This window comes from Mesoplodon bidens (genome assembly GCF_964165515.1).
Source record: "Mesoplodon bidens genome assembly, chromosome: 10".
In the NCBI taxonomy this organism is placed as follows: domain Eukaryota; kingdom Metazoa; phylum Chordata; class Mammalia; order Artiodactyla; family Ziphiidae; genus Mesoplodon; species Mesoplodon bidens.
In genome coordinates, this window is record NC_138172.1 from 73262353 (window position 1) to 73402518 (window position 140166).

A 140166-nucleotide genomic window follows, 5' to 3' on the forward strand; every position below is an offset into this window, starting at 1 on the left:
TAGTGCAGGGCCCAACATGCAGCCTTTAGACACATTTCTGCACAGACATGATCCACGTGCAATGACCACAATTAGGTTGCTCAATTAATGGTGGCTATAGTTCTTCTCAAGGCCCAGCCCAAAGCCCTCTTCCTCCAGGAAGCCCTCCCTGACCACCCCAGGCTTAAGTGGCACTCTCTCTTCTGCTTTCCACTGCCCATCCTTCACTGCTTGTCGCATCCTGATGTGCACCCTGTGTTGCCGATACACACCTTGCCCCGACATCTATTGGGAGCTTACCATGTGCCAGGCACAAGTGCTTTACATCTGTTAACTCATTTAACACTCCCAACATCCCTATCCCATTTTACAGAGGAGGAAAACAAGACACAGAGAGGTTAAGTAACTTGCCCAAGGTCACACAGCAAGTAAAGTGATGGACCCAGGCCAAGAACCCAGACAGTCAAACTCCAAAGTCCATGCTTTTACCTTCTACTATAATCAGGTTGATAAACGTTTGCCCAGGGCGGGGCGGTGGGGGGTGGTAGGATATACACATGACAAGTACCATGGGCTTTGTGGAGTTTCCAGTTTCACGGCTATGTACACTTGGGGGTCTATACCAGGATTGTGCATATGTGGTCATTGCACGTGGATCATGTCTGTGCAGAAATGTGTCTAAAGGCTGCATGTTGTATGCACAGAGAGCTTAGACACCACACTTTCAGAGTGTGTGCACATCTGTACAACGTCTGTGTGTGCACCCGGTGTGTATTTCTGCACGGGGGGTGGGTGGGGTTGTAAGAGGGCACATCACACACTTTTGTGTAGCTGTTATTCTTCCTTAACAATAGTTAACTACTTGGGAGGGAAGTGGAGCAGGACTTACTTCCCCTTCTTTAGAAATTGAGATGCCAGAGCCTGGAGCAGCTGCATGACTAGCACCCTGTGTGCGCATGGAGTATGAACAGCATGTGATCCAAGCACGTACGCACGTGTGTGTAACCGTGTGTGTGTGTGCTAAGTACACCCACGCATCTGTGTGTCGACAGTGCCTGGGTGAATGTCCACACAGTACATTGGTAGCCGTATTTGGGTGCACAGAGGTTGTATGTGACCCGGGTGTGATAAATATACGTGCATATGCAGGCGTGCATGTGTCTGTACTCGGAGAGGTGTATAAGCAGGCACACGTGAGAGGAAGCGTGGTGGGTGCCAAGACTGCAAAGTAAGACAGACCTGACCTCCGCTCCTGCCTCTGCCGCTGTCCAGCTGTGTGATCTTGGACAAGTTGCTTCATCTCCCGAAGCTCAGTGTCTGCCTCATAAAGTGGGACTCAACCTCCCAGCTCAGGAGAGTTGGGAGGATGAGAGAGAACAGACCTGAAGCACAGTAGGCACTGAACATATGTGCGCTATTTGAGGACGTGTTTGTGTGCACACGTACGTGTGTGCCACGAAGGTGTGTACGTGGATCTTTGTGTGTTCCCAGGGTATGGAGTGTCGGGGGGTGGGGAGCATAATGGGTGAGCACGGTGTGCTGGGCACACGACGGGTGTGTGCTCAGGCTGCGAGGGGCACAGTGGTGTCATTGCAACGCGTGTGACTGTGTGTGCGCTGTTGCACACAGTGTGTGCATGGGGGGCCGGGCCCCAGGCCCCTGCTTTTGGGAGGGGCTGGAGTAGGGGGGCCTGGCGGGGCGTAGGGGGGTATCTCTGGCTGTCAGGCCCACGGTGGGTGGGGGCGCCCCCGGCGGCGGTGATGGAGCGCCCCGCTCTCCCGCCAGGGCTGCCAAAATACAGGCAGACAGGGTGTAATTACCGGCACTTACCGCGGCCATTACCCCCCTCGCCGCCGCGCGTGACACACGACCCGTCAGCTCGGCGTTCGCACCATTAAGGGGCCTCATTAGCATCCCGGCTCAGAAGCAAAATTACCCTCACTGCTCATTTCAAGATGTCATCAATTTTAATTTAGGGCCCCAAAGATAGTACAATGGGAAGCCCTCCCGGCCCGCCGCACAGGGGAAGGGAGGAGAGGATGGGGGAGGGGAGGGGGGCAGCCAGGCCAAGGTGCGGGGGGAGGGAGGAGAAGGACAGCGGTGGGGCGGGTGGCAGAGGCCCAGCGGGGAGGGGAGGAAAGCGCTGGTCTCCCCCTGCCCCCAAAGAGGTCCCCAGGCTAGGGCCTCCGCTGGCGCCCCCTGGGGAGGAAACCGGAATTGCAGGGACAACCAGGGACAGGGCCCTGACCCACCCGCCCCTCGAGGGCCAACTGAAAGTAAGTCTGGAGCCACACCTTGAGCAAGATGCTGTGCCTGGCATTTCCCTTCAGTTATTCCTTTAATTCCCACAACAACCTTGGGAGGTAGAGATGGCAGTCCCCAGTTACAGAAGGGAAACCGAGGCAGAGAAAGTCTCCCCCACTCCCCTTAACACGGCAAGCCACGGCAGAGCCCACGTTTCAACACAGGTCCGTTTGGTTCTGCTGCTCCCTGCCTTCCTGGACCCAAAACCTGTGCCTCGTGGAATAGTCTTCTGGTCAGTGCCTGGGCCCCCCAGCTTCATCTGCTGCCAGGCTCCCCAGCCCTCTGGTCCACAGGCAGCCTTCGCACACTGTGCCTGGAATGCCCCCTCCGTCTCCTTGCCAGCCTGGTCCCTCATGATTCAGTTTAATACCGCCTCTGCCTTCCTGTAACCCCCTCGCTTAATCATCATGGCTGTTCATGTGCCTGTCTCCTCGCCCCCACCTGCCTGGGGACTGGCTCCTAGGGAGTAGGGACTGTCCCTTATCCACCAGGGCATCCCCAGCACCCAGCACAGAGCTGGCTCTAAGGAGTGCTCAAGGTTTGCTGAGGGAATGAATAACCACTATCTCGCAGCCAGTCTTCCTGCCCTCAGGTGGAGGCGGGCTGCTGTCTGGGTGGAAAGGGACCACAGACGTGTCCCCAGCCCACCCTCCATCGCTCAGATGAGAACCTAGGGCTCAAGATGTGGTCGGTGGGCCCTCGAGAAGGGCTATTTCAGTCTGTCTGAGATGGGACCAGAGTGGGCGTGCCACAAATGTTTGAGTGACTGAATGATTGAACACATGGATGAATGCACAAGTGGGTGAGAGGCGCGCACCCCAGGGTGCTTTCAGGGCTCTCCAGTGTCAGAAGTCTTAGCTATTTCCTCTCCAGGCCTCACAGCAACTTGACTTATCAGCACTCCTGGGACATTTTTATTTTACAAGCAGAGCCTGGGCACATGCTATGCCCTTAAAGAGCCTCTTTCTTCTGAAAGGGGAACTACACAGGCCAATGGAGATTTTCCAGGAGGCGGGGGGAGCCTTCTTGTTATTCCAGCCAGCTCCACCACCCCAGTCTGTCTTAACTCATAGTGGGGTTCAGGTCAAGGCCCTGAACCCAGTGGGCCTTGGTTTCTCCAAGCGTAAAGGAGGAGGCCATAACCCACACCACCACTTCTCAAGCTTTGGCGTGTGGCTCAGACCAGGCAGCAGGAGGAGGGCCAGGCTGAGGGCAAAGGGCACTGCCAATCACCGCACCTACCCCGGCCCAGACCGGGTACCGCCTGCCTCCCCTGCTACCCACAGCCCCTCCAGCTCCCTGGCCACCTCCAGAGTGAGAGGAGGGGGAAGGACCCCCATCCTGAGCCCTGAGACAGGGTCCTCGCTTGCGGCAGGCACCACTCCCCGGCCTCACAGAAGACAGATCGCTCCCTTAATCACTCTGGAAAAGAACCCCAAGCCGATATAATATTATAATTAATTAATTCACTAAAAAGGTATTAAATTTCTCTCCCCCCTGAATATTATCTGAATTCATTGACCTTTAGAAAAATCACCCTCTAATTGTAACCAGGTCCAAAAGCATTTGCAGCCCGTCCCTTTTACATTAATAATATCTTCCCAGACTCGGCTCTGCCTGCTTAAATATTGTATAAATTTCACTGGCCCCCTCAAAAAAGAGAGAGCAAAGAAAAAAGATGAGGCTGGAGGAGCCCGAGAGGGGGATGGGGGCTGGACCCTGGGAGGTAAAGGTCTCAGGAGGTGAGGGACAGGAGGTGAATTGAAGGAGCTCTTTCTAGCTGCTCCAGCTGACATGCCAGGTGACGTGGAGGGGCCCGGGCTCTGAGATGGGGAGGGAGGTATGGGTTGGGAGCAGGAGGGTTAAACTTAGGGTTCGTTGTTAGGAGGCTATGTGGGGGGTGATATCCATAGTGTATATGAGACGCTCATCCAAGCCAGTATCTCCAAACAGTGAAGAATCTCTGATTTAAAGGAACAGTGGGTGAAAAATCTACAAAAAATAAATGCTGGAGAGGGTGTGGAGAAAAGGGAACCCTCTTGCACTGTTGGTGGGAATGTAAATTGAAGAATAGTATGGAGGTTCCTTTAAAAACTAAAAGTAGAACTACCATACGAACCAGCAATCCCACTACTGGGCATATACCCTGAGAAACCATAATTCAAAAAGAGTCATGTACCACAATGTTCATTGCAGCTCTATTTACAATAGCCAGGACATGGAAGCAACCTAAGTGTCCATCGACAGATGAATGGATAAAAGAAGATGTGGCACATATGTACGATGGAATATTACTCAGCCATAAAAAGAAACGAAATTGAGTGATTCGTAGTGAGGTGGATGGACCTAGAGTCTGTCACACAGAGTGAAGTAAGTCAGAAAGAGAAGAACAAATATCATATGCTAACACATATATATATGGAATCTAAAGAAGAAAAAAAAAGGTTATGAAGAACCTAGGGGCAGGACAGGAATAAAGACACAGACGTAGAGAACGGACTTGAGGACACGGGGAGGGGGAAGGGTAAGCTGGGACGAAGTGAGAGAGTGGCATGGACATATACACACTACCAAACGTAAAATAGATAGCTAGTGGGAAGCAGCCGCATAGCACAGGGAGATCAGCTCGGTGCTTTGTGACCACCTAGAGGGGTGGGATAGGGAGGGTGGGAGGGAGATGCAAGAGGGAGGAGATATGGGGATATCTGTATACGTACGTACAGCTGATTCACTTTGTTATACAACAGAAACTAGCACACCACTGTAAAGCAATTATACTCCAATAAAGATGTTGGGGAAAAAAAAAAAAAAGGAACGGTGGGTGATGGAAACTTGAGAAATTCCAAGAAGCACATACTGAGGTCCTGCTTCTCCCCCCTCCATCCCCACCCCAGGCTTCACTCCGCTTCTGGCTTCCCAGACAGCCCTGTTCTACAGATGGTGGAGCAGGCCTTGGAGGAGATGCTGTTGGACGTCCAAGATTTCCCCATGCTGAGGAGGTGGGTGTAAGGAGCCAAGGGCCAGCATCACCCCTGGCCTGTCCTCAGCAGGGCCCGGAGTCCACTCCTGGCCTTCTATCTGAACAAGCAGGGAAATGCTCCACAGACGTCAGGGGTAGAAAGCCACCTTCCTGTGTGTACACCCCGGTGAGTGTGTCTATTTTACTTCATGGGCCTCGCATCCCAACTTCCTTCCAGTACAAGAGGTGAGTAGCCAGCAGCTGGTGGGGGGAGGACAGGCAGATACAGGGAGTGGAGCTGAGGATGGCAGGACCCTCACACCCAGTATACCTGCTTGGCTTTGGGGCTCCACAGGGGAGCCAAAGGAGCTGCAGCTGCTTGTCCTCCCCCAACCTGGCTTGGACCCCTTCCTAGACCCCACTACCTTTTCACTCTTTGGCTTGTTCTCAAGGCCGTGGGGTTTTCCGCAGTGAAACGAGGGGGTTTCACAGGTCCGTCTCTGCCTTCACACCAATCCCTCACCCACTCCACCCTTTTACAAACAGTTTCCCCGTCGTGGACCCGACGTCTGGAAAGGTGTTGTCTACCAAGTAAAGGGTGTGAATGAAGACTGCATCCTCTTCTTATTTAATCAGAGATGTTCAGAGCCACCGGTCAGAAGCTGTTGGCCGACGCCATTCCAGCCACAAGCTAAGGGTCATGCAGACCAGTCTCAGATACATGAACACTTTCTGGTGGCTTGCTGAAATTCTGGAGGTAGCCTCTGTGCCTGCTTGAACCAAACCTGCAGGGCCCGCAGGCAGACAGCTTGAAAAGCACAATTAAGCTGAGACATCGGCCCCACCCACCCCTGCCAGGGGAGCCGGCAGCTGCCCGCTCCTGGCTCTGTGGCACCCTCCTGTGGGCAGAACCCCCCCCACCAACTTACTCCCCAGTGCTGCCCCATGGGCTGGCTGTCCAGACCCTTCTTCCCAAGCTGCAGGTGGTGGCCAGGCTGAAGGAACCTCGGGGCAGGAAGCCTGCAGGCAGGTGGAGTGGGGATACCATGGTCTTGAGGGGCTGCTTGAGGAGGCAGGAGGGCAGCTCTCCACTCCACTGAGTCAGTCCCCAGGGTGAAGGGGGAGAACAGATGGGGGTAGGAGAGAGTCCTCAATGGCCTGAAGGATGGCCTGGGGATTTCCACACCCCCATGTCTCCCCCATCAGGTATCTCCCAGCCAGAGTCCAGGACCTGCCCCAGGAGGGGCTGAAAGGGAGGTTCCCAGGCTGTGGGCAGGTCCCGGCAGTAGGGTGGCGCCTGGAACTGGAAGGAGGAGCCAGCACCTGGGCTGGCTCCAACTCACAAGGTCATCCACAGCTCCATCTGACCTTGAGATTAATCCCCAGCCCAGCCGCCATCAGCACCCACACACCCGGCGCCCTTTCCTTCTCTCCTGCACACATTCATTGTTCCAACGTTGATTCAATCGCCCATTCTGCAAGGAGGAAATTGCCCACTTAGCCATTTTCATCCTGGAATTTTTCTTTTTCCTTTTTTATAATTAGGCCCCTTTGGCCTCATAGGGCCCCATAAGGGGGAAGCCACTTTGGCCTTTGCCTGAAGAGACTGTGGGAATTCGAGGGAGAACCAGGGAAAGCCCCCAGAGACCCTCTCCTCCCTCCCCCCAAGAAACCCAGGGCTCAAAAATCTCCCCCTTCACCCCTCTCTGCCCCAAGCCCGTTTCCCCATCCTGGGTGAGGTCATAAAGTCCCAGGATCTTGGAGCAGAGGCCCCAGGAACTACTGTGCAATGAAGGAGCTTTAGCCCAGAGAGAGAAAAGGGTTAGTGGGGGCCTGACGGCCTGATGGTGCCGGAGCAGAACCCACGCCCTGGGCACCACCCAGCGTCCTGTGCTCCCACCTCCTCCCAAACTGGTTTACATGGTCCCTCTTTCCCCAAACCCATAGAAGGATGCAGCCCCTCACTTCCTAGGGAGACTGTCCTGCTAGAGACACAAAGTCAGAGGGCAGAGGGCCTTGGCCGCACAGATCAGGCAGCCCACCTATGGAGGGGAAAGAACTGGGGGTGGAGACAGGAGAAACATGCCCCCCATCCCAGGCCAGGAGTAGCCTGGACCCACAGTGCCCAAGAGCTGCAGTTAGGAGCAGTAGACTTGGTTTACAAGCAACGGGGTCTCCCACATCACCCGGGTCAGCGGTCTCAGGCCACAGCTGGAGGTGTGAGACCAGCGGGGCTGTGGCGCCACCTTGTGGCCTCGAGGAGGGACAAGGCCCGCAGCAGCTCCCGACCCCACTAAGTAAGGCTAGATCTCCAGCTTCCCAGGGGGCAGGGCTGGGGAGTTGGGGGAAACCAGGTGATGGACTCAGTCCCTCCTGTCTGTATCCCCCTTCCTTGATCCCCATGGGGGCATTTGAACTCTGAATCCAGAAAGGAGCCCACTGGGTTGAATCCTCCCATCTCTGTTGTCCCCAGACCCCCCTCCAAAGAGACAGGACAAACAGGTACAAAGCACAGTGTTTACTAAAGGCACGAAGTGGGGAGACTGGAGGGGAGCTGCTCTTCCAGCAGTGACCCCACTCTAACTTAACCCGGAGCCTCCTCTTCTGGCCACCCCCGCCCTCACACCACTTGGTGGAGAGCTGTTAGCACCAAAGGGGGGTGGGGGGAGTGCCAGGCCGGAGGACGGACGGGCTTGTTGCCATCGGAGTCCAGAAAGGCAGGCCTGGGCACCCCCTGGAGCAGCCACTGCCTCCAAGAAGGAACTTCTGGACCCCTGGTTCCAACGGGTCCTCCTTCATCGGTGGGGGGACCAGGCTCAGAAGGCAAGACCTCGTCTTACCTCCAGCACACCCTGTAACCCCCCTCACCCTCATGATTGCACCTCCGGGAGCCGGGCTGAAGGCCTATTTCTGCCCAGCCCCATCAAGAGGGCTGCCCCTGGGTGGGGGGCTTCCGGCCCCACGGGCTGCCAAGGGCACTAAGCCCAAACGGGGGGCCGCCAGGGCGCAGTGAGGCAGGGCAGGGGCTACTTCACACACAAGTACAGGCTGGAGGGTGGGAGGGAGGTGGCCCTGGCTCTCCCACCCCCCAGGCCCACCCCCGTGGCCCAGGTCACAGCACGTCGCCCTCCTCCATGCTGAAGCTGCTCCTGCGGCTGCTGGCTTTGGAGGCCTCGGGGGACATGGTGGAGAAGAGGGGGTCGGAGGCCAGTGGTAGCAGTGAGTCGTCCAGGAGCATGAGGTCCAGATCCTTCTTGGACAGGTTGGGGAACGGGGAGCCATGCTCTGGCCCCAGAGGTTCGGGGTAGCCCGGGGGCCCTTCGTTGCCCCCGCCCCCAAAGCTCAGGCTGTGGCTGAAGTCCAGGTGGTGGAATGGGGACGGTGGCTGGGCTGGCTGGGCTGGCGGGGGCAGCTGGGCCTGGGGGGGCAGAGCCGGCAGTGGCTCAGGGTCGGGGACCTCGGCCCCCAGCAGCAGGGCCTCTGTCGGACCCTCCTCGCTGGGTAGCTCCTGCTTCACCACCTGCTGGGCCAGCTCAGCCATGTTCATGCCCGAGGGCGAGGTGGTGGGGAGGCCGTGCACTCGAGCCTGCATCTCCAGCTCCTGCAGGTGCGGCAGACAGAGTCTGGAGGCGCACACCCGTGGGCACCTGTTGCCCGCCCCCCACATCTGCTGCAGCCCTTGCCCCTCCCTTTGTGGCACCCAAGACCACAAAATGTCTCAGCTGGGAGGAAGCACAGGGCAGCTCTAGAGTCTAGACCAGTGTTTTTTCAAACTATAAGTCGCAACTCATGAGTGGGTTGGGAAACCACTACAGTGAGCCTTGACCAGCTCTCTATTTTTTTCATTGAAATAGACTTGCCTAGATTAGACTAGACGAGAAACTATCAGAATGCACTGCATCTATTAAGGATGAGGGTTCTTTCATGAAACTTTGATTTTTCACTTTGAGTACGGCTATGTGTGCTGGATTGTAATGTGAATTGTATTATCTACCATAAGAAATAGAAGAATTTTAAGCTGTAGTCCAGCTGCCCTTTGTATAGGTGACCAGCCTCAGGTCCAAAGAGGACAAGAGGCCTTCAACACAGAGCCAGGACTAGGCAGCTCTAGGTGGTAGGATGGACTCTCCCAAGCCTTTGTTCTTTCTCTTGTCCCCTGTGGTGATTCTTAGCATTACCCACCATAAAGTCCCAGCTCTCTGCCTCCCACAGGGGTAGGTTTGCCCTTTCCTGCCCCCTTGACATTAGGTATAGGCATGTGCTTGCATTGATAGAGGAAATGTGAGCAGAAGGGACAAGTGTCACCCTAAGGGTGACACACGGCTTTAAGAGCCAGCTCTAGATGTGCCTGTCCATCAGCTTGGGTCCCAGAATGAGGGTCTCATGGAACAGGCCCTCCAGCTGACATCTGTTGCTTAAAGCTGCTGGGGATTGTTTGTTACCAAACTATAACATACTGACTGATACGTCCTCCCTCCGCATGGGTATCATTCCCATGTCTCCAGCTTCAGAAGTATAAGCACTGCCCCTGGGGTCAGGACTCAGGCCAAGGGTCAGGAGTCAGAGCTACCCGAGAAGTCCAGGTTCAGGGACCAGACCTGGATGCGGAGCCAGAGCTGCTTGTTGGTCATCTCCAGGCGCCGAGAGTGGTTCTCCAGCTCCCGGGACTTCTGCAGGTCCTTCTGCATCCTCCGGATGTAATCAACAGAGGCCTTGAGGATGGTGCCCTTGTTCCAGCGCACATCCCTGCAGGCCAGGCAGAATCAGAGGTGCATGCTCAGAGGAGGGGGCAAGTATTTTCCAGGAGCTTAGTGGGTGGAAGTAACACCCTGTTCGGAGCTTATGTCGCCTCTCCCAACTTTGCCCCAAATCCCAGATCCAGGCAACCCCTACTTATGAAGGAGGCTGATCTCCAGCTGCACAGAACGGGCCTTCCCAGGTAACTGTGGTGCTACCACCCACGTCACTAATCCCAGGAACCAAGCAATTTGGAGCAGCCTCCTTCCCCAGGCCTCCCATTCCTGCCACCAAAACCCACACCCACACTCATCCTTGACTCTCACTACTCCTGTCCCTGGACCACCTCTGCACCAGTCCTGTGGCCTTTCCAAACTTTCCCAGCATGACTCCAGCATGACTCCTCCTTCAGGAAGCACCCCTGACCCCACCCTCACTTCTGGGACATCTGCTCCTCTCTCTCTTCCTTATTTGGGGGAGGGAGGAATCTTCTTTTCCCAAATAGATGATAAGCTCTTTAAGGCAGCAACCAAGGGATTCTCTTCCCATCCCTTCCCTGTGGCAACCAGCAGATAATACCTGTGAGTTGCTGCCCTCCCTTCCCTTCCTCCAGGAAACCCACTCACAAGTCGTTGGCCTTGGGGATCAGCATTCCCAGCTCCTTGATGCGGTCATTGATGTTGAACCTCCGTCTCCTTTCAACTAAAAGTAACAAATTCCAGGCGGGGCCATTAGGGGGATGAGGACCCCACCTGGGACGAAGGGTCCAGCCCAAGCAGGGGTGCCTTAGTCCTTCTGGGAAGTAATGGGTGACCAACCAAATGGGGTTTCTATGGGGGTGAGGGGGTCGGGGGCGGTCGGATACAGCTAAGCGGGTGAGGCGAAGCTGCCTGGGGAAGACTCTCTCTCTCCACTGCCCAGAACTCCTTCCCAGACTCCACGCCCTAAAGAAAACAATCTGATAAACTCATTCCCTCTGAATATCTCTTCCCTGGAGCGCCTCTCCCACCCCTTCCTAGAAAAGGCTGACGGGAAGAGGGCTGTGCTGCACCCAGTCACACCAATGCCAGGATTTTAAAGCCTTGGGTAGGGAATCCTTCCCAGAAGCTGTGCAGGTCAGAGCGGCTTTTGAGCCAGCCCAGGTGAAGGGGGGAAGAGGGGCTGGGGAGACTCACTGAGGTTGTGATTGTCTTTCTTCTGTCGCTCCTTGGCCAGGGCCCGGCTCTCAGCATCTGGAGGACAGGAGAGGAGAGAGGAGCTGGGAGGGGAAGGGAAGCGGCAGGACTCGGGAGCTGGGGCGCAGGGAAGCAGCGGGCTGGTACCTGTAAGCTCTCGCTTCTGGGTCAGGTCGGCTGGGCAGGAGCTGCTGGTGACGCCCACCAGGGAGGTGGTGACCTGGGGGTCTCCACTGTACACATTTAGGTGACTGCTGGACAGGGGCAGCTGCAGGGTGAGGTGGGGAAGGGTACCCGATGAGCAGCCCCCTGTCTTCGGGGGGCTCTCCCCAGGGCCCATCGTCCCAGGATTCCCCGGGACACTGGGGGAGGCTGTGCTGGGGTCACCCAGGGCAGAGTCCAGAGCTGAATAAGAGGCAGCCCCTGCCCTCAAGGAGCAACCAGCCTGCGCTGGGAAGCAGCTGGAGAGAGAGGAGATAGTGGGTGAGAGGATTTCCCCCAGGGCCTTTGGAAGTCAAGGGGAGGGGCACCTAATCTATTCTGGAGTTTCTGGAAGGTTTCCAGAGGGTGTGGTGAGGAAGGGCACTATGGGCTGGGGGATGGCTGTGCAGGAAAGCAGCCAGGACACAGCATGAGGTCACAAGTATGTCAAGCTGAAGGAGCGCAGTGGTGGCGGGGGGAGTGGGGGGAGATCCTGCCGGATGCTGGAGGGCAGGTTCCACTTGCAGAGACCCTGGGACTTGGTGATGAGCAGCCATTGAGCGTTTAAACGGGCCCCACAGGGACAGGTTTGAGCTCTGGAAAGATCTTCCCAGTTCCTGCCACACATTCACGCAGAGCAAATCACAGGCCCAGAGCCCTGCAGGGTACCCTGGCCCCCACGAAAGGGGCCAGATGCTGTGCCCTCCTCTCCGGCCTCCCAGCCCCCGATGCCCCGGCTGGCAGCTGGCTTCCGACCCACTGGCCCCGGCCAACTCCTGATGAGCCCCTGCGCGCTGTCACCAGGCAGCAGGGATTGAGGACTGAGTGAGTCCTTGACTTCCCTCAGCAGCATGGGCTGGGGCCCAAGGGGCAGGAGTGAGCAGCTAAGGTTCAGGGATCTCCAAAAAAAAAGGGAAGGGGACACCTGCAATTCCACCTGCTCAGTGTAAGTACCTGTCCCCCTTGTGCAGAGCTAGCCCCCAATTTCTTGCCTTATCTAATTCTCCCACCAGCCCGTGGGTAGAAGGCATCATCCCCAGGGGCTCAGAACAGTTAAGGGACTTCCCAGAGTCACAGCCAAAGCCAGAATCTAGGCCTCTTGATTCCAAGCCTGACCCCTTCCCACCTGCCCTGTCACCTCTGCCCAGGAAGCCCAGAGAGCATTAACGCTGCCAGGAGGCTGCCAGAGGGAGGGAACCCAACCAGCCTGAAATCACTTGCCCCTCAGAGTGAGGGACACAGGCCTGTGCTTTCTGGGTCCTGGGCTTGGTAGAAGAGGGGGCCCCAGATCTCAGAGAAACTCATCAGCTCCAGGCCTTCCTGGGGCCACACCGCTCCCCTCAGTACCAGTGCCTCCTGCCCCCCGCCCCGCGACCCAGGAAGCCTTCCCCAGCCACCTCTCCCCCCAAGCCCCACCATGCACGCAGGCTAAGTTGCACTCTGGATTCACAGCTCTGCCGGACCCTGGGCCCTCATCCCATGATTTGATGGAGGTGACTCTCATCTCTGTAGGAGATATTCTAGTTCTCTCCAGGCTCACAGCTGCTGTAGGGCCGCTGCCCCTCCCTCTGACACACCCACCCCGCGCTGGCCAGCAATACCGTGTTGGGAATCTGATTTTCGGGATTGATGAAGCCCAGGACATCGTCCAGACACATAATGTTGTCGATGACATCAAACTGAAAGGGAAAAGATAGTCCATATTGGGGGGTGCCTGCTCGGAGAAAGGCAGGGGAAAAGGGGCACTGGGACAGCCACTGACCCGAAGGGACCTTGGCGCCTACCTCACCCCATCTGCTCACCTGGGGGGAAGGAAACAGACCCAGAGAGAGGATGAGCTGTCCAGGTCCCCCAGGCCCCAAGGCCCAGGCCAGGGCTCTTCCCAAGGAGCCAGGTTGCCCAGGCAGATGGCTTTATATACCTTCTGTCAGGACATGGCTTTGCAGGTGTGCTGGGCATTCCTGTATGAGTCTCCTGTTTCTCCCTAGCAGAGGTTTCTAAAGTAGGGATGTTTCTCCTGGGAGACTGGGGCTCCCCGAGGGCGAGGCCACGTCTCCCCTCAGACCGGGGCTCCCTGAGGGCAGTATCTTGCCTCTGCCATTAGACTAGGAGTCCCAGGAGCACAGCACATGGCCCCAGCTCTGCTGGTGGCAGGCACCGGCCAGCTCCTCACTCACCTCCCGCTCAGGGTTGGAGCCGATGTGCAGCATGGCCATGGGGCTGTTGGGAGCACTGTTGCCAGCTGAGGACGACAGCACGTGTCCGGCCCGCACGCCCGGGGAGGCAGCTGGCAGGGGCTTTGGGGAGCCCTGAGCAGGGCTGATGTGGGCAGCAAACTTGTTCCCGTAGGTCTCAGACAGGTACTCCCGCACCTTCTGGTCCCGGGACTGCTGCAGGTGGTAGGAGGTGGGGTTCTCCAGGTAGGACTGCACCTGGAGGGGGGAGGAGGTAAAGGGCTCAGGGCGGGGGCTCCGAGGACCAGGGCGAAGGGACAGGGTGGAGCAGGCCTTACCTTCAGCACCTCCCCGGGCACAGGTGGCGGAGACTGGAAGTGGACAGGGGTGTTGATGGCGGGGGTGGGTGGCGCCCCCAACTGCTGCTGCTGCTGCTGCTGCTGCTGCATGTAATGCATGACGGCCTGCTGCTGCATGCGCTCCCGCTGCTCCTCCTGCTGCGCCTGCTCCCGCATGAGCTGCATGCGGAGCCCGATGCGTGATGCCATGGTGGCTGCTGGCTCCCTGCGGATGGGAGGGGGCAGTGCTGTGAGGTACAGTCCCCTTCAACGTGCATGGGGTCTTGAGACTTCCCTGGTGGTCCGGTGGCTAGGACTCTGTGCTTCCACTGCAGGGGGCCCGGGTTCCATCCCTGGTCAGGGAACTAAGATCCCGCAAGCCACACCGTGCAGCCCAAAATAAACAAACAAACAAACAAAAAACAAAACAAAGTTCACGGGGCCTTGGGGAACGGGCCAGGACAAGGGCAACCACATTTTACAGGAGAGGGGCAGGGATTTGCCCAAGGTCACCAAGCAAGTGGGTGACAGAGACTTAAACCCAAGTCTGCTGGTTCTTGGGCCAGAGATGGAGATCCAGGTCAGCCTCCCAGACTTGGAGTCAACCTTGACTCCTTTCTCCCTCTCATGCCACCTGGTGAGCCTCCAGATCTGACCGCAAATACATCCTCCTCTGCCACTGCCTCGCTGCCACCAGTGTGAGCCCAGCCTCTGCTGTGCCTCACCTGGCTTCCTGAAGGCGCCTCATGGCATCAGACTCCCTCCCGCTTGCCCCCTGACGTTCTACTTGCAACTCAGTAATTAGAGGGGTCCTGTTAAAACCAAAGTTAGATCGTCTCCCTCTTTCGGCTCAGAACTCTCCATGGCTCCTGTTTCACTCAGTGTGTAAAAGCCAAAGTCCTCACCATAAAAAGCCCTCTATGATCTGTCCCCACCTCATGGTCCCTGTGACCCCATTATCTCCTCCTCTCCTCCTTGTTCCATCTGCTCCAGCCACACCCAATCCCTCAGACATACCAGGCACATTTCCTACCTCAGGGCCTTTGCACCTGCGCTTCCCTCCGCCTGAGGTGCCCATCCCCCAGACACCACCATGGCTCATTCCTTCATCTCCTCAAGTGGGTCACCTCCTTGCAGAGACCTTCCATGACTACCTTATTTAAAACTGCAACCCCCCCACCAGTCCCCCCCCAACTTTATGCTCCTTCCCTGTTTTGTTTCTCCCTGTCACTTATCACCATCTTAAATATTACACATTTTTGCTTAGTTATTTCAATTCATTCTCTATCTCTCTCTCAATAGGAATGCAAACTCCCCTGAGGGCAGGCATTTTGTCTGACTTGCTCACTGCTGTGCCTCAGGCCTCTATGAACATGCGCAGGGAATGGTTACTATTTATGAACCAGCACTGGCCATACAGCAGCGAGCCAGCTGCAGTCCCTGTGCTCCTGGCATCTACAGTCCAGTGAATGAGAAAGGCAAGTCCTCAGGCCACTGTAACCCTGCGCAGGGAAGGCTACTGCAGGGCACCTGTTCCTCCCAGGACCCAGGGAGAGCTTTCCACCACCCAGCACATCAGCCCTGATGTTTTGTGTTTTTTTTTTTTTTTTTTTGCGGTACGCGGGCCTCTCACTGTTGTGGCCTCTCCCGTCGCGGAGCACAGGCTCCGTACGCGCAGGCTCAGCGGCCATGGCTCACGGGCCCAGCAGCTCCGCGGCATGTGGGATCTTCCCGGACTGGGGCACGAATCCGTGTCCCTTGCATCGGCAGGCGGACTCTCAACCACTGCGCCACCAGGGAAGCCCAGCCCTGATCTTTGAAGGGTCTCAGGAGGACAGGGGACTAAGGCCTATTTGGGAAGGGGGCAGGACAGAACAGAATGAGTCTGGCAGCTGGTCGCACTCTGTCCCTAGCTCACTGAGTGACCCTGGGCACAGCCCTCCCCCTCTCTGAGCCTCCATCTCCCCATCCACAAGATGAAAACGTTGGACTGGGTGATTTCTAAGGTCCTTCCCCGCTGGGATGGGCTGAGACTCTCTGAGAGGTGCAGGGGCCCTGAGGGTACCCAGATGCCATAAGGTCCTGACAGGGGCTGGAGTGTCCCCTCTCAGCGATATTGCAAGAGGCAGTACAACTTCGTAGTTGAGCAAGTGCTACAAACAGGGCGTGAATCTCAGTTCTGCCACTTCTTTGCTGTGTGACCTTGGGCAAGTCACTCAACTTCTCTCAGCCTCAGTTACCTGACCTGTAAAGAGTTTCAGAAGATTGGTGAGAGCGTTAAATGAAAATAACGTGTCTTCAACAGTGTGCAGCACTTGGTAGGCTGAGTGGGTGAGTGATGGATCAGCACAAGATTGGAGGGTCAGCCACAGCGTAGACCAGAGGCCAGAGCTGTGCCCCAAGGTCCTAAGAATGAGACCAGACCTCTGGGGGTGGCAAAGGAAAGCAGCACAGGCTGACATGTCCTGCCTAATGCCAGACATCAGACTAAGTCAGCATTAGCCAATGGTACTGGCATATATTCAGTGAAAATCACTGGATCATGGAAATAATAATAATTTGCATCTATCTGAGCATTTACCGTGTGCTGGGCACTGTTCCAAGCACTTAACCTCAAACAGCCCCATCTGGTAGCTTTGGTTATTATTTTCCTTCTACAGATAAGGAGAAACAGAAGCACAGGGAGGTTAGTTCTCGGGCAGAGGGGACAGTGCTGGGACCCAATCCCACATCTGGCTCCCCGGCTCATGGTGGGTGAGGGTGAAGGGTCTTCAGACCATCATGTCTCCATGTAGAGCTGGGAAGGCGTTTGTCCCAGGTTGCACATCTGGTTGATCCAGGGCCGCCCAAGCCACCTGACCCCCAAGCCAGGGCTCCTTCTAATCACCCTGCATCCTGCCCTACAAAGTGGAGTAGCACTACCCATCTCGAGGGCTGAGTACTCAGTGGCCCTAACCTTACCTCCCTTCCTCCCTTCTCTGTCCCCGTAGACCAGGAATGTGTGAGAGAGAGGCTGCCTCAGCCCCAGGGGTCTCTCTGCCCAGCTCCCTACCGGACAGTTCCCAAGGAGAAAGGAGCAGACGCACACTTCCCCCCCGCCCGCCTCTGTCCTGTAGCAGGGACACATCTGCAGCCTCCACCTCTGTCCTGTGCTCCTACAGAGGGGTAGCCTGTCTTTGCCCGCCCCCCCACAACTGCAGCCCTGCAGACCTCACAGGCTCTGACCCCAGCCCAGCTCACTCCCCTCGCAGCTGCACCCCCTGCCCACTCACAAATGCAGTGAGCCCCTCCCCCTCAGGAACAATCTAACTTCAGTTGGCCCATGGGGGCGGGAGTGGGGTGAGGGTGCAGACACCGAGCCTGGCAGTGCCAGCCGGCACAGGGAGGACTGAGGGAGAACGAGCCCCTTGTTTCTCTCACAAAGGGCTGGGCGCCCATCCTGGGCTGGGCAAGAACATGGGCTCAGCCTGCTCAGCCTCTCACTGCCTGCGCCAGCCTCAGTTTGCGCATTTGTAAAGTGGACGCAGGAATCCCTGCCCTACCACCCAGCCGGGGTCTGTGAGAGCCTCCTGGGGGAGGATATTGAATTATGAACCTCAGCTGTCTGTGTATCAAAGAGTATCAGAAGCCTTAGCCTGTCCCTGGTCCTCTGACAGAAGGTGACTCTCCCACCCCCAATCCTGTTGTCAAAGTTTTCGCCCCCCTCGCAGAGCTGCTGCTACCCGCTGAGTCCCAGCCCCTGGCCCTGGCTCCCAGCCTGGGTTGCTCTAAGCGTGGCCAGGTGGGATGGGTGTGGGGTTAAGGGCGGGAGTTGAGGGGTGAGGGGATCCGAGGGCGGATCTAAAATGCCCCAGACCCTCCCCACTGTCTGACGTCAGACCCACCAGGCCTGGAAAGGGTCCACCGTGCGTGTACTCGGTAACACCGGGAACTCGAGTGCCCACTACGATGCAGACCCTGGGGCTAGGGTGTTTCCCTGAAGAACATTCGCCCCTGTCCCCTCCTCCTGAGGGGACCAGGGGGTCTGATGCTCCAGAGAATTCCTGCCCCTGCCCAGTAGCATGGAAAACATAGCAGGGGCTTAAGTTGCAGCCGAGGCAATGAGAGGTGCCCCCGTCTGCACCCTCAGAATCCACGGGCCTCCTCTGCTGAGCTTCCCCAGAACCTCCCACCTGCCTCTACCTTCCCTAAGCCGTGTCGGGGTTCTAGTTTAGTTGTGACCAAAATGGACTTCACAGTCCAACAGAGGTGGCTGAAGTGCCTGCTCTGCCCATAGTGGCCGGGTGACTTTGGGAAAGCCACTAACCTCTCTGTGCCTTGGTTTCCTCCCCAGTAAAATGGAGCCAATAATGGCACCTGCCTCTTGGGGTCATTGTGAGGATTCAAGGAGACACAGCGAGTGTTCAGAATGCACCTAACAGAACAGCCCTTAGGTGTCCATAACGGGTGGATCCCGGCTCCCCTCCGAAGCTGTGCCCTCCTCTAGTCAGGGGCCTGAGGTGGTTTCACACCAGCCTCCCTCGTCAGTCATTTACGCCTTAGTATGAACAGGCTGGTCAGAACCTTTTCCAAGGGAAGATGTGGACAGAGGGAGGGGAAAGATGGGGAGAAATCAGTGGACTCCATGAGGAGACGCAAGGAGAAAAAGGGTCCCAGAACAGAAAGGTCTCAGATATAGGAAAGAAGATCTCAGAGATACAGCACTGAGTGGACAAATCAAACTGCAGAGGGGCTTCCCTGGTGGCGTGGTGGTTGAGAGTCCACCTGCCGATGCACGGGACACGGGTTTGTACCCCAGTCCGGAAGGATCCCGCATGCCGCGGAGCAGCTGGGCCCGTGAGCCATGGCCGCTGAGCCTGCGCGTCCGGAGTCTGTGCTCCACAATGGGAGAGGCCACAACAGTGAGAGGCCCGTGTACCGCAAAAAAAAAAAAAAAAAAAAAAAAAAAAGCTCACTCTGGGGCTTCCCTGGTGGAGCAGTGGTTGAGAGTCCGCCTGTCGATGCAGGGGACACAGGTTCATGCCCCGGTCCGGGAAGATCCCACATGCCGCGGAGCGGCTGGGCCCGTGAGCCATGGCCGCTGAGCCTGCGCATCTGGAGCCTCTGCTCTGCAGCGGGAGAGGCCACAACGGTGAGAGGCCCACGTAACGCAAAACAAACAAACAAACAAAACACTGCAGAATAAAATGTACAGCTGGAGCCCACTTAGGCAGGAAATGAGTAAATGTGTAGAAAAGACTAGAAGAATCAAGATGCTCTTTGAATCCTTGCCATGGGTCAGGGCTGGGCTAGGTGCTTTTCAACTATTAACTCATCTGTTCTTCACAACAACCCCAGACAGTTGACTACTATTATTGCCCTCAATTTTCAGGGAGAAACTGAGGCACAGAGAGGTGAAGTCACTGGCCCTAAGTTACACAGCTGATAAGTAGCAGGAGGGCAATTTGAACCAGGCAGCCTGGTTCACAGCCCCCACATTTTATCCACTCATCTGGGCACCCCCAACACCCAAACTGTTCACTGTGTTACCTCTGGGAGGGGCAGTAGAGTGGGGAGGGGAAAAGAGGGGTTTTTATAGTTTCTTATTCCACTTTCGAAGCACTTAACTCCTAGAATGTGAAGATGCGTTACTTGTGTGATTCTTTTAAAACAAGGGAAAAGGAAGTAGGGCAGCTTCTAGGGGTTTGTGAGGGGCCCAACCTGCTTCCAATCATGTTCGAAGTTGGGTCCCCCCAGCTCCACCTGGAGTCTGGCCCGAGCCCTGCCCTGCTCAGCGCGATGGTTGTTAGGCCAGCTGAGGACCCCCACTGAGGACAGTGAGTGGCCTCTGGGGGCACAGGCCAGGGTCAGAAGCCACATGCCAGCTGGAGCTGGAGGGCCAGGACCCAGGGCCTAACTCAGTTTCCACTACAGCCCTGACACAAGCCTTCGGAGGGGACATGATCTTCATGGAGGGCCTCCCAAAAAGCCCTGAGCCAAGGCACCTCCCTTCAATTGCTTGTGGGGCCTGAACTGCCCTGGGGATTTTTCTGCCTTCCAGATGATCCTTTAAAAATACAAGCAGGAAGCAGAAAATACATAGATGCTCTGAGCCAGCAACTCCCTTCCTAAGTATCTGCCCAGCAGAAAAGCATCCATGTGGGCACCAGAGGACACAGACTAGAAAGTTCACAGCAGCGTTATAGATAGTGGCCAAAACTGGACACCACCCAAACGTCCATCAGCCGGAAGATGGATAAAGAAGTTGTGGTACCTCTATGCCCTGGAATGCTGCTCAGTGATGGAAGTGAACCAACTATTGCTACACACAACTCAGATGACTCTTGCAGACATAATAGCAAACAAAAGAAGGCAAACACGCACACAGCATGATCGATGTACATACAGTTCAAAAACGGGGGAAATGAATCTTGCGTGTTAGAAGTTAGGATCCTGGTTACTCTTGCGGGGGGGAGTGACAGGGAGGTGGCACAGGACAGCCTGGGGTGGGTGTGGGGACTAGGAATGTTCTGTAATTTGATGCCGGTGTTGGTGACACAGGAGTGTCCAGTTTATGAAAATGCATCCAGATGTTCACTCAATAGTTTGTACACTTTTCTGTAGGTGTGTCATACTTTCATTAAAATTTTACATAAGAATGAGGGCAGACCTTAAAGAATGTAAAAGAAAAGTTGAACAAATTACCCTCTCCCCTCCCCCACCCAAGTGTGGCTACAACTTTAAAATGCCTTTGGTACCAGGCAGCTTCAATGCAACTGCCCGAATGTAGCTTGGTCCATCTTCTTTGGAGGAGCAGTTTGGCAATATGTATCAAAGCCTGAAAAAATATCCACTAGCCTGAGGAAGAAATCTCAAATGCAGAAAAGGCTTTTATGCATAAAGATGCCCATCACACTATATAGCGAAAAATAAAAAATAATCTCAATGTCCACAATAGGACGGTTAAATTATGTTGTGTTCAGGAATTCCCTGACCATCCAGTGGTTAGGACTCTGCGCTTCCACTGCTGAGGGCCCAGGTTCAATTCCTGGTTGGGGAACTAAGATCCTGCAAGCCACGCAGTCAAAAAAAAAAAAAAAATTATGTTGTGTTCCTCCTCATCAAATGTTGTATTTACAATAAGTAACACAGGGATATGTCAAGTGACAAAAAGTAGGATGCAAAATTGTATATAAAATCTGATCATCATGTACAAATATGTGCAGAAAAACCTCGTGGGAGGAAATATACTAAAATATTACTGACTTCTTTGGATGAGGTAATCACGAGTGATTTTTTTTCTTTTTACCTTTGGAATGTTGTTCTTTTTCTATAATGAACATGTATATCTTTCTTTTTTTTAATTAATTAATTTATTTGTTTGGCTGCGTCGGGTCTTAGTTGCGGCGTGTGGGCTTCTCTCTAGCTGTGGCGTGCGGGCTGTAGAGCACGCAGGCTTAGTTTCCCCGAGACATGTGGGATCTTAGTTCCCCAACCAGGGATCAAACCCACGTCCCCTGCATTGGAAGGCAGATTCTTGACCACTGGACCACCAGGGAAGTCCTTGTATATCTTTCTAATGAGGAAAAATATTTTATACTAATGTTTATGGAGTACTTACTATGCGCCAGGTATGGTTCAAAGCACCTTATTTAATTATCACAATCACTTCATGACATGAGTACCAGTACTGTCCCCCTCACACACAGATGAGGAAACAGGCACAAAGAGGTTGTCACTTGCCAAAGGTCACAGAGCTACTAAGTGGCGAGGCTGGACGCTGGCAGTCTGGCTCCACCGCCCTAGTCCTGGGACTTAAGAGTTGGCCTTGGTCCTGCACTTGGGACAAGGTAGCCACATTTTATTTTAGGGGTTTCCACTGAAGATGTGCCTCTTCCCCCCCCCCCCACCAATCAAAGTGTTTCAGCAGCCGATCTCTTTCATTCCAGCTCAGGGTGCCCGAGGGTGCCCAGGACGAGGGAATGGTCTGGAATCCCCAAACACAAGCAGAAAAAATTCTGCCCTCCCTCAAAGGGCAGAGATAATTTCCTGTATTCCCAGAAAAAAACATATGTCTGGCGGCTGAAACAACAAAGTGTGGAAGCTCAGAGGCCGGGATGCTTGGTTAAGCCATTTATCACATTCTGCACCTCTGTGGTAGGAAGAAGTTTTCTTCTGACCCAGTCTGTAACAAACTACAGTTGTGTGGGAGCTGCCCAGTCGTGGCAGAGGGGAAATCAAACCAACCACTAAAGGAAGGCCTCCTGCACAGGTGCCGAGGCTCCCGGAAGCAGGGCAAAGGACCCCAAGACCTCCTGGGTAACCTTTCAGCCTTGGGAAGGGAAGAGAGGGGAAGATTCTAGGTCTGGGGTTTGTTTTATCTGCTCTGAGCCCCCTCTGGCCGAGGATGTGGCAAAGGAAGGCCTGATGAACTAGGAAACGGAACAAGAATGTCCACTCAACCCCCTCGCCTTAGGACAGGGCCGTTCCAAATTACCAAGGCAGTCACGGGTCCCTGCAGGGCCTGGCGGGCATCAGTTGGGCCAAACCCAAAGAGAGCTAAGCGTAGGGAGGTGTCATAAGATCCCCAGGAGCCAGCATGCCTTCCCACAAGATGCTATGGGAACTTGGCATCAGAATGCTTGGGGATGAATCTGAGACTCGGGCCTGATGCAGTGTCTGAGACTAGCCTCAGCCTTTCCATCACTCAAGTGGGACTTACCAGCGGGGGAACCTCTCCCAGAGAGCTGCTGTGATCTAAGTTGGGATGCTGGGTGATTTCGCCTCTGCAAGGGTGAAATCATGGGCAGAAGGGCGATACCATTCGGTCACTGGTCACTCTCGCTTCATCCATGCCCACCGGGGGCATCCCTGGGTGAGTCTCCTCTTTCTATTCTTAAATTTCTTTGGAGAAGAGGGTCCCATCCATTCCCCCATCCATTGACACACACACACGCACACACACCCCATAACAAGGCCCCAGGTGAGGGGAAAGCACTGCCTAGCGATCACCAGCTTCTGTCTCTCCTTACAGACTGGCCAGAAGCAGAAAGGCCTTGGCCAGCTTTTCCCAATACCAGGCACCCTCTTTGTTTCCTCTCGAAAAGCCTTGGGTTTTAAAAGATTTTCTTTTCCAAAGCTTGTATATTATACATAATTCACTGCGGTGCTATGGGAGAGGCAGGTGGGGAACAGTGAAACCCACCTCTCTAGGTTCTAAAGATCAGGAGCGGGCAGAGCACTTAGCACAGGGCTCAGCGCTGGAGACACTTAGCCGTGTGGGTCGTTATGACCTTAGCTGATCCATGGTTCCTTAGGGGCCATGAAAGGCAACAGTGGGCTCTCTGGATGCTTCCAACATTGAAAAAAGCAACTGGGATTCACACTTGCCCCGGTAAGTGTGCACTACAGGACGCTGCATAAGGTCGGGGGCGGGGGGAGTACAGGCAGGGGCTTGTTTTAAACAATCCTGAACACAGGCAGGAGGAGGGGAGGAGGGAGAGGAAGGAGAGGGGAGACGAAGGGCAGCCCCAGGAGCTCCCGGCCTGCTGAGTGGCCGCCAGGGCCCAGAGCTCAGGCCCATCAGCCCGAGGACCCAGCTCACATCCCACAGGAAAGGGTGGGAGCTGGCACCTCCTGGCTGGCCTGGGGCAAGGCAAGGCAATTGTGCGGCAAGCGGGGCAGCTTCAAAGGCAATCCCAGGGCTTCTCTGGTGGCGCAGTGGTTGAGAGTCTGCCTGCCGATGCAGGGGACACGGGTTCATGCCCCAGTCCGGGAAGATCCCACATGCCGCGGAGCGGCTGGGCCCGTGAGCCATGGCCACTGAGCCTGCGTGTCCGGAGCCTCTGCTCTGCAGGCGGAGAGGCCACAACGGTGAGAGGCCTGCCTACCGCAAAAAAAAAAAAAAAAAAAAAGACAATCCCAGACCAGAGAGGTGCCTGTCTTGTCCCATAGGGATCAGCTGGACCCTGGCATGAGGCCTGTCCCAGGAGGACTGCCACTGAGCTTTGAAGAATGGGGGGCCAGGGGGATGTGTGGCTGAGGGAAGCATGGAGGGAGAAACCAGAAAGGTCCTGGGAGATGTCCACCCTGGGATATGCATAGACTCAGCCCAGCCACACATGCAGACCCTCTGCTGTCTGTCTGTTTCTGTCTCTCACACACAGATACACACGTTGCAGAATCCCTCACCCTGCCTCTCAGTGGGCAGCCACCTCTCTTCTGGGTTAGAGTAGGGCAAGGGGGCTGAAACCCCCTTGTTCCCCTTCTCCCCTGCACCCCCAATCCTGGACACCCCATCCCCTTGAACAGCCTGCCTGTGGCCACACTACTTTGTTCTCCAGTTGTTTCCTGGTCACCTCCAGTCTCCCCAGCTACAAGGAAGCTCCCAGAGAAATCAGCTTTCTTCTTTAGAACCTCCACCCGATCCTAGCCGGCAGACTTCCCAGAACAAGGCTCAGGGCCCTGGGAGGCTGCTCATCCAACCACCCGTCACGTGCTCAATTACCACCGGTTCACTCATTCAGCAGACACTCCAAGTCCCCACGATGGACCAGGCTCGGCACTCAGCACATGACCTTTATCAGATCTCACCAGTCCCCCACAAACACTTCATGGGACAAACAGAACCTCTGCAGATGAGAAAACCAAGACTCAGAAAGGTTAAGGGCCCTGTGCAAGGCCACACTGCAAGTGCATAGTGAAGTGTTCCTGGCCAGCCCAGGTCTCCCTCAGGTGTGCGACCACCACCTGCTCCAGTCCCATGAGGTAACCAGGGCCCCACAGGGAAGATCGCTGTAGATAGATGGATTATTGTTCCCATGAACTCCCAGCCCTGCCTCACCCCCTCACCCCGTGTTGCCCTCAGTGAACCCTCCAGAGGGTCCCAGAGAGGCCTGCACACCCCTCAGCCCTCCTGGATGCCCCAGAACACAGGCCAGGCCCCGCCCACCTGCAGGCTCTCTTCTTGCTGAACAGCCAAGAAAATCCACGCCCAGGGCTCAGGAGACCATATATCTGGATCTCACTGAGGCGGTAACGTGGCCACACGAGGGCCTCAGGGGGAAATTATATCAAACTGGCTGGACAGAAATGCGATTACATGGACCAGAGATCTGGCACTGGACGGCAGCAGAGCTGTATGTGCAGAGGGAGGGGCAGGGCGGGGAGTACAGCCCACAGATGGCACCCCAGACAGGAAAGGGGCCTGAAGAGCAAGGGGAGGATTTCCAGACGGGTCTCCAAGGGCTTCAAGCCCCATGTGACCTCCCCCGCCCACCCCAGCCTACCTGATCCCATCCTCCTGCTGAGGGAAGATCAGCTAAGTTTTGGTGGATGCTAGGTCAGCCCATAAGGTCACCGATACCCCCACCAGGGAAGATGAGTCTCAAGACTCCGCCTGACTGGTCACTGTGTGCCATCATGGATTTGGGGCCTGGGAGTTTGGACCCCCTGGAATGAGTCTGCTCCAAAAGGGCAGAGTGGGATCGAAAAACCACATTTGGCTGTCCCACCACCCAGCTGTGCGACCTCAGACACATCCTGTCCCCTCTCCCAGTTGGACCCCTGGTTGATCACGGGAGGAGGCTGGAAGGGCCGTGGTGGCCCCCTTCCTGCTCTGTCCAGGAAGGTGCAGGGTTCGGGCAGCATGGATGGGTCTGGGGCCGGGTGCCTGGGGAGCCAGCCTACAGGCCTGTGACAGGGAGAGCCGGGTGCTGCTTTCCAACACTCAGGAACTCCCTCTCCAGAGCTGTGGCAGCATTGGAGACCCAGCCTTCGATCGTCCATCTCCTCAGAAGAGGAGGATGCAGCCCAGGGGCAGCGAGGAGCAGGCAGCCGGCACACGGAGAGGCTTCTGAAGGTTCCCAAACCTGAGCTCCAAACCCAGGTCTCCCTGCCCCAGGCCGGGCGCCTGGCTCCTAACCCCCGCCCTTGGGGGCTTCCTCTGCTTCCTCCCTGCTGCGAAGGCCTCTCCAATCTCCGCTTGTCCACTGCAATGAACTCCTACTGCTTGGCTTCCTTTTTAAGAATTTAATCTGCCTCTGAGGACTTCAAAAACAACCTCTTTAAAACTGAAGTATCCAGGCTTTGCCTAATAAAAGAAGGCTTTGGAAGACTGCAGGGGAAAAAGAAGGAAGAAAAACACCTATGAGCCCTGACAACTGCATTACGTTCGCAGAAGGTGGCCTATGGTCTCTGGGAACAAACCAGCAGGCATTTGTTACTACCAGCACTGAGCCATTCCTATGCACCAGGCACAGTTCTGAGTTGATACATGCTACTGATGTAATCCTCCAAGCACATACTACTGGGGAAGTAGTCATATATCCCCCATTTCACAGGGGGACAACTGAGGCAGAGAGGCTGACAACTTGCCCAAGGTTGCACGCTGGTAGGCAGTGGAGCTGGGGGGCCTGGTCTGCGAGTCTGCATACCCAACCTCCGCAGACACAGGTGAGTGCACAGGGGCACGGCAGCAGGCTGGGTGCCCAGGTGGGGAGTCAGTCCAGAAAGGGCCTGAGGAGGCAGGTAGGGAGTCGTAAGCCCATCAGCGGAGGGGCCCTGGGCTAGGTAGGTGAGGTTGGATGTTGTTCCCTGCAGCTGCGGTCCCACCTCTCACCCACCCCCCTTGGCTGCATCTCAGCCTTCTGAGTCCGCTCCCTGGAAGATGGCTGGGTTTAGTGGAATGCTCATATGCTCTGGACCTGACAGACCAGAGTTCAAGTCTGGTTTTGCCACTTTCCAGCTGTGTGATCTGGGACAGGTACTCAACCTCTCAGAGCCTCAGTTTCCCCATCTGTAAAACAGGATGGCAGTAATGCCACCTCCTTCAGAATAGGTGAGGGGATCAAAGGAGCCGAAGTACGTGAGGAGCCCGGCACCTAGGCGGTGGCCCCTGAGGGTTAGTTCCCTGGCCGGATGAGCAGAGTCCATCTGGCTGGAGTTTGGATGGAAGAGGGCCATTTAAGCCTTCACCACTCAAAGCAAGATCCACAGGCATCACATCCCCAAGAGCTGGTTAGAAATGCAGACTCTCAGGCCCCAGCGTAGACCTACTGAGTGAGAATCTGCACTTTAACATGGACTCCTAGGAGATCTGTGGGCACGTTAAAGTCACTTTACTTGCTGCTTCCTGGGGGCTTGATCACCTGCTGGTTCCAAGTGTGACAGGTGGGAGGGGAGAGCTGGGAGGTGGAGAGAGATCCTTTAAGGGACAGGCACAGGCCTTCTGAGCCCCACAGTGAACCTGAGCAAACAACCCAAACTCTCAGGCAGGCCCAGGAGCCAAGGTGGAGGCGGGAATGCAGGGCTCCAGGCCGTCTCTGGACTCCGGCTTACTCGGTGCTGGGGCTCTGGCTCGGGCAGGAGGGGAAACAGTGTGCAGGAGCTGACTGGAAGCTGATATGGTTCCCAGTGCGAGAGCAACCCAGACAGGCCGTGTGAGACACACCTACTCACACACGCTCACAGCATCTCCTACACACACATACACACACACACACCACCCCAGGACTCGGCTGCCCAGAGAACAGCTCCAGCAGAGAGCAGACAACCTTGAGGACAGGTTGTGCCTGCATGCTGTGCGTGAGGCGTGGGAGACGCTGGGGCCTCTGCAGCAGGCCTGGGAGACCACTCTTCCCCCAACACTGCTCTGCCCTCCCCGCCCTGCCTAAGCCCCAAACCCAGCTGAGCGACGAGAAACCCAAGTCCTGCTCACCTGAGCTTAAGAGGGACCCACATTCTAATTGGTCACCTGCAACGTGCCTGGTGACTGTCCCCCGCCCCAGTGCATGAAACCCACCACCCCAGGTTGCTGGGGGGTAAATAGCCGGGTGGAGCGCTGACCTCAGGGCCCCCCCTGAGAGGCGGCAACACACTGCGGATGGAGGCTGCACCCATCTCCCATGCACACAATCACGCGAGCAATAGCAAAGCCCACCCTCTCCCTGACCACACAGCTTCAGGAGCGGCAGAGACCCCCAGCCCCCCAGCCCACGGGTGGGTAACACTCTCACCTAAACACCCTCATCTTCAGCTCAGAAACACACACCCACTGACCTCTGTCACCTCCACGGGCTGGACGGCCAGGGGCCCCCAGGCTCACACGGTCTCCAAAGAAATCCTAAAATGTGGGGCCTCAAGCAGGCCTAGATGCCCAAGAAAGAACCATTGACTAGGGGGTCAGTGGGGGCTGCTGCAGGGTGCGTAATGTCACGGGTTCTGGAAAGGCCCTTGGCCCCAAAATATCTCCCCTCCGGGTCTGGAAATCCCTCCCAGACCTGTAAGAGTCACTGCCGGGAGAGGCTCCCACCTGAAGCCCCTGTCAGCTCACAGCCCTGGGAGAGGCGGCTGACAGCTGGCCTGAGAGCAGCGGAGGAGGGGCAGTGCTAAAAGCCACCGACCATCTTTTACCCGGTCTGCAAGCTCCCACCAGGAGGGGGCACCCTGCCCTCCCAACACCCCGGAAGGCCGGTTCCAGAGAAGCCAGCACATCTTGGCCGGGGAGGACGGGTCCAGCAAGCAGAGAGCTTTAAGCAACACACCCACCCCCCGACATATGTGCCAGGGGACATCAAGTCTCGGCCCAACAGTCCCCTCGAGGAATGCAAAGAGCTGGTGACGAGGAGGTGGGGGGAGCCCTGAGTGATGAGCGCTGGGGGACAGAAGGGGGAATTAACCAGGTTCCAAAATAGCACTGCTGGTTCTGCCTCACTTCACCCTGCGCAATGTCTGGCAGCTTCTGCTTTCGGTCTGACTCATGCCTGGTGGGGGCAGGACAGGGCGGCCGGAGCAGGCAGGGGCCACTGGACAACCACAGACTGTTCTCCCCTTGCTACCAGCACCCACCCGGTGGCTGGGCTTCTTGGAATGGTCAGTTGGGGCCCAAAATCCAGGGGTCCCTTGCCTGGGTCCTTGCCTAGCCCTCGCTCAGCCCAGGACTTCCCCAATGGCAGCTGCCCCAGACCCAGAACTCAGCTTCTCTGTTGCCCTGCCCAGGTACCCGGCTGACACCTGTACCCCATCTCCCTCTGGAAGCCAGAGGAGACCTCTCCCCCCAACAAAAGAAATGACCTTGTACAGCAATGTCCCCCCACCCCAGGCACCTGGAGTGAGGGAGCCGCCTCCACCTGCCCCATCCAGCACCCCCAACACACACAGGTATGAGATGAACCCTATGGTGGGCTCACTCTCAAAACGCACACAGCGGCCCACCCACCCCTTTTGCTGTTCTGAAACGCCACAAGAAGCACTTGCCCTTTGCCGGGCAGGGAGAGGAAGCCAGTGCCCTGGCTTTTGTGGGTGTTGGGTGGGTGGGGGGAACACCGGTCACTCTACTCTCCCCACTCACCGTCTCCCCCAACCTGTGCCCTTGTCTCCCCAGCTTCCCCCATGGGGGTAAGACTCGGGCGGCCGACCTGCAGCTGCAACTTCTCCTCCCCCGATCAAAGATGCTTAAGCTCCATCCTGAGACAAACCGAAAGTCTCATCGTAAGTGCCCCCTTTCTGACCCCGCGCGAATGTCTCTGATGTCCTCCCAGCCCTCGCACTGACACGCCTGCCCCGAATAAGTACAGCCATCTTTCTATCCAAGTGGGGCAGGTACACGATCACCGTTCGCTCTGCCAGCGCTGGCCCTGCCCACGGGGTGGGAAATAGATGCCACGGGTAAGTAGGGGGAGAATGTCAAAGGGAATGAGCTTGGCCAGCCCAGGTCAACACACTCCTGCCCCCGCCGCCCTGGCACACGCGCCCTGACCAAACCTGGTTTGGAAGCGAAAACATCAAGGGGAAAGTCTGTGGGTGGCGGCTGGAGAGATGAGTCAAAGGGACTGGGACTTGGCAGTCCTGCCTGTGGCCCAATACGGAGTTTGGAGCGTGTATTGTGTGTGCTCCCGCCAGGCCCGGCACCTGCCCCAGCCCTGTCGCCTGCCCTCCCCTGCCCCTACAGCAGGCGGCCTTACCTACACACCACCTCCCTTTCTTAACTCTGCCCGCTCCCGGGGCCCTACAAGGCAGGAGAGCGTAGTGGGAGCGGAGTCTGAGGGGTGGGGGCAGGAGTCAAGAAGGAGGAGGCCCCTCTTCAGGAAGCAGGCACCAGGCAGGGCTTTCACCAGGGACAAAGAAGGGTGCCCGTGAATAAACTCACCCCCCCCGCCCCCCTGCCGTTGCACCGTGAATTGCATCCTGTTCCCCATAGAGACTGGGAGGGAGGGCGCTGGAAGGCTCAGGTCCCGACTGAAGAAGGCAACCACGTGGCAGCCGTGGGGCTAGTGGCCCCAGGAGGGAAGAGGCAGGGGCAGCGAGAGAAAGGAAACGGAAGTCAGAAAAACCGCTACAATCACAGCCTCGACAGAGGTGACTCAACGGTGGCCCAAGCTCTGTGGCCACCCAGCCTGTCGGCCCCGCCCCCAGCCTGTCGGCCTCGCCCCCTAGGAGAGAACGTAGAGCTCAGAGATGGGCGGAAAGGGCTGCCTCGCGTCTGGCGGACCAATGGGAAGGACCTCCTTCACGCTGGATCCCTTTCCTCTGCTGTGAGCATCTAGCGGGATCCTGTCAGCTTCCTCCTCTTATGGTGGCACCCGGCACATAGTAGGTGCTCCTTAAGTATCTGCTGAATGCAATGAATGTGGTACCGGTGACTGGCCCCAGTGGGAAGGGTCTGCCTGGGGTAGAGTGGTGGGCGTGGGGTGGGGTGGCAGCTTCGTGGGCATGGAGAGAGGAGGGCTGTAGGAAGGGGGTTTGGCAAGAGGCACACTCCAAGGGACTGGCCAGGCCACCACGCCTGGGTTCGGTGAGCGCTGCAGAGGCTGTCAGCGCCCCCTGGACACTCCCAGTCCCTCCTGCCCACCTGAGCACCTCCAACTGCCAGCACCTGCACGCATCTGTGCCAGAGCCAATGGAGGCAGCACCCACCTTCCCCCGGCCAAAGACCAGGGGGAGCTAGAATAAACCCCTAATTCCCTCACCCCATCCCGCGGCTGGGAAGCTCTAAAGCACGTTCTCCAGAGATCCGAAGTGAGACAGCCTGGTGCTGACAGGGGAACACACATCTCACTGGCTTCCTTCCCCTCTGTGTCTCACTCAGCCTGCTCCACTAGCCATGCTTCCTGGGGTCACTTCCCAAGTAGACTGCCTGCACTCACAGCCCTGTCTCAGCCAATGGGGCCCGAGGAGGCAGTTTTAACCTGAAATTGTGCAGCTAACTCCACAGCTTAGAAAGAAAGGCCAATAAAGGGGGCAGAGTAAAATGGGGGCTGGGTGTCCTATGGAGAAGCTGGGAGACAGGTGCACAAGAGCCCAGTCACTGGGGGAGGCTGGTGGGGCTGAATGCAGTGGCCAAGCTCATACCTAGAACTTTCCTACCTGTGGAAGACAGGACTGCCCTCAGAAGCAGAGCTAGCCTGATGAAGAAAAGAAACAGGACGTGCTGGGTTGCAAGTTACATGATCAAGAAGCCTCCACTACAGGGGCAGCAATGGCAACACTAGGTTACCAGTAGCAAATGCCAATACAACTGGAAGCCCAGAATAGCCTCCCACCCCCAGGCTGCTCCTAGGATAGAACCATGGAACTCCAGCATTCCAGAACCTGAGTGTGCCTGTCCGTTCGTTCATTCAATAGCAAAGCTGTTATGTTCCACGCTCAGAACGAGGCCCTGGGAACACCCAGGGAGGCCATCTGATCCCACACTATGAACATGTGTTTTGAAGCAGGTAGAGCTGAATCCCAGATCGCTTACTGGCTGCGTAACCTTCAGCAATTTACTTAACTCCACAGCATCCTACTATCCTCATGTACAAAATGACGATAATGCCCATCTTGGAGAGTTTCTATAAGGATTAAACATAAAGCACCTAATTTGGTGCTCAGTAAATATTTGGTAGATGCATGGATAGATGCATGGATATAATGGATGCATGGATGAACATAATAAATGAAGTGATGGATAGACAGATGGATGAATGGATATGATGGATGGATAGATGGATGGATATGATGGACAGATGGATGGATGCATGGATGCATGGATGGACATAATGCATGAAGTGATGGATGGATGGATGGATGGATATAATGGATGCATGGATGAACATAATAAATGAAGTGATGGATAGACAGATGGATGAATGGATATGATGGATGGATAGATGGATGGATATGATGGACAGATGGATGGATGCATGGATGCATGGATGGACATAATGCATGAAGTGATGGATGGATGGATGGATGGATGGATATAATGGATAGATAGATGGATGGATGTTTGAAAGGAGACAGAAGAGACACAGTAGTTTTCTGCAGTCTGGTTCCCATGCAGTTCAATATCCTTTTAGGTTAAATTTAATAACAAGAAAATGAAGGCCCATCACTCTCTAATTTATCTGTTAGAGAAATCTGTGTCTCCACTTATCAGGTTGACAAATGCTAAGTAAATTCTTCCTAATGTGCCTTAGCCACATTATTGGCTGGGGGTGGGGGGATTATTCCCTGAAGGGGGTAGCAGGCTATGTCAGAACAGGGTGTCCTGGCTCGGTCACCATCACACGGGTTCCCACCATGTGGTCACACCATGCCTGTATCCCTCTCCCCTCAAGTCCAAGTCCAGCCAACCCCAATCCCAGGGAAGATGGGTCAGGGGCCAGGGAGAGGAAGGGGACAGGAGCAGGCAGGGGGAGCAGGCCAGTACAGCTGAGCAGAGAAGGCCAAGAACGGAACATGGATATGTGGGCTGGGGGTGCATAGGGATCGGAGAGAAGGGACTGAAGAGCAGAGAGAGGGTTTATTGTCTTTGGAGAAGTGGAGAAAGGGAACAGCCCCGAGAGAACAAGGGATCAGAAACAAAATGCACTAAGCAACAAAGAAAGGTCATCCCCCTGCTTCATCACCCCCAGTGGCTCCCCACTGTCCACCAGATAAAGTCCAAACTCCCTAGGTGGGCCTTTAAGGCATCCAGGATCCCCCTGCCCTCACCAAGTCCTGGGCTCAGGGGGCTTTCTCACTCTCTCCCCAACACAATCAAGGCCTCCAGATGTACCCCCTGCCCCATCCTCCATCCACAGATTGTCTAATGCCTGTGCATCTCAGGAAGCCCTGCTCTAGGGCCACCTCTTCCAGGCAGCCCACCCTGACTCTACCCTCCTCTGATCACCATTTGAAAACAATTACTTAATCTGCTCCAAGCCAGGCTCTGCGCCTGATGCCAAGATACAGAGATGAGTAAGATAGTCCCTGTCCTCACAGGTACTCACAACCTAGTTTGGAAAAAACAGCATTATCTGATATCATATATTGTACTCCTTCTACTAGAATGACTACTACCACTACAACTACTACCAACAAACCTGAACTGAGCACTTACCATTTGTCAGGAACTGTTCCTAAGGGATTTACCATGTCTTAATTCACTTGCCCTTCTCAACGACACTGGGAAGTAGGAAATATTAGTGTACCCGTTTTATAAATGAGAAACTGAGGCACAGAGAAGTTACTCTGCCTAGTTTTCTCAGCTGTAGTAGAAGCTCCCAGAGGGCCGTCCCCAGGTTTTCTTTCTCGGCATCTCCCAGGGAGAAGGCACTCAAACATGGCCCTTCTGGGTTTGACGTATCCTGTTGTGGCCTTGGATGAAGATGTGTTGGCTGTCTTGGGGGACAGCATAATCGGAGTAAGCTGAGCCCAAGCAGACTGGGAAAGCAGACAAGACTCCAGAGTGGGGTGAGAAGGGAGCTGGCCTCGGTGTCCCTTTCCAGCCTCTCTCTTCCCCACCTGTCCCCAAGGCCCAGCCCTGGCATTGCACAACCGCGTGGTCCCTGCAGACTGCCCTGTCCATTTGCTGAGAGGGCTGAGGTGTCACCAAGGGGGAGCCAGGCCTCGTGCCAGGGATGGGCAGGGGACAAGGAGGTTGGGCCAAGAAGAAGGGAGGAGCTTCAGCTCTGCCCAAACCCATGGGGTCGGAGGTCATGAGTGGATAAGCTGAGACCCATGGAAGTTGATTCTGGGCACCCTCCAGCCTGGCCTGAGGGGCCTGGGTGCTAGGCAGAGATGGGACCCCCTCGCAGCCTAGAGCTGGGCTGCCCCCTTGGCAGGCTCTCCGGGCTCAGAGGCCCCTTCAGGCTGGGAAACCTGAGGAGATGGGGCAGCTCAGGACAGGCTCTAAGAATAGAAGCAACAGGAGGCCTTGGTCTAGGTTGGGGAAGGGGAACTTCCCGGCCAGCCTATGGAGCATAGGAAAAGGAGATGAGGGTCCAGGTCTCAGCCCTGGCCACACCTCACCTCTACATTCTTATGCCCTGCCGAGAAGCACAGGGGATATTCAGTGCCGGTGGGGCAGGGAAACTGAGGCACAGAGCCGCCTTCCGACTCTGGAGACTTGCACTGCCTGTCCAGCCACCAGTATCATCCTTGAAAACCACCACGCTTCTCACAAGCGCACGGCTCCAGACCCTACTATTCCAGGGTCCCCTTCCACCCTGGGGACATGTACTTTCCAGAAAGTAGCCTGCCTAGCTCCTCAAAGTTGGGCTGGGGAAAGAAGGAGCACTGCCTTTCCCCGAGCCCTGACCTGGAGACTGGGTATATAGCACAGTAAGGGGTGCAGAAAAGACTCTGACCAAGGCTGCCTGAGCTCGAACCCCAGCTCCATCCCTTGCTAGCTTTGTGCCCTTAGGCAGGCTACTGCAACCTCTCAGGGTCTTGATGCCTCGTGTGAATGGGGGGCAGTGCTCCCTACCTTGTATACACAGTTGACAAAGAAACAAATGTATGCATTTGGCTCCTCAGGCATCTGCATGGTCCCGGCCCCTCAACTTGGGGCACCCTCACTCACAGCCTAATCGCCAGCCCTCCCTCCTCCTCCTCCCCAGGGGCCCAGTGGCTCTGGCCCTGGCAGGGGGTGCTGAGGAGCTGACGGAGCCACTGCTGTTGATGGAGCTGGTGCCAGGCCCATGGCGGGCACAGGGCCCAGGCGTACAATGGGGCTGTGTGTGCACCCAGCGTTAGCCCAGAGCAGAGCTGGGCAGGCTGGCATCTGGGGCCAGGCCAGGAATTCATTTCCCTGGAGAGGGCCTCCCCACCCCCTCCCAGGCTGCCCAGCCCCCCCTCACAGTGGTGGGGGGCTTGTGGGAGGCACCACCCACTCCCCCAGCGAGCCAGGCACTGGAATGGGGACGTGCCTGGTGGCGGGCACTGGGGAATAGGGACTCCTGAGTCCAGCTGCCAGGCTGGGCCGCTTACTTGTGAGGCATTTGGGACCCATTATGTAATATGGGGCTGCGGCAAAGGGAAGGTGAAGTCTGCAGAGGCCAGAAGACACCAGAGAGGTCTGCTGCGACCCCTCCCCGCACAGAGGGCCTAACTCCTCCCTCCCCAACTTGCTGAGCCTGGGCCGGTGCCCCAGGAGAGGAACCGGCTCAGTCCCCGGGGGAATGAGTCATAGGCAGTGGCTGCAGCCAGGATGGCCGGAGCCGGGGAGACGGTGGGCAGGTGGAGCCTCTCCTCACCCCTCCCCGCAGGTCTCCTCTGGCTGGAAAACCACTCGGCTGGTGTGGGGTGGTGACCACGGTGTCCCAGGCTGGCCCTCTGAAGGCCACTTCCTCTGGCGCCGGGGCTTAGCTGTGCCAGGCTTGGGGGCGCACTACCTTCTAGAGCTGCAGGCATGGACCACGCCCCGGCCCCAAATGCCACTGAGAGGAGGGTCAGACTGCAGGTCCGGCAGCCCCCTACCCCAGAGTGAGATACAGGGTCTGAGGTGAAGGAGGAGGGGGCCATGGGCCTCTGGTGAGTGGGGGAAAAGGAGGAAGCCAGGCCACTCTATACCTCAGGTCATGGCTAAAGTGGGGAACTGGGGAGGAGCCCCTTCGCATGAATCACTTTCCATTCTCTTCAGAGCCCAGGAAGCTCCCAGCAACAGGAGATAACTGCCCTTGCTCCCTGGCCGGCTGGATTCACACACCCTTTCACACCCACTCACAAGGACACAAACGTGTCCCTATTGGCTGCCGCCCACACTCGCAGAGGGTCACACACACAAGTCATGGTGGCGGCCCCGGCCCAGCGGACATGGTTGGTTGCCCACCCTTCCTCTCACACCCACAGCCCCCCACCTCCCCACCCCAGCCATGGCACAGGCACATCGCACCCTGGAGGCCCCAGTCGGAGCCCCGCAGCATTCCCATCCTCATCTTGGAACCTGAGGGCCCTGCCTGGTGACTGGGGGCTGGCCTTTCCCCGGTGTGCATGTGACCTGCCCTGAGAACAGAGGTCGCGACACCGGACGAGGCCTCCCAAGCCAAGCCCATCATCCTCACTTCACTGATGAACAAACTGAGGCTCAGGCTGAGGAAGCGTCTTTGTTCAAGTTTATGAGCAAGGCCGAGCCTGCCCCCAGGGCTGGGGTAGCTTAAGGCTGGTCAAGCAAAGCAGAAGAAAGGGAAGGGGGAGTGGAGGGCAAGGAGGAAGGGGAAGAGGGGGGATCTGCCACCCTCTCAGAGGTGCCGCTGCCCTGGGAGGCTGTGCTGGTGCCACTTCATTCATTCCTTTCAAATATTTCTTGAGCATTCACTACAAACTACCTGCACTGTGGCAGGCGCCTCTCTGCCCAATCTCAGCCCTCGCTCCTTCCTGTGAGATTTTGCTTGTGGGGCTGAGTATGTCTTCAGGGCACCCACGTCCCACAGTCAGCGAGGCCAGGGCAGCGCTCAAACCTTTCCCCCAGGAGCAGCCTGGCAGCCCACTCCCTGCCCCCACGCCCCTCAGGGAGTGCCAGCACCCTCTGGGCAACAGTGCCCACGGCACAGGTCACCTCCCAGAGTCACTGCCACGTCGGAGGGCACAGACGTCCGACGACAGGAGCCTGGGAAGTCACCCACCAGAGATTCCCAGGCCGTTTGCAACAGCAGAACCCCATTTTCAGACAAAATTTACCTGGAAACTTGATAGTAAAACATGAGAATGAAGCAGCTTTGTGGGGAGGGGGAAGGGCCAGACCACCTGGCCTCCAACTGGGGGCCTCTCCCCCCACCACCCTGTTCTCCTAGTCCTTCCCCGAGGCACCCCCAGGGGTTCTGAGACAGGGTCTGAAAACCAGAGTTTTCTCTGGCCTCTTTGTGTTACAGAAGACCAGGGGAAGCTATGAGCGTGGATCACACAGCTCACTGAGAGCTAGGACCCCAGCCCCCTGCCGTCCAAACCTCCAGACCCAGGGCACCCCATCTGTCACATGGGAAAGGGACACAGCAAAAAACAAACGAAAGAAAGTCTCATGGATTCAGGTCCTACTGTGGGCCCAGCACTGGGTAAAATACTCCACGAACATCAAATGCTTTATTTTCCACCATAACGCTATGGCCTATGTAGTATCACCTCTGTCATGAAGGTAAAGAAATGGAGGTTCAGAAAAGTTAAGTGAGTGGGTGGGAATGTAAGTTGGTGCAGCCACTATGGAAAACAGTGTAGAAGTTCCTCAGAAAACTAAAAACAGAATTACCATATGATCCAGCCACCCGACTCTTGAGCATGTATCCAGACAAAACTGTAATTCAAAAAGATACATGCACCCCAATGTTCACAGCAGCACTATTCACAATAGCCAAGACATGGAGACAACGTAAATATCCTTTGACAGATGAATGGATAAAGAAGATGTGGTACATATATGTAATGGAATATTACTCAGCCATAAAAAAGAACAAAATAATGCCATTTGCAGCAACATGGATGCAACTAGAGATTATCATACTAAGTGAAGTAAATCAGAAAGAAAAGGACAAATACCATATAATATCACTTATCTGTGGAATCTAAAATATGGCACAGATGAACCTATCTGCAAAATAGAAACAGACTCACAGACATTGAGAACAGACTTGTGGTTGCCAAGGGGGAGGGGTGTGGGGGAGGGATGCGTTGGGAGTCTGGGATGAGCAGATGTAAACTATTATATATAGGATGGATAAACAACAAGGTCCTACTGTACAGCACAGGAAACTATATTCAATGTCCTGTGATAAACCATAATGGAAAAGAATATTAAAAAAAAGAAGAAGAAAAGAAAGAAAAGTGACTCACCCAACCTGTGAAGGGCAAAGCCCACATTCCAACCCACCTGTGTGCCCTTGACCCCTCGGGGCAGCCTGGCAGAAATCACCCCATCATGATGCCCGGGTACAACCACTCCCTTTGAGCCCCATGCCAAGCTTCACCTCACTCAGAGAACAGCCAAGACGCCTCCTCCCCAACTCAGGGCACACACAGAGCTTCTCACTAGTAACAATAACAATAGAAATAATGACAATACCACCAGCTCCCTACTATACGGCACTTACTAGGTAGGCACTGGGTACATTATTATTTTACTGAACCCTTACAACACTCTACTGCCACCCCAACTTCACAGATGAGGAAACTGAGGCGCAGAGAGGTTGATGACTTGCCCAAGGTCACACAGCTAGGGAGGAGCAAAGCCAGGACTTGAGCCCAGGCAGTCTGGCCCTGGAGCCTGCACACCTCACCACTGAGCACCCCCCTCCCCTATAATGTCTGCTGGCTCCTCCCACAGCAGTGGCTGTAACAAGTGCCCCAGCTTCAGGCTTGCCCTCCTGCTCTGAGGCCCTTCTCTTCGGGGGTCAGAGGCCGAGTGAATCCCTGAGGGATGGACGTGGGAAAGCCTACCCGATGAGCACCATCAGCTCATGCTCTCCGGCTGGATGGTAACCCCCAGCCCACCTCCCCACCCCCACCAACAGGCGCTGGAAGGATGAGGTCGTGGGTGAGCCAACAACATTCAAGCACAAATAGGACGCCTACTGCATGCCCAGTTTTAAGTAGTGGCAGGTGCAGGAAGCAGAAGACTCTGTCCTTGCTGTCCTGCCAGAGGCTCTGGTCCCCAGCAATGCCCAAAGGGTCGCCCTGCCACCCCCACCCCCTTCAGTACTGTCTGCACCAGATGTTGGCAATGCTTAGAAACAGGATTAAAAATAGTCTCTATAATGAGTCAGTGCTAAGAATAACTTGGGCAAACGGCCCTCGGGGAGAGGACACTGCCAGGGAGGCACCACCACCTCCCACCTCCCAAGCCAGCCTGGCCCACCCCCCAGCCTTTGCACCCGGAGCCCCCCGCAGCCTGCAGAGAGCCTGGGATATTTATACCCCAACTGCTGAGTGGACAGAGATGTGGGCACGCCCGCACACACTCCCTGCCTGAAGGGGCCGGGAGATCAGAGGGGTGGGCAGATTCTGGAGACCACCATGCTCAGGGAGGAGCCGTACTGAGGCACTGAGACACTTGAATTTCTTTCCCAATTCTGACACCAGCTCCCCACAGGACACTGGGAAACCATGCCCCCGGCTCCCCTCCCCTCACCTGTGAAACGGGTCCCTAGTGTCAGCCAGACCAGCCCACTTCCTAGGTGACCAGGGGAACTGAGACCAGAGAAGGCCAGCAATATACTAAAGGGCAGACGTCAAATGTGGGGAGCAAATCGGAACTTGGGAGTCAGAACCATGCCAGATCCCACGGCCAGGGGCTCCCACATTTCTTCCATGTTCTTCCCTCATCGCCCCCACCCAGAAATGATCAGAATTGCTAGGCTCATGGACATCTGGACATGAATTGAAGATTAACAGAGCACATTCACACGAGGTGTCAGAGCTGAACCCCTCAGTACCTGCAGGTGAGAGACAAGGTGATGAGTATCACTCTACAGTTGAAGAGACTGAGGCTCAGAAAACTGAATTAACTTGCTAGGAGCCCCTCAGCTGGGATGAAGCCTTATTGCCATCTACCAGCCCAGAAGCATCTCCCAGGAGCCCGTACGCTTCTCTTCCAGCAACACCCAGAAGGAACAGGACGCCCTCCAACGCCGCTGGGAGGCAGAGGGAAGGGGCCAGAAAAAGGTAAGGAGCCTTCAGGAAGGGAGCAGCACCACACACATTTCTCTGAGAAGAAGAGAGGAAGGAGAGCAAGAAGTCGGTGTCCTGGGCAGAGCACGGGCCATGGAGTCAGGAGCCCTGGACTCTAGTCACAGCTCTGTTAGTGATAACTGCATGATCTGGGAAAATCATTTCCTAGGCTTCACTCTAGGTCTCAGTTTCTCCATCTGGAAAATGGAGCTTTGAACACCAGGCCTTTGAAATATCCTGAAGTATACCATGACCACACACTGGAGGTGCATAAAGAATATTAGCATATCAAAGGCTCTGTCTGACAAGTCCTTTAGCAAAGAAATCCATTATACTTTTTTTTTCAACTCCCCCACACCTGCTTGATCACCAAACCCTTCTACAGAACACTTCTTGAGAAACTCTGGAGTAGATCTGGGGTCAGCACTTCAGATGCCTCCACGGGCCAGCAGGAAACATGAAAGCTTGAAGCAGGCCCAGACAAAATACATCGGGACCTGCAGTTAGCTCCAAGCACTGAAAAATTCCTGGTAGCTCTGGGGGCTGAAGAGTCTAGCATTTCTGTTCTGTGAAGGCCTCCCCCAGGACCCATCCGGGGTTTTGATCCCATCTGATCCTCAGCAATTCTGTTGAGAAGGGCAGGGAAGGGGTCAGTACCCTGTGTCACACAGCTGAGGAGACTGGGACCCAAGGAGACCAGAGAATGGGCCCCGGGCCACACAATGGTTCCCTGGTACAGACAGGAAAGATGGTGTCCTAAGTACCAAGCACTTGACCTCCATAATCTCATGGAGTTCTCACAACAACCCTTTGAGGAGGGCACTGCGGTTATACCCATTTCACAGAGCAAGAAACGAATGGGCAAAGAGGTTCAGGCTTTTGTCCAAGGTTGCACAGCTGGCAAGTGCTACTGCCTGGCTTTCAACCCTGGCAGCCTGAATCCAGAACTCATGCCCTCGGCCCAGCTCTGCCACTCACTAGCTAGCGAGAGAGATTTGACCATTCTGAGCCTCAGTTTCCTCACCTAAAAACAGGATGATAAAAAGACCTGCACGTTAGGTTACTGTGAAGACTCAATTTGCAAATATACAAAAGTGCCTGGCATACAGTAGGTACTCAATATACGTGACCTCTCATTAAATACCACATCTTCCTGTGAGAGCTCACGCCTGAGGCTCTGGGTTCTGGGTCTGGCAGGCTCAAAGCCACCCACAGCTTCCTGAAAATTGACCTCTGCCAATAAGTCCAAGGACACAGACCCTCCACCTGGCATCACAGGCCTACAAGCTGGGGCTCCTCGGGTACCCCATGTAGGTGGGGGCTCTGGAGGTTGGGTTTCCCAGACCCAGGCCAAACCTAGGTCTCATCCCCTGGGGCCCCTAATGGGCCACCTCCCCCTCAGAGCCGGGGATATCCCCAGCTCACCATGGGTCACAGGCCTCTCCCTACCCTTGCCCCAGGTCACGGGGTGGGGAGGTGGGGGGGCTCTCCAGTGAGGCAGCTGATATCCTCATGACCTGCCCCAGCCCTCCCAGCCTTAGAGACAACAGTTACAACCCACCCAGAGCTCGCCACACTTCCTGTAGCCAGCTCATCCCTGTTAGGTCACAAGGTGGGCATCACCACCCAGACGGCTGGCTGCTCAGGGATTTGTATGCCCACTTTACAGATGAAGAAACGGAGACCCCAACTTAGCCCAGGCAGAGATCTAAGTCATAGAAAGGCTTCTGGCTCCTGGACCAGGGCACAGGGCTGAGCCAGGTCCCAGGCCAGGCCCATCTGAGCCAGCCGGGGCAGCAAAAAGGAGGAGAAGACTCAGGAGACTCCCAGAGGCCAAGGGGAGGAGGGAGAGTATCTGAGCCCTGAGTCCCACCCATCACTGCAGATCCTGCAAGTCTTGGGGTGGGCGGAACATCAGTAAACCTGAGTCCTCCTCTACCCCACCCCACCCCAGCCAGGGAAAACGTGCACAGCCCTCACCCAGTGCCTTGAGACAACCCTCACCCTCACCTCTGGCCAGGCCTGGCCCTGCAGCCCTCCACTGACAGGGAGCCCCCACTGGGGGGCTCTCTATCTCCAGACCCCAAGTCAAGCACTCACCCCAGGCATTGCCTCCCCTCACTGTCCCCACCCCATGCATGTCATCACCCAGGAAGCCCTCCCTAACCACCCCCTGCCCTCTGTGTCTGCTGACCCCCACCGGGCCTGCTCACCCAGCCACCTTGCTGAGAATTGGGTCCCAACCCCCCAGTCTGGCTCCCACATGTGGAGCTGGGTCTTACCCTGAGTAGGTGCCCCATAAACATCACTGCACTGGAGGGAGATCATCTCTCAGGCGGTGGCCCCAAATATTTTGACCATGACTCACAGAAAACTATATTTTATCTGACCCAGGACACACACACACACACACACACACACACACACGGAGTATGCGTACACATGCACATGAAACTCCAAAAAAGTTGTACAAAACAACACTTACCAGTACTGTGCAATAATACACTTGGATGTTTCCTATCATTCTTTTCCATTTAATTTATTACTTCCTTTTCATTTCATTTTCATTGAGACCCACTAAGCTGATTTCATGGCCAGATTAGGGTCCAATCAGTTGCCCCGATCCACAGTTCAAAGAATGGCCCTCCAAGGATATCTGCATAGCCCCGCTCCCTGCCTGGCACACGACTCTCTGTGTAACAGGTGCCTAAGAGAGACATCCATTTGGCGGACACTAACTCCGGCCAGGCCTGTGCTAAGCATTCTGTTATGGTATCTCATTTCATCCTCACGATCATCTTAAGAGGAAGGGACTGGGAGGAGTTTTACATGTGAGGAAACTGAGGCCAGGGTCACAGAGTAAACAGCTCAGGCAGGGGTCAGAGCCAGGGCTGCCTGAATCTGGAGCCACGTTCATGACCATCCTGCCCCATCCTGCCTCCCAGGTGAGTGGCCTTCAACTCCTCTCGAAAGTCCACCCACGGGCAGGGAGCTCTGACCGAGGAAGTCCACTCCCTCCCACTACCAAAAAGCCGTTCCCTATATTAATGTCATTCTTTATATTTGTTGACTATGTTATTGGAAATGGTACAAAGAGAAGACAGGGCTCCTGGCTGGAGCTGACTGGCCGTGAGGCGGGCCCCCACCCCCCTCACAACACACCCTACTCCCTCCTCTCCACCCGCCCACCTCCAGCCGAACCCAGGGGAGGTCCAGCAGGGCTAAGGCAGACCATTCTGCTGTCCTCCTCACTGACATCACTGCCCTGGTAAGTCACGCGATGCCTCTGTGCCTCCGTGTTCCCATCTGTGAAATGGGGATGATGACAGCACCCACCTCATAGGGTGAGTGTGAGGGTCCAAGGGGCTGGTACACGTCAAGCATTTGGCCCAGCATCCGACGTGGAGTGAGGCCTGGACACAGGAGCTCTTATTAGTATCCCCAGTCCCTACTCAATCCTCGCCATCAGAAATAATCACCGTGAACCTGGTGTTTTGATGTTTGCACACAAACATGCTCACATGCAGGTACGACATTAACTGTGCCAGGTGCTGTTCTGAGCACTCTCCGTGAATTAAGCCTTTTAATCCTCAGAATGAACCCACACCGTGGGCACTGTAACTGTCATCTCCATTTTACAGAAGAGGAAACTGAGGCCCCAGGATCACACAGCTGCAAAAGCGGCAGGGCCAGGATTTGAATCCAGCTGGCCCAGCAGTGTCTGCTCCCAATCCTGACGTCAGTGTGTATTTCCTGCAGCCTGGCCGCCCAGCTAAGTGCATCAGGCCCATTACCTTCTCACCAGAGGCTCAGGCTACGGCTCCGCAGAGGTGGGACTGGCCGTCTGCTTCTCCTGATTTCACATGCTTTCCACCATCCCACCCTCTGCCCCAGCCCCTCCCTTCACCACCTGCTTCCCCAGCCCTGACCCCGCTCAAAAGATACCCACATGCCAGCGCAGCCTGCGGGAACTCATCCCCACTAACCCAGCTCCCCAAAAACATCCCCCCACCCCACCCCACCCCCGCCACACGCACATGCACACATGCCCGCGTAACTGGAGAGGGCAGTCCCCTGGAAGGAGGTCCCCAGGAACGCTCAGCTCTTCGGGGGTCAAGAGCCCAGGGCCATGCCCCTGGCCCCAGTGCCGGCCCCAGTTTCCTCATTTTCCCCAGTGCTGTTTCTCACCCAGCCCCCTGCACCTTGGCCTGAGAGGAAGTTGCACAATCCCCTGGGAGCTGCAAATGTGGCTGAGGATTACTCACAGTGCATAGGGAACCACACGCCCGGAAGGCCTCTCACACCCACAACTCTACCCAACGCAGATGGGCTCCCAGCTCCCATCTCGTGGACCCGGGGCTCCAGGTCACCTACAGGGTCCCTCCCTGCTCCAGACTGAGCCAATGACAGCCCCACTGCCCACAGAGCCGCACAGGGCCCCAGGCCAAGCTGCCCCTGCACCGAGATGGAGAGGCACAGAGGGGCAAGAACTTGCAGGAATCCTACTAGGTCCCGGGCGGGCCAGACCCTAACCCACACATCCTCCCTGTCCCTCCTGGAGGTGTGTGCCCCCTTAGCCAGAAGCCCCACGGTTCACTGCTTTCCTGACTGACCCCACACCTGTGACCTCAGCCTTTGGCCTTCCCAGGGCCTCCAGACACCCAATTCACACTCTCACTCTGGCCCACCTTGAAATGGACCCTGAGACCCAGCACAGTCCTGTGAAGCTCTGGGGAGATCTGAGCCACCATACGATTCTCACTTGTGGGAAAATGCTCTTGCTACACTTGCGATTTCAGAGGTTCCTCGGCCCCCGAAGCACTTCTCTAACAGCCTGAGACACTTGACATTTCGCTAGTGTTTCTTTCTGGTGGCTAAGGGACTCCCATCTCTGGTAGGTAGATACTGCTTTTCAAGAAAGGCAGGCAGTCACTGAGCTGTCGCTAGTCATCTACACCTCAGGGTGGATGAGGTTACTAGGCCCTTTCTCGAGAGTATGTCTCAGGAAGGGATAGTGTAGTGGCGGGGAGGCTAGGCACGCCAAGGTTCCTGAAGACTCATGGGGTGAGGTGAGCCTCAGAATGGGGAGGTCAAAGAGGCCCGGAGAGCTCTGACCCAGACTCTGACCCAATCCTGGGCCCTCCCTGAGATAGCAAAATCCAGAAGGACACAAAGCTTGGCCTGGGTGTACAGAGCCCCTAAGGATGACCTCTGGCTCCCACGCTTCACCACCGCACTTGAAATGGGGCCTCAGATAAGGAGTATGATAAGCACCTCTTATCACCCCATACAACCTTGGACTCCCACCCAGCTGAGGACAAAGTCAGAAATGGTTTTTTCTGGGCCCCAGGGCTCCCCAGAGAGCCCCTCATTTCTGCAGCCCTCATCAAAAGGCAGGGGCCCTCAGGGCAGTTACCCCACAGCCCTCTGAGACCTGGAATAGCAGGAGGCTCACAGCCATCACCTGATGCCTCCAGCTCAGTGGATGGACAGGGAGCACAGTCGAGGGGAAGGGCTGGCACTGGAAACCCCCCACCCCCTGGAAACAATGTCCATGGGCCCCTTTGCAGTGATGCTTCCCAAGATGCCTACACAGCCACCCTCTCCCCAGTCCTGACAACAGCCTATGAAGGGGAGGGGGCAGCAACACTTGCCACCCTCCTTTTTAGACGAGGAGACTGAGGCTCAAAGCATTTAGTCACTTCCCTAAGGCCACACAGCAAGGTCATGGCAAATCTCAGGTTCCTGGATCCTTCCCTAGAACAGAGTTTCTCAATCTCAACACGATTGACACTTGGGGCTAGATAACTCTTTGTTGCCGGGCTGTTCTGAGCATTTTAGGACCTTTAGCAGCATCTCTGGCCTCTACCCACTAGATGCCAGTAGCATTCCCTGAGTTGTGACAACCAAAAATGTCATCAGACATTGCCAAATGTCCCCTGGGAGACAAAGAGAACTACTGCCGTAGAAGGACCTGAAAGCCGGGCACCTGCCAATTCTAAATTGAAGGGTATCTGCTGGAGCCCTAGATGTGTCAGGCAGGAAGGGCCTGAAGGTGCTGGTAAGTACCCTGTCGGCTCAGTACCCTCTGGGCAGAGCTGCCTCATTTGCAGCCAGTGCCACTTGGGAATCTCGTCCCAAGACCACCTCCCCCCCGCCAACCTATAAACCAGCCCCCTCCCTGGCATTCAATATTTCAGTGGTCTTTCAATTATTTTGATCACTCACCCCTGTGAGTAAAAAATTTTGAGCACCCCCAATATTAGTTTCTTTTCTCAGGAATTGTTTATAAGTACCAGTGTATTAATATATCATGCATGTGAGCAAACATATACAAAAATAGATCTTTAAAAAAGTGAGAAGGGAAATATAAATTACACCCATGATGAGATACTGTCACATGCTCACCAGTGGGACAGAACTGAAACAGTCTACCAATACCAAGTGTTAGTGAGGATACAGAGCAATAGGAACTCTTAGGTGTCACCAGTGAGGAGTAAATCGGTGCAACCACTTAACACAGTATTTACTAAAGTTGAAATATGCATTGTATAGCCTGTGCTCCAGCAATTCCGTTCCAGGTTATATGGACTCTGGAGAAGTGTATGCACCAGTGTACCAAGAAACAAATTCCAGGATGTTCTTACAGCATTGTTCACAGTAGCCAGAAAAGGAAAGCAACCCAAAAGTCCATGAGTGGCGGGATGCATACAAATACGGTAACAAGTTCATACAGTGGATACTATACAGCAGTGAAAATGAACACACCACAGCTACACACAACAGTGGTGGACGGATCTCACAACGTGACAAAAGAACATGTTCAGTGTCATTCCAGCTCTAGAAACTCAAAACCAGGCAAAACTAAACTCTCTTGCTAAAGGATGCAGCTACAGGTGGTTATATGATAAAGGAAAACAAGGAACTGATTATCTTGAAAGTCAAAATAGTGGTTCGCTCTGGGGGAGGGGCTTATGACCAAGGTGGGGCACACAAGCTGATTTCAGAATGCAGGTTACATTCTGTTTCTTCACCCCGGGTGGTGGTAACCTGGGTGTTCACTTTTTTTTTTTTTTTTTTGCGGTACATGGGCCTCTCACTGTTGTGGCCTCTCCCGTTGCAGAGCACAGGCTCCGGACGCGCAGGCTCAGTGGCCATGGCTCATGGGCCCAGCGGCTCCGCGGCATGTGGGATCCTCCCGGACCAGGGCACGAACCCGTGTCCCCTGCATCGGCAGGCGGACTCCCAACAACTGCGCCACCAGGGAAGCCCGGGTGTTCACTTTTATAATTATTTATTACATTATCCATATAGGTTTATGCTCCTTTTGGCAATTATGCTACATTTCACCACAAAAGGAGGGACAAAACGATGAGATAGAAATACATATAAATAGAAGTTCTAATATTTTCTTCTCACACCTGGCTTTGAAAACCATTATGATTGGGCCAAACCTACTGGATGAGAAGCTATAGTTAGTCACAGGTCTGGAGGAGCCAGTGGCACCCAGGGCTGTCTGTAGAGGGGCTCCTCCAGCTGGCCCTTTCGTCTCCCACCCACCCCCGGGCATCCCAGCCACCACATGCCCCTGGTGGCCAAGGGCAGGGGGTTGCATGATGCTGGGCTCCCTCGCACCCACCTCACCCTGCCCTGGGCCATTCCTCTGGGTCCCCAACAGCAGAGCTCAGAGGTCCACACTGGGAAGGCCCTAGGGGAGCAGGGCAGGCCTCACACACCCTCTAAATACACCAAAAGAAGGAGGGAGGCAGAAAAATGAAATGAAGAAGATGAAGCAGGACAGGGAGACACACCCGCATCTAGGCCTGATGTTCCAGATGCCGTGGAACTAGATGAAGGGTCAGAGGGATGGGGATGTGGGGGGCAAAGGAAAGAGGGGGGAAGAGAGGGATGCTGGAGGGGGGGTGGGCAGAGGCACTGCTCCGGTTCCAAGCCCAAGCCTTGGGGCTCAGCAACAGGTGTGCCCAAAGAGGCCTGAGCTGTTGCACCCAATTTAGCACCGTGTGCCCCAGGGCCCAGGGCTTCAAATGACAGGCGGGTAGCTCAGGAGCCAGCAGCCTCCCTGTGGCCTCACCTCTCACTCAGCAGCCTCTAGGCCTCTGGGAAGAAAGGACCCTGTCCAGGAAGGAAGGCTCCTGGGCCTGAAGAGGTGACCCCCGGGTGGGAGGACCCAGGGATCGAGAAAGCCACTCTTTCTGGAAGCTCAAGGGGTGAGAAGGGCTGAGCCAAGGTCTCAGTGCTGGCACGAGCCCTTCTGTAAAAACTCTCTCTGGACCAAGGAAGAATGCCCTTTGGTGGGGAGGGATAAATTGGGAGATTGGGATGGACATATACACACTACTATATATAAAATAGATAACTAATAAGAACCCACTGTATAGCACAGGGAACACTACTCAATACTCTGTAATGACCTAGATGGGAATAGAATCTAAAAAAAGAGTGGATATGTGGATATGTATAACTGATTCACTTTGCTGTACACCTGAAACTAACACAACATAGTAAATCAACTATACTCCAATAAAAATTAATTTAAAAAAAAAGGAAGAATGCTCTTCAGACCAAAGGGCCAGGCGTCCACACATCTGTGGTCATTTAGTCCACGGCTCTGTACTATCTCACATCACTCTGCCTTTCACTGTCCTCTGCAGTTACTGAAATTCCCCACCAGGCTACCAGTTTTGGGGGAGGAGCCGTGTCTTTATTCCCACCCACCCTGCTTGGCCGGCACAGTGCCAGGCCCCCACTCAGTCCATGCCTGCTGACCCCAATGGATGCTGGAGCGGGTCCCCCGCACTCCCTGGATCCCGGTCCCCTCCTCTCGACAACACAGGGGCTGCGCCAGCCGGCCTCTGAGGCCCACAGCCCTGCAGCTCCAATCAGCCCATGGCAAAGCCAGATGGTGCCTCGCTGGCAGGGGCAGCTGAGAGCACACCTGGCCAAGGCAGGGAGGGGACAGAGGCGGCAGGGGGTGGACAGGATAGTGTGTCACCTCCTGGCCACACTGCACCCCTCAGGGATGTAGGAGCTGGGGCAGGTGCTGTCCCCAAACCAATTGTAAACAAGGCAGAGGACAGGCTGTGATTTCCCTAGGCAAACAGGAGAAAACAAACCGGAGCCCCACCCCACAGACCCACTGGTAGAACTGGGGTGGGGGAGTGTGGGGGGGTAGGGGGCAGGGCTGCTGCTGCAAACTCTCCGCGGGGACGGACAGGCTGTGAGCCCCATGCTAGAGCCAGGCTGGGCCTGGATCACTGTGGGCAGAGGCGGGGAGCTCCTCCTTGTACAAGTCCCTGGGAACCAGTCCCTGGGTCTTAAATGGTGACGTTCTTGCAGGGCAGAGACCACGGATAAAGCATTTGTGTGTCCTTGTTTCTGAGCACACGACCGGGGCCCCATTCACGCTCGCTCACTCACTTCATGAAGCTGTACTGAGCACCCATTACACACCAGCCTCTCTCCAGGCACTGATGATATTGCAAGACAGACCCCACCCCTGTGCTCAGAGTGTGACCTTGGAGCAGTCCATTCATCTGTAGATTGATGGGCCCTGACTCCAGCTCATCTCACCACCCCCCTGAAGGGCTGGAGGACCTGCCATCACTTCTTCTCACCTCCCAGAAGGCTTCCCCGCAACTCCCCCAGCTTCCAAGGAAGACTCCACCCACACAGGCCTCCCAGTGAAACCCCACTGTCACCCGACTATCTGCTGCCCTCAAGGCCCAGGACCCCCTGGAAGATGATGGACACATCCCTACTCCCAACAATGACCCCCACCCACCATTCCAACGTCTCCAGGCCAGGTGAAGAAAGGAGAAGGAAATGGCTATTTCTTTTTCTTTTTTTTTTTTTTGCGGTACGCGGGCCTCTCACTGTTGTGGCCTCTCCCATTGTGGGGCACAGGCTCCGGATGCGCAGGCTCAGCGGCCATGGCTCACGGGCCCAGCCGCTCCACAGCATGTGGGATCTTCCCGGACCGGGGCATGAACTCGTGTCCGCTGCATCGGCAGGCAGACTCTCAACCACTGTGCCACCAGGGAAGCCCGGAAATGGCTATTTCTTGCATGTGTATTATCATTTTTATTATTAACCAAAAAATGCAATTCAAACAGTGATCAAACACCCTCCACAGGGTGGGAAAGTAAAATAACATGATGGATCTTTCTACAGCCTCACTTTGGGCTGCTTTGGACACCTCCACCCTGGTGCCAGCAATGCCACTCTGGCTCCAAGCACTTTTATGGGAGCTTCAGACCCCACCGCCCCCGTGTCCTGATGACTCTCGGGGCTGGTGCTGTCCACCTCACCCTGCCTTAAGCAGTAACTACTTCCTGAGCACCTATCCTGAAGGGTGGGGCTAAGACTGGACACTGGTCAGTTTAATGGGAGGTGAGGGCAGAAAGTCAGGATGGGGGAGGGAGGGCTGACCATACCAGAGACTAGGGGTCACCAAATGGTCTCAGGGTGGTTCCTGCCCCTGGGGACCTGGATTCAAAAAGGAGATAGGCCTAAGAGACCCAAAGCAATTGGAGACCCAGGAAACAGATAGCTCTGGCCTGGGTAGCTGCAAAACAGTAGGTTATCAAAGTGGGGTCCCAGGACCAGAAGCATTAGCATCACCAGCGAACGTGTCAGAATTGCCAATTCTAGACCTATTGGAATTTGCAGACCTACTCAATTAGAAACCCTGAGAGTGGGGCTCAATAATCTGTTTTAACAATCCTGCAGTTGATTCTGATGCCCACTCAAATTTGAGAACCACTGTCCTAGAGACAGGGCTTTAGAATCATCAGACAAATTTTTTTTTTTTTTAATATTGATGCCTAAGCCCCTCCCTGAAGACTCAGATGCAACAGTTTTTTTAAAAAGAGCTCCCCAGGGCATCACAACCTCCAGCTGGAGCTGCAGATGGAGCAGTCCCCTGGTCTCCTGGAAGGGTGTGCCTTTATGGACAGAGGATTTGCCTATAGGGAGGGGAGTAGGGGAGGGGTTGCCAGGAGAAGGGACCAGCATGAACAAGGGCTGGGACGAGGGAATATGGACCATGAGTTTCTGGATAGTCTGTTGGAGTTCCTGGATTAATCCCATGGCAGCACATTTGACTCTGGGACCCCGCTGTGTGGATAGAAGACAAGAAGGCGGCCTGGGCCCAAGGAAGCTGGACAAGGGTGGGGATGACCAGACCTCATTTCTCTTCCTCCTCATGCCCACACTTAAGGGACAGGAAAGAAAACTGGTGATGACTCTGCCTCTTGCTTCTGCCCCTCTCGGCTGCCCTCTGCTCTCACCCACTGCCCCCATTGCCCCACAGCCAGAAAAGCACTTCCTTGTGGGCACGGTAAGTTCCACATCTTGCCTTATGGCTGAGATTTTATCTCTGCTTTTAATGGCATTGCAGACAAGGAGATCTGTATCTCTGGTCAGAGTGCAGGAGGGCCAGGCAGCAGGAGGGCAGGGGAAGGGCCTCTGGTCAGGAGTGAGTAGTAAGTGACCAGGCCAGATGCTATCCTAGGAGTCCCAAGGGGCAGGGCAGGGCAGGGGAGGTAGAGATGCTGCAGGCATGGCCAAATCTGCTACCTTGTTAATTGTGGAGACCGAGCAGGGTGTGGTACAACAGGGAGTGGTGGGGACTGTGGCCATGGAGTCTGCAAAGCCCCATAGAAGGCATTTTGCTCGAGGCTGCTAGACCCACGGGAGAGGCCTGTTTGCAACCCATAGGTCTTTATTTCTCCCCTAGAGCTCTCTATGCCTCTATTTCCTCACCTGGAAATGAGAAATAAAGACATTATAGGACTTAATTATGATAATTAACATTTTTTGAGCACGGCACTGTTCTAGGTCCTGTACATGCAGCGAGCACCAACATACTTAGGCCTCCCTACAGCACTATTAGGTAGGTGCTACTATACTCCTCGATTTCTAGGTGTGGAAACAGAGACACAGCGTGGTTTAGCAGCTTGCCCAGGGTCACACAGCTGGTAAGTGGCAGAGCTGGGATTCCAAGCCAGGCAGCCTGGCCCTGGAGCTCATGCTCTAGGGTACACTTAGCCCAGTGCTCAATACATGGTAGCTATGGCTCTGTCCCAAGAAAAACTGGCGGGTCGCTCCACGGGGCCAGGCTTTAGCGAAAGCTCTACTGAGTGGACTTGGGCAGCACCTCCCCCCTCCCCTGCACCCCATACCCAACGCTTTCTGAAGCCTCTCCTGCCTTGGTGCCTTTGAGGAAGATTGGTAGAAGGCTCGCACTGGAGGGGACTCCACAGATAATCTAGGTTCACAGATTCGGAAACCGGGGCTGCGAGAGGCAGGGACCAGCCATGGATACATAGAGGGAGAAAATTTGGGCCATCTTTGCAGTCTACCACACTAATAAAGAGAAATGGGCAGGATGGAGGAGAGGGCTGAATAAGGGTGGGAATGGGTGCTAACATGTGAGGCAGGTCCCAGGTCATGTCAAGGTATATTTTATACATTATCACTATAGGTATTTTGTGATACCACACGGCCTGTCAGTGTGAGGTCTCCTGGGTTCTTCTCACGACTCTCTGCTCTCCCCTTCTCACCCAATAGCCCCCCAGCCTTTTCTGCACATCTGATTAATCAAGTGCCTACTGAGGACTTCACTGTAAGGGAATATTTGAGGTATCCAAAGAGACCCAGGAAGCCTTGTCTGAACCCATCTCTTCCCCGGGCCGGGCAGGAGAGTTCTTGCCAGGGGTCCTTCGTCACCTGTGTCAGCAGCTCAGAAGAGCAGCCAGGAGACAGGTGTGTCCTGGGGCAGGGGCTTCAGCAAGTCCCACCCCTGCTCAGAGCAGGAGACCCCGGCAGAGGAAAAGAAGGTTCCTGCACCACGACACACCCTGCCTTTTAAGACAGAACTCCTGGGAAACCCTGAAGTGGTCTTCTGCAGGGATTGAGAACATGGGTTTTGGACTCAGTTGGGCCTGGGTTAGAATCCCTACCACTTCCAGGCTATGTGACTTCAGGCAACCTGCTTAACTTCTCTGAATCAGTATAATGAAAATAATAAGTACTACCTCATTCTGAAGAATAAATATACAATAAATGTTGACAACTATCATTATAACTAAATTTTATTACAATATTGTTCTATTATAGCATAAAGAGAATAGATGCATATTCTATTAATGTTATCGTTACACTCTCATATCGTTACACTCTCATTATCTCATAGATAACGTTATCGTTGCACTCTCATAGACATGTATATAGACAATTCATCTATATACATGTATGTAGATACCGATAACCTCATAACCACACACACAAACTCCCATCAATCACATACACCCCACACTGACATACAGAGCAGCACCCTGGACTCACCATGTACCAGGCACCTGATTCCTTACAGCAGCCTGAGAAGTTTGTACATTTTTATCTCCCTCGTTTCAGATGAGGTTACATATATTATATGCAAAAACACCCACTGTATCCTGGGATGTGGACACTTCTGGCAGCTCTGGGAACTCTGAACTCCCTCCCTCTGTATCAGAGGAGGCCAACCCAATTTCCACGGTCATCTCCAGGGCAGCCCCAAGCTGGGCCCCAAGTGCTGACTGCCCTCCATCCCTAGGACAAAGGCCCAACCTGGCTTTCATGCCAGCTGCGGTCGGGGAAACCCCTGCTGCCGGCAGAAACCAAGTTGACTTTGAAAAGGAAGAGACAGAAGCCAGGGGGTGGCTAGGCCACTCCCTTTGGGGGCAGGTGCTAAGTAACTCTATAAACTCTGGCTAATGATGCAATTACAGCCATAAACAGAGCCCCAGGGGGGATCCAGGCCAGAAGCCAGACCCTCAAAGGGCAGCCAGGCCTGAGAGGTGGGAAGCCCCTCCCACCTGCTTTCCAGCCGAGAGGCTGAAAGGGAGGCCTCACTGGCCGTGGAGGTGAGCACTGGATACTCCCATCATCCCAGAACCCTGGATGGGTTCCTGCCTGCCCTGGCCCACCCTCCTACCCACTTCTGACTGTGAGTTACCAGGCCATCAGCCCACAGAAGCCCAGGGGCTCTCCCTGGATTGAGTGCTCACCTGAGGAGATGTCCCCAATCCCTGCACCCCTTCCATGGGACACAGAACCAGGAGACCTGGGTTCCCATTTGGCTGCACCTCACAGAGCCGAGCTGAGGACAAAATAGCACTGCAGCTGTAACAGGCCTTGTAAACTGTAAGCAACACTGGCTGCTCTCCCGCACAAGCAGAGCATAGAGTCACCCTAAACAGCCCTTCATTTACACTCTCTGGTTCCCGACTCACATCTAGAAGCCAGGAGGCAGGCAGAATGAAGGGGTCCAAGTGAATTGCTATTTTTCCCATGGCTGGGAAAACTGAGGCATGGTACAAGCACACCTCAGACTACCAGGCAGGGCTCCCAAGGCAGCCAGCCCTTCCCCTCTTCAGCCTCTTCTGGCCTGGCTGTCTCTCTCCCAGACTGTGATCTCCCTGAAGGCAGGGCCTGGGGGCCATCTCTCAGGCTGGGAAGAGTGAAGGCCTCAGAGGGAACAAGCCAAGGAATCAAGAACTGCGATCTGATCTGAGGGCACCCACATCTGGCAGCCTTGGAGGACACCAGAGACCGGCCCCCTACCTTCCCCTCCACCCCCAGTTGCCCAAGAGTGCCAGGTCTTGGGCCGGTGGAATCTCAGCTAGGAGGGTCCTGAGCCCACATCCCAGAGGTGTCACTGGGGACCTGAACCGGCCTGTCCCCTTCCCTGCTCACCCAAGCACCTCTCTCTCAGGGTGGGGGGTGGGGTCTGGGCGGCAATTAACTGACACTTCCCCAGAGAACACGAAGCCAAAGCGCTAAAGTTTAGTCCAGAAACTGTTCGCGCAGAACCATCCCCAGAACAGACGGGCGGGAGGACGACAGCAGGAGTGGACGGGGCATCTGAGAAGGACCCCGCGGTGAGGGGCTGGCCTGGAATGAGGAGCGGGTGGGGGAGCCCTGGGCAATGCGGGCGCTAGCGCAGACGAGCCCCGCCCCAGGCGCCCTCTCCCCCTCCCTCCCTTCCTCCCTCCCCCTGGGCGCTGGGCTGGGGCGCGCCGGGCGGCTTCGGCGCGAACCTGCTCGCGCAACCCTGAGCAGCTCGGGGCAGCCGTGCGTGAAGCCAGAACCCCCGGCGGGAGGGGGCCGAGGGGCGGGGGAGCCGAGCTGGCATCAGCCCGCTCCCTTCGAGGAGGCAAGCGCACTCGCTGCGGCCGAATAGCTGATCGGGGTACCGGGAGGAGGGGAGAAGAAGGAGCGCTGACTCGGGGGCGGGACAGCCTGAGGTTGGGCGGTGCGGACTCAGGGAATCGGGGGGAAGGGGGCGTGTTTCCGGGATTCGGGACCGAGAAGAAGGGGGATACTCAGGGGGCGGGCAGATGGCTGGGAGCTCCAGGGAAGGTAGAAAGAGGGGCGTGCAGTGGGTGAGCTCTGGGGTTGGGGTTCCCTAAGGTCGTGGAATAATGCAAGGGGGAGAAAAAGACTGCGCTCAGGGATACCGGGGGACTCTGGCAGAGGCGGCTTCTTCAAGAGACCGAGGGGGAGGAAGGGAAGGGAAGGGAGGGAGGGATGGTACTTCCACCCGCCCCCCCCTCAGCTTCCAGCAGCCCGGCCCCCGGGGCGTGGCGCCGCTCCGGCCCTCCCATTCCCCCGGACCATCCAGGCAGGGCCTGGCCCGGCCGGACTCGGCCCCCGCACACCTCCCCTACCTCCGGCGCCCTCCCCGGTGCCACCCGCCCCAGCCGCGTCCGGTGGAGAAGAAGTGGGCGCCGGGCCCACACGCCCTCAAACTTATTGCAAGTTCACTCCCACGCCTCCCGCCCCTTCGACTCCCAGCTCCCGGGCCGGGAAGGCCCGTGCCCGCCACGGCCCCTCCCGCCTGGTTACATAAGGTCGCAGAGAAGCCGCCCCCCGGCCCGGGCCTGAAGGGAGGGGCTGAAGGGGCTCCCAAGCTCCGCGGGCAGCGCCGCCCCGGCCATGCGCCGGGCGTCCCGGGCTAGACGGACAGCGGGGCGGGTGGCAGCGCGGCGCACACGGTCTCGCTCCCCTTTCCAGCCGACACCCCCACCCACCCACCTGTCTCCCGGACCCACTGGATCGGACCAGGGGAGCCTGGGTCGGGGGTTCCGGGCCCTCCGCGCACCCCTTGCCCCCCAGCGCCGCTCACCTAACTATGAAGGTCAATCCGTCCGCCGCCCGCGCCCCGCGGCTCCGGCAACTTGTCCCAAGTTCAGGTGTCCGGCCCGAGAGCTGTGCCGGCCACCCCCTCCCGGGATCCTCAGGCTCCGCGCCACCAGGGAGGCCCGCCCCCGTCCGCCCTTCCCTCTGCCGTCGGCGCCGCCGCCGCTCCCTACGTCCAGCCGGCGGCCGCCGCCTCCGCTGTCACCGAGCCCCGCGCCCGGCGCCGGGGCTCCTGCTGTCACTCCGCACCCACTTCCCGCCGCGCCCGGCAGAGGGCAGCACCCTGCCCCGCGGCCCCGCCCCGCCCGACTCCGCCCCACGTCGGCCTGCCGCGGAGCCCGCTGGGAAGCGTAGTCCTCCCTGCCGCTCGGCTAGGCACGCCGGGATTTGTAGTCCAGCTCTGTGAGTTCAGGCCTGTACAGGGACTTGACGTTTAATTTGGAAACTTTGTTCCACTTCGTTTCTACCCCTTTTGCAAGTTTTCTCTTTTCAATAAGTGATGTCCGAACCACAGATCACCACAATACACCCTGTGGCCTATCTGACCCCAAGGAGAGGCTTGCAGCGGGCTGGCTTTCCTGGAGTCTAGGAAAGATGTAGGGTCCCAGATGGTGTGCTGTTGCCATAGAAACCCCTCTGTGTCAAACCTCAGTTTCCCTCCTGGCGGAGTGGGGTACCAGACCTGGATCTTGAGCATAAGGGACAAGGTTGGTCAGCATGGTAAAGGAAATATGACTATAAAGTAGAGCCCACCTCCCCTCTAATTGTGAGTTCTCCATTTATATATACCCCCTCCCCACCTAGACCTCATCAGCCTGAGCTTGCAGGTACCCACCACTGCCATGTTGCTGGACAGAAATTTCCTGACCTCTTTCGTGTCACTTTCCCCTGCTGGAAGTTACAGGGTGCTGAGCTATCATTCTTTGCCTTTTCCTCCTCTTCCTCCTCCTCCTCCTCCCCCTCCCCATACCGTGTCCCCAGCACCCGCCCCCCCCAACCAGGTTTCTGGGTCTTTTGCTGGGTGGGTCCTATGGAGGACAGGAATGAAGTCCAGAAGGACAAGACCTCTTGCTCAGTTGGTTAGAACAAATGGGCTTGATTTTCATGTGATTCAAATAGCTATCCCTCTTGTCCATGGTTGAGAGCCAGCCCTTCTTTAAAGACAAGCCCTGGGACATAGGGGTCTGGGTTAAAATACGATAGGCTTAACTCAGCCCAGATCTTCTGGAGCCCTCCTGGAACCTACTAGGTTCTGGTGGCATCAGGTGATCTCTCCCTAAAGGATCCATGACTGTTACAAATGTGTATCGGCATCCAGCCTTACTCTGAAAGCTCCTAGTGAAACTTGATCACAGATAAGGAGGAAGAGGCCTAGATTTAGGATACATTGGACCCCTAGTCACACTGCTAGTGCACATGTGTGGGGTAACTCTGGTGGTAGTTTGGTAAATTAGGTCAGCAGAGCATTTTGGATTGTCCATTACAAAGGAATGCCCTGCTTCCATGCCACTACCACAGTCTTCCCTCTCCAGAGAGAAGATGTGAACAGACTCCAAGCTTTGAGGGATGCAGGGCCCACCCCCAAGCCCTACCCTGTGCCCTATTTCTCTTAGGTTCTCAGTGACCCACTGCAAACCTCCTAGAAACTCAGGGAGAACATGGTGCAGCAGAGGCAAACGTGCCCCTGACTCTCATTGTCCCCATTGTCTGAGACCAGGGGCTGCCTTACAGGCCACAACTGCCCTCTAGAAACAACAGCTGGCCAATATGGAGAAGAAAGATTTATTGTTAGAGAAAGTCCAGAGTCCAGAGAAGGGAGGCTACATGCAGAGAGGAAATGCAGAGAGAACCCCCTGTAGCCTGGGAGGCCCAGAGGGAGAAGGGAGCCCGGGCGTCCAGGCGCTGAGTCTAGACGGCGGTGGCAAAGCCCACCCTGTTGTTGCCCAAGTCATAGACGGAGTAGTAGGACCTGAGGAAGACGTCCCCAAGGATCCACAGGGGCTGGCCGTTCTGGGAGGGCACGTAGGTGGACTCGACCCCCAACATGCAAAAGCTGTCGCCGTACTGCACGATACAGAAGGGCAACACTCATTCATCCGCTCACACAGTGACGGGGCTCTGCTCAGCCCAGAGCCCCAGGCCAGCAGCACAGATGCAGAAACAGGTGAGCCAAAGTTTCTGCCCTTGAGGGCTCACAGGCCAACTGAGCCTTCAGAGCCAGAGCCGGGCTGGTGGGGGATTCTGGCGTGGCTGAGGGCAGGCTGCAACAGGCCTCCCTCTGCAGGGTCTCCTTGACTCCCTCCTGTTCCTGATTTGGAGCAGGTCAGCCTGGCAGTAAAGTCTTGGAGCCAGACCAACTTGGGTTCAAAGCTTAGCTTCACCCTGACTAGCTATGTGGCCTTGGGCCAGTTACTTAACTCTCTGAACCTCCAAGCTTTTATTTGTAAAATAGAATCAGTATCTTGCTCATTGAATGTTGTGACGAGTAATCAGGGAAATGTAGACAAAGTGCTTCACTCAGTGGCTGACTCTCATAAGTGATCACCAAAGAGCCAGTGCCCCTCCCCCCTAATTAATAATAATCATTAATAATAGATGGCACTCTGCTCTTTCATAGCCTCGTTCCAGAGACGGGGGTTTAGAATCAATGGATGGGGAAAAGAAATCAATGCTGCAAGGCATCAGGAAATGGCGCGAGGTAAGGAGACCCAGCGTTTCTGGCTACCCACCCCTTCCTCCCACCCCTCACCCCCATCCCCATCCCCCACCCTCCCGATCGTGTCCCCACTCTCTCAGCCTGCAGGGGCCAGGACTTACATTGAGGGTGTAGGAAGCGGGTGACAGAGGGAACTGCACACCATTGATGATGAACGTGAGGGTGGGCAGGCTCTGGATGTTGTTACAGTCCACGACAAGCTGCAGAGAGGAACAGGGCCCGGGATGCCTCATCTCCCCCCTGAGAGTACCTGCCAACCCCATCACCTCAGCCCCTCAGGACCCGGGCCTGAGCCCCAAGCCTGCTTTGGGACTGGAGGCTGCAACACCAATCCTGCTCGTGTTACACATGAGGACTCACGTGCAGAGGGTAGGATCTGGGGGGACCTGAGCATCTCTCTCACCCCAAACATGACTCTTGCTTGAATTTCCCCCATGAGAGAGATTAAATCTACACCCCCTTCTCTGCAAGTGTCCTTTTAAAACACGCAGGTCTGTAGAAAGCATGGCCCATCAGTCCAGCAAAGTTAGTGGGAATGCATTAATTAGGCAAACCCTTTGGTGGGCTCAGGAGGGGGCACGGGGCAGAGAGCATGGCCCTGTGGAGGTGAAGGAGCTGTGGACTGAAGGGTTGTCCCTTGTCACTCATGGGCTTGGCAGCACAGTCTAGTTATTTCCCTCTTACTGCAAAGCCCGGCAGGTGTGTAACCTGTTTCCGCTAAGGGGCTGAAGCTCAGAGGAAATTCTGCCTAGTAGTGACCTCCCCACACCCTTTTAGCACAAGCATCTGGCTCCCCTGGATCAGCCTTCGGGCCCCCAGCCAGCTCCCAGCCCCAGTCATCCTGAGCCCTCCCCCTCCAGTGCCTGGGGGCAGCGAGAAGCACAGAGGCCAAGAATCAGGCTATTCCTGTGCTCCCAGGAAAAACCATAAATGCGCCCTGGCTGGCCTCCCCCGGGGAAGGGGCACACCTCCGCCACACGCACCTGTCCATTCTGGTCTTCCTCGGCCCCTGTGGCCTGCAGAAGGGAGCTCATGAACTGCTGGGGCACGGTGAGCAGAGACGTGCCAGTGTCCACGATGGCCTGGCAGCCCTTGGAGCACCAGCCTGTGGCCTGGTCACCAATGAGGAACCTGAACGGTGAGGAGATGGGCGGCCTCAGCGCCTCCCAGCTCAGGGCAGCTAGGGGATGAGCTGCAACCACAGAATCGAGGTGCACCTCAGGAAGATAAGGACTCTGCAGAGGTCAATCCAGCCATCCTCCTGCCTCATACCAAAGTCTGTCAAAGGCCACCTAAATGGCCTTGGAATCTCTTTCTAAAGAGTTCCAAGGATGGTTCTAGAAACACTGAAGGCCAGGGTTACTGATTCGTTGTAAGTACTTCGAGCAAATTAGTCCCTCCCCCTCACACACCCCAGTTTTCTAATGTCTAAGCCCCTAGGGTTGGACTACAGGATCCAAAATGTCTGGGATTCCCAGTCCTGCCCCTTCCTATGTTGTCCCCACCCCACCCTCCTTCTCCAGGCCAACCTGGGCCTTGAAACCCCAGCTGAGGGTCCTCTGTCCCCCCGCCACCCGGCAGTACCCGGATGTGTGTGTGTGACATGAAGTGCCTCAGAGCCTGCTCCGAGGAAGTGCCCACGCCCCCAGGGCCCACCACAGACTCACTCCTCAACGCCAATCTGCCAGTACAGCTCCCGGGTGACGGGGGACCAGTTGATCTGCCCCGTGTACAGGCTGCTGTCCACACCCCCGAAGATGAGTGATCCCCCGTCCTGAGAGCCCTGCTGGCTGCAGGACATAGAGCAAAAGTGAGTCAGGGAGTGGCTGTGGAAAAGGCAGGAAAACAGAGGTCCTGCCCTGGCTCCAGACTGGGGCTCCCTGAGGAACGGCTGTGTCTCCCCCAGACTGGGGATCCCTGAGGGAAGAGGTTGTGTCCACCCCCCGCCCCGACTGGAGCTCAGACTTCCCAGTGCCTCAGGCTCCCAGGTGCTGCTGCTCCACCAAGCGCTGCCTCTGGGGAAGCCTCTGGTCGTCTGGCCCCCCACCCTGCCACACACCACGTTCTCCATTCCCTTTCACTTTGTGCTGCTGGTGGAGTGTGTCCACGGGAGCCTGACCCAGGCCCAGCTTGTTATTTTTCTGCTGGGATCGGAGGGAGGTAGGGCCCAGGTGGAGGGGAGGGCAGGGCCTCCCCTGTTAGACAGAAGACGAACCTGAGTGTGGAACTGGGCAGAGCTCCTACAGGCTAAACTCAGAGGCCAGTAACCGACGTAACAGGATAATGTGGTTGAAAGATTCAAATGACTAAGCCCCAGAGAGTAGATATTGACTATGTCTAGAAGGTAGTTGTCTAATTCTGGAGAGGAAAGAAAGTCCACCCCAGGCCACACGCGACACCCCCACCCCCACCCCTCCTACCGCCTGGCACCGGGGCCCATCCACATAAATCACTGAGTTGGCTCGTGTGTGTGGTAAGCATAACAACTTGCTAGGAGTTCATGGTGGACCTAGACCAGAAGACTCCAGGACCTGCTAGAACAATAGATCAAAGGAGATGAAGCAATAGATTGCTACACAAAAGAGGTGTCCAGGTAGAAAACATTTGGTCAGAAGGAAATGAGCTAACTGGGGCTCTGGGCAGGAGGTAAACCCAAGAGGTATGGAGAAGCAGTAGCAATGCTCAAAGAAGGGTTCAGCTGGAGGAAGGAGAGATACTGTCGTGGCCGAGAAATACAAAGAAGAGGCCGAGTGGGCAGGGACAGATGCGGGGGTTGGGGAGGGGAGGAGGAAGAGTCAGCAGCCCAGGAGGAAAGGCCCTGCCACATATTCCGGCTGGGAGGCCTTCAAATCCCAAAGTGTTGAACCTCAGCCGTCCAGGGCCCCGGGGGGGCATGGGCTGGGAGCTGGGGACCGCCAGGTGGTTCCTTACCTGCCGAGGTAGAAGCTGAAGACTGGGCTGGTGAGGGCACCCTCCTGCAGCATGCCCTGCAGGGCGGTGGTGGCCCCGCCCATGGACAGGGAAGGGTAGGCCAGGCCCATGATGCCATCGAACTTCGCATAGAGGAAATTGGAACCCGGCTCGTTCTGACTCAGGCCGAACTCCTGGTTGGGGACCTTGATGCCCTGGACCTGGAGGGGAAACAGAGGATGGGAGATGACAAGTGTATCTCCACCCACCTCCCCCAGGCTCCCCCTCCTCAGACCCCTCAAGGGTCTGTTCTTCATCCCTCCTTTGCTTCTGCTGCTTCTCTTCTTGACAGGTTTGCAAAAGCCACTTTCTCGTCCAAGAAGCCATCCCCGACTACTGCAGCATTCCCCACCCCAACCTTCTTCTTCCCGAGGCTTTAAGTTCCTTAAGGACCAGGTCATCCCAACTATTGTGGTGCCCTCGGTGCCTGGCACATCATGGCCCACAGTGAGGGTTCAATGAGTGAATGGATGAGCTTTTTTTTTTTTTTTTTTTTGGCTGCGTCTTGTGGCATGCGGAATCTGTTCCCCAACCAGGAATCAAACCCGTGCCCCCTACAGTGGAAGCGTGGAGTCTTAACCACTGGGCCACCAGGGAAGTCCCTGGATGAGCCTTTATTGTACTGATTTTCTGGCCTGTACGGTAGAGCACTAGGTGTTTCCCATATTTTTCAGGGCCTCCCCATCAGACTGTGAGAATTTTGAGGTTAGAATCCAGCTCACAGCCCCGGACTACCTTCCCCACATCTGGGTGTGGGGACAGGGGCAACCGGCAGCATCACTCACTGTCAGAGTGTCATAGCCGAAGAAGCCGGTGAGGCTGCCACTGCCATACTGCAGGGAGAAGGTCTGCCCATTGGTGGAGTAGGTGGAGGACAGGCTGGGGTTGTAGCGGGTGTGGCTGGCTGCAAGGGAAGGAAAATTCGGGAAGTCAGGCTGGCTCACTCTTAGGCCTGCCGGGCTGCCCACGTGTCTCCCAGCCTGGGCTTACATCCTGGGGACTCAGCACTCCCCCCATGCCCCACCCTCCACCGGCCACTGAGTCAGGTGGTGGCCAGCTGACATTCCTGGCATTGGAAGACCCACAAGAACTGGCCAGCCTTGACTCCAAAGCCCCCTCTGACCTACAGAATCTTGAGATGCCCTAGGATGGTGACCTCCCTATGGGCAGGTTATATAGAATCTATTCATCTCCCTGACCCCCAGCAGATCTCCTGACACATGGCGAGTGCTGAGAAATTACTCATCGGATGAAGGAGTGAATGAACCTCCAGGGCATCTGTGCATTCCCTGACCCTCACCTCACCCTGAGGAGAAGCTGGCCACACCAGGATCCTGAGATAGCCTAGGATGGAGCCGATGAGGGACCTTCTGGACTAGAGGTGTCAAGACCCAAACCCCTAGGCTTTAGCAGGGACCAAGGCAGCCCTAGGAAGTGAACATCTCCTGTCTCCAAATACAACTGAGGGGACCACATCGATATCCTTCTCCCGTGTCCCTTGAGATACTCAGTAAGAACTTAGTAAATCATGGGGTGGAGTAGCATAGAAAGAGTGTTGTAGAGTGGAGTGGGATGGAATGGCATTGCCCAGAGCAAACAGAACGGAGTGGAGTGGGCTGGGCTGGGCTGGAGTAGGTGAAGGGATATGTATTGGTGAGCAGGGAAAGCAGAGGGGCCACCCAGCTCCACGGCCAGCTTCTTCCCTCTGGCTTGGGCATGTGCCACGTGACCCTGGACAAGTCCCTGGTCCCTTCCAGGACTACAGTTCTCCCCAGCAATCTTTATGAAGTGCAGCCTTTCCCCAGAGGGTGTCAGTGCCCTGCCCTGCCAGCCGCCCTCCCCTGCCCAACCTAGCACTCACTGCAGGCCTGGCTCTGGCAGTAGACAGAGGGCACCCACAGGTTGGAGGAGCCAGTATCAAAAAGGACCAGGAAGTTCTGTGGTGGGGTCCCGATGCTGATCTCACCAAAGTAGGCAGCCTGGGCGGGAGAGGGGGGACATGGGCAGGCTGTTAGCTCTGGCGGGATCCAGGGACCATCAGGCCCAGCCTCCTCCACGGATAGAGTGACAGAGTGACCAGCCCCACAGCCCGCACCAGAAGCAGGGGCCTGAGCCTGCCCTCCATGCTTGCCCAGAACCCACAGACCTTTGGTCCGAGCCTGCCCGGGGCAGCTGCAAAGGTCTCTGTGGACTCAGCTGCCAGGTCAGTAGGGGCCCCTGAGTGCTCTGCCCGCCAATGAAGTCTCCGGGCTGGCAGGTTTGAGAGATGGGGGCAGGCCCCGGGGGCCGGGGGGGAGGGTGCAGAGAGGAAGGGCGCAGCTCACAGCCCAGGCCTGATCTTTGGCAGCAGGGAGATGGGGAGCCCCAGGGAGGGTCAGGACTCACGTCCATGTAGTCCATGGGCTCGGAGGTCACGCTGAAGTCATTAAAGCGGTACTTCTGGGCGGGGTCGTACTTGTGGGTCCTCAGGAAGTCCTCCAGTATCCCCTTCTCTTTCATGGTCTCACGGATGGACTTGAATTTCTTCACGGGGACTCTGCAGAAGGGCTGGGGTCAGGACAGGACCTCCCTCTTTCCTACGGAGGCTCTAATATCCCAGTCTCTCTCTCTCTGCATCTCTGTTTGCCTCAGGCTCCCTGCCACTCTGTCCTCCGGTGTCTGCGGCTTGTACGTGTCTGTGTGTCTCCCTCTTTCTCCATGTCTGTCTCAATCTCTGGTTCTCTCTGGCTCTTTCTCCCTCTGCCTCTCATTTTCTTCCCCTCTCTTTCTCTTTCTTTCAAAACTCTTCTCAGGACTTGCTCTGAGATTCAGAAAACAACTGCCTTCATCCATGCATGCCCCCACCCCATCACATGGGTTCTCATCCCACCCTGGTCCTCCACTCTCAGATATCCCGTAAACACTTTCCCAGGCAGGGGAGAGGAACTTCAGACATTACCCTTTGTAGGATTTGTACATTTTTGTTCTGTTTTGTTTTGGTTTGGTTTTGGGGTTTTTTTGGCTGTGCCACGTGGCTTGCGGGATTTTAGTTCCCTGGCCAGGGATTGAACCCGCGCCCTCAGCAGTGAAAGCGCGGAGTCCTTAACCCCTGGACCGCCAGGGAATGCCCAATTTGTGCGTGTTTAAAAAAGGTTTCAGAGGGACTTCCCTGGCGTCCAGTGGTTAACACTGTGCACTTCCACTGCAGTGGGAGCGGGTTCAATCCCTGGTCAGGGAACTAAGATCCCACATGCTGCGCAATGTGGCCAATAAAATAAAATAAAATAAAAGTTTCATAGATGGCAAAGTTCACCCCAAAGAGAGTCCTCTGGTACAGTGGCTGTCAGGCACCTGGTGCCGGCTGGCCGTGACAGAGCACAGGCCCAGGGAAAGAACACTATAGCCTGCGGACTCAGAAGACAGGGTCCTAGTTTTGCCCCTGCAGCTACTTGTCTGGCCTAGATCAGTCATGCTTCTCTCAGGATGCAGGGACAGCGGGGAGGTTGGCCTGGGTGGTCCGGAGCCCACGTCAGCTCTGGAACTGCATGTACTGAATTATGGGTTTCTGCCCGTGTCCTCCCAGACCTGCTTGCTGCCATTGCCTGGGGGTCTCTGCGGGTCCACCCAGGCCTGGTTCCAGGTTCCAGAATTCCCGCTGCTTTCACTTCTTTCCCCATCTCTTCCCCGTTCCCCCAAGACCCTTCGTTGTCCAGAAATTCTCTGCTAAACCCATTCACCTTGAGCTATGAAGGCTGATGTTTGCTCCACCCCATCACAATTACAGAATTTGCACATTCAAAGAAGTTTCTGAGAGGAGCCATCTCTTTGCCAAAAAATCACTCTTTAGTGGTAGAATAGCAGGCAGTGTGGCAGGCCGGGAGTCCTCCTGATGTCCTGTGAGCTGTGCCGCCTCGTTCCCTATCCCCTGACACCTCAGCGTGTAGAGATTACATGACTGGTGTTTCTGCTTAGATGATTTTGGCATCTGCCAAATAAATTGGGGGCCTTAAGGAAAATACTAGCAAACGTCTCCCTATCTAGATATAATTGTACCAGCCGTTCAGCATCTGCTTGGGTGGTAGTCACCCCTGTTCTCCCTGTTTCCTATCCATCTTTTCTCATCAGTTGGGGAAAGGATGGTGCTTCTCCCTTTGACTGGAAGTTCCCTGAAAGCAGAGGCCATATCTCCTCCCACCGCTGAGTCCTGTCTTAACGCCGATTCAGGGAGCCTTCCCTGTCCAGAAGTCCCAGAGCAGAGGCAGATCATCCAGAGAGCTTCCTTGTCCCTTCCAACATGTGAGGATAGCAAAAAGATGGGGATATATGAACTAGGAAGCAGATTCTCGCCAAACACCAAATCTACAGTCACCTTGATCTTGGACTTCCTAGCCTCTAGAACTTTGAGAAATAAATTTCTGTTATTTATAAGCCATCCAGTCTATGGTAGTTCATTAAAAAAAAAAAAAAAAAAGGCTGCCCAGGCTCCTGCCCCAGCAGCCAGGCCCCAGACTCACTTGATCACGGCCGCCTCCAAGGTCTGGAGGCAGATCAAGGCCACCACCATCCACTTCATGATGCCGATTCCCAGCTGGCCACAGCAGAGAAGCAGCTCAGAGTTGTGGCGTCAGAGTGGAGTGAAGGCCCATGAACACTCCTTCCTCCTTTATACCCCAAGGACCCAGCCCAGACCCTGCCTCCCTGCCCTGCACCAGCATGACCTCAATCCCAGGCATACCCTGGGCTCCAGGTATCAGTTGTTTCTGTGTGTTTTCCCTTGTGAGGGTGGCTGCAAATGACTTTTCACCTTATTGACTTTTCAGTACAAGCGGTGGAGGCCAGGAGGTGCGAGCGATAAGAAATCAAAGTGGCCGTAAGATGGAGTGGCAAATATGACTTCTTGTGCAGGAACCAGAGGTGTGAAATAAGCCTTTTAGGGTGAGGGCCAGAGGAGGGCAGAGTGAAAGCCGTAGGCAGGTTTTTCATCTTCAGCACTTCCGACACTTTCAAACAAAAAACTCTTTGTTGTGGACACTGTCCTAGGCATTGTAGGATGTTCAGCAGCATCCCTGGCCTCTACCTGCTAGATGCCAGCAACAGTCCCCCAGTTGTGACAACCAACAGTGTCTGCAGGCATTGCCACATGTCCCTTTCGGGAGCAAAATTGTTGAGAATCGCTGGTCTATAGGTGATGCACTCAAAGATTCTGACTTAAGTCCTGGTTCCAGCACCCCCAACCCCTTGGGGGATGCAGTTAGGAGTGTCTGGGGGTTGATGGGGTCAGTAGCTAGGATGACGGTAATGATAATGGTAGCGGTGAGCGTGATGCTGACAGTGGTGATGTTGACGGTATTGTTAGCACAGATGCAGATGGTGGGGCTGGGTTGCCAGTGGCTGAAGTCAGAGCTATTGGGGGCAGCTTTGGAGGTTTTCCTGGTCAAATAGGACATTTGGAGAAATTCTCATCATAGTTCAGCAGGCACTCAGGATACACCCACAGAGTTAGCCGCACTGGCTTCTGGTTGTGCCACTGGCACTGATCTGCAGCAACAGGAGGCCTGGGCAGGGGCGTGGGAGGAGGGGACGTGCCGGCCCCTGCTTCTGTTCTTCGTTGTCTCTCTAATTCTGTTCCATTGAGACTCTGCCCATGTCTTTTTTTTTTTTTTTGCCTCACTGTGCGGCATGAAGGATCTTAGTCCCCCAACCAGGGATCAAACACACGCCCCCAGGCTTCCCTGGTGGCGCAGTGGTTGAGAGTCCGCCTGCCGATGCAGGGGACACGGGTTCGTGCCCCGGTCCGGGAGGATCCCACATGCCGCGGAGCGGCTGGGCCCGTGAGCCATGGCTGCTGAGCCTGCGCATCCGGAGCCTGTGCTCCACAACGGGAGAGGCCACAACGGTGAGAGGCCCTCGTACCGCAAGCAAACAAAACAAAACAACAACAAAAAAACCCCATGCCCCCTGCATTAGGAACACTGAGTCTTAACCACTGGACCACCAGGGAAGTCCCTGCCCATGTCTTTTTCTCTCCTAAAACACCTGTGTCCCCCATTACCCTCTTCCCCAGCTCTCGTCTGTCCTCGTTCCTGCTCCCGAGCCTGATCTGCCGTGTCCTCTGTCCCTCATCTCTGGGTCCTGCCTGCTTCCCAGCTAAAAGCTTCTCATTGCCTGAGGTGACCTGGAGCTGGCCCAGTGCCCGCCAACCTGGCACTGGAGAATTCTCCATTCTGGGGTGAGTGGAAAAAGTCCCCACGCCAGTACCCTCTCTGCCACCTCACCCCTCACTCAGGGCTCCAAACAGATTTGTCAGGCTCTTGAGCCCCAGGCAGAAGGCCAAGACCAGGCCTGCCAAACACCGATATAATCCAGCCCGTGGGGACTTTCCACTCTGGCCACCTCCACCCACTGCCCGGCCAGAGCCCTGGAGTCTCCCCTGGCCCTGGATGGAGGAGGGGAGAAAGGGCACTAGAGGTCCACCCGGGCCTGGCACAGAGAGGGAGGTACCTGCCTGGTCGTGTCTCAAGGCCAAATCATCTCCCATTCCTCCCTGCAGTCTCCAGGGACACTGGAGTGGAAGGCAAGGTAAGGAGGGAGTGCTTTCCCTGGGGTAGGGGAATCCGCAGGTTTGGAAGATCAGGCAAAAGAAAGTCATAGGATCCTTGGAATCTTGCCACATCCTGTGAATATAGCAGAATCCATGGGGTCCCCTAAGTCTTGTGAGGCCAACAAGACTCCACAACATGGCCCTCCAGGGACCCTTTCCTTATCTGGCGGGACCCAAGGAGTCTGATGGCTGTGGGCTAACTGTCCCCAAACCCCAGTCACACTACATCCCTTCTGAGTATCCCTGGCCTACTGCATCGAGCCAGGGTACCCTGCTTGGCAGCCAGGCCCTGGGGCTTTACTGCCCCACCTACCCAACCTGACCTGACAGCTCAGTCAGTCCCCTGGGTGTCCCCATACATCCTAAGTCCTTGTCTGCCCTGCCACCACCCAGCCCCCCCTTCCTGGAAAGCCCATTTCTCTTCCTTCTACATGTCCAAGTTCTGCCCATCCTTCAGGACCTCTCCTCCTACAGCCAGGGATGTACAGAGTCTGAGGACACTTTAGAAGTCATCCAGGGCTACCTCCCACCAAGGACAGGAGCCCCAGTAAGCCTGACCCACTGGCTGTCCACCAAGTTCATCTTCTACCCCTAAACACTGCACACCCAGCTGGTGCCCTCCCCTTAGTGTCGGATCACACACTGTCTAGGATTGGTCTCCAGCTGTCTCCTGGTGTACGTTTCCTCACTCCATAGACTAGAAACTCCTTGAAGGCAGAGATTGTCGCTTCCACCTCCCTGGGCTTGGCCCAGAGCTCAGGAAATCCTGAACGCTAGATGGAGCCCATGAGATTGTTCTCAATAGATCTTGGTTATATCTCCCACACCCCATTATCCCAGTGCTCTTATTTCCACCCCACACTCTAAAGGGATCGTGTCCAAATCCAGGGCCTGGCGTCCTCTCATAGTGATGGTTTCCCAGGAAAGAGGCATTATCTCATCACCCTCTGGTCTCCTCTACCTCTAAGCACCACCTGCCTCAAAACTCATCAAAGGCTCCCTGTGGCTAATTAAATAAAATCCAAACTCATCACCCTGGCCTTGAGGACACATTCAGGCTGGCCCCTTCCTGCATTTCCACACTCATCTTCCACTGCTAACCTACACATGCTCTGTGCTCCAGCCATAGCAATCTCCTTGCTTTCTCACAGGAGACCTGTTGTTTTCCAAACACCGTGCCTTTATCCATGCTGTGGTCTCCATCTGCAATACCCTTCCCAGCATCTCCACCTGCAAAATCTCCTCATCCTTCAAGACCCAGTACAAAGGCCATAAAGCCTTCCCTACTGTGCTCACCTACTCTCAAACTGGCTCCTATTGTGGAGGACTTTGCTTTTCCTCCCCTTATGGTATTTATTTCATACTGTCTTATATCCCAGTGACTTGCCCCAAATCCTATCACTTGTAACTAAAAGAAAAGGTCTTTTCCCTCACCTGGCTCCTTAAACAGCTCATTCATCTTTCAGAGTGACTACAAAAGTGACACTGGTTGCTGGGAGTGTCTCAAGAAGAGATGGCAGCTACTAGCATGCACACTGCCACTGCTAATCCTCCACCCATGGCAGACATCGCTAATCAAACAGATCACTCTCTTTCATGGTGCTGAGACATGGCCTCAGGATCCTTCCCAATCTAGTGTTCATACACCCATTCTCAATTTTGAGATGACAATCCCTGAGTCCTTTAATGGAGGATTTTAAAAAAAATTCTGGATACTAAATTTCATTTAAATTCTGTACATATACTACTTTTAAAAAAAAATGTCATGAAGAACATAGGGGTAAGACAGGAATAAAGACACAGACCTACTAGAGAATGGACTTGAGGATATGGGGAGGGGGAAGGGTAAGCTGTGACAAAGTGAAAGAGCGGCATGGACATATATACACTACCAAACGTAAGGTAGATAGCTAGTGGGAAGCAGCCGAATAGCACAGGGAGATCAGCTCGGTGCTTTGTGACCGCCTGGAAGGGTGGGATAGGGAGGGTGGGAGGGAGACGCAAAAGGGAGGGGATATGGAAACATATGTATATGTATAACTGATTAAATTTGTTATTAAAAAAAATAAAAATAAAATAAAACCTTAAAAAAAAAATCAAAATGACATGAAACTACAATTATTTGCACCATTCTAAATTACAAAATTCTATTCTAGCTCCTAATGTACACACTGAGATTTTAACGTAGCTGTAATCAGTGTGTAAATACTACTTCTGTTCTTGTTACTAAAGATTACTATATACACACTTCCAAGAATTGAGATAAGCCACATTCTTATCACTCTTGGTGGCTGTACAGTGCTCTATCATCTTGGTAGCAGCATTACTTAGCCCTGTTCATTTGGGTTGATTCTAATTTCTCATTTCTATCAATAGTAATTGGGCACAAAATAAACATCAACCAAAGGAAGAGATTAGTGAGCTCCTCGTTATCAGAATCATTCAAACAGGGGCTAAAGGAGCACATTCTGAGGAATCCTGGAAGTGGAGTCTCTTGCAGTGGGTGTGAAATTGGGCCAGGGATCTGAGTTTCACTGTGTATTCTAACCCCTGAATTAAGTTTGCAGAGCTAAGAGACCTCACCTCAGATCCCAGGACAGGTACTTTATAAACCTTAAGTCTTCGGCAGCTGTCTACATGAATTTTAGTTACAACTTCGGCTATTATCTTGGTCTTTTAGTTTTTTCCTTAAATTTTGTGTGTTTTATACTTACACCATTATATTGGTTTAACCAAACTTATTGGGGGCAAACTGGAATGGAAGATTTTTTTTCAAGTTCAAGGATTTATGCTTTTTTTTCTTTTTCTTTTTCTTTTTCTTTTTTTATAAGCAGAGGGCCCAGTGTAAGCTGGATTCTTCTGACTTGGACCTCCACCTCTGGCTTATCCTCCGACCCCCTAGTTTAAAGCTGCCATGTAAGGCCCCTGCAGTTGGGGTCCTCCACAGCGCTCTTTTTTTTTTTTTTTTCTGCAGTATGCGGGCCTCTCACTGTTGTGGCCTCTCCCGTTGCGGAGCACAGGCTCCAGACGCGCAGGCTCAGCGGCCATGGCTCACGGGCCCAGCCGCTCCACGGCATGTGGGATCTTCCCAGACCAGGGCACGAACCCGTGACCCCATGCATCAGCAGGCAGACTCTCAACCACTGTGCCACCAGGGAAGCCCCTGATATAATTTTTGAATTACAGAAAAGTTACATAGTACAGAGAGTGCCTGTACACCTTTCATCCAGAATTCCCAAATGTTAACATCTTACATCATAACCATAGTACAATGATCAAACCCAGGAAATTAACCCTGATCTGATACTATTAACCAATTTATAGACCTTATTTGAATTTCACCGGTTTTCCCACTAATGTCCTTTTTCTGATTCAGGATCCAATCTAGGTCCCCACATCACATTAATTTTCATGTCTTAGTCTTCTCCAATCTGTGACAGTTCCTTGGGGGTTTGTGTGTGTGTGTGTGTCTTTTATGACCTCGCTACTTCTAAAAAGTGCTGAGCAGTTATTTTGTAGAATGTCCCTCAGTTTAGGTCATTCTGATGTTTTCTCATGATGAGATTCATGGCATGCATTTTGGAGCAGAAACCACAGAGGTGATATATCCTTCTCAGTGCATGATATCAGGAGGTATCTGATATGGATGGGTCTCATTGCTGGTGATTTAACCTTAATTACTTGGTTAAGGTGAGGTCTACCACATTTCTCTACTGTACAGGAATTATCTTTCCCTTGATAATTAATAAGTATCTTCTGGGGAGACACTTTGAGACTACGCCAGTCTTCTGCTTTTCATCATTCTTCTGCCCACCAATTTTAACATCTATTAGTGGTCCTTGCTTGCAAGAGTCATTATGGTGGTGCTTGCCTAGTGGTGCTTTTCTATGTCCATCATCCCTTCTACATTAATTAATTAGAACTCTGCTGTAAGGAAGAGCTAGGTTCAAAGTTTTGAAATGGACTCTTCCTCCCCTACCAAAATATCCCGTCATTGACGTTGTGCCAAGCAGGGTACTTTACATTTGTTTAATCAGGCAACCTCACAGCAACCCCACTAGGTAGGTTATCTTATCCCCATTCAATAGTGGAGTCCATTTTATCTGTCTGTATCTCAAACAGCTGGAAATTGATCCCTGTGTGTATAAATGGATAGACAGGCTGATTGTCTTTTATCTGGTCTATTGATTGATGTACCCTTGCTCAAAGACAGCAGCTTGCTTGTCTGCCTTAGGTGGAAAGGGGCATGCATTGGATGGATGACGAGTCATATATTGCAACCCAGCTGCAGGAAGAGGAAGGATGGGGCAGAGCCTCAGGGGTCAACTGAAATCTGGGATCCAAACACTATCAGGACCTTTGCTTCTCATTCCTGCTTCACTTTTCTCTCTCTCTCTCTCTCTCTCTCTCTCACTGTAGGCTGCCTTTCTCCACATAACTGACCACCAGCATCCGAGTTTTACATTTCCAGAGGAAGAATGAAACCAAAATTCCCAAGAAAGCTCTCTGATTAGCCCATCTTGTGTCCAATGCCCACTCTTGGACCAACCAACTGTGGCCAGCAGGCAGAGCCCTGTAAGAATTTGACTGCTCCCTCAGGAAGCCTTCTGAAGAGTTTAGACAGGAGAAGTCCCCAAAATAAGTAAGGGGATGTTTCTGGGCAAACAATCAGAGATGTCCATGCAGATTTATTGCTGATGACCTATGGACCCTACTTCCAACTCTTCATTCACCTCTCTTTGTATATATTTAAGTATGTGATGCTGATGTGTGATATGGAATTGACTTTAGGAGACCAATCTCCACCACTTGTTGACCATTTGACCCCAATAATTCACTTATCCTTTCGACCCTGAGTTTCCCTGACTGTAAAACAGGGATAACCATCTGCCCCTCGGGGTTGCTAGAATAATACAATAAAACCATGGTTATAAAATTGCTAGCACAGAGCAAGCCCTCAATAACTATCAGCTGAGTCAGAATCTTTTTCTTTAAAGTGGGCAGGGGGCTGGGGAAAGGGGCTGAAGAGGAAAAGGGACCTCTGGTTAGCACCAATGATGTTCTGTTTCTTGACCTGTGTTCTGGTCACGTGGGTCTGTGAGAAGTCAGTACTGGATACTCATGATACGTGCACCTTTCGGTATGTATGTGTATTAAACATCAGTTAAAAGTCTTATGTTAAAAAAATTTTATTTTTAATTTAATTTACTTTGGTTTTGGCTGTGTTGGGTCTTTGTTGCTGCGCGCAGGCTTTCTCTAGTTGCGGCGAGCGGAGGCTACTCTTCGTTGCAGTGCGTGGGCTTCTCATTGCGGTGGCTTCTGTTGTTGCGGAGCACGGGATCTAGGGGCATGGGCTTCAGTAGCTGTGGCATGTGGGCTCAGTAGTTGTGGCTCTCAGGCTCCAGAGCGCAGGCTCAGTAGTTGTGGCACACAGGCTTAGTTGCTCTGCGGCATGTGGGATCTTCCCGGACCAGGGATCGAACCTGTGTCCCCTGCATTGGCAGGTGGATTCTTAACCACTGCGCCACCAGGGAAGTCCCTAAAGTCACATTTTAAAAAGAAGGAAGGTAGGGCTTCCCTGGTGGCGCAGTGGTTGAGAGTCCGCCTGCTGATGCAGGGGACACGGGTTCATGCCCCGGTCCGGGAAGATCCCACATGCCGCGGAGTGGCTAGGCCCGTGAGCCATGGCCGCTGAGCCTGTGCGTCCGGAGCCTGTGCTCCACAACGGGAGAGGCCACAACAGTGAGAGGCCCGCATACCACAAAAAAAAAAAAAAAAGAAGGAAGGTAATTCCCTGGTGTCCAGTGGTTAGGACTCTTGTGCTTTCACTGCCAAGGGTTCGGGTTCTATCCCTGGTTGGGGAACCAAGATCCCGCAAGCCTCACAGCGCAGCCAGAAAGAAAAAAAAAAAAAAAAGAGGATGAAGAGAAGGAAAAGGAGCAAGGAGACAGAACACCTGTCCTCAGAGACCACCCCCCAAAGATGAAGTGGGGAGGCAGCCCCAGCTCAGGGAGTTCTGGGCTGATGTGGGCAGTGCACCTTCACCCGGGCTAACATTGTCCACAAGAGTAGAAAAGCAGAGATGATTTCAGGTGCAACGAGAACGAACATGTCTTTTCCACATAGCTGCATATTTATTATCATATATTTTAACACAGATACATGTCGGACACATCACACCCATGATTTCACGGACTAGGGGAGTTTGTGACATCCTCCTAACCGAGGAATGTCAGGAAGCAGCAGAATTACAGCCTGAAATCCTTGTCACCGAGGAGTTAGTCTCCTAGGCTGGCCACTGCGGGGAGGAGCAGGGCCTCAGCTACCTGAGGACCCCAGGGCCCCCAGCCCTAGAGTCTAGGTGTTAGATTTCTCCTCTCCCTCCACCTCCCCAGCCCTGGGCCCCATGGGGAAGGACAGTCTCCTAAATGTGAAATCCAGCCAGGAACTCCCAGCCTGTCCGCCCACCAAGGCACTGCCCAGAGGTGGCCCTCTCCATTTGACAGGCAGGACAGCTGTGAGCACAGGGTCAGCCATCCTGCCAAAGTGGGGGCTCCATGTCTGTGGCTCTGTCCACGCTGCCGGCTCAACGTCCTCCCAAACTACTGTCCCACGTCTCCAGAAATGGCACCTTGCACAAGCCAGAGCGCTGGCAGGGAAACCTGACCAGGCCTCTGACCCACCCCCCCAAGTCAGCAGATTCTAACTGGGGGCCACACTCAGATAGTGCAAAGATCATGAGGGTGGTATTTGAATGACTAGATTTGGGACCCACTGACCTGTATTGAGTGGGCATGAAAGTCGAACTAATCTCACCCCCCTATTTAATTCCCCAGCCACCCACCTTGTTCCCCAAAGCCAGAGCCTACAGCTGCTTTATTTGGGGTCTCCCAGCTCTCAGCCCTGAGGAGCACAGTTTGGCTAGAATGAGTGAAAATAGGGGCTCCCCAACTTCCGTGAGACCCAGAAGGTGTGCCTCTGACCAGGAAGATAAGGCAGAGCCGGTCTATACAGCAGCAGCCAGGCCCACCTTGTCGTTGCCCATGTCAGAGATGGAGTAGCAGACCCTCAGGAAGACGTTTTCAGGGAGCCATGGGGGCTGGCTGCACTCTGAAAGCAGGAATGTGGGCTAAAACCCCATGAGGCCGTTGCTGCACTGACCCGGAGGAAACGAAGTGAAGCTGTCAGTAGGCAAGTCTCATGGGTTAAGGAAAGAACCTGAGCTCTGAAATCAGAGAAGCCTGGGTTCAAATCCCAGCCCACCTCTGCCTGGCTTTGTGACATTGGGCAAGTCACTTAACCTCTCTGAGCTTCAGTTTCTCATCAGTTGAGGGGGGGAGATAATATGACCCATTGCTGTGTTCTGCATGATGAATACAAGTTAGGCTGGTGAAGAGAGTGAGAAAAGAACATTTCTGGCAGGCAAAATAGCACCTGCAAAGGGCCTGAGGTAGGAAAGAGGAAGTGATGGGGCCAGTGAGGCTGGAGTATAGCAGTGAGAGGGGTCCCCTGAAGGGGGCAGAGACCCAGCCACCAGAGATGAGGCTTTCAGGCTTTTTTTTAAAACCACAACCCACAGTTAGAAATATAGTTTACATCATAACCTTATATACACATACATACAATGTATAATGAAAACAAAAGCTTCACCCCCCCATAAAAATTCCAGTCCATAGTACACCAATTTTCCTATTTTATTTGTTTCTAAAGTGCTGGTTCCAATCAACTGAACTGATTTCTAATGCGCTGTGAGCTGCGATTTGAAAAACACTGATCTCTATGGCATTGAGCACATGTGTACGCACACATACACACAGTCTTCCACTCTCAGCTGTCATCTGTCACATAAACAATTCATCACAAGTGTTCAGAGAGCAGGGTGGTGTCTCCTCCCTCCTTTGTGTCCCCTGAAGAGGCGATCCAGAGGATGCTCCATGCATATTTGTTAGTTAGGAGCAGGGTGGAAGGCTGGGAGAGAAGCAGGGCCTGGTCCACCGCGTTTGGAGGTTTGAATAATCTAAAGAGGACCCCGTGACCACCATTCTTGGACAAATGGAATGGGGACCACCCACACGTGGTAAGGGCCAAGTCTCGGGTTTAAGAAGGGGCTGATCATTACCTGCTGGGGTGATAGTGGTACCCACTTCCAGGATTATCAGGAGGATTTGAAGAGCAAATACACACAGAGCCTCAGCTCAGCATCTGAACCAGGAAGAGCCACCAGCATTTACAGGGTGCTCAGCGTGTGCCCGGCCCTCTTCTAACCACTCTAGTTCTACCAGAGTCTGTTTAATCTCACCAGGACGTTACTCATAAGGTAAACACTGTATTGTGTCCCTAGTTTACAGATGAGGAAATGGAGGCTCCGAGAAGCTCAGTGACTTGCCCAAGGTCACAAGGCTCAGAAGTGGCAGAACAAGGATCCCGATGCAGACAGACTGGACCTCAACCACTCCACATACGGCATCTCAGAAAGTTCTGGATAAATGGTGGTTCCTGGTATTACACTTGTGGAAGAAGTTGGTAAGATGATCCTTAAGGTCTTATGCAAATCTGACATCCCAAGAGCTCTACGGGCTCCCCGCCTCCACGCCCAGGTATGAAGGAGAAGCCGGAGAGAGACGGGGAGAGTCGTAGAGATGAGGTGCTGAGGGCCCAGCAGAGAAAGTGGATGCCACTGATGGTGAAGGGACTGGTGAGTGGGCTCTGGCCACTGCTGTAGTTGGTGACAAACTGGAGAAATGGTAAAGGATGAAGAGACAGGTGGTCAGAATCTGCTCCCCCAGGGCTCCAGGGACAGAGGTGGCTGGTCTCCCAGCCCGGAAGTCCATCCTGCACCCAAATCCTTCCTCCCTGGTCCCTCAACCTCCCAACCTTCCTCTCCCCCACAACTGCAGATATGTCCCCACCCCCAGATGAATGCCCCAGTGAAGGCACCAAGATGGAGTCCAAGCCGGTAGGGCAGAAATACGAGCAAGGGCTGTTGCTAGGGGAGCCTTTGAGGGAGAGGGGGCAGGGAGGGGGCAGGGCAGGGAGATCCCGCTGCACCTGGCGTGAAGCAGCTGGCAGGGAAATGACATGCACACCCGCAGGGAATTTGGAAGGAGCGCCTCAGGTGAGTGTCCTTTGACTTCCCAATGACAGTGGGTTGGGGTGCCTCCCTCTCCTCGGCTGTTCCCTGGGACCCCAATGAGCTGTGTCAGCTGACCACAGACCTGCTCAGGGACAATGATGAGGGAGTTGCCTGTGTCCATGACAACCAGGCAGCCCTGGGAGCACCAGTCAGTGGGCCAGTACCCTATGGATAACCTGTAGGAATCACTAGAGGTCAGAGGTCATGTCACCCCTCCCCCAGCCTCCATGCAGGCTCTCCCTTAAAGCAGTCCCTGGGTCTGCCCTGGGCTGGGAGAAGCCCTACATTTTCCCCAAAGGAAGCCCCCCAGGCCTCCTCCCTTAGTGGGGGGATAGGATTTGAATCTCCCCACCCATGGAACATGATCTGCCAGTAACTTGGGCAACCACAGGGCTCCAATAGACGCCACCTGTGTACAGCTGGCTCTTCTCGCCACCAAAGGGGACTTCTCCCATGGTGATGTCATCTTGTCAGCTGCAGACCAGAGACATAGTCAGACTGTGGAGGAGGCAGCTGTGGGCTGACTGGACCCCCATTTCTGGAGCCTACTCTCTGAGTAAGCCCTCTTGTACCTCCACAGCCCCTGGCTCAGGGTGAGGCTTCTGGCCAGGTCTCCATAAGCCCCTGTCCAGTACCATTTGCAGAGAGAAGGAGAAGCTCCCAGGTGGCAGGGGTCCTCTCGCCTGGTAAGATAGAAGCTGACCACGGGCTCTAGAATCAGGCTCCGTTTGAAAAGCCATCCATGCCTGTGGTAATCCCACTGCAGAGATGGAAGAGGAGGCCGGGCCCTTCATCCCATCAAAGTGGATGCTTTCAAAGGTGGTGTCCGGCTGTGTCTGGCTTAGGCCAAACCCCTGGTTGGTGATGGCCAAGCCCTGGATCTGCCCCGCCACAGGAGGAGGATGCCCTGCGGGTGGCCCTCAGGAGGCCAGGGCCCTGCAGCTTCCCTCAGCAGGAAAGAGGCTGTACTCCCAGGACTCTGAGAGAATGCGAGTCCTGTGTGGCACAGAAGCGGTGGCCTAGGCGAGGAGTGCGTCCACGGAGGGCTCGCAGAGCTGGAAGTGTGTGTACGTGAGCGTCAGGAACAGGAATGGAGATCAGGACCCCGCTCCTTCCCTCTCTCCTCACTTCCACAGCACCCCATCTGGTCCCTGCAGTGACCTAAACCCCACCTTTTGGCTCCAACAGCTCCCTGAGGGCCTGACTTGGACTCTTATACATGACTGCCCAATTTTCTTGACTCTTTAAGTATGTCCCCCCGGACTGGGGCTCCCTGAGGGCGGGGCCGTGTCTCCCCTCAGACCGGGTCTCCCCGAGGGCGGGGCCACGTCTCCCCTCAGACGGGGGCTCCCTGAGGGAAGGAGTTATATCTCGCCCTCTGGGGCAGGCGGGGGCCCCATGGGGGCTGGGGCAGGGTCTGTATTGAGTTGTTGGGGGGCATGGAGGCTGGCGAGGCTTCAGGGGAAAGTCTGCAGGGTGGCCCTGAGACTCAGTGAGCTGGGTGGGGCTCGGAACCCCTCGCTGTGTGATGGCCTTGTACAAGGAGGCCCTGAGGGCCCCAAGTGTCCTCGTTTGGGATGTCTGAGGGAGGGCAAGGGGCCACCAGGCCTCGCTACGTGTCATAGGTCATCACCGAGCATTCCCTGTGCCCAGTCTATCCATGTGCAGACCCGCTCAGCAAAGTGCAGTTCAAACCGAGGGTCTCATCCCATTAGCTGATGGTGAAGTCAACCTGGTAAATCCTGAAGAGGGCTCTTTTTTATTTTTATTTTTTTAATAAATTTATTATTTTTATTTATTTATTTTTGGCTGTGTGGGGTCTTCGTTGCTGCATGCAGGCTTTCTCTAGTTGCGGTGAGCGGGGGCTACTCTTCGTTGCAGTGCACAGGCTTCTCATTGTGGTGGCTTCTCTTGTTGTGGAGCCTGGGCTCTAGGTGCGAGGGCTTCAGTAGTTGTGTCACATGGGCTCAGTAGTTGCGGCTCGAGGGCTCTAGAGAGCAGGCTCAGTAGTTGTGACGCACGGGCTTAGTTGTTCCGCGGCATGTGGGATCTTCCCGGAACAGGGCTCGAACCCGTGTCCCCTGCATTGGCAGGTGGATACTTAACCACTGTGCCACCAGGGAAGCCCGAGGGCTCTTTTTTAAATGCCACTGACTGGAATAGAATAAATCAGAGTGCCATTCAGACAACATGGCTATGCAGTGCTTGTGTGTGTGTGTGTGTCTGTATCTGTCTGTGTGTGTGTGTCTGTGTGTATGCATGTGTATCCTGGCTCATAATGCAAGATGCTGAAAGGGTCCCACGCTCACACTGTCTGGGATGTACACGTACAAACACACATACATATGCAGGGACACGCTTGCCCATCTCCCTGCTCACATCCAGGCCCGGGCTGCGCACGAGCTCCGGCTCCCCCAGAGGCAGCTGTGTGTGTCTCCGCGTGTGCCCAGACACACCTTCCTCTAAGCTGGGCAACAAGGAAACTCTCCCATGATCCTCCTCCACCCTGTCCCTTGTCCTCCCCTTCCTTTCCCCCCTTCCCCCTCTTCCTCCACGTGGTCCTCTCTTCTCCTCTTTTTCCCTCCTCATCTTGCCTCCCTCCTTCTCCCTGCCCTCCTCCCCGCTTCCCCTCCCAACTGGCCATGTCCCCTCTAAGCCCTTGCTGAGAGGTAAGCCCGGGACCTCCTCTCAGTGCAGCGTCTGGACCAGGGAAAGCCCCTCCGTGCGACTGCACCTCCTAAGACGGAAATGAGGACCAGGGGTCTGGCTTTAGCATAAGACAGTCAACCTCAGGCCAGACCTGACTACCCTGTTCATGGGGTCACCCCATGGATCTGCACCGCCTCCCTCAATTTCTCCCCCAGAGAGAGTGGCCCACTTGACAGTAGGGGCTGGAAACTTCCAGAGACTCCCTGCTGTTCTTGACCAGTCTCCCCTTTAAGTCCCCAGACCTGTCCAAAGGGGCCAGCAACCCGTGCTCCTGTGCCCCATGTCCTCCTGAGACCTTGTGGGGTTCAGGTGAGGGCAGCAGTGTGCTAGGCAGTCCATGGGGAGAGGTTATTTGGATGGAGCTGGCCTTGGCCACAGACCAGGTCTCCGTGGGTGGGGAGTGCTGGGGTTTGGGGACTGGGTAGCAGGAAGGGGAGTCCTGCGTCCCAGATTGAGGCATATCAAAGGCCAGAGAATCTAATCAGCAGGGCCTGGATAAGGAGCAGGAACTGGGTCTGTTCCAAAAGTCCCAAACCAAACACTGATAATGGATCCAGGAAGCTCCGTCACCTCTCCCATCCCACGGCCCCGAAGTGGGCCTCAGATAGACGTGGTTATGGTCCCAGGACTGTGGAGCCAGAGCTGGCCCCAGCCCAGATCCCAGCCCATCTAGTTTGGGTTTTGGAGAGGTGGGCCTGTGAGTGGCAGCGTGGAGCCTGCCTGGCCTTTCCCTCTGCTCAGGGCTCCTTGTGTGGGACACCTGGGGCAAGGAGGGGGCCAGGGATTTAGGCCAGGGAGCTGGGGACAGGCAACCTCGGGCAGGTACCAGCAGCCACCCCAACTCTCCCCCACAACCTGGCATCTGGAGGGCTTGGCTCCGCATGCCCACTGTACAGGGAAACCCCAAACCTCAGGGGCTCCTCACGCACCCAGCAAGGATGGAGGAGAGGAAGGATCCAGAGGCCTGGACACTCCCCAAAGCCACCCCTATTGCTTTCCTGGCTGAACATCCCCTTTTCCAGATTCTGAGCATGTCTGGAAGGGGTCTGGCTGAACTTGGCCCAGCTTTCTGTCAAGTCCAGGCATACTCCCCACACCCGGCCCAGATTGTAGGAAGCTGAGACCGTGATCCAGAGACTCCAGGAGGATTTCTGAGGGTCTCACCTTTGTCCCTTTGTAGGATAAGGTGTCACCGCTGCTCAGTGCTGGCCCCAGCCTCTAGTGGCTTGTCCTCCGGGCTCTGTCTGCCTACATGGGCCACCCTCTGTGTGCTGAGATCCCCCAGGCCTGCTCTGGGCAGTAGTGCCCCCTCCCACCTGCATCGTTGCAGCCTTACCTCCCAAAGTCCTGGGAGCGAGATGGGGGCTCAGCATCCAGCTCTCCCCTGGTCGCAGGTCCGGCAGAGAAAAGACACAGAATCACAGGAGCGGGAGCAGCCAGGTGGGCCTCTGCAAGGCCTGGCCTGGCCCCAGGAGCGCGCACAGTGGAGCCCTCATCTCTGAGTCATGGTGTCTGAGGACCCGACTTTTTAGCCTCTGGCCCCAGGGATGGGTCACTGTGTCAAGGGGCATTCTCCCAGGCCTCCCACTGAAATCTGTCCCTCCTCCCCACCACATTCCTTTTCCCTTCAGTAAAAGGCATTCCTCCCTGTAGGGCCTGGATAAGGAGCAGGTCTCAAACCTCAGAGACCTCCTTTCCCACACCTCGCCCCCTATCATTTCCCTTGTCCCATTGGGTCTACCTCAAAATATATCCCAAATCTGTCCTCTTCTCTCCTTTCCCACTGCCACCAATGGGCTCCCAGCCACTGTCATTTCTCCCCTAGATTACAGCAGTAGCCTCCTTACAGGTCTCCCCACTTCGGCCCTTTCTGTACGCCTCCCCTCCCCCCACCTCCACACAGCAGCCAGAACCATCCTCTTAGACCTCCAGTCAGTCTCTGCTCCCAGCCCTCCAATAGCTAATCCAGTCACCTCCCCTGGCCCATAGAACCCTGCGTGCCCTAGATCCTCCCCCCGATCCTTCCCCCTCCGTCACCCCTCTCCAGCTGCACAGGCTTCCTTGGACCCTGTCACTTTTCCGGAGCCCCACAGGGCCTTCGTCCTTGCTGTGCCCTTTGTCTGGATCTTCCTTCCCTTAGCTGTTCACTCAGCCTTCTTCAGGCCTCTGCCGCACTCTCACCTCCCCAGCGAGGTCTTCTCTGACACGTGGCCCATTCCTTCCACTCACTCACACTGTCCCTTCTGCAGTTTCTTCAAAGTTATGGCTTCCCTGAAGTTAACTTGTGCATTTCATTAATTAGCTGGTTAATCGTCTCACCCTTAGTAGAATGTAAGTTCATGAGGGCAGGGCCTTATTTGTCCTTAGGACTGCCGTGTCCCCACCCACCTCCGTGCCTGGCATATAGCAGGCACTCAGTAGATATCTGTTGCGTGAGCGGACAGGTGAATGCCCACACCTGGTCTGGTCGGAGCCCCACAGCTGCCCCCTCCAATCACATGTGGACACACGGGCTGCTGTTCCAAAGCCTGTTAAGTGCGGTCACCTCCGCCTCCTCCTTCCCTGACCGTCTAGCTCCCACCCCAGCCACTCCTCTCCTCCCAGCCCCACGCCCCCAGCTTAATTGCTGGGGCCCACACTTCCAATTCCTTCCCCAAATCCTCCCCACCCTTCATGGTCCCCCTTTGGCCAGCTTCCCCACATCACTGGCTGTTGCTATGACAACCATAGCAGAGCAAAACTTGGGCTCTGTGTCAAGCGCCCACTGAGCGCTTTATGTGCATTTTCTTATTTACCACACAACAACATTGGGAGGTAGGTGTTATTAGTTTTCCTTAATAAATGAGAAAACAGGTTCAGAGAGGCTGAGTGATCTGTCTGAGGTCACACAGATTTCAAATGGCAGAGGCACGTGGTCTGTAATCCTGTCTTGTGTGAGCCTCGCTTCTCCAACTAGACAGTGAGATCTGGGGAGGTGGGGCTTTGTCAGGACTCAGCGCCCATGACCCAGATTTTGAAACTTGGACCCGCTATGTCTAACGATGGCTTGGGAAATCAAGGCCACTATACTTGCATGACTGTGCATGGGGTACCCCACCCCAACCCTGATATAGCAATACATTGATAGATTCCCCAGGCCTTTTCATCCCAAGAGGAAAGGAGCTCAAAAGGAAAGATCTTGGCCAGCACCAGCCCATCTGGTGGCAGCCCAGAGAGGCAAGGTGCCTCAAAGAACACCTGGAAACTTCCCCACCCCCACTCAGCCCGATGCCCCCTACCCCTCCTTCCATGGCTGCTCCCATCCCCCCGCAAGCCCTCCTCAGACACAGCTGCCCTGCTCTCTCCAGCCCAGGCAGCACACAGTCAAGATTAGAGGTTTCATCGCTTTTACATTCCTCTTCCCCAGAGCCAGAGTCCCCAGTCCCCCATCTCCTCACCCCCAAGCCTTGTCCCAGCCACATTCTTTCTGGGATCTTCTCACCCAGAGGGGAACCGTGCCAGGCTAAAGGAGGGGCAGGTGGAGGGAGGTGACGGGACCCCCAAGGGGCCAGGCCTCCCCAGCTAAAAGAGCTGACCAGGAGGAGAAAAGACAGCTGAGGAAAGACCCCCGTTAATTAGCAGGCACCAGGTGGGGTTAAGGTGCTTCCTCCCCGCCCCCCACAATGCTCATTAGCTCGGTCATTATATTAATAATCCCTTAAGAATGAGCATAAGGACGGCGCACAGCTGGAGCACGAGTGATGCTTCCACTCGCCTGACTTCCCCAGCCCCAGTCCACAGGCATCCACAGGGTCCCTGAGGCAGGAATGTCCATCCCCAGAGAGGCCAAGAGAGGGGTCCACCTGGTGAGCAAGGCTCCCTACCAACCACTAGCAGGCAGAGTGAAGCTTCCAGAAGAGCTAGGCTGAGAACCCCACATGTCGCAGCGAGTCCTTGTGACCCACCAACCACAGGGAACTCCCTCCCAGCCCCATTTCTGTCTTCCCGTCACTTCCAGGTTCACCGCGAGGGCTGGTGCCTCTAGATCCCAGGACAGACCCAGACGAACAACAAGAAATGTCAGCTGAATGAATGGAGCGTTCAGACTTTGATTTAACAGACTAAGAACTCCAACATCAGGTAACCGCTGGGGGGCGAGGAATGCTGCAGATGTTTATGTGGTAAGTCCTAGTGGCATGCCAGCTCTAAGGTCCCAAGAGCAAGAAGGACCAGTGAAGTGAGTGCTATCTCAGGCAGAAGCATAAGGTCTAGAGCGCAGGTCATGCTGGGAAGACATTCTCTTATTTGATCCTCACAATTTCTTCTTCTTTTTTTTTTTTGGCCGCCACGTGTGGCTTGTGGGATCTTAGCTCCCTGACCAGGGATTGAACCCACGCCCTTGGCAGTGAAAGCACGGAGTCCTAACCACTGGACCGCCAGGGAATTCCCTGATCCTCACAATTTCAAGACGGAGGAACTGTTATTACCCCTGTGTCACAGATGAAGAAACTGAAGCATGAAGAGGTCAAGTTGTTAGCAAGTGGTAATGCTAAGTTTCAAAGTTCAGCTCCCTAGGCAGAGACTAAGCGGTGTGTGGGTCCATGAACAGAATTAGGACCCACTGAGGGACAGTTTTAGGGACATCATAAGACCCAAGTGGAAGGAGTACTTGTGAGGTTGTGAGCTCCCTGTCTGGGGAGTGTGTGAGCAGAAACCTGATAAGCATCTCCAGGAATCCTGTTGAAGGGATACCCGTATGCGTCCCAGCTTAGCTGACCTACAAGATTCCATCCTGGACTCTGTAGATACAGAGCCCTGAGGGGTCCACACAGGCCCTCTCACCCCTGCCTCAGCCTCCCATGGCCTTTCTGGGGTCTCGGGGGGGTCCCTCATTATAAACCCTCCTCCACCTGTATGACTCCCCTTGAAAGTATTGTCAGAGAACCCGCCAAAGCTCAGGGCCTCTTGTGGGGCTGAGATGCCTGGAGGAGAAGGCAGCGGGGTGGGGGGCGGGCGAGGTCAGGCCCCCTCCGGCACACCCACCTACAAAATGGGAGCCATTCCAAGGCATCGAAAGGGTAGAGGGGCAGGGTCCGTGGGTGGGCATTGGGTCAACCCTAGGGGAAATCAGGTTCACCTTGCTGTCAACCAGACAAGGCCCTGGCTTGGAATTCAAAAAGATTCCTGAGTTCGAACACTGGGGAATGTGGCCCTTGCCGACACCTGGCCCACTTCTGTCCAGGGCAGCACCCAACACGCTCTCCCCGCAGCCCACCTGAGGGAACTAAGCCCCTTGAGGCCAGGTTGGGAGAAGTGCCTGGGAAAGACACACGACTGGCAGGCAGCCCCAGCTCAAGCCACTAATTAACTTCATGGCCTGAGGCAAGTCACTTCACCTCTTGACCTGCTTCCTCCTCTGCACTGTGGTGATAACAATCCAGCCCAGCGAGCCGAAAGAGATAAATGGTCTATAAGGCCCTGTGGAAAGCCGCCCATGTTTATACCCTTGTAAAGTGCTATTATTACCCAGGGGTGGGCTCCGGGAGGGCCCCTCCTGGTCTGACCTGAAATGTCACTCCTGGACAGGATGCTGGCTCCTGTCCTTTCCTGAGGGCCACCCAGGGGGTGGGGAGGGCCTGATTCTAACTAAGAGAACTGAGCAGTCAGCAAACATTCACCATGTTGGTGGGGATCACTGGACGATGATGGTGATGGAAACAGATTCTGTCCGCACACCACGCCCTGATGTTGGCAGGACAGGCTCAGACACAGGAGCCTCGGTCGCCCTCCTGGGCATCACTCCCACCCGCCCCTTCCCGCCAGGAAAGCCATCTGCTCATACCCTACCGGCTCCACCAGAGGAAAATTCCTAGAGTAGACCTTGTGGGTCAGAGGCAGTGCCCTGGGGAGGGGACGGGGAAGGTTGGCAGCCACACTGGGCTGGAAGCCAATTCCTGGGACATGTCCTGGACCCCCACCCAATGCCCCACAAATACGCAGACTGAAGCGATTACAGCTTGCTCTGGGGGAACCGCCAGGCTCTGACCAAGACCTGGCGACCCCTGAGAGTGAGGCGGAACTGCTCTTGAGTTGTTCAGCGAAGGCGCAGCAATGAGCCTGAGGTCGGTCTCAGGGGCTGAAGAGTTGTGATGACCAGTGGTTTTTTTCCGGGGGAGCAGCTGGGTTAAGACAGCTTGCCCACATCAGTCTGCTTTATGAAGTGGTGCCACGTTCATCATCTCATTGGCTACTTCTCACAATTAGCTCTGTGTTTTCCAGGGGCAAAAGCTGAGGCCTATTTGGGGTGACCAGGTGCTCAAGAGAGCAGAGATAATAGCCAAGTCAGCAGCAGAACCCGGCCTCTTGACTGAAGCCAAGCTCCTGACTCCCCCATGACAGGGTCCACGAATAAGGAGGGTCCTGAGCACACCCATGAGTCACTAGCATAGCCAGGGGCCCTCGGCCTGGTCCTGGCACGACCATGCCTGCCCCCCATCTTGGTCATCCTGTTTGGAGAATCCATTGCTCCTGACCGTGGAGGCCAAAAGGAGGAGCAGGGGTAGCGTGGGAGGACGTGGAGAAAGCAGAATTGAGCTGCCTGTCTGGGTGAGCTGCAGAGAGGGGACAGTACTGCCCTACCGCAGGGTGGGGAAAAGTTCATGAATCCAGCCTGCTGCGGGTGATTCCTCTGGTCCAGAGACCAAAAGCATACAAAGCAGAGGGCTTCCCTGGTGGCGCAGTGGTTGCGAGTCTGCCTGCCGATGCAGGGGACACGGGTTCGTGTCCCGGTCTGGGAGGATCCCACGTGCCGCGGAGCGGCTGGACCCGTGAGCCATGGCCGCTGAGCCTGCGCGTCCGGAGGCCACAGCAGTGAGAGGCCCGCGTACCGCAAAAAAAAAAAAAAAAGCATATAAAGGAGAGAAGGGTTCGGTGCCAGCTGTACCCTTGGACCCTACTGGGCCCCAGGTGAAAGGCCTCTCACATCCTCTGTAGCCAGTCCTCTTTGTCCATTTCCTGGACAGAGTGACACCCAAGGTCAGGGGGGTCTGGAAGCCGGTTGGTCTAATCCCTGCCCAGGGGAAAGGGTGCTCCCAGAATTGAGGCCCAGGCAGTGGTTAAGACAGCAGGAGGAGAAGGGAATTGGGTGGGCCCCACCCTCGCCTGTTTCCTTGGTGTGGAGGACAGGTCTGCTCGCTCCACAGGGCAGGGAGCTGGGGTACAAACAGTGACCAGAGACAAGAAGGCTTGTCCCTAAATCTTGGACAAACCCTGCTCCTACTCCTCACCAGGGCCCTGAGTGTCTCATCGCAGACACTGGATTTCCTGGAGATTAACCGTTCAGGGGTTTGAGACAGGGAGTCTTTTTTTTTTTTTTTTTTTGCGGTACGCGGGCCTCTCACTGTCGTGGCCTCTCCCTTTGCAGAGCACAGGCTCCGGACGCGCAGGCCCAGTGGCCATGGCTCACGGGCCTAGCCGCTCCGCAGCATGTGGGATCTTCCCGGACTGGGGCATGAACTCGTGTCCCCTGCATCGGCAGGCAGACTCTCAACCACTGCACCAGGGAAGCCCGAGACAGGGAGTCTTGAGGCAGGGAGGCTGGTGGGAGGAGGAAGAGAAAAGAGGCAGCCTCTGGACAGGGAAGGGGAGCTTCCGCAACCACAGCCCTGGGTGGGTGGTGTGTGCAGCCCTGTACAGACCCCGGGCTCCCAGGCAGGCGTTCAGATGTGGTGGCTCTGTCAGGGGACCACCCCTGCAGCAGGTCAGAGGGGCCCCAAAGAGTCCATTCCCGGGGAGTACTTCTCTGGGAAAGTCCCACTTTGTAAGTCAGATTATTCACTTACATATTACACTGTTTTTCCCCTTTTGTTTTTTGCTCTTCCTGGGCTTTTATTAAAGTCCTGTTTAAAGGTTCTAATCTTGACCTTGCCATGTTGACGGTGCCGAAAGAGGATCCAGGGCCCACCTTTGGACCAAGGTGGTACAGGAGAGCAGTTAAGTACCCAATGGGACCCACCTGGTGGCAGAAGGGAGACTCAGTGAGGGATTCCAGAGGTGAATCTGGTGAAGCGACCCCCGCCCCCCAATTTCCCCCACACATTGCCAACCTCAGAGAGTTAGGGTTTTATCTCATCAGGGTAGCTTTCCTTACAGATCCCCTTTCTGCATCTAGGACTCTAGCTGTCCTGTCACTTTACTTTGACAGAGCAGCCACCCCTGGCAACTTTCAGTCTGGGCCACAGCTTCTTGGAGGAGAAAAAGAAATGGTCATGACTTGTCACAAAAACCACAATCACCCCAAATTTCCCAGAGTGAAACCCTTACCTCTGTTAGGCCTCCCCGACTCCCACCCCAGCACCCTGCCAGGAAAGACTCCCTAAGAATTCGACATCATCCACCAAGTCAGAATTTAAAAATAATTATATTAATAATAAATATGTTAAATTACATTTAAAACAATAAATAGAAAAATAAACTGATAAATAAAATCAACAGGTACAAAATGTTTCCAAATTTCAACCAAAAAAACACAGACGACAGACGAGACAGATGACATAACAAGAGGGTGCGAAATGCAATCACGGGGCCCTTCACAGTTTACGTCGCAGCTACCTCCTCACTTGGTCACCCTCTTCTGTCCCCGACTCGGAGAGGAGACCGGGAGACTCAGTGGCTGATACCTTTGGGGACTCCGGCCAGTGCAGGCCCTTCTGCGAAGCAACCCTAACCCCGGGCGTGCGGGTTCGGAGCACAGGAGCGGGAGGCGGAGGTTGCCAGGCGGGTGGAGGGACGTCCCTACAGAGGCAGGTCGGTGCTGTTGTGCCGGGTTTTCCTGGCGGTGCCATCATCGCGGGGCAGAGCCCTCTGCAGGTTGGACATGGCCACGGTCTTTTTGAGGTCAATCACAGCATAGGAGTCTGAGCTGCGGGCAGGGTGCGTGGTGGGCACGGGGGCTTGGGGGGCTGAGGGGTTCTGGGGCCCCTTGGGGCGATCTCCACCCCAGCCCTTCAGCTCCACCTGGATGTAGTTGAGCTGCCTGGAGGGCTCGGGGCCCGGCCGGCGGAAATCAAAGTTGAAGACCCTCGGGGAGCCTCGGTGGCGGGTCAGCGGCACAGGAAAGCTGCTGTGGCTGCGGAGGGCAGCCCGGGTGCTGGTGGGCTTCTGCAGTGGGGTCTCATCCTCCTCGCCTTCAGGGAAGCCGTTGGAGGAGGGTGTAAGCCCGTCCCTCGAGTCTCCGTCATCCCCGGCCTCCTCCCCCAGCTGCTGGGCCTGGCTCTCCCACACGGGGGGCAGGGAGGGCAGGTTCTCGTAGTGCAGCAGCGCGGCCCGGCGCTGGGCGAGGCCATTCCAGCCCGGCTCCTCCGGGCTCAGTCTCCAGCCTGCCCCCAGCCGCAGCCCCCCACTGACGTTCTCGTAGGTGCACTTGGGCCGGGCTGGGCACTCGGAAGGGCCCTCGTTGTTATTGTCGTGGTGGAGCGGGTGATGAAGGCTGGGGCAGAGGCCTTGGCACTTGGTCACGTGCCGCCGAGCCGGGGTGGGGCCCAACACGAACTTCACTTGGCCCGGCTGTAGGAACACCTGCGGGTCCCGCTGTTCGGGGCCCCAGGCCTGCGGGGCAAGGGGCGCCCGGCCCTCAGGCAGGGGCTGCAGGCAGTGCCGGCTCCTGCGGTGCTCATCCTCACTGGCTGGCGTGTTGACGTAGGTGTGGGACTGGAGGGGAAGAGTCCAAGGGCAGGAGGGTCCGAGGGCAGAGAGGAAGGAGAGAACAGGGGACAGGATGAGAGAAGAGAAGCACAGGGAAAAGGAGCTGCAGTCTCCTCCCCTTCCTTGTCTTCCTAGCCTTCCAGGGAAGCTGCCTCCCTTTCTTGGGACAGGAAGGGACTCTATCCACTTTCTTCCCTCTCATGATCCTCACTGGGAGGAAGTGCCATATTTCCCGATCCCCCACCCCCACCCAGACCCACAGGAAGACGCTGGGCAGCCACTTGCTCACCTGCTCATCGGGGGCAATGAGGGCATGGGTGGACTCCTCCCCAAACGAGGGGTGTCGCAGGCTGCTTGTCGAGGGGCGCCGGGGCACTGAGAATCGCAGACCCTCTCCCGGGCAGCCAGGGAAGCCATTGGAGAAGCTGGAGACGGTGTAGCCTAGAGCTGGGCACACAGGAGACAAGAAGGTCCTTAAACCACCTGGCAACTACCTGCAACCGTGTGTGTGGCATCCTGGGACTCCTCCAAGTGGAGGGGAGACACTCCCAAGGCCCCCAGGGGGTCAGCCCCGCTGAACTGGCAGTCCCCCATTATCTTCACCTTGTATCTGTTCTCCAAACCCTACCCTTTCTTTCCCTCACAGCTCAGCTTGAACCCCACTTCCCCATCACAGCCTTATCTGAAACACTTAAGGCACACCTTGTCGTCACTGGACCGACCCTTCACCTCATTCCAGCTCTGCCACTGAGCTCCAGGGAAGCTCCTCGAAATCAAGGACTGTGTTCCTGTTTCTTCTGTCCCCCACGGGCCAGCCGATGGAGTGCCAGACACGGAGCAGGTGCTCAGTGTGATTCAGTGAATGAACAAGCAGAAATTGTGGGAACCTCTCCAGACAGCCATGGGCAGAGATGCCTGCATAAGCCGTCAGGAAAGGTATATGGGTATGATCCAGTAGACAGAAGGAAGGAAGCAAAACAGCTCCAGACTGCCGTTTCCATGGAAACCCAATGTCTTCCTGTCTGTTCCCCGACCATACATCAATACAAGGCCCTGGACTCCCCAGCCTCCGCTTGAGTCAGCTGACTGGCCCAGGCCAGGACTTATCCATCCCTAGGAGTCGTCGGATGATGGATGACGGTCCTGGAAGCCTGGCTCACCCAGCCATCCCCTCGCCTGCCTGCCTGACTCATGCCTCCAAGACTGGTGCTTCCTGGGGCTATGCTTGTGCATGCATGTGCGTGTGCACTGGGGTGCTGAGGCGGTGGGGGGTCTCCTCACCACTGGGAGGCTGGGGGGCCCGAGGGAGGTCGAGCTCAGCTGGGTGGCTGTTGCGGGTGATGATGACCGGCTCTTCCATCACATTGATGCTGTTGCACTGCATCAGATCCTGGAGGAGATTGAAGATCTCCTCGGCCCGGGAACACTTAAATGCAAATATCCCTGAAGAAGGAGAGGAAGAAATGAGGCTCCTCTGACCCTGTGTCCTATAGGGAAGGACCAGAGAGGCTGAACAGATGCACAGAGCTCAGGACAAGTCCCTGACCTCCAGTCCCAGGCCTGCAGAGGGGTGGGAGAGGCCCTCCCACTGAGCATTCTCCCCAGCACCCTCCAAAGTCTAAGAGCCACAGGAGGAGTTGGCCCCAGGCCCCCGCGGCCCACCCTAACACACTCTATCCATTACCACCATCTTAAGATCTAATACTTCAGCTACATTCCTCCGAGGTTAAATCCTTTTCATAAGGATGTGTGTGCACCAGGGCGAAGGGAAGCAAAGTAAAAAATCAAAGTGGAAGGGACAGTGTCAGATGAGTGACCACTCCACCGCACATGCTGCCCCCATCTTCCTCTGCCTGCCGCCCCTTACTCCCCAGAAAAATGAGCTCCACCAGGGCACCAGCCCTCAGCTCTATGCCCAACAGCCTCTAAGCTCTTTGAGGGTGGGAGGGTCTGTCCTGTTCACTGCTTATTCACTGCATACTTAGTCCAGTGCCAGGCCAGAGAGTGACTGTCTTCTGTGTACAGGCCCCTGGCCTTATGGAGCTTGAAGGCTGGTGCAGAAAGGAAGGATGGGCTGACTAGCTAAAGGACAAATATGGCAAAGCAACCATGTGGCTCCTCCATGCAGCCAGCCTTACAGCCCCTCAAACTCTAAGGCAGCAACTCACGGTCCTGGCACAGCAGGACTGGGCTGAGCACACTTGACTCCGGGGATCCAAAGGTGCTCTTGGGGTGTTGGGCCGGCCTGGGATTCTGCACTCCCGCTGTGTAACAGTGGGACCCAGGACTCAGGGGAAGCCACTTGGGATGTACATGTGCATGTTCCAAACAAAGACAAACTAGGTTGGGGTATGAGGTCTGCAGGAATGGGATGAGAAGGATAGAAAGGAGGGGAAGAAATAGGGCTCTTCTTTCCTCATTCTATTCTATTTATTATGGCTCATTCCAAGATATGTCAAGAGCTCAGAAAAGGCTGGGAAAGCCTGGAGTTTTAGAAGAACCCTGTGTCGGGGCCTAGGGAGCTCCTCTGGGATCTCCAGTGTGGATTAATCACCACCGGGAGCAGAGAGGCCCCTTCCTCCCCTCTCTCTGCTCAGCCAGCGTTAACTGCTTCTGCCTCATGAGTTCCAAAGGTAAGGTGCACGGAGGGGAGGGCTCCCCCAGCCAGTACAACCTCAGAGACACACTGTTGTGTTGGTGGCCTCATCAGAGGAGCCAGCTCATTCCATCCCTGCAGTCACACCTCCGCACTGCATTGAACACAATCCCTTGTGGGATTCCTTCTAGCAGAGCTTAGGCCTGTGTCCTCAAAGAAGGCCCAGACCATGCCACCCCTTCAAAGAGCCATGGCTGGCCCCAGCCTTGACTTCATGGAGCAACCCACCCCTCCCTGACCTCTGGCTGCAGGGAGAAAGGGGAAGAAGGCAGAATATATCACACTCCACCACCCACAGGTGACAGGAGACAAAGATTAACCTCGTGAGGGTTACTCTGTATACCACGGACCTCCCCAAATCTATCACTCCCACGCCACACGGCCCCAAGGCAGCCAGAGCTCTTGCCTGGCCTTTCATTATACACAGGAACCAGGGTATATGACTTGGGGCTCAGTTTGTTCCTACTTAGGGGGCAAGAGGGACCCTGAAACTAGAGTAAGAGAGGGAGGAGGAATTGCTTGCTTTCCCAGGTCTGGGAGCACTGGCTCCTTCCCATGGGCTGTGCAACAAACGACCTCACAGAGCCACCCAGTGGCAATGATCAAAGAGAAGAAGCACTGGCCTGGGAGTCCCACACTGGGAGTCTGTGTGCTCTTGGCCACGACCCTTCCCTTCTCTGGGCAACACCTGCCAAGTGGACAGACTTCCCCACTGTCCCTCAAGCTACGACTTCCAGCCCCAATACCTGTCCCAGGCGCACAAGCCCCCATCCCAGCGTGAGTCAGGGGCTGGTACTCACCCTGGCCAGTCTGACACCGGCGGCCACTCTCAAAAGAGAAGAGGTTGGAGTCGTAGCCATAGCGCCGCAGGCAGAGGTAAGGCCAGCGGACAGCCTCGCGCCGATGCAGGTGCAGCACCAGCTCGCTCTGAGTCAGCTCCATCACTCCGGAGCCCAGCTCCACACCCTCATCATCCACATTTGTCACCTGGCAGGGGCAGGGGACAGAAGGGTTAATGGGTGAGTCCAACAAGTGTGTCCAGGTCCGTGAGCCACTGGGAATGCCACACGATTACTGGGACATGGATGAAGCAGTGCCGCTGACCCACTACAGTTCTCTAGGCCTTAGTTTTGTCATTTGGGCAGTGAGGGGAGGGGTGGTTAGTCGACCCCCAACGTCAGATGGTTAGACGTGCAAAGTTAGATGACCCCAAATGGTCCATGGCTGGTATCCAAGGACCAGATGTTAATGGGAGAAGAGGTTCTATTGTAAGTTCAAAATCTTAAGACCCTGGGAGAGTCAAACCCAAGCGGAACAAATATAAAGGCCTCCACCACCTCCCCAACTGCAGGACCTTGCTGAGGGCTCCCTCTTTTGGTGAGCAGGGGAAACCTGGGCCTCAAGATGCCGGGGTGAGGAGGGGGCGCCCCCTACAGGGAGGTGGAAGGAGCAAGGCAGGGGTGCACACAGGTCCACTGGGCCGGGCCTCAGCTTCCCAAAGCAAACAGCAAACACTAATACTGTGCTTAACATGTGTTAAGCACTGTTTGAAATACTTGACACATGTGAATTCACAAATACAGACTTTTGTTGTTTTCTCCGAAAAGTTATAATGTAAAGTTACAAAGCTACACTGACAGGAGTAAACATTCTGAAAGCACAATCTCTGCTACTCTCTTGTGGCATTTCTTCATTCTTAGTAATACCAAGAGCCACAAAAAAGGCAGTGGCCTGAGCCTGTTTTCCTTGGCACTGCTCAGAGGTCCTGGGCTTGCGAAGCCCACAACCTCAGCCAGTCATTTCACCTTCTCTAGGGAGGCTGAAGCAACTCGACAGCTCAGGCCAAGCCCAGGAGGCCATGCTGGGAATGTGGGAGAGGAGAGGGGGCCATGGGTACCTTGAACTTGCTGGGGTGGTTGTCTGGGACGCTGTCTCTGTTCAGGCAGCTGCAGCAGCTCCCCATGGTGTCAGAGCAGCCGGCCCGCCCTAGGGAAAAACACAAGGGACAGGAAGGTCATCGAGGTCAGCTCCCAAAAGCCCTGCTCTGGGGAACTCTGGCCGAACCACCTCGTTCTGATCACCTACTCTGTCTAAGACTCACAGTCCCTCCCTCAAGGAATTCACATTCTCAATCCAGGGCCAGACACACACTGGATAAACATTAATTCAAGTTAGGACGTGTTAAGGATTAATGCTGATGGGGGGATGGAGAGAGCTTCTTAGGGGCAACATTTGATCTGGACCTTGAGAAGCATGTAGGATTCTGACTGACGTAATGATAGGGAAGGGCAGCCTGGGCAGCAGGAAAAGCATGGTTAAAAGTAGGGATCCAGGGGCTTCCCTGGTGGCGCAGTGGTTGAGAGTCCACCTGCCGATGCAGGGGACACGGGTTCATGCTCCGGTCCAGGAAGATCCCACATGCTGTGGAGCTGCTGGGCCCGTGAGCCATGACCGCTGAGCCTGCGCGTCCGGAGCCTGTGCTCCGCAACGGGAGAGGCCACAACAGTGAGAGGCCCGCGTACTGCAAAAAAAAAAAAAAAAGTAGGGACCCAGATGAAGTGATCTGCATCAGGAGTTGGGTGCCAGCCCAGTGCCCTCCTCCAGATTCAGTGAAGAAACTGTAGTTGGGAGTCCCAGATGCTTTGGCCTGGACCTTTCTCCTTGTTCCTCCTTTTCCACCTCACTCCTTCCACATCATCCAAATCCTCTCTTTTCTTTCCTCACCACCATCCCAACATCCACCTCAAATTTATCTTTTTGATGTTCTCTTCAAATGAGATGTTACGTTATGGTCAAGAGATAGACTCAGAAGATTGAACATTTAAAACAGAGCACACTTTTATAACCTTCAGTTGGTATTTCTTTTTTTTTTTTTTTTTTTGCGGTACGCGGGCCTCTCACCGCCGTGGCCTCTCCCGTTGCGGAGCACAGGCTCCGGACGCGCAGGCCCAGCGGCCATGGCTCACGGGCCCAGCCGCTCCGCGGCATATGGGATCCTCCCGGACCAGGGCACGAACCCATATCCCCTGCATCGGCAGGCGGACTCTCAACCACTGCGCCACCAGGGAGGCCCCAGTTGGTATTTCTTCATTAAAAAAATAAACACTGGGTTTGCTCCCCTTTGTCCAAAGGGGAGAACAGAGGCCTTAATATCTGTTTTTTTCCCTCAAGGATTATGGCAGTCGAATTAGACGTCACAACAGTTGGGCCTGTGCCTAGGATGGAGGTGATACCACCAGGCTACAGTGACCTAAGCAAACACATGGACCGACCCCAACCAGAAGTTATGGGTTTGCAACTTTCTGCAAGAAATGAACCAGCAGGATTAGATATCCTTCTAGAACTCCCGCTGAAAGTGTAAAGCTTTGAACAATGCTGACTTGCACCCTCTACTCCTCTCAACTTGGAAAACTCCAGAAAAGTGGCTCCTATACACAGCTCTCACCTCACCCAGGCCATCGGGGAGCTGACCATGGGAGGGGCATGGGGAAGGACCCCCACTTTATTCCCCCTGTTCTTGGTGGGGTGTCATGGCAAGCAGTCTGCAGAGAAGTCACCTGGATCTCCCTGGGACACACCTGGGGCTCACCTAGCATAGGAGACAGAGATCACAGGTTAGTGGAAACCTTCCATTCTCACCCCCAACTGTTAATGAAACTGACTTGCTGTCAGTCCATCCCACCTGGATATCTGTTCCAGCCCTAATGGGACAGAAACACCAATGAAGGAAGTGAGATCAAGAGCAAAGGGACCACAAATTCTAAGCCCCATAGGCCCTGAGAGGGGCAGACTCCCCTCACATCAGTGACTTTGAAGTCTGAGGCAGCCCAGGATATTTTAAGTCACCTCTAGACCCCATCTGAATCCTGTTAAAGCCAATACCAAGATCACCACCTTACCTTTGCTGAGAACTTGAACTCTACAGAGAGTTTTCTCAAAAGGACACTAAGATGTATTAGAAAGAGCAATGGCTTAAGATTCAGGAAAGCAGTAGCCTTTTTCATTGCTACTAAGTATCTGGGAGAGTCTGCCAAGTAGATTCTCCATCACCACCCCCAACTCCCACCCCAAGGCCTTAGTTTTGAAGGGAAACATCTGTCAACTGTGGAACTTCTAGCTTCAATAACCTCTAGAGGTAAGTTTGTAGGACAAACATAGCTAAATCAACATTTTCCTCTTCTAGGACAAGCTCCTTCAATCTCACATGTGGAAGCTTGATAAGATTTTCTGTTCTCCAAACTCTGAAAGGCCTAAAAGTTAACATAAATTCTAACAATCAATCAAAATTTCAGTAATCTGAGCCCTAGGTGGACAAGTCGACAAGCCAGTACCCTGGAGATCCTTGAAAACCCACCCTCCTGCTCCGGAAAAACAATGTCATTTCCCAGGGCCCCTGGGGCTCTGCATCCTTGGACACTTCCCAGGTGAAAGGACCCCTACCCTCTTGGTCTGGCTTACTCTCTGGAAGGCGGCAGCAGGATGAGGAAGGTATGCACAGCCTAAAGGCAGACAGCTGGGTAAATACTGGGGCTTGAGCCACCAACAGGGAGTCTGGGGGTGAAGCCAAGAACTACAGGCTGCAAGATGGGGGAGGCGCTGCACCTTTTCCTGTCCCCTTCACTTCTCTTTAAGATACCAGGACATATCACGACAGCCCAACGAGGGGGGTTACATCGGGTGGGAGGAGAATGGGTCGCTGGTCTGAGACAGGTGTGGATTGGGGGTGGGAGCTTGAGGTTATAGGGACTCAAAACGTATGAGAGGGATCAGGGAAATGTGGACAAATTTTTTGGACTTGAGCACGGTGCAAGGAGAATGGGGGGCATGAAGACTCAGAGGAATTTCAGGGTGGTGGAAGCATGTGGGGGCATCCAGGAGAGAATGGTGCTCTGTGAGCGTATCAGGGGAATTTGCAGGAGTGAGGGGTTCTGAGGGCTCCAGGACACATGAAGGTGTGTCCGGGGGTGGGGGTGGGGTGGTTCTGGGGGATTAGAGACAGATTTAGGTAACAGGCGAATTTCTAGATACCGGGAAGGAATAGGGGAGGTCAGGGCCGCGAGTTGTCCCTGGATCCCCGCCCCCAGCCCCGGGTTTCCACCGCCCGCCCGCCCGGGGCTTCCTTGGGAGGGAGTGGAGACTGCGGCGCGGCGCGGTGCGGCCTCGGTGGAGCCGCCTCGCCCCCGCCCCGCCGCGCCCCGACTCACATCGCCCCGCGGCCCGGGCGGCGCCGGGCCCCGCTCCCGGGTCCCGCTGCAGCAGCCGCCGCCCGCCCGGAGCTAAGGCCTCCCCACCCCGTGGCGGCGGGGTCAGAGGTCACCGGTAGCACCGACGAGACGCTGCGGGCGGGCGGACCCGATCGGGGGCGACCGGCGCGCAGCCTAGAAGGTCCCTTTGGAGGACTTTGCAGTAGGGAGCAGGGAGCATGCGCAGACGCCAGAGGGCGCTCAGGGCCAGCGACTGAGAGAGCCTGGCGGGGGCGGGGCGGAGCCTGGGGCGGGGGCGGGGCTCAGGGCGGGGCTGAGGGGGACCAGAGGTAGGACCAAAGGTTTCCACTCCAGGGATCAGAAAAAGGACCGAGCGGCGGGCGGGGCGGGGGAGAAACACGAAAGATTGGGGGAGGAGCCTGAAGGGATGGAAGGGAGAAGGGCAGGACGAGGGACCCCAGAAAGGGGCTGGGGACAAGGGGGAGGGAACTAGGTGGGGGTGGGGACACACAGAGAGGGGCGGGGCTAGGAGACCAGAAGGAAGGTCTGGGGGGACCTGCGGGCTCCGAAAGGCGTTCTGTTCCGCGAGTGCTTGAGGACCCGGCATAATGACGGCTCCCGAGGGTCTGCTCCGCGCCCGCCGGGACGCGGTCCCAGTGCTAATCCCATGGGCACGGAGGCAGTGGAGCCTGCACACTTTTCACCCGAGATCCCTCAAATGCTTTCCCTCAGTCGGCAGCTCTAGGCCCCTCCCCCCGTCCGGCTCTACCAGCCCCGGAGGGGCTGGCAGGGCCCGCTGGGGGCGTGGGAGCGGAAGGCGCGCTCCCGGGGCGGGCAGAGGCGGGTGTCGAGGCCTGAGGGTGGGAACTGGGTGAAGGGCCCGACGGCAGGGTCTGTCCAGAACTGCCCGGACAACAGCGCGCAGCGAGGGTGAGACCCCGGCGGAGTCCCGTCCCTTCCCCTAAACTCCCAGCAGCCAGACTGGGAACCCCAGCTGACTCGGGAACCACACCGCGTCCCACTTCGGAGGTGGGCCCCACATGCCCAAGAAAAAACTTTGGGGATCTGTCGAGAGGGCACTTGGCGGGACCGGACACTTCTCTTCCCCTCCTTCCTCTCACTGTCCGGGGAAACCTTCCATCCCTTACACCCTCCCCCTCCCCCGCCACTTCCCAATCCCTAGACTCTGCCCTTCAGGGCAGTGGTGGGTTGGGAAGGTAGAACTCCTGAGACTGGTTACACCTGCGCGGGGGCGGGGAGGGGGGTTCAGTCTTTTCCCTTTTGTAAGCGGGGAGGGGAATTCTGGAAGGAATCCAGCACGTAAGTGGGGTCCAGCGCTAAGCAGACGTGGAGTTATGCCGCCCTGGGGGCGATGAGGGTGAGGGGTGAAGACTGATTTCTGAGTGTTGTTCCTGTGTGGGATGATTTCATGCAAACTAGAACTAATCTGGAAGAGGGGTGCAAGTTTCCTCTGGGGCCCCAGATACCCCGCTTCGATGCCCACCCCCTCCCGCAAGCATCTCTTGCCTCCTGGAGCCCAGGGGAAGTGGCTACTCCTGGCCCTGGGTGTGAACAGCCCATCCTGGCTGCCTTCCACAGGAAACCTGATCTGAGGGACAGAACAGGAAGGAAGCAGATGGGTGTGGAGCCAGGAAGCAGGGAAGGGTGGCACAGGGCGGAGCTCCGGGCTGGGAAACACTATAATTGTCATAGTCCAAACCCTGTTCCCAGCCCCAAAGCTGGGTCTTATAGAGGCCAGGGATTTGGTGATGCCCTCCTGTGCCCAGCTGCCATTAGAATCCAACCCAGCTCTCAAAGGCAACCTCCTCCTCTAAAGCTTCCCTTAACCTTCTAATGTGACCTCAGCCAAGTTTAACTTCAGTTTGTTTCAACCGTAAAATGGGATAATAGAAGCTACCTCACAGGATTGTTGTGAAGATATTATGTAATATGCTGGAAAAGTCCCTGGCACAGGGTAAACATTCTTGAAAAGTTTACTCTGTTTTTTTTTTTTTTTTTTCTTCCTAGGGTGCTGTGTATATCTGCCCAGAACCCTGGCCCCATCCTGCCTGGTTTCATCTGTGCCTTACCCAGTAGACTATGAGCTCCTTGAGGGCAAGGCCCATCCCTTTTCTACTTCAATAGTCACCTCCTATCCCCAAGATACTGTGGCCATACCAGGGCTTGCCCAGAGGAGGGCTGAAGAGATGCACTTAGAATTATCCAATGAAGTTGCCACTAGAGATAGAAGATAGAAGCACAGGATTTTGTCTGTCCTGGAGGAGCTGATAGACTAGATGAGGAGCTGAGAGAGACACAGGGCGCAAAGAGAAACATTAGGTGCTAAATCTTGGGGCACCCACTGTACTTATTTCTGGAGCTCAGGGAAAGGAGAGCTGGTATAGGCTGGATAGGCTGAGAAGGGCCTCCCGGTGAAGTGGTCCTTTCACCCAGCCCAAGCCTACAGCGGGAAAAGCAGGGAGAGGTGAGGAAGTAGGCTCACTGGGTGCTGCTGAGTGCACAGTGAGAGGTGGTGGGAGCTATGGCAGGGGAGGTGGGGAACAAGGGGCCAGTCTACCCAAAGGCTCACCAGCACCAGAAAGACAAAATGCCCTCTCCTTCCACTATGGGCCTCCTGTTTCCTCCATCCCAATCTTGGGAGACCCCTGAGTTTGAGCTTCAGAAACTCTGGAGCTGAAAGATTTGGCCTCAAGATCTGGCTCTGCCATTTACTAGCTGTGTGACCTTGGGCAGACCATGTACGCTTTCCAAGCCTCAGTTGGGCCATCTGTAAAATGGTGATAAGAATACTACCTGGGCTTCCCTGGTGGCGCAGTGGTTGAGAGTCCGCCTGCCGATGCAGGGAACACGGGTTTGTGCCCCGGTCCGGGAAGATCCCACCTGCCGCGGAGCTGCTGGGCCCGTGAGCCATGGCCGCTGAGACTGTGCGTCCGGAGCCTGTGCTCCGCAACAGGATAGGCCACACAGTGAGAGGCCCGCGTACCGCCAAAAACAAAAAACAAAAAACAAAAAAACCCCACCTGATTCACATAGCTGTTGGTAGGACTGAAGGAGATAACGCCCAGAAAGCATTTAGCCTGCCTAGCACACTGTCGTGGCCCAATAAATGGGAGGCGTCTTGTTGTTTTCTGTGCAGACTTTGCCACCAATGTCACTGCTGAACTCTGGCTGGCCCCACCAAGGGGAGAGGCTGACCCTTCCGGAGCCAAATCCACCAGTCAACTCAGACAGCAACCCAGGTCACATGCCAGAGGAGGACCCTGAGGAAACCTCTGCTCAGGCGGTAGGGGTCCTGCCCTTCCCTCTGAGACCAACACCCCCTCCATCCTTTGGACCTCTTCCCATTTCCACCAAGTGGGAGGTAGTTAGCCTTTGTGCCCAACTTCTTGCAGCCCTTTCTCTTTGCAGGAATCCCTGTCCCTACAGCCCTCTCAGGACACAGGGGTTCAACTTCTTTAAACTTATCCACATGAATACATGAATACTCTCCTAGGGAGTCTGTGTTGTCAAAGCAGAACCTAGGGACTTTGCCTCTAAGGAGTGAAAGGGGTGATTTCAAGCATAAGAAGGAAGCTGTTTTGCAGTGCGCCCCCCCCTAACCTGCCTCAATCAGACCACAAACGTGGGAGTGGATCAGCTGTCCTTGTGATCTTGAAGGAGGATCCTCCAAATGGAGGGGGGTGCTTGGATGTTGTTCCAGATTGGCGAAGAGGTGGCAATGAAGAGGGAAGGAAAGAAGGGGAAGGAAGGAAAAGCCGAGCTCTGCTTCTCTCCTTTTGCTGCGTTTCCTCAGGATCCTGAAGTCCTGAGCTTGGGGAACCCTGGCCTGGACACCAACCAAGCCCCCAGCTGGCCTGGACTCCGGACCCTCCTGCAGCAGCTCCCTCCACAGGACAGCGATGTGGGTCTCCCTCTCCCCAGCTTTCCTCTCTCTTGCCTCCCTTTCTTTACTTACCGTGGGAAGGAGTTTGGTCCAAAAGGCAGGGGACATGCATTTAAGGCCTAGCTTTGCCACTAATTGGGGGAAGTCATCCCCCACCCCCAGCCTGAGCTTTCACAACTACATAATGGGTGCAGTAACATCTGCTCTGCCCACCACAATGCTTAGTTGAAGAGCAAATGAGAAAATGGACATGACCAGCTTTTGAAACTGATAATGGAATGTACAAATGTAGAGAGTATGGTGGTTAAGTATTTATTGAGGGCCTATGTGTGCCCAGTCTAAAGGCTTACAGTTCAGCTGGGGAGGCGAGGCAGGAGAATATGGAATAAATAGGGAAAATACAGTGGGAAGTGATATTAAGCTACAGCTCATTGGGAGCCAGGATCTAAATATATGGAGATGGGCTAAGTACTGTAGGGCTGTCAGGACCTGAGCGATCACCATTGCTGGTGGGGGAGGGGGTGGTGAGACGGAGGTGGACTTATGCCAGTTCTTTTCCCTCTTTCCCTCTCCTCAGTGCCCTTCTGTGCTGTTATCTCCTGCAGCTCCCTGAGGTTTCACAACCCTCCTTTGACCCAGCAGCTAAACCTCCCCTCTCCAGTCAAACTTCAACCTTGCCTGCTGGGGCTCTCCCGGTCACAGTGGACCTCTGTTTCTGCAGGAGCGCTACTGCCTGGCCCCTGGGGAGGAGGAGCTGGCTGAGCTGCGGCTCTTCTGTGCCCAGCGGAGGCGGGAGGCCCTGGGACAGGGGGTGGCCCGCCTAGTACCTCCCAAGCTTGAAGAATGCACCTGTGAAAAGGTATGTAGCACCCTCCCCCCAATATTCCCCTTCCTCCTCTTTGCCCTCTCACTTCTTCAGAAGGGGCTGGCTTCTGGGATTCTTGAAGGGGGAAAAGGGGTTTGGGGATTGACAGTTTGGCAAAGTTTAGGAAAAAGGGAAACCAAATTTAGGGGTTCTTCGTGGAGCCTGCAGTGGAGGTGGGCTTGCCAGAAATATGGGGAGAACAGTTAGGTTGGGGTTGGGATGGAAGAGCCAGGAGAGAAGGTAGGAGGGCCTCTGACCAGCGCAGCACCCGCACCCCGCAGTGCAGGGAGCAGCTGAGGCCAGGGGAGTACGGAGTGTTCACAGCTCGGGCAGGAGAGCAGCGCTGCTGGCACCGGGCTTGCTTTGCCTGCCAGGCCTGTGGCCAGGCCCTGATAAACCTCATCTACTTCTCCCACGATGGGCGTCTCTACTGCGGCCGTCATCACGCAGAGCTGCTGCGGCCGCGCTGCCCGGCTTGTGACCAGGTACAGCCTCGAGGGGAGGGGCTGGAGGGGGTCTGCCCAGGGTCCAACGCGGCAGATGCAACGGGACACCTCTTCCAGTACCACGGAGTGGGGAACAGAGAACTAGGAACCAGCCTGGGAACTTTGTATTCCCTTTGCTCTGACTTGAGCTCTGGGCACCTGGGACTCGTTGCCTTTGTGCCCTCCCTCACCGCAAGCAGTCTCCCAAATTTTCTTGGACTCTGAGAGGATTTCTCCAGAGCGGGAACTCTTAGACAGACGTTCATCTCAGTACGTCGGGTGCCCAGTGCTGGGCCTGCTCCTGCGAGGAACTCCCTCAATGTCCGCACAAGAGGCTGCACGGAACCCTGGGTTGGGCGTCCAGGAGACCCGGGTCGCACTTCTTCAGGCTGTGCCACCTGCTAGCTGGGGGATCCTGGCTAAGCCAATCAGCCCTCCCCGCATCCGAGAGTGGTTGAGTAGATCAAATGGGAATGTCTGTAGACGTGCTTTAGCGTCAACTGGGTATAAGGCGTGGTTACTGGATGAATGAATGAGTGAATGAATGAATGAGCCGTTCCCCTCTCCCTCTCCCAGCTGATCTTCTCCCGCCGCTGCACCGAGGCCGAGGGACGGCGCTGGCACGAGAACCACTTCTGCTGCCAGGACTGCGCCGGGCCCTTGGGCGGGGGACGTTATGCCCTGCTGGGCGGCGGCCCCTGCTGCCCCAGCTGCTTTGAGAGACGCTATTCGGATGCCGGCTCGAGTCCGGCCCCGACAGTGGAAGGCAGGGCGTCCCCGGGTAAGGGAGGAGAAGGTGCAGATCAAAGGGGAAGGGGGCAGCGGCTTGAGCTGGGCTGAGGGGGAGTTCTCCCGGGCTGGGACCCTCGTCCCGGTCCCACGCCGTCCCGCCCCTCCAGCAGCGCCCCCGTCCCCCCCACCGCACCCCCCCAGACCCGAGCCTCGGGGCCCGCAGCTCTCACCGCGCGTCCCTGGCCGGAGCGCTCCGAGGGCCTCCAGAACCCACCCCGCGCCGCGGTTGAGGCTGCGGCACGGGACTCGCTCCTGGGCTGGGGCCGCGGCCGCCCTCTGCTGGGCGGAGGCGGGGAGGGGCGGGGAGCCGGGAGAGGACTCACCGCGGCGGCGCGCAAGGCCCGGGGGCGGGGCGGGAGGCTGGGCCCCGACTGGGACTGGCTTCTGGCGGCCGTCCCGCCCGGATCTGGGAGAGGGAGACTCGCGGCACTGAGATGGGCGTTTCTGACCCGGCCCGGAACAGGGGAGGCGGAGCTCGGCGGATTTGAAGACGGGCACCGCGCCCCGCGGAATGCCGCGATCATCTCCCGGGCAGCCCTTCTCGCTACTGCCGCCAGCTCCAGTCTGGAAACCCAGAGGGGGATGCTTGGATCCAGCCCGGAGCAGGAGTGTAGAGCTGGGGACCAGGCGGAGACACCCAAAGGGCAAGAGCAGGGCTGCCCAGAGACTCCCCTTGATCCCAAGGAGGACGCTTCGTGCCCCACCTGCTCCTCTTCCTCTGAATCGGAACCCGAAGGCTTTTTCTTAGGCCAGCGCCTTCCCCGGCCCTGGGAGACCCCCGGCAATCTCCAAGCTGGGGACAGCGACACCTCCAGGAAGCATTGCACCATTTGCTAGTGGCGCGGCCCGGAAAAAGGGTGGCTGGGGAGGTAATCTGTAAGGTGAGAGAGCAAAGCTCTCCTCCCCCTATAAAAACCCTAGACTGAACGCCATCAGGGCCCATGGCTGGGAGAGGCGGCGAAATAACAAATTTGGAGTGCCTCCCTTTAGCCCGCGCATTCTCTGACTTTTCATGGAGACTCTTGGGGAGCCCCATTCCTCAAAGCTACGCATCCCCTGCTGAGTGAGACCCTACCCCACCCCCACAGGCTAGGCAGCCCCATCCTCAGCATCCTCCTCCTGAGCCAACGAAGTGATCACTCAGAGACCACCTGTGACTGACAGGGTGGGCCAGCCGAAGGCCAGGAGGGAGCCGGAGGTGGAACCCGACCAGGGGAGGTTGGAGCTGGACGGCGCTCCTCTCCCGGCAGAGGTCGCGGACTCGCAGCCCGGGAGTTCTCACTCCCGGCGTCTTACCAAGCTCAAGCCACTGCGCCCTCTGTCGGCGAGTAGCCAGCGGAAACGCGAGACCGGAAGTTGCGTGATCTGCTGGCGCCGACAAGGGGCGTGGTGAGAGACCTTGCGGATCGCTGGTGTGCTGCTATGGCTTCCAGTGGGGCAGGCGTGATCGCTGCGGGCTCGGCAAATGAAGCTCCCGAAATTCCAGACAACGTGGGAGACTGGCTTCGGGGCGTCTACCGCTTCGCCACCGATAGGAATGACTTCCGCAGGTAACCGAGGCACGGGAGCTTGGTCGCTCTCCTGCCCTTCGCGCACGTATTACGTGTCAGGTTTCCTTCTTCGCCGAGGCTGGGCCCTCCGGATTTTTTACACCGCCAGTATCTCGGCCTTTTCGTGGCTCTGGCTGTGCTTTGCTGAGGTCCTTGACCGGGAGAGTTCCCGTGCGGCCAAAGCGCTCCTTTCAGTCACCGGGGTCTGTCTAGAGAATCTTACCCTACCCGCGGAGACCCGGGGAGAGGAGGCGCCAACACGTAAACAGGCTTTTCGGCCCTGGACGAGTACTTAATTGGGTTTTGCATTTGACCCTACTCTTACTAGACGTAGAAACGAACCTTAAATAACCACGTGGGTCTTGGGTAACCTATTATGTAACCATCGATGATGCTCTTGCGATTCTAAAGTGTTTTTGCCTTGGGAGGGGGCGGCTTCCAGGGTGGTGATGGGAAGCTTCCCCCCCCCAGCCCATCTTTCACTGACCAAAGACACGTGACTCAGTGACCACAGGGTTAAAGGGATGCATTTTTTCCAGGAACTTGATCCTCAATTTGGGACTTTTTGCTGCCGGAGTTTGGCTGGCCAGGAATTTGAGTGACATTGACCTAATGGCACCTCAGCCTGGGGTGTAGCCGTAAAGGTAAGCATTAACCACTGTTCTGCCTGTTTTAGGAGTCCTAGAGACTGGGATAAGAAATAATTTATATCAGCTATTCACAAAATAATAGATAAAGAGACTTGATGTAAAATCCTTGGCTATTCCTAGTTAGATGTGTCTCCAGATGTTCCAAGGGATTTGAGTCTCTTACCAATTTCCCTCTAATGATTTTACATTTCTGATGCCACCTGTTGTCTGATTGCAGACACATGGAACCCCTGTGCTGTACTCGAACCTTCCAAAAACAGAGCCTCCGATCTGTGACCGTCACAAGACTTGCCCTGATGGCGGCTGAAGTTTGATTCAGATGGGCACCTTTCCTTCCCTGCTTGATTTCCTTTTCTTTGCTGAGTCCACTCAGAACACCCTTCTCTGGTCAGCAGGTAGGGTCCAGCTAAAGTGTTGTCCTGTGTTCTGTAAAGTTCTGTACATAGTTCCAAAGTTTCTGCAGGGGATGATCTTTGCTCTTGTCCTGAGGAATATTCTAATGGTATTTTAACAAATAAAAACTGTACACAAAGACAGCCATTTTATTCTTTTAATAAGAAACTTCGGCTTACAAAAACAAGGTGTAAAAAGTCAAGATTTACAAAAATCATAAAAACATGATTTATATTTCACACTCGAGAGAGACAGGAACAAGCCCCAAACATGGATTGTAACAGAGATGGTTTGCTTCATATTTTCAAAAGAAAAAAAGAAAAGGAAACTGTAGCCACCGTTCATTGATGTTAGCATAGGATGAAGCATATTGTTGAGGAATTTCCATTTTTGAGCAGTACTAAGGGAAGAAGTCATTTGGTGTTGCATAGCATTTTAGTGCACCGGGTGGGTTTTCCAGGCACCAGGGAGGCATTGTTGCCATAGTACAGTGGGATTTGAGGGCAGTGAGGTGCAGGTAGAGGCAAGGGGTAAGTAAGCCTGGGCAGTGGGCACTGAAGTGACACTGCTGGAGGAAGCTGCTTCCTTCACAAGGAAATAGATTATTTTCTGACCCTAAAATTCATGGTACTGCCACCACTGTCCAGGAGTTTGGGGTTCTTTGGAAATGGAATATGTAAGGAACTGGCATGGAAAGAATCACATAGGCCTAGAAAGGTGTGGACATAGTGACAGGCTCCCCTTGGCAATTTTTCTAGTTGATTTGCTCTACTAGGCATTTTAAAAAAATACATACTACTTTTCCGTGCCGAGTCTCTTACGGAACGGGTGTGGGATTAAAGGACATGAACTGGAAAGGAGGGTCAGTATAAATGCACCACAGTGGCCTAATTGTTAGTTGACAGGTGTTGTCTTTAGCAATCTGTTCACTAAAGGTAAACAGAATAAAATGGTCCTTGATCCTGCTGGCATAAATGTGGTTAAAAGCTGTTAGGGAATTAGATTTTTTGTATGTTAAAGAAAAGCACCATTCTCTTATGAGCATTAATCAGGGAGGAGGTCCCATCTCTCAGGAGGAAGGAGTTTGAGCTTGTATGAATTCAGGTCTGTGGCTGGCTTAACATGAAGGCAGGATCCTTTAAGAGTCTACACGGGGACCACAGATGCTCTGACAAGTTTATATCTGATGAGGAAAGGTAACATACATGAAGCAAGGCTTAGGTTTAAAGCCATCACCCCCGCAAATGGTGACCAGGAAGGAAACTTTTAAGTCCCTTCAGCCTGCATCAGACCACTGCGCTAAGACTAGAAATACCAGCACCTCCTGTTCTTTATAGGAGTGAAACTTACATCCTTTAAGTCTGCTACCTGATCTATTCATAATTGTGAACAGTTCTATTTGATAAAAATTTTCAAAGCTAAAAATCAAAATCTGGCCAAAATTAAAGACATGGCAGCTTCCAAAAGCATAATTCAAGTTTCACTTAAAATTTAATGTTTTAGCTTCAAGTAACAGTGCCACTGTTGGTTTATAAAGCCATAAAGCTGGTAAGGTAAAGTTTCATTTAAACTGCCTTAATTCCCGAAAGTGATAAGAGTTTAGCAGATTAAAGCTACCAAATCTACAATTTCCTCAAATTCTGATGAATAATTATTCCATAAATGAAAGTGCTGGCTTTCATCATTTCAACACATTTCTCAAGGGAAGTCAGTTTCACATCCTGTCATACGGTGCTTAGCCCAGGCTAGTTAACACCGTATGACAGGATGTAAACACATAACATAGTATGACAGTACTATGAAAATCTCCTACACAACCTAGTTAGATTTGAAATAGAAACATGCCAGCAGAATTTAGTATGGAGAAAGTCCACAAAAATGACCATTCACTTCAATGCTCTAGTGGCTGTGGTGTACTTAGAACAGTGTTTGGGTTGAGTACACAGTGGTTAAAGTCAAAGCCGTAGACCAAGAAAATGGTAAATTTAAACGTGGAAGATATAAACTAAACTCACAGTCATATTTAGAAGGCGCTTTTCAGCTTTAGTGCTAACTTCAAAAAAGAATCTGAACCACCAGGGAGATTCATACTTACCTGGTAAAGAAACTAAGTGGCCATGGGAGGTTTTATTCCAAAGATACAACCTCCTCACCTAATTAGGCTGAGGGATCCAATTATTATATGCGCTTTGAGTGGTAAGCTTTTTAAACACCCTTTGGTGAAGTCTTGGAAACCTTAAGGTGGGAGTAAAAGGAGCATGCTGTGTTTATAGCCCTGCAGGTGAGCAGGCTGGGTCTTTTCCCCTTCCACAGCCACTCAGCACCATCCCAGTCAGCAGCTGCCAGGGAGTGGGGCTGGGGAGCTGGGACAGGTTCTTTGAGCCTTCTTTTTTGCATATTACACAGTGCACTGGCTTGCCTTACAATCTAAAGGTTCACATATAGGGGATTGTGTTCTACACTGCTTCCTGAAATTTTGTGCAAAAGAACTTCAGAACTAATGAAGGTACCACTTCAGGAGGAACCGTTTTTGTTTGACTTCTACCATACGTTGCCCAGCATTAGAAAAACTAAAAGACCTTCTTCTGAATAGTTGTGCTCTCCCAACCAGCTGGAAAAGCAGCCCTTCCACTTATAAGATATAATCCCAGATAGGAATACAGTATATGTTTAGGAAGGGGTAGCCCTCCCAGCCTGATTTTAAAAAGGCCTGAGCTAATGTTTGGAACATAAAAGGGGTGGTAAAAAAGAATGGGGTACATAGTCTGCCTTGAAAAGGAGACATTGATGAATAATCAAACACAAAGATTTTGGATATTACAATAAAAATTTCAGAACTTGCTGGTAAGAATAATTTGCTTTCACACACACAAGATATGAAATGCTTTTAAAAAGTCTGACACCAAATGTCCTTTACACTATACAGACCCATTTGCCACTTGAAATGACAAGAAGGAATCCTTCCCCTTAATCTTTTCAATCCCATGCAAACCATAATTGGGTACAAGGCACCAAATTTTATGAATTGTATAAAATTAGTTCACAAAGCTTTATCAGTAAGTAAAACAAACTCCATTTCTCCCTCCCTGCCCACCCACATCCCAACCCCCAACACCCAACCAAGTTTTCATTCTGTACTACTGTTGACCTCTCTTGTGTTTATGCTGGGACCTGGCTAGGGCCATGCTCCACTGCCAGCCAATCCACCTCATTAGTTCTTGCACTCTGATGGAACTGTAAGCATAGCCTGAGCGGGGAACTCATACAATCATTGACTCTAGAAGCCTTGCCATTAAAAACAAAAATAAACTCTGCTGTTGAGTCCATAGGACACATTAACACTTCTATAGTTTCCAATTTTATTCATGACATTGTAAGAGACATCTGGAAATTCTTTACAGTGTGGCACTGCCCCCATCAGCCTGAGAGGGACTAGATCAAAGCAGGCAAGAGGTCTGCCCACCTTTAAATAAGAGCTTCAGTTCTTGGCCATTGAGGGCATTCCTTTTTTTTTTTTTTTAAAAAAAAAAAAAAAAAAAACACTAGCATGGATGCTCTCAGAGGCAACCACAAGTATGAGGGTCAAGCTAGATTGAGGTAAAATCCTATTTGAGGGGCCAGGGTGCATTCATCTTGGCTGGCTACAGCAAAAAGTAAACACACCAGCCAACTACGAAGGGTTCCTAGAACGGGACTCCAACTACTTGTCTGGGAAAGAAGCAGGCTCATAAGGTTCAGTTAGGAGATCTTGGGTTTGATTTGGCAGCATCTAGTCAATTTCTACCCGGTTCTTATTTTCTTCTCTTTACAATGTTTCGACTTAAAGTAAGATGCAACTAAGAAATTCATCTACTTCCAGTATGTACATAAATTAAAGGCAAAGGGACATTTCCGTCACAACAGCCATTGGCTTATGCAGCAAGAGACTCTTTTCTTTGATTAAAATCTCCATAAATACTAACTTCTCAACAGCGTCTAGTGCTGCAGCCTCTGGGTACCTGAGGTGTCTCACTGCAGGGGCACCTTCAAGTGTGTGCGGCTCATTGAGGACTCTGGTATTGGTTTCTATTCCAACTCATTTTAAATGATTTTGTTAATTTGATACAATGTGTGTTCAGCTAATTTAAGCACTTATTTTACAAGTCCTTTGCTTAATAATCCTTAATACTTGGTGTAAAACTATTTTTAAGAATTAAATTTGAAGATTTTTTGATTTTCTATTAGATGTTTATTTTTCTTGTTTTCCCCTGGACAGCCTGAGGGATGAAGTAGATGCTCTACTAGTACTTCTCCATTTGTAAGTTCTCTTTTTCTAGAATAATAAATATAGCATTCAATGAAAGATGAGGCACAATTTATATTTTCCTTCCCTTTTTACTCTCCTTGGGTTTTTTTGAGTTAATGCGCTTTTCTCTTGCCACAAAAAGTCATCACCAATCATGCCAACTTAAAAATGTGGATCTAGAGGATACAGCCTCACGTCAGAGCCTCTGACAGCATGGGCAGCTGTGACACTTTAAAACAGTGTCCAGGTGAGGGTAAGCCCAGGCCAAGTTTGTACGAAGAAGCCTGCAGTAGACAATATAAACCAAATAGCATAAAAAATGCCATACGCTATCGCTTCCAAATAAAAGCTAAATATTACAGGAACCTCACAGAGTTGGAAAAAGCAAGTTTAATTTAAAATATAGTCACTCCTCTTCCTTATCAGGGTGAGCCATTTTCTGTCTGATTTCCTCCAAGTCTCAGTGCTCTCTGGCAGGTCCTATGGGAGAATTCATCTCAAAAGAGGTCAACAGCAAATGCTACAGATCTGCTTGGGAAATGTGGTTCCTCAACATCGCTAAACCTTTGACTCTCATTCTTTAGCCTTTCTTTACCCAACTTCCCATCCCTCCCCAAACTCCCTTCACATCTATCCTCTTCAGGTGGCAACTGTACTTCTACCTGAATTGCAATGTTAATATGACAATACTCAGTCAAAAGATGAGCATTCAGAGTGACGGGCTGAGGCGGGCTGCAGCACTCCCACAGTGAGAGTTACGGTTTGCATTCACTTTTACTAGTGAGTCTAAACGAAGGACTGAGAAGGGAAATTCAGTGGTGCCTGATAGGGCAGAGAGTTTCCATCTGGGCAATCTCATGCCACTTAGAAACTGACCCAGCTTAAAAAAGAAAGATATATTTTACTAGCACTGGAGTTAAGGACAGGGCACTCTTGCTTTTTTCTCTGATGGATTGAGTGTGGGTGGGTAAAGAAACAGGAGGGATTAGCAGATTTTGGAGGAAACAGGCCAGGACTGTCAACAATAAACTGTTCAGACATATAGGAGGAGGATTCCTAAGCCTTAGAAAAGCAAAAGCTCCCACATCTTGTGAACAGGAAATAAGCTGCAGGTTAAGAAAAGCTGCATGCTGCACCAAGGTGAAATGGATGACAGGCATTTAGATAAGCCCTGGACCACTGGCTATCCCCCCACCCCCACCCCCTAACTGAGTTCTGAGAAGGCCTCAGACAACTGACCCAAAGACCAATTTAAACCAAACTATGTGCTTGCCCTAGACCTGAACCAGGGATTTGCTACAGAACTAGGTACCCAGAGTGCCCTTAGGCTCAGTGTGCCACAAAGAACATGTCATGTACCAGTTTCTTGCTTCCCCATGTGAACTGCTCCTTCTTTAGAATGAAGGGATGTCATCTCAGAAGATGTGGTATGATTAAATGACAGCAGCAGCCAGGGAGAGTATGACACATGAAAAACCTCCCATTTCACATGGAGAAATTTCCTCCATGCATCTCATTCCATTCTTCAACTGCTGTCCCCTAAAAAAGGAAGTCTGCAGATTTTCAACCCTTGAGGGCTACTTCCTTTGTAGGAAAAAATCCTTAGACTTCACCTTCCGCCTTGGAACCAATCCTATCCAGCAAGCTGCCAGCCCAGGGCCCCTCCTTGCGTGCTCTGTCGAGGGCTGCTCACATCAGGAGGGTTCTTCTGGTGCTGCAAGGAGTCCTGATTAGCAGGGGAATCATGTAATAGAAAGAACATGGCTGGATATGACCAATTTACTCCCTCTTTCCTCCACCCAGATCCCTCTATATTCAGAAGCAACTGATGAAAGAGTCTTCATAGAAGTTACTCCTTTTGATTTGTTTTAACGAAGGAGGGCATTTCTAAACCCATTTAAAAGAAAGTTGCTACAAATTTTATGATAGCACATGAGTCACCTGGTACCTTCTGCTCTAGACCCAGTGATGCAAACCTAGTAACCTGTTCCTGCAGTAAACCTTATTTCCTATACGAGGAAAGATGTATAGAAACCAATAGTTTAAAAGCAAGCCAGTCCTCGATACGTGCCTCCCATTCAGGGGAAGGTCCGTGGTCTGCCCTCATCGTTGTTGCTGGACTGCACCTGAGTTTGGAGTTGGGTTTCTGAGATTCTTGCATTGCCCTGAACTGTTCTTTGAGTGTAAAAAAGGATGTAGGCTTGAGTTTTGCACACTTCCTCGACACTGCATACATTCAGCTTTGAGTCATTGCAGTGGACCCAAAAACCTAGGAAACCAAATGAAAGAGAGAGAGAAAATGACTACCCAACTTATATTTCAGTCACCAGGCAAACAAGGAGACAAGGAAAGGGACAGAGGAGTTCTGAATAGATCCAACCCTTGATTGTTGGTGGTGGAGGAAGAGAAAAGTAAATGAAACCAACAGACTTCCCGGAAACCACTGGTTTTAACCCCGCAAGCCCCACCACAATACTGCTTGCAGTATCGACCGACTATAATTTTTGTCCTCATTTCATTTCATTCAGGCTTCTTCACTGCCCATTAGGGTTTTCTACAAAGACAGGAGACTGGGGGCTAAGAGATGGGAAAAGGAGGAGGAGGAGAGGGGGAGTGTAAATAGAGAGAAGTGATAAAGGAGAACTTAGAAGGAATAAAAAGTTATTTTTTACAGGCTCACCCTGGCTACCCCAAGGGCTGCGGGGTTCAGGATGGGTACACTACTGAAAACACATCTGCAGCCCACCTGCCTCAGCGCAGTAGCTGGGAGGCTCTGCTCTGAGGGCAAGGACTGAAAGCTCCTTGGGAAGGGCCTTTGTAGTAAATGCTCAGTAAGTGTCCTCAGCTTTGTTATGAGCTGAGGCTAGTGAGATTCCATGAAGTTAGATGGGTCATATTGTTTCTGCAAAACCAAGAATGAAACTGAAGTCTGCAGCAGAAGTATTAATAACAACAATAACCTCTAACATTAACTGACCATTACATACTAGACACCGTGCTCAGCACTTTTACTTGTTAGTTCCTGTCAGTTCTTAGAACAATCAAATGTTGTTACTTAGTGATATATCCAAAATTTGAATCCATCTTTCATAATTCTTTCCACTGGATTTTAATGTATGTAATATCCCCCTATAGATTAAATAAAAGGAATGAAATGTGGACAAACCAACCCTTTTTTGTGTCCCCCACCCCACAGAGTAAAGCGCACGCACCTCCCTCTGTGTTGTAGCAATAGGCTGTGTAGTGTCCTGAGCCAAACCCTTTCCCGTGATGCATGACCACTGCGGAGAGATCATAGGCAAAGGTCTCTTTGTCAAGAGAGGAGAGCATGTCCCTGCAGCAGTAAGGTTCCATGGTTAATACCTGGTCAAAGACGACATGGACCCCAATCTTCTCTCGGTGATTACGGCCAGACCACCTAGAACATGGATATAAACTTCTTACTAGTAAGAAATGGCATGTGTGGTCAGAGGTAGAGGTAGGTGAAACAGGGAACGGAGAAAATTTAACCTGGATTTGGTTTTCTTTCACAACAAGACAGTGGTAATCAATGTTCACATATATTTTCTGTGAATATTGCATGTTCTCTGAAACTAGAAATCCCTGAACAAGCAATTCAGGCAATACTCTTTTTGTACTTTACCTCCTGCCCTCCTTTTCACAGATTATCTCATACTTTATTCTGAAGATCAATCTATAAAAGCCCAAGCGAGGCCAGAAAATGTTCAAGCACAGACATCCAAGTACAGGCTAGCTGATTAAATAGGACCATGAGAGCAGAAGCCCAGTCCTGGCCCCCGACATCAGCTTGCTTCACTGGGCATGAACCATACACTCCATGGAAAGTGTGAGGCCTCTAGGGAACAGGCTTCTCCTCCCAACACCGAAGAAGACATTTGCCTTTGCCAAAGCCTTTGAAGTAGCTATTCCCACAGCTCACAGCCACCTGGGATGCCCCAGAGCAAGCTCACCTGAATCTTTTAAGGTGCAGCCGGAGGACCTGAGGTAGTCTGTAGATCATTAACTGCTTTCTAGCTTCACTCAGAACAAGGGGTTTTGGATTGGATTTTCGTCGTTTGCCTATATGGTTTGGGAAGGCACAAGACATAGATTGTGAGGAGACTCATTCTTTCCGAGCTGTGGCAGAGACAGTGACTTGCCACTCGATATGCATTCTTCTTATTTCTCAGTAATAAACCTCAATTGTATTTGGGGCAGCAATGTGACCCTCTCTAAGACTGCATTTCCCAGCCTCGCATATGCCTGCATGGAGTGGCCACGGAAGTTCTGGTTGAGATGAAAGGAGTGATTGTGTGGCACTCTTGGGATGGCTGCTTAAAGAAGGCTGACTCAGTTGTAAGGTGCATCCTTTGTCCTTCCCACTGTCTGAAAGGAATCTCAGTTTCCTTTCCTGTGAAATGGGGGATAATGCATGTATTTCAGGCTTAGGGAAAAGGTAAGAGGACACAGGATTACTAAAGGACAGCGTTTAAACAGATTTTTTCCCCATGTGAATTGCTTGTGGCCTATACAAATATTTAGAAAAGAAACTTTGCTGGTTTTATATTTTTGTTGTTTTTTTAAAAATATTTATTGGGCTTCCCTGGTGGCGCAGTGGTTGAGGGTCCGCCTGCCAATGCAGGGGACGTGGGTTCATGCCCCAGTCCGGGAGGATCCCACATGCCGCGGAGCGGCCGGGCCCGTGAGCCATGGCCACTGGGCCTGCGCGTTCGGAGCCTGTGCTCTGCAACGGGAGAGGCCAGTGAGAGGCCCGCGTACCACAAAAAAAAAAAAAACTTTCTTTAAAAAATATTTATTTATTTATTTGGCTGCACTGGGTCTTAGTTGTGTCATACATGTGGGATCTAGTTCCCTGACCAGGGATCGAACCTGGGCCCACTGCATTGGGAGCATGGAGTCTTACCCACTGGACCACCAGGGAAGTCCCTGGTTTTATATTTTTATGCCGTACCTATTTTCTGAAACATGTTTCTTGGTAACAGCACACTGCTAGACATGCAGGACAAGGCTGACAGGCTGGCCAAATACACCCAGTTCAAAGCAGAACCAGTGCTAGAGACTCCAATTTTGTTTCTAAAGATACTGAATTGTGGGTGAAATGCATTTCTAAATTACAGCAAGTAAACAGTGGAAATGAAGTTCTCTTAATTTCCATCAGAAGCCTTCTCTATAACCATTTACTGATGACTGCTCTGTCTGTTATTATATTAATTAAATCGGTGAATGGATGGGAATATAAAATTAGTGGTCCACTGTGGTGCCTGCTAATTGTCTTTGAGCTGTTGAAATCATGGTCTCAGTGTCTGAAGAGCGTGGCATCTGATTTCGAAGTCCTGTCTGTACCACTCGTGAAAGGTAGCAAGTCACAGCCAGATGATGTATCAAGGAGCTTTCTGTGACAATAGGATGTGGAGCTGTTGCTTCTCATAATAGACTGCAGCTTTTACTAGGGCTGGTAGTCATGATATGTGAGAGCATGAACGGAAAGAGAATTCAAAGAGGGGCCTGGCCTTATTTTACATTCCTGTTCACCAGCAGATTTTTGAAAATTACTGCAGCTCTGCCTGGGAATCCTGGCATTGACTGCTACTCTCAGCAGAGGGAGTAAGTGAGCTAAGATGAAGACAATAATAGAATATGGCTTTGTTTCCCTAAAACGAAATTCACAAAGAAAAAGATATTACTGATTCAATTGAGATTGATCAGTTCTGTCTCCCATTTGATTAAGCTGGCCACACAGAAAGGCGGAAGACTGAAAGTTTTGAAACTTTCACAAGCAACAGATCAATGCATCTCATCCCTTCACCATAGCTTTCCTTCCCTGCTATTTGAACCTGTCCATAGAAATACTGAAAAGTGGGCACATATGGCAACCAGAAAAACAATCCTTTCTTGCAAAAATAAAAAAAAAGTATTTCTTGCATAATCTATCAAGTCCAAGAATGATAGAGTTAAGGCTGTTAACATCCTTCTGTTCCTTACAATTATAAAGCTTTATGAATCACTATTTTAAAAAGAAAAAACAATGTTCTAATAAGATAATTTAAGTCACTGCCTTTATATCTCAATATGGAACAGGATAGGTGAGTTTATGGTTAACCAAATACAGCACTTCAAATTTTGTTTTAAAATGGCAAAATGATAGCAGGTGTGACTTGATTTTTATCCCGATTCTTCACAGAGAACAGGTTTCCCACAATGTGCTACTTTAAAAAACCATGTGCAGAAGTATTAAAAGGGCTACCGTAAAACTGTCATTCCCAAAACTTGTAGTCCAGACTACAGTATGGCTGCAAATTGATTTCAGATCTCTGCACAATCCATTCATCTTAGTTTCCAAATCTCTATATGCCAGAAACCCAAACATCAGCTTCAAAGTATTTGCTCTGCATTTCCTCTGTACATGCTGGGTTAGCAAAAGCAGTAAGTGTTAGTGTGGTAAGACATGGGGGTGGGGATGGGGGGGTGCATAAGATACTCACAGAGTCATATAGAAAAAATTCCACTTTACGATTAAAGCCATGATAGAGAAATACTTCCTTATGATCCTTCTGAGATGTGAACCTTTCAGGCATGTGACAATAGCTATGAAGGTGCCATAGAGGAATGTACCATACGACTTCCTTTCTTGGTTTCAATGTACTTTAAATCTACAAATTCAGGACAAAAGCACACTTTTCTGATACCATAGCCCTCAAACAGGCTATGCCACCTGAACTTTAAATAAGAAATGTCAGACTGTATTCATGAATTTAAGCAGGACCCCTGTACACTCTGAGGCTAAGTACTCACATTCTTGGAGTCCCCATTTCAGGATCAATACTTTCAAATGTCTCCCAAGATAACAACTAATGTCAATCACAGCAGGAGTCAAAGGAGGCCCAACTCCTACGTTTTGTTTTGCTTTTTAACATATAATGTCCATATGCTTGTTTTCAGGAAAATAGGAGAAAAAAAATCCTTAAAAGATGTTTTAAAACCACTCAGTAGGGCTTCCCTGGTGGTGCAGTGGTTGAGAGTCTGCCTGCTGATGCAGGGGACGTGGGTTCGTGCTCCGGCCCGGGAAGATCCCACATCCCACATGCCCCGGAGCAGCTGGGCCCATGAGCCATGGCCCCTGAGCCTGCGCGTCCGGAGCCTGTGCTCCGCAACGGGAGAGGCCACAGCAGTGAGAGGCCCACGTACCGCAAAACAAACAAACAAAAAAACCCACTCAATATTACAGTGTTACTTTTGACTAAAGTGGCAAGTGAAATACCTTAAACTGATATTCCAGTTACACACACACACACCCCTCCCCCCAGCACTCACTGTTACATTGGTCACAAGCGTAGATTCTCCCTTCCAGAGCCTCTGTCTCTGTGAACTTGGCCAGCATCTCAGTGAGTAGGCACTGAGTCTGATTCAAAGGGATAAACCCCTTTTCTATACAGTGATAGCGTTCAGGGAATTCCAGGGACAGATCCCAAAAGGGCTCGATGGTATTGGATTTGTAATTGCATGATACACATGTGACCTAGAATGAAAAGATTGGTTTACAGGTTATATAACTTCCATGCTTCCCACATACATTTTTGCTAGCACATAACAACCAAAACTAAGTGCATAGTTCTCCAAAAACATTTAACTGTAATATTAAAATAATAAACATAACTTTAAGAGAATTAGAGCATATTACTTCTGGTATGTATCTCTAACCATGACGCCAGCTGGAACTGGAAAACCACACAGCACAGTTATTACTACCTACCCCTTTCTCTCTTCTCTCATAAAGCATGCCTTGCCATTCAATGCTGCAGTATTACAGACGGAAGTTACCATGGAGTCAAGGCATCATCAGTCTGAGATGGAGAATTTACAGATTCCTGTCTACTTCTCTCATCCTCATACTCTTGTTCTCTCCAGATTTTGCTCCTTCCAGCCAGTCCAACTTGCCTCTTTTTGCCCTTGTTTCTTGCAGCATCCCTACACTGATCCCTGTGTTCCAAGAGCCTCAAAGTACCTTGTGATTAGACCTCCTCCCCCGCTGTAACCTTCCCAGATGCACCTTTCTTCCTACAGACCCTCAGAGGGGTAGAGGAAGTGCTGAGAAACACTCCCCTTTCACAGGCTGAAAAACAAAAGCCTAAATAAACTTCCTCTTCCCATCCTACTCATACTCATCATTCTTTTAAAACCCTAAATACCCGGACACAAAACCTCAGTAGGATAGTGTAGAGGTTTTACCTGAATCTCTTTAAGTTGCCCACCTCTTTGCCTCTACAAATTCTTTCCGCATATTCTCACAAAGCCTTATCTATGAGTCTTCACTCATGTCCTTAGATGGCTAAGGAAATGAAGGGTAATGGGGAACAGGAGGGAGACTTGCTTACCCTTTGGCATCCTCCTAGCCACCTCCCTCCCTTGTGTAAAGAATGCCTTGGAAGGAAGAGTGCTCTTTCAAACAACTATAGAACCAAGGTTATAGGCAAACTCTTCAATTTCCTAAAACTGATCAAAGGATGGCATGCCAACAATGGGTACTTGATTATAACAATGGGAATATTATATTACCCGTATCATCATTAAAGATTAAAGACGTTTACTGAAAGTGAAATGATATGGCAAGTTAAACTAAAAATCTGCCTGTTAAGACAGGAGGCAAATTCACCAACAAGGCCGGCGCACAGTATAGTAAAAGGTACAGTGGCCGCCCTCAGCTATGCATAGTTACAGCAAATGTTGGCTACCCTAGTTAGGCCAACAGCCTGGGGGAGCTACGCACGGGAAGCCTAACTACTACACCAGCCCCTTTCCAGTGTGGTGGGCAGCTGGGGATGGGCTGGGCACACACCTACCTGGCTGAGTAGCTGCCCGTGAAATATGGTGTTCACCACCTTTAAGACCTGTTTGGTGAGCTTCCTCTGGGAGAAGGGGATGAGGATCCGGCGCTTGGTGCCCTCGGACTCGAGTTCCTGCTGCACTTTGTGCAACAACTCGCAGAGAAACTCCTGCGCGTCCTGCTGGTCGTAGCCGCGGAAGGCGGGGATCAGGCTCCACACCGAGTGAAGCATGGCGAAGGGCGACACCAGGGCCCACCTCCCGGACCACATGACGCGGAAGAGGGTGTGCAGTTCGTGGCAGAGGGAGATGTGCTTCGAGCTGGGCTCCTTGTTCTGGATGAGTTCTAGGCTCCTGCTGAGGGAGGCCCCGCCATTCAAGCAGAGGCCCTCGCGCTCGCAGGCCTCGGCCCCGTGGCTCCTGGGCGACAGCTCGGTGGCCGAGCTGCCGGCCGGCCTGCCCGCGAGAGGGGCCTTGCCGTTGGCGGCCCTGGGAAACAGCTGCTCCGTCTTGGACGGGTCGAGGTTCAGGAAGCACTCACGGAACTTGCGCAGGTGGCTGAGCACCTGGAGGATGGAGTTCATGTAGCAGGTGTTGCCCAGGTTGCGCAGGCCCGTGACGCCCGGCGCCATGGCGGGCGCGCGGCGCGGCGCGGGGCGGGGCCCAGCGGGCGCGCGGGGCGCGGCGGCGCGCGGCGCGGCGGCGCGGGGCGCGTGCAGCAGGAGGCGCGCGCTCTTGCGCGGAGGGGAGCTGGCCAGCTCCTCCAGCAGCCGCCGCTTCACCTCGCGCCGCCGCTGCCGCGCCGCCTCCTTCTTGCGCTCCAGCGCCTCCTGCCGCCGTCGCTGCTCCAGCTTGGCCTGGCCCCGCGAGGTCTTCTCGAACCAGAGCCGCAGCGTCCGGGCCAGCAGGCGCTGGCGCCGATACCACAGAGCCGTGAGCATCTGCGGCTGTCCCTGAGGAGCGCGCTGCGGCGGGACGGCGTCCTCGCCCGAGGCCATGGACCGCAGCGTCCGCCCGCGCCTCAGCGGCAGGTCCTGCGTCTGGCCCCTGACCGCCAAGAGGGAGCTTCTCAGCAGCTTGAGGTCCCCTTCGGGGTTGTCGTTGAGCACGTAGTCCTTGCACAGGTAGCAGAACACGTAGAGATCCCGGACCTCCATGGCTAGCGGGTGTCCAGTCTTTTCGAAGTGTTTGAGGGCGTGATCTTCGATGTAGCGGCCGCAGGCCACGTGGGAGCACTTGAGACAAGCCCACACGGACTCGGTGGTGGTGCACTCACGGCAGCACCACTTCTGCGGGTTCAGGATGGAGTGGTCCTGGGCTAGCCGCAACCTCCCTACATGTTTGCATCTATCCATGTCGTATGGAAGTCTTCACTCTTTCAACCTGTCACGATAAGGGCCCTCGAAGAGAGAGAGAGAGAAAAAGAAAGCTTTCAGCAAAATACTTTCCTAGAAAAAGGCTTGCAACCGGCATTTTCCACTCAATATTCATTAGTTTTCAATTCAAAACTGGTTCTTTTGGAAGGAAGTTTAAAAAAAGAAAAAAGCAATTTTGGCATAGACTGGGTATAACAGAAAGACAGTTAAGTTCCTTAAAAAGAAAGAATCATAAAATACTAAACGACAGACCTTAGCCCTAATGTGTAAGTTTACATTTTCTAAGGCTGTTTTAATTCTTGAATATCAGCTAATTTTTTACGTAAGGCTGATTTGGAAATGCCATTACCCTTATTTCACATTGCACCCAACTGGCCACCAGGGGAAAGAAACTTGTATTCTGAACCATCTCTGAATTGATGATGTCCTGGAAGTGAAAGCCTCTCTGTCTCATACTGACAAGATCCAGGCTGCATGCAAAAAGGGACAGGGCAGAGGAAAGGAGAGGAGAGACATAGACAGCGTTTCACATACCAGTAGGAGAGATGAAGACTCTCAAATAAAAAGGCAATCTCAGGTCGGTTTCACTGTATTTCAAAGTAGAGATAAGAAGATAGGGTAAAAAAGATAAATGGTAAGAAAGAGAAAGTCCTCTGCAGTACAAAGTATCATTTTTATTTTCTTGAGTCCAAAGATCCGGCTAAGTAGGTAGACTGAGCCTCAATCTAACATTTTGTCTTCTGTGGTCTGAATGTTTGCACCCCATTCATATGCTAGAATCTTAACCCTGAAAGGTGATGGTATTAGGAGGTAGGGCTTTTGGGAGGTGCTTAGGTCAAGAATGGGTTGACCCTCATGGATGAGCCTTCAAGAATGGGATTAGTGCCTTTATAAAAGAGCTCCCTCACCCCTTCCTCCATGTGAGGACACCGTGAAAAGCCAGCCATATGGCTATGAACCAGTTACTCCTTACCAGATACAGAATCTGGTGCCATGATCTTGGACTTCCCAGCCTCCAGAACTGTGAGAAATAAATGTTTGTTATTCATAAGCCACCTAGTCTATGGCATTTTTGTTACAGCAACCCCGAGGGACTAAGCCAAAGTGTCTTTTTGAAAAGAACATTTACATCTTGTAGAATGGAAGGGAAAACATTTACCTTCCTTACTGAAAGAATAGTTAAGTACAGAACGAGACAAATCTGACTTGTAGGACAAGAGGTGTAGTGGCTACTGGTATTACAGTATTTAACCAAACTACCAAGACAAAAGAAAAAAAAAGCAAACCTTCTGGATGATATATGTAAAAATGCTTTTTATTTTTAAAAACAGTGGTAACATACTGAGCTTTTTTTTTTTTTGTCTTTCTAACATTGCTTCTTCAACATTGTTCATCAGAGAAGCCTAATAAGCAATTTTTCCAAGGGAAAGAGGCTATTTTAAAAGAAAACCTTTTATTTGGAAACTTGACTCCCCCCCCATACCAGCATTTAAATTCCCTAAAGGTAGTTCCTCTTATAAACTGGATTTCCTTCACCCCATTTCTTGCCCACTTTCATTTCTGTGAGCAAATACAGTTCTATGACTATGGGGTCACCCAGAGAAGTTCTAAATCCAAAGCACTCTGAGTAGTTCCTTTAGTTGGTTTTCCAGATGCCTTTTTTGGCTTGGCCCTATTGCTAAAACCCACAAATATACCACAGGACCAAACCAGAGATCCTTCCCATTTTTAAATTGCCCATTCCAATGGGCAGGGGCCATGTCCCTATATAAGAAATCCTTAAATCATACAAAGGAAAGTAACCTAGATTATCTTCCATCAAGTCATATCATGCTTTTCCTTTGGGTACTATCAGGATTTAGTTTCTACTATATTATTTTTCTAATTATTGACTTGTTGCTAAGTGCCCTTTAAATCATTTCTGTGGATGTATTTCTCCATTTCCTAACTAGCTATAATCTCCTTCAGAGAGGAGATCATGTGTTATATTTCTTTCTTTCCTTTTTTTTTTTTTTTGCCGCTCTGTGCGGCTTGCGGGATCTTAGTTCCCTGACCAGGGATCGAACCCTGGGCCCACAGCAGTGAAACCACTGTGTCCTAACCGCTGGACCGCCAGGGAATTCCCTATTTTTCTTTTAAAAAAGAAAATTTTCTTTATAATTCTTTATAATTTCAAGACTTGTGGGTGCTCAATTCTTGAGTGGTCAAAGGTGTTCTGTCAGAATTACCTCTCCACACAGACCAGAACAATATTGAAATAACCATTTCTGTTTACTTTTTGTAGGGCATAGCCAAATTAAAACAGACATACATTTAAAAGATAAAATGGTAAACAAATGAATTGTCTTTTTGCTACCTATTACCAATCAAGAATTTAAGTTGGATACACATGATGCTTGCAACCAATTACTGGGGACACAAAAGAAAGTCAGTAATAAAAGAATGAAAAGGGGGGAAAAAATCAAAAGATTGGCAATTCCCAAGTTTGTCACTAACTTCATATTTTTCAAAATGTAGTCTCTGAACCACCTACCAGCATCAGAATTCCTTAGGATACTTGTCATATGTACAGATTTCTGGTCATGACTCCAAATGTGATGAATCAGATTTGGGGAGAGGGGTCTAAAATCTCCATTTTAAACAAGCTCTACAGATGATTCATTTGTACATTAAAGCCTTAGAACCACTGTACTAATCCAGTAAATTATATAGGGATGAAGAACTCCTCATAGAAATCAAAGAAATCAAAGAATCAAAAATTTTATTTCTCAAGATCTTTCACTTAGACCTTGTTCAACAGAACTTTCTGCAACGATAGAAATGAAATATTCTTTATCTGCGTTGTCCAATACTGTACTAACTAGCCACATGTGCCTCCTGAGAACTTGAAATGTGGCTAGTGAAACTGAGGGACTGACTTCTAATCTTATTTAATTTTAATTAATTTAAATTGAAATAGCCACATGTGACTGGTGGCTGCAGTATTAGATAGCACAGATTTAAATACACCAGGACATACTATCTTTAGCTCACTTGGGTTTTCTTTTTGTTTTCTTCCCTTTGGAAGATTCACTACTCACTGAATCATGTCTGAATAGCCTCTTCTAACTCAAAACCTGACAAATCCCCATTTTAGCCAAAAGGAACCTTGATGTGTCTTCAGAAATTTAATTGCTACTGAGATCTTATCATATGAAACATAGCACAGCTTCAAATCCTACAAAGGGAGAATATTTCTATGAACAGGAATACCGCACGCAACACAACACCCAGGACATCGATACCTTATGAAATCAACTTCTGTGCTAGAAAAAAACATGCTGGAACAACCAAAAGCCAAAATAGAAAACACTAAAAAACCATTCCACACCCTCTTCACGGAATGCTGCCACATGGAAAGGGCACTCTGGAAATTCTTTCTTCCGATTTCGTTTTCTGATCTATAAATCTGCTGATCACGCACATCCTTTCCTGCACAGCCTTTTTCCCATTACAGATCTGTCGCAGCAACTCACTAACCTGCCATATGGCAGAGTAAATCCATTCAGGAAAACACAGGGCTACTCTGCACCTCACTACACTGAGTTAACCTAGGCAGACTAGCTTCTCTAGGGGAAAAACATAGCTGATCATGAAATGGAAGTCACTCAAAAGTGACACAAAAGTCAACGCACACAATAGAGAATATACTCAGTTCAAGAAAGACCATGTATTTCATTCACCCCTCACACATCCTCTGACCATTTTATTTGAAGAACAAGGCCTAACACTCACAGGCACAAAGAGGAAATCTATTTTACATTTTTCTGACATGGACCCCTTTTCCTGCATAATTGCTGAAGGTCATAAAAGTCCTAACACTTCCACTTAAAACATGTATCATCCAGTATGACAGGCACCCAGTATCCAAAAGAGAGAAACTTGCAGTGTAACTGGGAATGAACATGATGTGCCTTAATAGTTCTCCATCGTTAAGTAGATCAGTAACTGTAAATAAATGTCCTGCTCACCCAGGATCAATCTGCATACAGGGAAAGCAAACCTGACAAAATATTAGCGTTTGCTTCTTTAAGTAATATAGTTTTAATTTAAAAATCTGAATCAACTTGAGCTAAAAACCATAATTAATAGTTAAAAGGATTCTACTATAGTTAATATCACCAAACAGTAAAAGAAGGTAATGGAATCTGTTAAATGTTTGCCTTTTGTTCTGATGAGAAACTTCTAGATTTATCACATTATTTTTTCAAGGTCTCTGTATGAGAGAGATGACTGAGCATTACAAAATCTTTCAAAAACCTATAGCTTGAAAACATGATTCATCTTTTAGTTGGACTATTCCAATTATTCTCAAATAGCAGATTTCTTAGCCGATCCGAAATGGATAACAGCATCACCCGAAATAAAATTTCTGGGGAGAAATTCAACAAAAACAAAATAGGAAAAATTTAACAGAATCTACTTTAGGGAGATTTCCATTTCTTCTCTCTCATCTTATTGATTTCGTCTCAGTTCTTGACTAAGGATAGTGGAAAAATCCTGCCTGATCTTGGTGAGACCAAGCGGCATAAATTCCAGCTTCAGAGAGAGTAGACACTATGGTAACATGCTGACAGCCTTCATTTACATAAAAGAATACTAATTACGTGGTATCATCAACATCTGCGATTCTGCTCACCACCATATGCGACAGAGCAGGGTATTTTAACCCTTCAACCTGCTACACATACCCTACATTACATGTCCCACAAAACCTGCAAAGGGTGTTTAAAGACACAATGAACACATTTTTACAAATAACAAGTGTTGAAAGTGAATTTTATTTTCAGCTAACAGTTTATTTCTAAGAGATATGGGAAAATATAATTTAGTATCAATATCCAATTAAGAAAAAGATTTTTTAAAACAAGGTAGAAATCACATTAAGATACAGTTAATAACCCAAAAGGGAAGAATGCTACATTTTAGAGTATTATATAGGGCTTTAAAAGGCTGTATTTTAAGTACAATGAAACTAGCCTTTTGAATTTTTGCATTATGGCTAAAATAAAAACAAAACAAAGAAATAGATACAAAATAACAAAAACAAAAACTAGGGGCAGAGACTGAGAAGGGTGAGGCTAGCCCTTGGCTAAGGGCAGTGTGTAGGGAGGGGGGAGCATGCAGCGGGGCGGGGGAAGATGGCTGAAGGGGTGGAGGGTCCTCACAGCTGCTGCACTTTCCCTTGTTCCCCTTCGTTTCCATTCTCCCTGAATGTGGGGGTGGGTGGGTGGATGGGGGACGGATAACCTGTAGGTCAGAGCATCCGTCCCTCAGAGACTCCTGCAGAGGCTGAATTCTCTGGGACGAGGTTGGAAGCTCTAACCAAATTTGTTCTTGAGCTCTTAAACCCGAGAGCGGAACGGCCACTTGAGCAGCGAGCGGCTCCTGGCCACAGGCGACGGTACGCTGATGCGCTGGGTGTGCCGGGGCCTTGCGAGGTGGGCCATCACTCGTCAGACATCAAGCGCTGATGTTCGAGAATGAGCCTGTTTAATCACGAGTTACAGATTTAAGGTTATGTCTGCATGATAATGTCTCTCTCTCTGGCATTAGGATCTGCTTTCCTCAGTGAGAAAGCAGTAGAGTTCATCTAGAGAGCCAGCCAGCACACAACCGATTGCCACGGCGCAGGGAGATGACAAAGACAGAACGACCAGCACAGTACAGATGCTTTGCTCTGTGCCAAGTACCAACGGATCAAACTGTCTTAAGAGCCAGAATTGGGTGGAAGCCCTCTGTACCTCCAGTCTCTGCTCTCTTTTGTTTGCCTCCTTCCTCTCCAGCTGCAACATGCCCAAGTCTCTCCTGTCTAAAAAACACACAGACCCAACTTTGCCCTGCCTCTAGACTATCCTTGACACTGTTTTTAGGCTCTTTCTCCTTCTGCCTACTTTATTTCTGGCAAGAATGATGTGCAGCTTCATCTTTCTCACAACTCACTCCTTCGCACCTTCATTTCATAGCAACTGTTTTCTCAAAGGTCTCTGCAATTTCCTCAGAGCTGAGTTCATCAGCCCTTTCTCTGCCCATCCACATCTATTCTGCCCCTGACACTGAACACACACTCACGCCTGCATTTTAGGCTACTGTTCTCTTCCTACGTCTGTAAATACACCTTCTCTGTTTTCATGTGTCTCTCTTCCTTGAAATATAGACTCTCCTTAAGATTCTGTCCTCAACTCTCTTCTTGATGATTTCGTCTGTTCCTAGAACATCAAGTATCATTTCTATTAATTAATGTATTTTAATTCTCACACTTTTTAAAAACCACTTTATTGAGATATAGTTGACATACCATAAAATTCACTCATTTAAACCACGCAACTCAGTAATTTTTAGTACACTCAGAGTCCCATAAATACTTTTGCCTATAAAATCTGTCCATTTCCTTACAGAGGCTTGGTCTCAGGTTGGATCTTCCCACTCTGATACCCGCATTATGGTATACTACTGTTAATGCTATTTGCGGGATGAAGCTTCTGAATATGTTTTGCAGTTGTTTGTTTGGTAGCAGTGATGTACTGAACTATACACACTGAGATCATGTCCTGAGTTATACACACTGTTTCATCCAAGTCTCCTGATGATCAAGACATGTAAGATGACAGACAGGGGGTTAAGGAAATGCCATCTGTGGAACAAAGCTAAGCTAGTTGGCCTTCAAAGGATCAGACTTTTTGATTCATTAACCTACTCTTGCCAAAGAGGTCTGTGCCTAAAACTTAACCCCTTTTCCAGGAGGATAGTAGACTAGGCGCAAGGGGGCCAAGGAAGACTGCTCATATAAAATTCAGAGAAATTCTGAATACACTGGGAGCCTGTGCACACGTGTGTGCGTGTGCACACACGCGTGCACACACACACACACACACAGAAATGTTACCTGTGACTCTGTGTGGAGAAGTGGCAGCCGAGAGTGGAGATAACTAGCTTGGCTGTGTAAGGATTAAACAGGTCTGCTTCAGAGCTTAGTAATTTGCAGTACTTCCAGATCAAACCTGGTGATGCTTTTAGTATGATCTCCCTGACAAGCTAGTGTTAAGGCAAGGTCCAAACTAAAGGCTCCCTCTTCTCTCCACTGCCACATGGAAAAATTCTATCGCTACCGCTGAGAGAATCAGGGTTTACCCTTTAAATATCTCACCGCAGGAATTATGGTTTGTTCCTGCAGTATGCCTCCAAAACGCTGTTCTCTACAGCAGCTGGGCAGTCATCATAAGTGTGTACATACGTGTATACATATGTCAAACTGTACATATATGTCAAACTTCTAGAATTGTGCCCTTTAAATACATGCAGTTTATTGTATGTAAATTACATCTCAATACATTTGTTTAAAATTGCATAGACACACACACACAGACACATATACACACACAAGTGAATAATATACCCCTAATGAAATAATGGATCTAGTCAGTAGCTCCTTTAACCACTAGGTGAAAGCTGACAGGAAACTTTACAATGGATGGATAAGGCTGACAGCACCTGACTCCAGTGATCAATTTCACATCGAAAATAGGACAAGCAGACATTATATGCTTCCCTGCTATGATGCAATAAGAGGTTCACAGCAGCATCACCTATAAAGTACTCTTGCTAAAAGAACCAAACCTGGGCTTCCCTGGTGGCGCAGTGGTTAAGAATCCGCCTGCCAATGCAGGGGACACGGGTTCAAGCCCTGGTCCAGGAAAATCCCACATGCCGCAGAGCAACTAAGCCCGTGCACCACAACTACTGAGCCTGCGCTCTAGAGCCCACATGCCACAACTACTGAAGCCTGCGCACCTAGGGCCTGTGCTATGCAACAAGAAAAGCCACAGCAATGAGAAGCCCGTGCACCGCAACAAAGAGTAGCCCCTGCTCACCACAACTAGAGAAAGCCCGCGTGCAGCAGCAAAGACCCAAAGCAGCCAAAAATAAATAATAAGTGAATTAAAAAAACAAAACAAAACGGAACCTGAGTCCAATGAAGCCTTTGGATCTAACCAAGTTATAAGAAATGTGGGAGACAGGAATGTGCTACCACAAGGCTGCAATTAGCCAACCGACCAAATCAGAGTGTGGCAAATGCTACAGGATCAGTGATCTGGAGTCTTTAAGAAATAAATGACATGAAGAAAAAGGGGGGGGATAGATTTGCTACAGATTATAAGAAACCTAAAAACATATCAAGCAAATGTAACGTGTGGTTCTTATTTAGATCCTGATTTGAACAAACCAAACTGGGAGAAATGTTTTAAAATACTGCTTGCCTCTAGCTATACCACTATATTTTTTAACAGTTTCGTTGAGGTAGAATTGACATACAGTGAACTGCACATATTTAAAGTGTACAACTTGATACATTTTGCATATACTTGTGAAATCACCACAACCAAAATAATGAACACATCAATCACCCCCAAAAGTTTCATGCCCCTTTGTAATCCTTTCCCCTAGCCTCCCTCCCTTAAACCCCCAGTCCAAAACTGGAGAAATTTAAACACGGACTAGGACTTCCCTGGTGGCACAGCGGTTAAGAATCCGCCTGCCAATGCAGGGGACACGGGTTCGATCCCTGATCCGGGAAGATCCCACATGCCATGGAGCAGCTAAGCCCATGTGCCACAACTACTGAGCCCACGTGCTGCAACTACTGAAGCCCGCACGCCTAGAGCCCGTGCTCCGCAACAAGAGAAGCCACTGCAATGAGAAGCCCGCGCGCTGCAACTAGAGAAAGTCCACACACAGCAACAAAGACTCAACGCAGCCAAAAAACTAAAAATAAACAGACTAAGTATTAGCTAATATTAATAATCATTAGTTTGATGTGACAATAGTACTGTGGCTGTATTGTCTCAGCTTCATACGTTAGAGACACCTCTGAAGTATTTATAGGCGAAATAATATGATGCATGGAATCTGCTTTAAAATACTCTAGTGGCAGAAAGATAGATGAAACAAGATTGTCAAAACGCTCATAACTGTTGAAGCTGATTGATGGGCACATGGAGTTCATTATACTATTCCCTTTGTTTTTGTGTATGCTTGAAAAGCTCCAAAAAAATTTTTTAAAGACAAAAAGCAAACAATATACTCTCTGATAGCAAAAGAAAACCTTGAGATATGAACCATTCACAAATTAGACAAATTATGAGACACCCTGCATCTCTGTCATTTTACCATCGTATCTAGTCTTACCTTAGGTGCACCCTCCCCACCCCTCCAGACACACCCAACAAAAGCAGTGCAGTTTTTCTTGGCAGTGTTAGTCACAGAGATTGCTTGCATAGTCCTTTGGTCTGGGCCTCAAGTATATCCTTTAGACTCAGGTAGCAACTTCTTTGCAGCCCCCCAAACTTTCTTTCAGAAACTTCACCAGAATTTTGCCCACAAAAATTTCCTGAGCATGTTTCTCTTTTGGGGGCACAAAGCCATTTTAGTTGATCTGTTGAAACGTCCTTGCTCAGTGTAATGTTTTCTCTCTTTCTGAAACTTCCTCCTTTATTGAGAAGGTAAATCTTTTTTTTTTTTTTTTTTTGCAATTCTGCTTCTTCCTCACTAACTCTGATTATCCAGGTGGCAAGGAGCTCATCCTATGCCTTTCTGAATTTCACTGTAGTCACAGCAAAAAACAGTAGCACAAAAATTATATTAAAAAAAATTTCTGGGGCTTCCCTGGTGGCACAGTGGTTGAGAGTCCGCCTGCCGATGCAGGAAACACAGGTTCGTGCCCTGGTCCGGGAAGATCTCACATGCCTTGGAGCGGCTAGGCCCGTGAGCCATGGCCGCTGAGCCTGCACGTCCCGAGCCCATGCTCTGCAACGGGAGAGGCCACAACAGTGAGAGGCCCGTGTACCGCAAAAAAAAAAAAAAAAAAAAAAAAAAGTTCTGTTTCTCTGACTCCAGTCAGATAAAGGTTACTCCCAGTCCATGTGATGTCTGGGGAAGCGAACTTTGGCCACAAAGATCCAATACAATATTCACAAACATCAACCAACAGGTTGTTTTCAGCTGAGACTTTGGAATATATTTTCTCATAGAAGCAATGCTACAAATAGCACTTGGTCCAGTTAAAAAGCTTATTGAGCCTATCATGTATCCTTGGTGTCGTACCAGAATACTAGTGCTACCACTACGGAAGCTAACTATCAAATGCATTATTCTGAGAAAATTAATGCAAAGTTTCAACTTAAAATGCCAAGAACTGCTTTCCCAGCTGCAGCCCAGGCAGTGAAATTGGGAATCTCCCTCCTCCCACTTTCCCCACATGGCTAAAGAGGGCTTTCCACACATGGCCATTTGTATGGAAGACACATATATATGTTAGGAACTGCCTGCAGAGGAAAAGAAGGAACAATTTCTGTGGATAGACAATAAATCTGACTAGAATTTACAAATGGATCATCAGGATTAGTTGGTGATTTCAGTGGCTGCTCTAAGGAAAGGAAACCCCATCTTCCTTATGTCCTGTTTCTTAAAAGGATAGTAGTATATTTAACCCTGTGCCTTCCCCAATAATATACCAAAGCACATCTGTCAGGACGGAGGTCCATCATATTTTGCATAAATGGAGACACAACTTTTAAAAAAATGTATGTATGTATTTATTTATTTTTGGTTGTGTTGGGTCTTTGATGCTGTGCCTGGGCTTTCTCTAGTTGCGGCGAGTGGGGGCTACTCTTCATTGCGGGGCGCGGGCTTCTCACTGCAGTGGTTTCTCTTGTTGCGGAGCTTGGGCTCTAGACGCGCAGGCTTCAGTAGTTGCGGCACGTGGGCTCAGTAGTTGTGGCTCGCAGGCTGTAGAGCGCAGGTTCAGCACAGGCTTAGTTGCTCTGCGGTATGTGGGATCTTCCCGGACCAGGGCTTGAACCCATGTCCCCTGCATTGGCAGGTGGATCCTTAACCACTGCGCCACCAGGGAAGTCCCGAGACACAACTTTTCAGCACTTTATTTCAAGAGCAAAGAAGACAGACGTCCAAAGAGAAGGGGCCAAATACAAAGCGGTATTTGTTACATACATACAAAAGGAGAAAACCTGAAGCTACAAAGAAAACACTCAAGCACTTTAGTTGAGAACAGTTTAAATAAATTATAAATTGGCCATATAACTGAAACCACCTATAGTTTTTTGTTTTGTTTTCTAAAGAGGCAGGCCTATGTGTACAACAATTCAAAATACAGTATGTGAAAAAGAAAAGGGGTAGAATAGGGTATATAATATGCATCAAGACTAAAAAAACTACACATGCAGAATCTCTCTCTCATATGCAATTAAGAAGATAAACAAGAAACTGGTAACACCACATGCGCTGTAGTGGCAAACGGGGGGTGGAGATGGAAAAGAGAGTCATCAACATTTGTACCTTTTGGGGAAAAAAAATGATGTATTATCTATTTTCAAAAAGGATACAGCACTGAGGAAACTGTTTCAATAATCTTAAAAATTCAGGCATCAGCAAGATGGCTGAAGATAAGTGCAGGGCATATATGCTTTTATTAGAAAATAGGATTTAGGGACAGGCAGTCTGATGATATTTATGGCATATGGAGAACCCAAGGAATTATATTCTAGTAGCACTAATCACTGCAAGAAGAACCCCCCACTTCTTTTTCCACAAGCTTATGACCAGCAAAGTACAGACCTCTTCGGCTTATTGCAGAGGGGCTTATATAGCACAGCCTCAGTCGGTCGTGTCAATCATTTGAAATTTCATATCAGCCAAGGTACCAAGGTAATTTCTACTCTGCTTCCCCAGAGGCCACTACCGAAAATTGTCAGTAGAAGGGAATCCTGTAAGCAGACCCTTCCAACTCTCAAGAGATCTTCATTTCCTTCATGGACAGCTCCTAACATTATTCCAGTGTACCGGACAGCAAAATCTCTCTCTCAACACCCAACCAACCTCTCTGAAGGAGCGTGGGTGTGAGAGTGTGGGTGTGTTTTGGGATGGTGAAGGCAATCAGCTGAATGATAGAGGACCCCCCCAACACACACATACCATTCCAAGTATAAAAGTATACTATAAGCCTCAGTTTCTCAAGTCTATAAAACCGGGGAGCAATAATACCTACTTCAAAGAATTGTTCTGAGGGAGACTCAAATGAGATGGCCACATAACTGCGTTCTGAAAGTGACTGACTCTAAACAAAGTACTGGCTGACTTGGCCACCTTGTCACTCGTTCCCAAAAAGTTATTTTTGCTTCCACAGGGCTTAGAGTCAGGCTGGCTAATTGAGCAGCTTACAGTAACTGACTATCTGGTCTTGACTTTACCCAGATAGTTTCATCTAATAAGGTCTTCATACTAAAATATTCTTAAATGAGAAATTAGAGGATACTTTTATATTAAAAATGAGAAAAATCACTATCTTTCCAAAACAAATTTAAAGGTTTTATTATTTATTATCTATTTTTCTTAGGTCTTTAAAAATTGTGTTTAATAGCAACACAGAGCAAGGCTAGTAAAAGTCCAATTAAGATGTTAAAAACAAACCCAGAGCACCATAAAATGCTGTTGAATTAAAGAAGCAGAATCAGGCTCAGCTCACACTCTCCAACAGGGGTATGCCCATTGAATACTTACAGGTCCAACAGAATGTGCTGCGTGGCAAAAATATAAAAGGGGCCTTCTTTCAAATAAGGCATAGAAGGCATTTCAAAGACGTGAACTGTGCATGAACCCTCATCTCTCCTTAAGAATAAAGCAGAAGTACTTCTGGGAACTCAACTATAGTGAGCTGGCACAAGAGGGCCAGTGCACACCCAGGCAGCGAACTTCATGTAGTTTAAATCCCACAAGTCCTAGCCACTTCTCCTATTTTAAAGATATCAGCCTCCTGGCCTGCCAGTGAGTCCCACCACTTGGATTAAGGCACTGACACTCTCATTAAAGGCAAACAGAGAATCTTATAAGGGAAACACATAAAGCCAATCAACTGCTAATAATTAAGCGTAGATTAATTTACCATAGCAGGAAGCAGAAAGCTGGGTGCTAAGGGGCAGGATACTGCAGAGCTAAATGCAGTGAGGAAGAAACTAAAGAGGGAAAGAAAAGTAAGAATCACTGACTGAGACCCTGTAGAGGGGAGACTTGAGCCTTAAGGAGTATTGGACAGCAAGGAGGGAGGTCCCTAAAAAACGGTATGAGAACAAAAAAATAAGCCTCACTGACTTCATCATTTTTTTTCCTGCATCCTTCCCACGTTGCCTGTGGTAACTGTGCTGAACGTTGTCCATTCCTATCTAGTTATAATATCAGTGAGGTATAATGAAACAAGGTAAATACGTGATTCATTACGTGTAGCTTTAAATACATATGAATAACTAGAAAAGTAATTATCCTAAAGTTAAACCTTTCGTTTCTGAACATGCGCTTCTGAGTCGGACATCTTAGTAAATTTCAGTTTGTTATTTTTAAGTTACTGGTCACTAACAGCCTATAGCCAACGGTAAAGTCCCCATCAAATCACCCAACTCCACTACAGCCAATTTATCAAAACATATACATTATCACTATACCTATCACTCACACAAGAACTTACCAGAATTAATAAGAACTAAACTGCTTTGAAGGAACTATCAGTAAAAAAAATCATACCTAATATTGGCAGAAGCAAAATAATAAACATTACATATTCCAAGAGACCAATCAACAGACTTCTAAGGGACCACTTAATGCACTACTTATTCTAAGAGGCCAGCTTATGAGTCTGCCAGTAAAGAAAATATCTCATAGAATTGTTCCAGATATGACCTAGACTTTAGTGGAAAGTGGGGCAGGACCCATTAAGGTGCTGATGTCATTGAACAGGTTTAAGAAATAAGGAATCCTCACTTTGTGTTCGTACATGTCAATGACATAGAATGTCTCTAAAACTGCAGATAAGGCTTTATCTTCTGAGACTGAAGTTCAAAAGAAGGAAAATGTAGTGGACACAATAATCCATCTGTTAAAAACACCAAAATCCTGAGGTCTGAGTGACTGCAGAGTTCTGGGGACCCCCAAACCCATTTTGAAAAGCCCATGGCTAACATCAAACTCAGTGATGAAAACTGAAAGCTTTTCTTCTAAGATCAGGAACAAGGCAAGGATGCCTGCTCTCACCACTTCCGTTTAACATAGTATTAAAAGTCCTAGCCAGGGCTTCCCTGGTGGCGCAGTGGTTGAGAGTCCGCCTGCCGATGCAGGGGACACGGGTTCGTGCCCCTATCCCGGAAGATCCCACATGCCGCGGAGCGGCTGGGCCCGCGAGCCATGGCCGCGGAGCCTGTGTGTCCGGAGCCTGTGCTCCGCAACGGGAGAGGCCACAGCAGTGAGAGGCCCGCGTACAGCAAAAAAAAAAAAAAAAAAAAAAAAAAGTCCTAGCCAGAGCAAGTAGGCAAGAAAAAAATCAAAAGGCATCTAAACCAGAAAAGAAGAAGTAAAATGACCTCTGTTCATAGATGACATGATCTTATATGTAGAAAACTCTAAAGGTTACAAACACATACACACACATACACACACACACACAGTTAGAACTAATAAATTCAGCAAAGTTGTAGTACACAAAAGCAACATACAAAAGTCAGTGTGTTCCTATACACTAACAATTAAATCTGAAAAGGAAATTAAGAAAACAATTCCATTTACAATGGATTAAGAAAGAATAAGTACTTGGGAATAAACCTTACCAAGGAGGTAAAAGACTTGTATACTGAAAACTACAAAACACTGCTGAAAGAAATTACAGAAAACACAAATACATGAAAAGACATCTCATGTTCATGGATTGGAAAACTTAACATTGTTAAGATGTCCATACTACCCCAAATAATCTACAGGTTCAGTGAAATCCCTATCAAAATTCCAATGGCATTTTTTGCAGAAATAGGAAAATACATCCTAAAATTCATATGGAATCTCAAGGGACTCCAAAGAGCCAAAACAATTTTGAAAAAAAACACAGTTGGAAGAACACATTCATACTTTCTGATTTCAAAACCTACCACAAAGCTATAGTACAAAACAGTATGGTACTGGCATAAAGACAAATAGACAAATGGAATAGAACAGACAGTCCTGAAACAAACTCTTATGTATATGGTCAAATGAACTTTAGCAAGGGTGTCAAGACCACTCAGTGAAGAAAGAACTGTCTCTTCAACAAATGGTGTTGGGAAAACTGATATCCACATGTAAAGGAATGAAGCTGGACTCTTAACTTACACCATATACAAAAATTAACCCCAAATGGATTAAAGACCTGACCATAAGACCTAAAACTATATAATTCCTAGAAGAAAACATAGGGGAAAATCTTCATGACATTGGACTTTGCAATGATTTCTTGGATATTATACCAAAAACGCAGGCAACAAAAGCAAGAATAGAGAGGTAGACTACATCAAACTTAAAAACTTTTGTGCATCAAAGGACACAATCAACAGAGTGAAAGGCAACCTACAGAGTGGGAAAAAATATTTTCAAATGTATCTCATAAGGGGTTAATATCCAGAATATATAAAGAACTTCTACAACTCAACAACAAAAAAATCAAATAACCCAATTAAAAAATGGGCAAAGGACCTGAACAGACATTTCTCCAAAGATGATATATAAAATGGCCAACGTGCATTGAAAAGATGCTCAACATCACTAATCATCAGAGAAATGCCCATCAATGGATGAATAAACAAACTGGTACACACACACACACACACACACACACACACACACAGGAATATTATTCAGCCTTAAAAAGGAAGGAATTCTGACACATGCTATAACATGGATGAACCTTAAGGACATTATGCTAAATGAAATATGCCAGTCACAAAAAAAGACAAACACTGTATGATTCCGTTTACATGAGGTATCTAAAACAGTCAAATTCCTAGGAACAGAAAGTATAATGGTGGTTACCAGGAACTGGGGAGAGGAGAAAAAGGGTATAGAGCTTTAGATTTACAAGATGAAAAAGTTCTGGAGATCTGTTTCACAACAATGTCAATATACTCAACACTACTGAATTGTACACTTAAAAATGGTTAAAATGGTATTTTTTTTACCACATTTTAACCAAAACTGGTTAAGATGTTAATTTTATATGTTTTTTCCTTTTTTAAAGAAAAAGCATTAAAACATTTGTTCAGCACAAATGAGACCTGTGATCTCAGCATTTTCAACCTCACATGGAAGATGAGAAATAAACACAGAGAACCTGAGTAGGTAATGGCCTCTTATTAGGCGGCCAAAGCAAACACACTAAAAGCTTTACTAAGAAGCAAGGTAAACTACAGTTCAACTAGTATTTTCCTGAATGTGCTTCCAACTGATATGACTCATGCAATCACTTGGGAGTTCATTCTATCCCAAGGTAATTCCTCCTAACCCAAACAGGATCTAAATCCACCAGTCCAGATGAAGGCATTCCCCAACTACTCTTCAGACCCATAATTCCACTGGCCAGGGTAAGATTCCTATCTGTTTTGTTCTTGGGAAATAATGTTCTTTGTTAAGATATTGTATCTCTCCATGTTCTTGGTGTTAAGTGCCCTTTCTCTTACGGCAATGATAACAAATGGTAGTTTGGGTTGGCATACATGTGTGCATGCAAGTGTGTATTTTATAGATCCATGAAATAAAAAAAAAAATCTGGGAACCAATGTTTTAGATAAAGTCCTCTTGGACCAAAGCTTTGGAGAGTCTTTTAACCTTATGAATCTATGATTCTAAAGGTCACAGTCCTCAGGACTTCCCTGGTGGCACAGTGGATAAGACTCCGCACTCCCAATGCAGGATACCTGGGTTTGATCCCTCATCAGGGAACCAGATCCCACATGCATGCTGCAACTAAGAGTTTGCATGCCGCAACTAAGGAGCCCATGTGCCGCAACTAAGGAGCCCACGAGCCACAAATAAGGAGCCCGCCTGCTGCAACTAAGACCTGGCTCAACCAAATAAATTGATAAATATTTTTTAAAAATAAAAATAAATGTCACAGTCCTCTAGAGAAGGGTTTCTCATGGTAATTGCCAACACTGGTGTTGGCTCTTGGCTATAGTTTTCTTTTGCATAGCATTATTTCCTTATTAAAAGTACTTTTATTATTTTATTTTCTGCTTCCTATAACTCTGTAAAATAGTTATGGTACATATTTTTAATGTGTCATTTACAAATAAACTGAGAGGCAGTATAGCATAGTGTGATTAAAAGTTCAAGCCAAGCTGCTGGGTTTGGACTTCTAGCTCTGTCCTTATTAGTTATATATGGTCTTGGGAAAACAATCTCTCTGGGCCTCAGTTTCCTTATCTGTAATACGGGGACAATAATGGTTTTTACCTCATAGGGTTGTTGTGAAAATTAAATGAATTAACATATGTAAAATGCTTAGAGCAATGCCTGGCACAAGTCAGAGCTCAAGAAATGATAGTCATTATGTAAAGTGATCCTGTGACTTGCTCCACATCACACACTGACACTGCCAACAAAGTTAGGACTATGACGAGGATTATGCTCTCTGCTGAGATCCTTCAACCTGACCCACACAAACTCTTCTTCCCATTGGTCCAATATTATAAAGGTAATGTACAGGTATTTTGGGGCAAATTTTTACTCTGGGCTCTTCTCAGTCACCTTACATTAGGTTCCTGGGCCCAATTCAACATGTGTGCGTATGGAGGCTTCCCCACACCAACAGGCAATTCCTGGACGCCATCAGGGTGCCTCAGAATTCAACTCAATTCTGACACTACCCAGAGATAGAATCAGATTCCACAGGCTCAGTCCTACAAAACCACCTCCGCTTCAGACATCAGTCGCAAGCCCAGTTTGTTACCTGTGCTTCTGACCAACTGGCTATAAATTAGAGGTTCCCATGACTCCCCCTTTGGGTTCAATTAATTTGCTAGAATGACTCACAGAACTTAGGAAAACCTGTTTACTAACTAGATTACCAATTTATCACAAAGAATATGAATCAACAACCAGACAAAGAGATACATAGGGTGAGGTCCTGAACAAAGGGACCTCTGTTCCCATGGAGCTGGGGGCCCAGCACAGTGGCACATGGAAGCATTCTGGTTCCCCAACGTGGAAGCTCTCTGAACCCCATCCTTTTGGGTTTTTATGGAGGCTTCATTACATAGGCACAGTTGATTAAATCATTGACTACTGGGGGTTGATTCAACCTCCAGCCCTACTCCCAACCCCAGAGGTCAGGGGGCAAAACAAAGTTCCAACCCTCTAATCACATGGTTGGCTTCATTGCCAACCAGCTCCCATCCTTAGATGCTTTCCAAAAGTCACCTCATTAACATAACCAAAGACACCTTTATCATTCAGTACTTAGGAAAGTCCATGGATTTTGGAGGCTGTGAGCCAGAACTGTGGACAAAGACCAGATATATATGAGAAATATATTTTGGTCATCTGAATGATCAAATATATATTTCTTATAAACACAATATGGCACACCTCTTCAAGCAGAATCCAACTGTTTAGTCCCTCACAATCGGATCCTGCCATTTTAATGCTGCAGGTTTGTTTACAATTTAAAACTGCTTTCTTTCAGACATTTTTCAGATGGAAAACGTTTGCACAACTTGAAACTTGACGCACTTAACGCTTTAAGAACCTGTAATATTAATAAGCTCTACCACTTTCAGTAGCCTCTCTCTCAAGCATGCTTTCTGAAATGCTCAGCTTTGCATTCCCAAGTAGCTGCTGTGTGATGAGCTAAACAGAGATAACTCAAGCAGAATAGGAAAAAGAAACACTTTGAAGACGCACTAAAGCAAGACTTAAAATGATACAGCACCACTGGGGACTCAGAGAAATCACGGCGGCAGATAAACCTAGGGAGCATTGATGAGCACCTGGAGTATTTCTTTCTGAAGAGAGGACGGCAGGTGCACACAGTGCCAAACTCAGCACATGGAGGCTGCAGCTGCAAATCACAGGCCAGTGTGGACAGCTGGTGGGGACCCGCTGGCTAGATGGTAATTATTGGTCAGTCATCTTCAGCTACAAAGGCTAAGGTGTAGCTCATTACATCTGTATTCTTCAACCGGTTATTTATCTCAGTGCTAAAGTGACAGTTAGCCTAGAGGCAGTTTACCCATTTGCCTAAAAAATAAAAATAGAATCATACACAAAGGGAAAACATACAAAGGGCTTAATAAAATTTGTATTGAGTCCTATGATAGATTATCTGTTCTCAATCATCTTTGTACCTTACCATAGAAAAGTCCCTTAAAATCTGAGAGCAAAGTTAGATTAAGTTTTTATGAAGTCTGAAAGTAGGGGTTGGTCTTTTTGCTTGTTTGCTTTTACCCTGAGCAGCCGCTCTTCCTCGATAGGGCCATGTGCTTCAGGAGAAGCACTAGCTCCAGGGGTGGGTCCTGTGAGGTCTCA

At 52.2% G+C, this 140166-nt stretch overlaps 6 protein-coding genes across 14 annotated transcripts in view; 2 read left to right on the plus strand and 4 right to left on the minus strand.

The window, feature by feature from the left end:
* Positions 1-7722: 7722 nt before the first annotated feature.
* Positions 7723-56034, minus strand: TFEB (transcription factor EB). Of its 2 annotated transcripts, none has more exons than XM_081246837.1 (9): positions 55938-56034; positions 13868-14093; positions 13533-13745; positions 12957-13034; positions 11302-11422; positions 11155-11211; positions 10606-10681; positions 9841-9988; positions 7723-8843 (listed from the first exon to the last, which is right to left on the minus strand). In XM_081246837.1, exons 2-9 carry the CDS (start codon positions 14075-14077, stop codon positions 8355-8357), a joined length of 1392 nt encoding a protein of 463 aa, XP_081102963.1. In that variant the 5' UTR covers positions 14078-14093; positions 55938-56034; the 3' UTR covers positions 7723-8354. The 2 variants fall into 2 exon arrangements, with proteins under 2 accessions (XP_081102963.1, XP_081102962.1); XM_081246836.1 differs by having other exon boundaries at positions 7724-8843; positions 13533-13787.
* A 1705-nt stretch (positions 56035-57739) lies between these two features.
* PGC (progastricsin) lies at positions 57740-66192 on the minus strand (the record flags this gene model as incomplete). The annotated part of the gene is given in 10 exon segments (XM_081246489.1): positions 57740-57859; positions 57863-58015; positions 58769-58867; positions 59651-59798; positions 60335-60457; positions 61599-61798; positions 62423-62541; positions 63499-63616; positions 64023-64173; positions 66131-66192. Coding segments are annotated over 10 exon segments (1290 nt in total). The 5' UTR covers positions 66190-66192.
* A 22343-nt stretch (positions 66193-88535) lies between these two features.
* Positions 88536-97780, minus strand: FRS3 (fibroblast growth factor receptor substrate 3). Of its 3 annotated transcripts, none has more exons than XM_081246690.1 (7): positions 97601-97780; positions 95847-95985; positions 94294-94382; positions 93197-93383; positions 91022-91183; positions 90030-90187; positions 88536-89746 (listed from the first exon to the last, which is right to left on the minus strand). In XM_081246690.1, the coding sequence occupies exons 3-7, from the start codon at positions 94357-94359 to the stop codon at positions 88832-88834; spliced, it is 1488 nt and encodes a 495-aa protein (XP_081102816.1). In that variant the 5' UTR covers positions 94360-94382; positions 95847-95985; positions 97601-97780; the 3' UTR covers positions 88536-88831. The 3 variants fall into 3 exon arrangements, with proteins under 3 accessions (XP_081102816.1, XP_081102815.1, XP_081102817.1); XM_081246689.1 differs by having other exon boundaries at positions 95842-95985; XM_081246691.1 differs by lacking the exon at positions 95847-95985 and having other exon boundaries at positions 97601-97708.
* A 665-nt stretch (positions 97781-98445) lies between these two features.
* PRICKLE4 (prickle planar cell polarity protein 4) lies at positions 98446-104497 on the plus strand. 6 transcript variants are annotated; one of them, XM_081245677.1, is made up of 8 exons: positions 98446-98530; positions 99629-100085; positions 100758-100904; positions 101415-101522; positions 102226-102363; positions 102651-102854; positions 103431-103635; positions 104110-104497. In XM_081245677.1, the coding sequence occupies exons 3-8, from the start codon at positions 100770-100772 to the stop codon at positions 104481-104483; spliced, it is 1164 nt and encodes a 387-aa protein (XP_081101803.1). In that variant the 5' UTR covers positions 98446-98530; positions 99629-100085; positions 100758-100769; the 3' UTR covers positions 104484-104497. The 6 variants fall into 6 exon arrangements, with proteins under 6 accessions (XP_081101803.1, XP_081101804.1, XP_081101800.1 ...); XM_081245678.1 differs by having other exon boundaries at positions 99629-99940; XM_081245674.1 differs by having other exon boundaries at positions 99629-100904.
* Positions 104498-105064: 567 nt separating this feature from the next.
* TOMM6 (translocase of outer mitochondrial membrane 6) lies at positions 105065-106380 on the plus strand. The gene is made up of 3 exons (XM_081245680.1): positions 105065-105196; positions 105736-105840; positions 106064-106380. Exons 1-2 carry the CDS (start codon positions 105069-105071, stop codon positions 105830-105832), a joined length of 225 nt encoding a protein of 74 aa, XP_081101806.1. The 5' UTR covers positions 105065-105068; the 3' UTR covers positions 105833-105840; positions 106064-106380.
* A 32-nt stretch (positions 106381-106412) lies between these two features.
* USP49 (ubiquitin specific peptidase 49) overlaps positions 106413-140166 on the minus strand; it is a 42102-nt gene continuing 8348 nt past the window's right edge. The window contains exons 2-6 of the mRNA XM_081245130.1: positions 119383-120765; positions 117857-118061; positions 114496-114604; positions 113737-113942; positions 106413-112793 (exon numbers count right to left, since the gene is read on the minus strand). Coding sequence (XP_081101256.1) covers positions 112603-112793; positions 113737-113942; positions 114496-114604; positions 117857-118061; positions 119383-120720 — 2049 coding nt within the window. The 5' untranslated portion in view covers positions 120721-120765 and the 3' untranslated portion in view covers positions 106413-112602. The remainder of the gene's footprint in view (positions 112794-113736; positions 113943-114495; positions 114605-117856; positions 118062-119382; positions 120766-140166) is intronic.

Bases quoted from the DNA above. Each gene is read 5' to 3' on its own strand.
- TFEB (XM_081246836.1), bottom strand. From the start codon at position 14,077: ATGGCATCACGCATCGGGCTCCGCATGCAGCTCATGCGGGAGCAGGCG. The intron at 13,035-13,532 runs GTGAGTGAGGAG...TTTCCCTTTCAG, and splicing joins GCTCCAACCCTGAGCGGGAG to TTTGATGTCATCGACAACAT. The intron at 8,844-9,840 runs GTCTGGTCCCTG...CCGCACCTGCAG, and splicing joins AGCTCTGGCTCCGCATCCAG to GAGCTGGAGATGCAGGCTCG.
- FRS3 (XM_081246690.1), bottom strand. From the start codon at position 94,359: ATGGGGAGCTGCTGCAGCTGCCTGAACAGAGACAGCGTCCCAGACAAC. The intron at 93,384-94,293 runs GTACCCATGGCC...TGCCCCTGCCAG, and splicing joins ACCACCCCAGCAAGTTCAAG to GTGACAAATGTGGATGATGA. The intron at 90,188-91,021 runs GTGAGGAGACCC...CTGTGTGCCCAG, and splicing joins GGCCCCCCAGCCTCCCAGTG to CTCTAGGCTACACCGTCTCC.
- PRICKLE4 (XM_081245674.1), top strand. From the start codon at position 100,728: ATGGGAGGCGTCTTGTTGTTTTCTGTGCAGACTTTGCCACCAATGTCA. The intron at 102,364-102,650 runs GTATGTAGCACC...CGCACCCCGCAG, and splicing joins AAGAATGCACCTGTGAAAAG to TGCAGGGAGCAGCTGAGGCC. The intron at 103,636-104,109 runs GTAAGGGAGGAG...GGCCCGGAACAG, and splicing joins GGAAGGCAGGGCGTCCCCGG to GGGAGGCGGAGCTCGGCGGA.
- TOMM6 (XM_081245680.1), top strand. From the start codon at position 105,069: ATGGCTTCCAGTGGGGCAGGCGTGATCGCTGCGGGCTCGGCAAATGAA. The intron at 105,197-105,735 runs GTAACCGAGGCA...CATTTTTTCCAG, and splicing joins GATAGGAATGACTTCCGCAG to GAACTTGATCCTCAATTTGG.